The 144,179-nt window shown below is 45.8% G+C and overlaps 2 protein-coding genes across 2 annotated transcripts in view; both read left to right on the forward strand.

The window, feature by feature from the left end:
- Positions 1 to 9,455: 9,455 nt before the first annotated feature.
- On the forward strand, positions 9,456 to 61,714 carry ercc4 (excision repair cross-complementation group 4). The gene is made up of 11 exons (XM_070900956.1): positions 9,456 to 9,679; positions 29,316 to 29,496; positions 35,657 to 35,852; positions 41,940 to 42,147; positions 46,011 to 46,191; positions 50,422 to 50,553; positions 52,245 to 52,355; positions 53,771 to 54,365; positions 56,484 to 56,576; positions 57,371 to 57,483; positions 58,861 to 61,714. The coding sequence occupies exons 1-11, from the start codon at positions 9,506 to 9,508 to the stop codon at positions 59,592 to 59,594; spliced, it is 2,718 nt and encodes a 905-aa protein (XP_070757057.1). The 5' UTR covers positions 9,456 to 9,505; the 3' UTR covers positions 59,595 to 61,714.
- A 69,589-nt stretch (positions 61,715 to 131,303) lies between these two features.
- The window catches only part of mrtfba (myocardin related transcription factor Ba), a 279,508-nt gene continuing 266,632 nt past the window's right edge, over positions 131,304 to 144,179 (forward strand). The window contains exon 1 of the mRNA XM_070900957.1: positions 131,304 to 131,336. The gene's annotated coding sequence lies outside the window, so the exon portion shown is untranslated. The remainder of the gene's footprint in view (positions 131,337 to 144,179) is intronic.

Raw genomic sequence — 144,179 nt, forward strand, 5'->3', positions numbered from 1 at the left:
ATTTCACCATCTTGCAATGACAATAATTATGTAACTGTAACTCATGTACATTGTATCTGTACCCTTGTAATGCACACCCTGACCACAGGGAGTGAGCTTGCAGGAGACACTCCTCACCTGGGCTTCCAGGTATAAAAGGGGAGGTCCCACCCAGGATCAACAATCTTTAGTCCTGGGAATAAAGTGAAGGTCACAGAGTCACTGTGTCTGAATTATGCATGCCTCGTGTGAGTTTGTAACAAGGTGCAGAGACACTATATCAGTGATGATAACAAGTGACCATTTCAGTAACGATAACATGTGACCATTTCAGTAAGAATGGCAAGTGAACAGTTAAGTAATGATAACAAGTGAACATTTAAGTATTGATAACAAGTGCCCAATTTAGTAACAATAACGAGAGAATAATAAAGTGATAATAACAAGTGAACATTTATGAAACAAGTGAACTATTGAAAAGCACTCCCCCCTCCCTACCTGCGGCCACGTTTCCCTCCAGATCCTGTCCCACCCCGTGTTCGCACCCCACGCGCCCGTTTTGGTCTACGCAGACCGACACCAAGACGTCGTGCAGAGTGGGACGGCAAGACTTCCTGCCGTGGCGGAGGTAACGGAACGGAAGCAGAAGCCTCAGGCTCTACTTCCGAGTCAGGAGGAACTGTGGCCTCCGTATTCGCTTGTGTGCTTGGGGTCTCGCTGCGAGTGGACACGACACCTTGGGGTGCAGCACCGTGTCCAGCCAGCAACGCGTGCCGTAGGGCATTTGTTGCGGCTGTCTGCTCCTTGATCGCCTCCAACGTCTCTCAGCTGGAGAAGCGTGAGCAGAACTCGCTCCAGGTTGTGGAGAACTGGCTCCAATTGGCTGAGAAACCCGCGAACCCCTGGATAAGGTCGCGACCAATCGCGACCGTCTCCCTGCACAGGGGTAGTAAGCTCTCCATCTGGTCCCCCATGGCAGGCGAGTGCATATCACGCTGACCGGACCGCCGTGGGGTCGGCGTCTGCAATGTCACGCGCCTTGGCGTCACCACCTGCACACCGCTTGGTCCCGGTGCCTCATCTGTCTCAAAAGACCACAGAAAGTTGTTGAGGCCAATTCACTAAATATATTCAAAAAGGAGTTAGATATAGTCCTTACTACTAGGGGGATCAAGGGGTATGGCGAGAAAGCAGGAATGGGGTACTAAGGTTGCATGTTCAGCCATGAACTCATTGAATGGTGGTGCAGGCTCGAAGGGCCGAATGGCCTACTCCTGCACCTATTTTCTATGTTTCTATGTTTCTATGTTTTGCAGTCCGTTTTAATGTTCCCAGCAAGCTTCCTCTCGTACTCTATTTTTCCTTGCCCTAATCAAACCCTTTGTCCTCCTCTGCTGAGTTCTAAATTTCTCCCAGTCCCCAGGTTCACTGCTATTTCTGGCCAATTTGTATGCCACTTCCTTGGCTTTAATACTATCCCTGATTTCCCTTGATAGCCACGGTGGAGCCACCTTCCCTTTTTTATTTTTACGCCAGACAGGGATGTACAATTGTTGTAGTTCATCCATGCGGTCTCTAAATGTCTGTCATTGCCCATCCACAGTCAACCCCTTAAGTATCATTCGCCAATCTATCCTAGCCAATTCACACCTCATACCTTCAAAGTTACCCTTCTTTAATTTCTGGACCATGGTCTCTGAATTAACTGTTTCATTCTCCATCCTAATGTAGAATTCCACCATATTATGGTCACTCTTCCCCAAGGGGCCTCGCACAACGAGATTGTTAATTAATCCTCTCTCATTACACAACACCCAGTCTAAGATGGCCTCCCCCCTAGTTGGTTCCTTGACATATTGGTCTCGAAAACCATCCCTTATGCACTCCAGGAAATCCTCCTCCACCGTATTGCTTCCAGTTTGGTTAACCCAATCTATATGCATATTAAAGTCACCCATGGGTTGTGACCGAACAGCTTTCTGGTCCCACCAAGGCCACTGCAAGCTCTTTGTAGGCGGTGAGAGACTGCAGCATGGCACAGCCCCCGCCCGTCCTGCTTTGCTCGTGTTGGTTGATAGATATCTTCTTCTGCAATAGATAAGTTAACATTGCACGGCATAAGCAAATGGATTTGGTAATAAACATTTAAGACTGACAGATTTACAAGTTCAATTACAACTTTGCACTAGATTGCATAGGAATAAGATATTTCATACTGTAACATTCAAATTTATGTTGCGGTGCATAAATGTAATCATAATTTAATCCTAATTTAGTTAGTTAGTTATTCTTAAACATTACAAGATAACATTGCAGATTCTAATTAGAATTTCCATACATCATTAAATAATAAATATGGATGATTCCAAATATAAATTTCAACTTACTCTTGCAGCCGCCAGTAGACTGTTCCATCTTTTGCGGCACTGGTCCAGTGTCCGCGCTTCATTAGCTGTCGACGTGACCACGTCGGCAATCTCTGCCCAAATCCTCTGATATGCACGGGGTGGAGGTTTCCCATGCCCACCCCGTGTCAGATCCTCCCACCTCGCGCTAACACTGTTCACTAGGGCCTCATTGGCCTCCTCGCTGAAGGGCTTGGCCCTTCACCTTTCTACAGATCCCTCCATTCTTTCAATTGATATGAATTAAGGCTTTGTCAAATCCCTGCTTCCTTTCTCCTCTCTCTCTCTCTCTCTCTCTCTCTCCCAGACCCACACAGAGCTTCTGAGCATGTGTGAAGACCCCTGACCTCTCAAAACACGGGAAAGAGCATCAACCTGAAAAAAAAATCAACCTGCACATGCGCAGTAATGTGTTACTAGGGAAGCTTTTTTTTCATTCACTTCTGTTTTCTTTGGGCGATCGTGAGATCGCCGAGAAATCACATCGCCCATTTGACATCGCTGGGCTAAGACTGAGTGGAAAATCGCAAAAAAAAATGGGCCTTGAGCCGATGATCAGCACGGGCGATACGTCCCACATCGCTGGAACAAGACCCATTTTTTTCTGCCTTAGCCACCAAGTGGAAAGTCTAGCCCTATGTTTTTATTCATTTCCCTAATTTGTTTGCATATTTCTTCCTCCACCTCCCTTTCACTATTAGGTGGCCTATAGACTACCCCTATTACTGTGATTGATACTTCAGTATCTTTTATCTCTAGCCACATGGATTCTATTTCTGTCTTGCCGATAGCTGTGTCATTTTTTTCTACTCTCATTATGTTATCTCTAAGAAGTACAGCTACTGCAGCTGCCCCTTTTCCCTCTCTATCTTTTCTAAAAATGTTATACCCTGCAATGTTTAATTCCCAGTCCTGATTTTTCTGTAGGCATGTCTTAGTAATTCCTACTATGTCTGGTTCCTGGCAACATATTATTGCCTCCAGTTCCCCTGTTTTATTATGGACACGGTGTACATTGCTTTACAGATAGTGTAACTCAGTTTTAATAGCACTTCCTCTCACTTTATTTTTAATCATCTTTCTACATACCTGTTCTATAACTATTTATTCCCTTGCCATCAATGTCCTCCCTTACTTTAGTCTTCCCTATGCTCTCCTTTCCTGTTTTGTTTATATTTAGGATGGTTTCATTTCTTGTAGATCCCTCCCCCCGTGTTACTAGTTTAAAGCCTTTGCCACCTCCCTATTTACTCTTTCCACTAGGACACGGGTCCCATCCCAGTTCAGGTGGAGCCTGTCCCATCGGTGTCATGTATGCAACCTTCATACAACTGTAACCTTCATGTAACTGTAACCTTCATGCAACCACACTGTACACTGTATATATGTCCTGGAAATGCACACCTTAACCACAGGGGGTGAACTTGTGGGAGACACTCCTCACCTGGGCACTCAGGTATTTAAAGGGCGGTCCCACACAGGGTCATCACTTCATGATCCTGGGAATAAAGAAAGGTCACGCAGTGACCGTGTCTGCAGTACATGCCTTGTGTGATTCAGTAGCAAGGTGCAGGGACACCATATTTGGCGACGAGAAACGGGAATCACCGAACCACAAGGATGACCACTGGTAGCACAGAGGAACGTTACTGTGTGGGTGAGGACTGGGACGATTTCGTTGAGAGACTCCAGCAGAGTTTCGTCACGAAGGACTGGCTGGGAGCGGCAGCGGCTGACAAGCGGAGGGCGTATCTACTGACTAGCTGCGGACCAAAGGCGTATGCGCTGATGAAAGACCTGCTCGCATCCAAGAAGCTGGCGGACAAGTCCTTCGAAGAGCTCAGCCAGCTGATCAGTGAGCATCTCAAACCGGCGAGTAACATTCACATGGCCCGGCACCGGTTCTACACACACCGGCGTCGGGAGGGACAAAACATCTCGGACTTCGTTGCGGACCTGCGGCGCTTGGCCAGTCTCTGTAAGTTCACAGACACCTGCAGGGGGAGATGTTAAGGGATTTCTTCATTGAGGGCATTAGTCATGCCGGGATTTTCAGGAAGTTCATAGAGACCAAGGACTTGACTTTAGAAGGGGTGGCGTTGATAGCTCAGACCTTCATGGCAGGGGAAGAGGAGACCAAGCAAAGTTACGCGTGCAGCTCTGGTTCCAACGTGGCGATGGACCAGGGAGTTAACATTGTGAACGCGGCTCAGGACCCCGCAGGCAGGCAAGGGCATTTCGAAACCGGAGAGGCAGCAACCGACGCTAGGATGGGCCCGCAACAGGGACAATGGAAAGGGGATCGGCAATTCACGCCATCTCGAGGAACAATGCGTCCCGTGATGGGACCATTGACACCCACCATCAGAGCGCTTAGAAACAACCAAAGGGACAATCAGAGAGGAATGCCTGGTAACAGTCCTTTTGTTAACAACAACCTCAGCTCAAGCTGGAGATGGGGGTTAGACATACTGCGAAAAGCTGCAGGTTTCAGCAATTTATCTGTCGGAATTGCAACATCAGTGGACACTTGGCCAGAATGTGCAGGAAGGCTGTAGCGAGGCTAATCTACGAGATAGAAGAACCAGACGAGAGGTCTGCAATGCAGGATGATACTTGGGGCAAAGCCATGGATGCTGAAGTTCAGTGGGTTCATGTGGCTGACGTCCATAGCTCATATACCAAAATGCCACCCATGATGATGAAAGTTTTATTGAATGGCATCCCGGTGCGCATGGTGCTGGACACAGGAGCCAGCCAGTCCCTTATGAGCGCCCAACAATTTGAGAGACTATGGCCACACAGAGCTAGCAGGCCAAAACTAGAACGCATTGACACGCAGCTACGGACGTACACCAAAGAGATCATCCCAGTGTTAGGCAGTGCAAACTTGGTGGTAACACATAATGGGTCAGAGAACCGGCTGCCACTCTGGATTGTCCCGGGAAATGGACCCGCACTTTTGGGGAGGAGCTGGCTAGCCGAGATGAACTGGAAATGGGGGGGATATGCACGCCATTTCATTTGTGGAGCGAAGCTCATGCTCACAGGTCCTACAGAAATTCGGGGCACTGTTTCAACCAGGTGTCGGGACTTTCAAGGGCACCAAAGTATTGATACGCATCACCCCGGACGCCAGACCAGTGCACCACAAAGCCAGAGCAGTGCCGTATGTGATGCGTGAGAAAATTGAAAGTGAATTGGACAGGCTGCTCAGAGAGGGCATAATCTCGGCAGTTGAATTCAGTGACTGGGCAAGCCCCATCGTTCCTGTTCTCAAAGCGGATCGCTCAGTCAGGATTTGTGGTGACTACAAGGCCACCATCAACCGAGTGATACTGCAGGACCAATACCCACTTCCGAGAGCGGAGGACCTTTTTGCCATGCTGGCAGGTGGCAAGCTGTTCACCAAGTTGGACCTCACTTCGGCCTACATGACTCAGGAACTGGCTGAAGAATCCAAGCTTCTGACCACCATCACGACGTACAAGGGGCTATTTATCTACAACAGGTGTCCGTTTGGCATTCGTTCGGTGCCCACTATCTTTCAGAGGAACATGGAAAGCTTGCTTAAATCCATTCCTGGAACGATCGTATTCGAAGACGACATCCTAATAACAGGCGAAACACCGAGGAACACTTCCAAAGCCTGGGGGAGGTGCTACGCCGACTGGACTGGGTAGGCTTGCGGTTGAAAAAGCCCAAGTGTGTGTTTTTGGCCCCAGAGGTCGAATTTTTGGGCAGGAGAGTTGCCGCAGACAGGATTCGGCCCACCGAAGCTAAAACGGAGGCAATCCGCCGGGTGCCCAGGCCCGGCAACACATCGGAGTTGCGATAATTTCTGGGACTTTTGAACTATTTCGGGAACTTTCTGCCGAACTTAAGAACATTGTTGGAGCCATTACACATGCTCCTGCGTAAACGTTGTGAATGGCTTTGGGGGGGACTGTCAAGAACGGGCCTTCAATAGAGCGCGGAACCTCCTTGCTTCTAACAAGCTGTTGACCTTGTAGGACCCCTGTAAAAAACTGGTTTTAACATGTGATGCATCATCCTATGGGGTTGGGTGCGTGTTGCAGAGCAAAGTAATGATGATGGCTGACTCCAACTGGTGGCTTATGCCTCCAGGTCGCTCTTCCAGGCAGAGCGAGGATACGGCATGGTCGAAAAGGAAGCACTCGCTTGTGTTTACGGTGTGAAAAAGATGCACCGGTACCTTTTCGGTAGGCGGTTCGAGCTAGTAATGGACCACAAGCCGTTAACATCCCTGTTGTCCGACAGCAAGACTGTCAATCCCAATGCGTCAGCTCGCATACAGCGATGGGCTCTCACACTGGCTGCGTATGAGTACACCATAAGGCACCGGCCAGGCACCGAGAATTGCGCTGACGCGATCAGCAGGCTCCCACTGGCCACCACTGAGGGGGCATCGGAGCAAAGCGCTGAGATGGTCATGGCCGTTGAGGCTTTTGACACCGCAGGCTCCCCTATCACAGCCCGCCAGATCAAAATCTGGATCAACAGGGACCCTCTCCTGTCCATGATAAAGAAATGTGTTCTGACTGGGGATTGGGCGCCCGCACACGGGGTGTGCCCCGAGGAGGTCAGACCGTTTCAGAGACGGATGGATGAGCTCTCCATCCAAGCCGACTGCCTGCTATGTGGCAGCCGGGTAGTCATGCCCCAGAAAGGAAGGGAAGCATTCATCAGGGACCTCCACAGCGAGCACCCTGGCATCGTGTTAATGAAGGCCATTGCCCAGTCACATGTATGGTGGCCGGGGATTGACTCAGACCTGGAACATTGGGTTCGCAGGTGCACGACGTGTGCGCAGCTGGGCAATGCCCCCAGGGAGGCCCCCCTCAGTCCGTGGCCCTGGCCCACCAGGCCATGGTCACGCATTCACGTAGACTACGCGGGCCCGTTCATGGGAAAAATGTTCCTGATCGTTGTCGATGCATACTCGAAATGGATCGAGTGCATCATATTAAACTCGTGCATGACACACATCACAGTGGAGAGTCTGCGCACGGTTTTCGCGACCCACAGTCTGACATTCTGGTCAGCGACAATGGCCCGTGCTTCACCGGCCATGAATTCCAGGAGTTTATGTCGGGTAATGGCATCAAACACGTCCGGACAGCGCCATTCAAGCTGGCTTACAATGGCCAGGCGGAGCATGCGGTCCAAGTCATAAAACAGGGCATGCTCTGTATCCAAGGACCCTCCCTTCAGCACCGCCTATCGCGCCTCCTGCTGGCCTACAGGTCCCGCCCGCATTCGCTCACGGGAGTCCCGCCAGCGGAACTATTCATGAAACGCACGTTAAAACGCGGCTGTCCCTCATTCATCCAGCCCTAGCAGACATTCTTGAGGGCAAGCGCCAGTCCCAAACTGAGTGCCATGATCGAAACTCAAGGGGGAGGGGTATAAAAACAGATGACCCGCTATTTGTTCTTAACCATGCTTTGGGACCCAAGTGGCTTGAGGGCACCATAATTGGCAAAGAGGGGAATAGGGTCATAGTGGTCAGACTCAACAATGGGCAGATATGCCGAAAACACTTGGACCAAGTAAAGAAAAGGTTCAGCATAGACACTGACGAACCTGAAGAAGAGCATGAGATGTTACCCACACCACTGCCAGTGGACGAGCAACAAGGACATTCACCAACACGCACAGTCCCTGCGGCCAGCCCGGACAGGCCGGAATCACCTCAGGTGACAAGAGATGCATGCCATGGCTCAGCCACCAGAGCCCCAACTGCGGCGCTCCACGAGAGAGCATCGACCACCTGAAAGACGTAACCTTTGACACAAAAAGACATGAGGGGGGAGGTGATGTCATGTACGCAACCTTCATACAACTGTAACCTTCATGTAACTGTAATCTTCATGCAACCACACTGTACACTGTATATATGTCCTGGAAATGCACACCTTGACCACAGGGAGTGAACTTGTGGGAGACACTCCTCACCTGGGCACTCAGGTATTTAAAGGGAGGTCCCACGCAGGGTCATCACTTCGTGGTCCTGGAAATAAAGAAAGGTCACGCAGTGACTGTGTCTGCAGTACATGCCTCGTGTGATTCAGTAGCAAGGTGCAGGGACACCACAATCGGTACAGTTCCTTCCTGTCCCAGAACTGGTGCCAGTGTTCCATGGACAGGAACCCCTTTTTCCCACACCAGCCCTCTATCCACATGTTAATTCTCCTGACCTGACTGTTTCTATGTCAATTTGCACGTGGCTTGGGCAATAATACAGAGATTATTACTCTCGAGGTCCTGCTTTTTAATTTTGCTCCTAACTCCTGATACTCCCTCAGCAGAATCTCCTCCCTGTTCCTACCCATGTTGTTTGTTCCGGCATGGACCACGACAACTGTATTTACCCCCCTCCCTTTCTAAGTTCCTCTCTAGATGCCTCGAGATATCCCTTACCCTGGCAATGTATCATTCGGGATTCTCTTTCTTGGCTGCAGAGGACGCTATCTATCCCCCTAATTATAGAATCCCCTATCACTACCACACTTCTATTCTGCTCCCATGCTCCCTCCTCCTCCTCTCCCTTGACAGCCTTCTGAGCCACGGTGCCTTGGTCTGCATTGTGGCTGTCCTCCCCAGTCTTTCTCCTTGTCCTCACAGGTAGCGAATGCATCATAACTTTTGGAAAGGACCAGTGCCTGCGGGACCTCCTCCTCAACCTCTCCAAAGTCCCTGCTACCCGGCCACTTAACAGTCACAACCTCCCTTTCCTGAACCTGTGCTTTCCTCTGGGGTGTGACTGTTTTCTGGATAAAACAATCCAGAAATTCCTCCCTCTCCCTTATGTTTCGGAGTGTGTTTTCTCTGATTGCTCACAGCAGCATGCAGGAGCTGAATCTTCAATTCCTGGAGACAATCCTGGACAGCTAGTAACCCTGGTCTGACAGTAGTTTGTGAAGGAGCCCGAAAAGACCAAGCAGGAGACGCGTGTTTACAGGGTTCGGCCTGCAGTTGGCGCTGCGGCCGGAGGTCAGTTGCTGAGGCGCACGGGGCGGGTGGTTCCTGTGAGCGGTGGGATGCAATTCCTCGGCGGTGGGCAGCAGTGAGCGGGCCGGGCCGGGCCGGGCCGGGAGATGTCTCCTCTGCTGGAACACGAGAGTCAGATTTTTCTGGATGTATTCCACGAAGATGGGCTGGTCATCACGGCGAAGGGGATGGGGATAGACCGGATTCTGCTGAACTTCCTCAAGTTGTACTGTGACCCCGGGAACCTGGTCCTTGTGCTCAACACTAATGTGGCGGAAGAGGTAACTGGAGCCGGCGCTCGGTGTGAGCTTCACCCGCTGTCTGTCACATCGCCCGCGCCGCGACCCCCCTCCCCCCCACGCCGCGATCCCCCTCCCCCCCACGCCGCGATCCCCCTTCCCCATCGCCCCACGCCGCGAATCCCCCTTCCCCATCGCCCCACGCCGCGAATCCCCCTTCCCCATCGCCCCGCGCCGCGAATCCCCCTTCCCCATCGCCCCACGCCGCGAATCCCCCTCCCCATCGCCCCACGCCGTGAACCCCATCACCCCATTTCACGATGGGAAAGCGGAGGAGCATTAGAAAGAAAGACTTGCATTTATAGAGCGCCTTTCATGACCACCCGATGTCTCAAAGCGCTTGACAGCACTTTGAAGTATATACTTTTGAAGTATAGCCACTGTTGTAATGAGGGAAATATGGCAGCCAACTTGCACACAGCAGACCCCCACAAGCAGCAATGTGATAATGACCAGATAATCTGTTTTTTATTATGTTGGTTGAGGGATAAATAATGTCACCAAGCTCATGGTCTACAGGGCTGCAGTAATACCCGCCCTCCTGTATGGCTCAGAAACATGGATCATGTACAGTAGACGACTCAAGTCGCTGGAGTAATACCACCAACGATGTCTCCGTAAGATCATACAAATCCCCTGGGAGGACAGACGCACCAACGTTAGCGTCCTCGACCAGGCCAACATTTCCATCATCAAAGTACTGACCACACTTGATCAGCTCCGCTGGGCAGGCCACATAGTTCGCATGCCAGACATGAGACTCCCAAAGCAAGCGCTGTGCTCCGAACCAGTCCCACCCACCCTTTCCGTCAACGACTATCTGCCCCACCTGTGACAGAGACTGTGGTTCTTGTATTGGATTGTAAAGCCACTAAAGAACTCGCGTTAAGAGTGGAAGCAAGTCTTCCTCGATTCTGAGGGACTGCCTATGATGATGATGATGAAATATTGGCCAGGACACTGGGGATAACTTCCCTGCTCTTCTTTGAAATAGTGCCATGGGATCGTTTACATCCACCTGAGAGGGCTGACGGGGCCTCGGTTTAACGTCTCATCTGAAAGACGGCACCTCCGACAGTGCAGCACTTCCTCAGTACTGCACTGGAGTGTCTGCCTAGATTTATGTGCTCAAGTTCCTGGAGTACTTTGGCCCAGTTTTAAATCGGCCCTAGCCATGTTTTGCAGTTCTGTAGTTAGGAGATACTGTCTTCGCAAGATAAATGTGGGCGAGAAAGGGCATTCGACTCATCTTGCCTAGTCCTTCCAGAAAAACCCTATAGTCCTTCCCATTCACTAGTCTTGCATTTATTTTTTTTACACTTGAGAGTACTCCGCATACCCACCGCAAAATCCAGGCCAATGTGTAGTCTGACCAGAGTACTACTTGAGACTGACTTCCTCTGACCTGTACTTTATTGCTTTGAGCAAATAGTTCAGCTGTGTATTTGCTTTGTTGATTGCTGCTCCATAGTGATTGGATGGGCTGAGCATCAAATCCACAAAATCTGCTCGATCTCTTTGAGCTTCACTCCTAGAATTGTAGCAGCATTCGTTGTGTGTCATCCAGTTTTCTTCCTATGATAGTAATTTACGCTTGTCCATATTAAGTTTTGTCCGTCGTTCTATTCGCTTACATATTGGTCTGGATTTTGCAGTTAGTGGCGAACAAACACCGCTTGCACTTGCCCACGGACATTCTGTGGCCATTAATTAGAAATCCATAACAGCACAGCGCCTTCGACAGGGGATCTGGGACCTGTGTGAACAGGACAAATAATGGTGTGTCCCCTCAACCAATCAGATTGAAGAATCCTCACCTGAGGCACATAGGGGCCGAAATTCACCCCCCGCCGGAAACGGGGCGCACCCACCGTATTTCCGCGGCAGCCTAACTTGCGAAATTCAGCTCTTTGGCATTTTTTTTCCGACCAGGCGAAAGTCAGTCATGGGGCGGAGCAGGAAAGTCGGTCATAAGAGGGGCGGAAGTGCGGGCGGGATAGCCGCAGTTCTCAGTCATCGGCACAATGCTGATGACGTCACCACGGCGCGTCACCACGTCACTTCCATTCAGTTAAAGGGGAGGGCCGCTGCGAGCTCTGCATGTTTTTAAGTTGGGTCCACTGGGCCAGCAGGGTGACTTTCGGTTGGGCCAGTGGCCTGGCACCCAAGAGGGCTGCCTGTTGGCGGCCTGGCCGAACCTGGGGGCATAATTTTCGGGCCAACCTGTCGGGGGCACCAAGGAGTGGCCGGAAGATTTTCTCTGCTGAATTTCACTTCTGGGACGGGACATCGGCGGTGCGCATCTGATGTCGCACTTCGGCGGGCTCAGTGACAGTGGTGGGAGCGGAGCGGATATGGTTCCCGCCAGGATGCCGCAGGAGGGCAATTTCTAAAATGGCGGCCATTTGCCAAAAAATCAGCGGCCATTCCGCGCTGCTGCTTTCCGCCGCTAACGGCCTTAACGAAAGGGGCATTTCGGCCCACAGAGTCTAAATCAGGAATCTTTAAGTTAGAATATTTAATTCAATGCCAAATCATGTACAGAAAGCAAAATAAAGAGGGGGAAAGAAAAATAGGATTAAGAGAGAGAGATAAGTGACAAAGAAAAAGTTTTTTAAAATAATTAAAAAAAATCTCCCAACAATAATTAAAATCTGAAAGAATGAGACTCCACACTTTTTAAAGTAAATTTTCAGTGCCAGAGAGGATGTTTGGTAATAATTAAGATTTTATCACGCTGCGAAAAATTCACTTGCACTTGAATGGACAAGTCCTAACTTTTTCTGGCCTGTTTCGTTGATAATTGGTGGGTAAGTACAGCAACTTCACGCCCTTCATGTGTTTCAATTTCGAATGTCTTGGCGAGATACTGTTTTCACGAGGCTTCTGGAGGAGCATGGCATCTCGAACAGCAACTTCCTGATTTCCACGTTTAATTGTGCATGTACAGACCCAGGACGCTGTTGTCTGATTTATGCCAGAATAACAATGTCAACGATAGCCTCATAGTTATCCTTGCCTCAAAATCCAGGCCAAACCTTTGACATTTTTTTGGTTCTTGATCTGTATCTTCAGATTCAACTGCCCCTTCTGCTTTCTGTCTGATGAAAACCATGCATCAGTCTTTGTGAAAAAGTGTTTGAAAGCATGTTTTTTGTAAATATATTAAAAAGTTACATGATTTGCACCAAGCACATCATATTATCTTCCTGTGGCATGATGAAAATAACTCAATTAATTTTCTGCAAACAAAGAGTTGCTGATTTTTTTGGAATATTATGGTATTTTATGCGTTCCAAAGTGCCCCGGCTACTACTAAAGTGTTCATTCAGGAGGGAGAAGAGCTGAGTGTTATTTTTGCACTATGTCATATGTGCAAGTAGCATGGCATCTTTATTGTGCAGATGCTATTTCATTATATGTTTTGAGACAAAAAATATCTCTACAGGGAATTATGATTCTACAAAGAAAAATATTTAGGACAGCAGTGAATTGTCCTCCCATTATGTAGGCGACAGTAAGTGGCACTGAGCTAAGTCAGATGAACTACCGCTGGAGAAGAGAATCATCGTCCCTCGGAATCGAGGAAGACTTGCTTCCACTCCTGAAGTGAGTTCTTTGGTGGCTGAACAGTCCATTACAAGAGCCGTAGACTCTGCCACAGGTGGGACAGATAGTCGTTGAGGGAAGGGGTGTAGTTTTCACACGATCTTTCCGCTGCCTGCGCTTGATTTCTGCATGCACTCGGCGATGAGACTCGAAGTGCTCAGCGTCCTCTCGGATGCACTTTCTCCACTTAGGGCGGTCTTTGGCCAGGGACTTCCAGGTGTCAGTGAGGATGTCGCACTTTATCAGGGAGGCGTTGAGTGTCCTTGTAACGTTTCCGCTGCACACCTTTGGCCCGTTTGCTGTGAAGGAGCTCCGCATAGAGCACTTGCTTTGGGAGTCTCGTGTCTGGCATGCAAACTATGTGGCCTGCCCAGCGGAGCTGATCGAGTGTGGTCAGTGCTTCAATACTGGGGATGTTAGCCTGGACGAGGACACTGATGTTGGTGCGCCTGCGTCTGCGCACATTCTGAGGCTGAACTCCAGGATATAGTCGACGTATTTACTGAGGCATACGAAAGCATGGGTCTTACGCTAAACATCCGTAAGACAAAGATCATCAACCAGCCTGTCCTCGCCACACAGCACTGCCCCCTAGTCATCAACACCCACAGCGCGGCCCTCAACAACATGGACCATTTCCCATACCTCGGGAGCCTCTTATCAACAAAAGCAGACATTGATGAGGAGATTCAACACCGCCTCCAGTGCAGCCTTCGGCCGTCCGAGGAAAAGAACGTTCGAAGGCCAGGCCCTCAAATCTACCACCAGAAGAGAATGAGGAATTGATGTCTTTATGTCAGGTTGTTTTTGAATAACACACTTGCAATTGCTTTAGCATGGAAGGACAACTCTGACGATGTCCCAAAGAAGTTAGTGCTGAGGGAGCGCTGCCTCCTGTTCATAGTTCAATACTTGCTACACACGACCCTGAATTTACACTCCCAAAAATTATCTCAGGTTCTTTATTAGCAGGAAGCGGGTCTGATGACGTCATTTGATGACGTGTCATCAGCCGGTCCCCTTAAAGGGATCGTGGCCATGATCGGATCAGCCATGATCGTATTAAATGGCAGAGCAGGCTCGAGGGGCCATATGGCCTACTCCTGCTCCTATTTCTTATGTTCTTAATTCATTGTTGTCCAATAGAAATTGCTGACAATCCCAGTTGTGGCTACAACGATACTGTTTTAACCACATGCACTAATTTTAGCAAAAAAATGCCTTACACTCACAAATTACAAGTAAATGTACTTCACATGTTTATATTTACTCAGCAAACGTTTACCATCATTCAGTAACCAAGAAAGTAAAGCACTCAATGATTAAGAAACACTTGCACATTCTATTTTTATCAGCAAGCATACAAAAAGGTTAAAGTTCAGATGTATGCGTCGTGTGAATGAGTATTGAGATCACTTGCCCAATGGAGGGCCGCGATTTCGCCAACAGTGGTGAGACTGGTGCGGCCGGCATGATGTGGGGAATGCGATCCCGGCTCCATCCCGTCCTCTCATCACAATCTTCTGTTGATTGGGCTTGTTAAGCCCACCACGCACGTTTCCGGCCTATTAGCAGGGAGGGGTCTGGTGACGTCATTTGATGATGCGTCATCAGCCGGTTGCCTTAAAGGGACCATGGCCAACTCTCTTTGACGGTTCTATCAGTGTCACACTGCAAACACTGACAAGCACTGCACAAAGGTGCATGGCTGCACCAAGGTTCTCCCATGACTGCCTCCAGATGCATATGGAGGGAGTTACAGCACACAATGAGTTTCTCTTCCCTTCCAATGGACGGAAGAGACCTCCCCAGGACACCAACGCAGCCTGGTTGCACATTGCACAGGAGGGCACAAGCAGGGATGTCGTCAGAAGGACCTGGCTGCAGTGGCGCAAACCTTTCAATGATCTCAGTAGATCATGAATTGTTGCTGCAAAGCCACACTCCACCTCATCCTGCTGTCCAACTCATCACATCCCCATCACTCTGCCTTCCCTACTCTACTTCTGCACATCCTTACTCATCAACTGACCTTGCATCTCCACCCATCCCTTTACCTATATTATCACTTCCCCATCTCACTAGCCACCCCTCACAGTCATCTTTGTCCAATCATACCAACTAACAACACACAAGGGCAGGCACTCGAGTGTTTTAGCCAGTGTTCATGTAGAGTTTCTGCTAATGTGTTATCAAACATTGAAATCTTTATTTTGAACACTGTGTTCTTGGACAGATTTGTGTGCACCTTTGGAAGTGGCTTAGTGAGTTGTAGTGAATGGTCAGACATAAGGGTATCCTGCACATTGGTGATTGTGAAAGGAATAGCCTGGGTATTGCAGGGATGCTTTATGGTGTTGGTGTCGGGTGGTGCCAACCTGGTGCATTATACTCCATCTGCCATCCTTGGCCTCCCAGGCAGCAATATGTTCAGGTGCGAATGCCCTGTGTCCTGTGTAGCATCAAGTGTTTGTGGACAAGGTTGGTAGTGTTGTTGGTGATGCTGGTGTGTTTATTGACGTTGGTATTGGGGCTGATCGTGATGGGATTCTGAAGGTCTGATTTTTTTTTTTCAAGGGCACCAATGTTGCTGGAATAGATGGAAGGTAGGGTTGAGATGACAGAAGCGATCTGTCATTGGTGAGCGAGGTTTCTCCAAGGAAGTGACAGTGAATAGAGAGTTTACTGCAAACACTTCCAAACTGCATACAGGTCAAACGTTTCTTCCAAATCCTGAAGGCTTCAGCTTCTGACATTGGAAAGTAAACAGCTGTGAAATGGTAGCTTTTATACCAAATCTGCAGCTGTCAACTAGCCAAAGCAATGGAGAGTCACTGAGAACCCAACACACTTACCTGGCATGAAACCCGAGGGACGGCCAACTCATTGAAAACTTGGTAAGGTGGTAAGTGCCTAAGTAAAATCCTTTTAAATACCTTTAAATGACCTCTAAGCATCTTAATTGACTGGTCGCCGCTTGGTGTCGGGTCTGCGATCCGCACGCAGACCCAACAGTTGAGAAACTGACACGGAGGCGGGTTCAGAGTGGACTTCCGCCCCGCTGTCAATCAGGGCCATTTTGACTTGCGGGCCCGCCTCCAAACCCTCACTCGCAGGGCTGGGAAGATTCCGACCGAGGTGTCTATTACTCATTTTTTAATTATTAACTAGAAATGCAACTCACCACCTCCTGGATTCCTAATTAGCCACAACTGGCTCATAAGAACATAAGAAATAGGAGCAGGAGTAGGCCATATGGCCCCTCGAGTCTGCTCCGCCATTTAATAAGATCATGGCTGATCTGATCATGGACTCAGCTCCACATCCCCGCCCACTCCCCATAACCCCTTATCCCCTTATCGTTTAAGAAACTGTCTCTTTCTGTCTTAAATTTATTCAATGTCCCAGCTTCCACAGCTCTCTGAGGCAGCGAATTCCACAGATTTACAATCCTCTGAGAGAAGAAATTTCTCCTCATCTCAGTTTTAAATGGGCGGCCCCTTATTCTAAGATCATGCCCTCTGGTTCTAGCCTCCCCCATCAGTGGAAACATCCTCTCTGCATCCACCTTGTCAAACCCCTCCATAATCTTATACATTTCAATAAGATCACCTCTCATTCTTCTGAATTCCAATGAGTAGAGGCCAACCTACTCAACCTTTCCTCATAAGTCAACTCCCTCAACCCCAGAATCAACCTAGTGAACCTTCTCTGACCTACCTCCAAAGCAAGTATATCCTTTTGTATAAATGGAAACCAAAGCTGCATGCAGTATTCCAGGTGTGGCCTCACCAATACTTTATATAGCTGTAGCATGACTTCCCTGCTTTTATACTCCATCCCCTTTGTAATAAAGACCAAAATACCATTGGCCTTCCCTGATCACTTGCTGTACCTGCATACTATCCTTTTGTGTCTCATGCACAAGTATCCCCAGGTCCCGCTATATTGCGGCACTTTGCAATCTTTCTCCATTTAAATAATAACTTGCTCTTTGATTTTTTTCTGCCAAAGTGCATGACCTCACACTTTCCAACATTATATTCCATCTGCCAAATTTTGGTCCACTCACTTAACCTGTCTATGTCCTTTTGCAGATTTTTTGTGTCCTCCTCACACATTGGTTTTCCTCCCATCTTTGTATCGTCCGAAAACTTGGCTATGTTACACTCAGTCTCTTCCATGTCGTTAATATAGATTGTAAATAGTTGATGTCCCAGCACTGATCCCTGCGGCACCCCATTAGTTACTGGTTGCCAACCAGAGAATGAACCATTTATCCCGACTCTCTGTTCTCTGTTAGTTAGCGAGCCAATCCTCTATCCATACTAATATATTACCCCCAACCCCGTGAACTTTTATCTTGTGCAGTAACCTTTTATGTGGCACCTTCTGGAATGCCTTCTGGAAGTCCAAATACACCACATCCACTGGTTTCCCTTTACCCACCCTGTTTGTTACACCCTCAAAGAACTCCAGCAAATTTGTCAAACATGACTTCCCCTTCATAAATCCATGCTGACTCTGCCTGACCAAATTTTGCTTTTCCAAATGTCCTGCTACTGCTTCTTTAATAATGGACTCCAACATTTTCCCATCCACAGATGTTAGGCTAACTGGTCTATAGTTTCCTGCTTTTTGTCTGCCTCCTTTTTTAAATAGGGGCGTTACATTTGCAGTTTTCCAATCTGCTGGGACCTCCCCAGAATCTAGGGAATTTTGGTAAATTACAACCAATGCATCCACTATCCCTGCTGCTACTTCTCTTAAGACCCTAGGATGCAAGCCATCAGATCCAGGGAATTTATCTGCCTTTAGTCCCATTATCTTACTGAGTACCACCTCCTTAGTGATAGTGATTGTGATTGCGTTAAGTTCCTCCCCCCCCCCCCATAGCCCCTAGACTATACACTGTCGGAATATTTTTAGTGTCCTCTACCGTAAAGACTGATACAAAATATTTGTTCAGAGTTTCTGCCACCTCCATGTTCCCCATTACTAATTCCCTGGTCTCGTCCTCTAAGGGACCAACATTTACCCTTTTTTTTATATACCTATAGAAACTCTTGCTATCTTTTTATATTTTGCACAAGTTTACTTTCATAGTCTATCTTTCCTTTCTTAATCATTTTTTAATGTATTGGTCAACATTGCTTTAGTTAATGATTTAAGCACTGACTACTTGAACCAATGTGTAAATAACTTGGAATACCTAACAAGATCACCCAACTTTTACCCAAAGTAGATGTTCTGACCTTTCTACTGTCCCATCAGGACAGGTGTTTTGAGCCTGCAACCAGACAGACACTTCATTTCAAATTATCTCAGACTGGTATATTAAACGATTTTTACAAAACTGCACCAAAGTTTGCTTCTCCCATTAAGAAGTCATCATTCCCTTCTCATGAGGTATTATCTGTTGGTTTTGAACATACAGGCCATAAAGATCTTTTCAAAGATTAAACTGCAAATTTATTCAGATTAGCGGGTAATATAAAAGGGAATCCAAATGTCTTTTATAAACATATAAATAATAAAAGGTAGTCAAAGGAAGGGTGGGCCGATTAGGGACCAAAAAGAAAATCTTTTTGTTGAGGCATGGCTGAGGTACTGAATGAATATTTTGTATCTGTCTTCACTAAAAGGAGGAGGTAGTAGAGAATTCAAAAGGATAAAAATAGATCAAGAGGAGGTACTTAAAAGGTTGTCCGTGCTCAAAGTAGAAAAGTCACCCGGTCCGGATGGGATGCATCCTCGGTTGCTGAGGGAGCATAGAACAGCAGTAAGCCATTCAGATCCTCGAGCCTGCACTGCCATTCAATGGCTGATCTGCACCCTAACTCCATATACCCGCCTTTGGCCCATATCCCTTAATACCTTTGGTTAATAGAAAACTATCAATCTCCGATTTAGATTTAATAATTGATCTAGCATCAATTGCTGTTTGCAGAAGAAAGTTCCAAACTTCTACCACCCTTTGGGCTGGAAATTCGCCTACCTTGCGGCCGGTTTTTCGGCGCTATTTCACCGTTTTTGGCGAAAAACGGCGAACTGAGAAATTCGAGAAGTCTTGCACCGGTGATTTTTAAGTACTGCTGGGGAGGGGACTGCTGGCGTGCAAGACTCGAAATAGCAATTTAGACAAAAATTTGGCTCACAGCGCACCAGTAGTTAGGATGAAAAAAAAGGCCAGGGAAAAACCTGCGTTGCAGCCCTTGGAACAGTGATGAGTATGAAGACCTGCAAAAAAGGTAAGTTCAAGTTTTCATTTTTTAATTCTTTTGCAGTGATTAGTTAATTAAGTGTCTTGTGAATGTTTTGTGATATTTTTTGTTTTTTGCAATTTTTGAGAGGTGCTTTCCCCCCTCCCTAGGCCCAACTCGCATCTTTAAAAAGGGACAAGCCCGACTGCAGCAATTACAGGGGAATCTCCCGGCTATCAGCCACTGGGAAAGCTGTCACTAGAGTCCACCTCAACAGTCTTCTTCCTGTGGCCGAGGAGCTCCTCCCGGAATCACAATGCGGATTTCGCCCCTACGAGGCACAACAGACATGATCTTTGCAGGGAGCAGCACCAGCCCTTATACATGGCCTTTTTCAACCTTACAAAGGCCTTTGACACTGTCAACCACGAGGGTCTATGGAGCGTCCTCCTCCGTTTCAGATGCCCTCAAAAGTTTGTCAACATCCTTCGCCTGCTCCACAACGACATGCAGGCCGTGATCAACGGATCCATTACAGACCCAATCCACCGGGGTCAAACAGGGCTGTGTCATCGCTCCAACCCTCTTCTCAATCTTCCTCGCTGCCATGCTCCACCTCACAGTCAACAAGCTCCCCGCTGGAGTGGAACTAAACTACAGAACCAGTGGGAAACTGTTTAACCTTCGCCGCCTCCAGGCCAGGTCCAAGATCACCCCAACCTCTGTCGTTGAGCTGCAGTACGCGGCGACAACATCTGCACACATTCTGAGGCTGAACTCTAGGATATAGTCGACGTATTTACTGAGGCATACGAAAGCATGGGCCTTACGCTAAACATCCGTAAGACGAAGGTCCTCCACCAGCCTGTCCTCGCCACACAGCACTGCTCCCCAGTCATCAAAATCCACGGCGCGGCCTTTGACAACGTGGACCATTTCCCATACCTCGTGAGCCTCTTATCAACAAAAACAGACATTGATGAGATTCAACATCACCTCCAGTGCGCCAGTGCAGCCTTTGGCTGCCTGAGGAAAAATGTTCGAAGACCAGGCCCTCAAATCTACCATCAAGCTCATGGTCTACAGGGCTGTAGTAATACCACCCTCCTGTATGGCTCAGAGGCATGGACCATGTACAATAGACACCTCAAGTAGCTGGAGATACATCACTGGCACACCAACATCAGCGTCCTCGTTCAGGCCAGCATTGAAGCACTGACCACACTCGATCAGCTCCGCTGGGCAGGCCACATAATTCTCATGCCAGACACGAGACTCCCAAAGCAAGTGCTCTATGCGGAGCTCCTTCACGACAAACGAGCCAAAGGTGGGCAGCGGAAGCATTGCAAGGACACCCTCAAAGCCTCCCTGATAAAATGCGACATCCCCACTGACACCTGGGAGTCCCTGGCCAAAGACTGCCCTAAGTGGAGAAAGTGCATCCGAAAGGGCGCTGAGCACCTAGAGTCTCAACGCCGAGAGCATGCAGAAATCAAGCGCAGGCAGCAGAAAGAGCATGTGGCAAACCAGTCCCGCCCACCCCTTTCCTCCACGACTATCTGTCCCACCTGTGATAGTCTGTGGCTCTCGTATTGGACTGTTCAGCCACCAAAGAACACTTCAGGAGTAGAAGCAAGTCTTCCTCGATTCCGAGGAACTACCTATGATGATGATGCCCAACTTGCAGTGTTGTCGGCCTCGGAGAAAAGTTGCAGAAAATTTGTGGGTTGCGTCGCAAATCCTCGTGCAACGCCAATTTTTACCACTGGGCACATTTTAGGCCTAGTCGCGCTAGCGGTGTCATAGTGGGATTTTTGGCGAAAAAATTCCCGCTATGACCAAAAATGGAATTTCTAGCCCATTGTGTGCAGAAGTGTTTCCTAATGTCACTCCTGAAAGATCCGGCTCTAAGCCCCCTACATCTAGAATCCCCAACCAGCGGAAATTGTTTATCTCTCTCTGCCCTATGTGTTCCCCTTAATATCATGAAAACTTTGATCGGATCACCCCTTAACCTTCTAAATTCTGGGGAATACAACCCTAATTTGAGTAATCTTTCCTCGTAACTTAAACCTTGAAGTTCGGGTATTATTCTAGTAAACCGGCGCTGCACTCTCCAAGGCCAATATATCCTTCCTAAGATGTGGTGTCTGGAACTACTCGCATTACTCCAGGTAAGGATGGAGATAGCAACGGTTCTGGCCAAAATCTTCCAATCCTCCTTAGATATGGGGGTGGTGCCAAAGGACAGGAGGATTGCAAATGTTACACCCCTGTTCAAAGGCGGGGAGAAGGATAAACCTGTTAATTCCAGACCAGTCAGCCTAACATCGGTGGTGGGGGGAACTTTTAGAAACCATAATCCCAAACAAAATTAATTGTCACTTGGAAACATGTAAGTTAATAAATGACAGCCAGCGTGGATTTGTTAAAAGAAAATCGTGTTTGACTAACATGATTGAATTATTTGATGATGTAACAGAGAGGGTTCATGTTGTGTATATGGACTTTCAAAAGGAGTTTGATAAAGTACCAAGTAATATACTTGTTAGCAAAATTGAAGTCCATGGGATAGAAGGGGCAGTGGCAGCATGGATATGAAATTGGCTAAGAGACAGAAAGCAGAGTAGTGGTGAACGGTTATTTTTCTGACTGGCGAGAAGTATACAGTGGTGACCCCCAGGGGTCGGTGATGAGACCACGGTTTCTTTTGATATATATTAATGACCTGGGCTTGGATATACGGGGCATAATTTCAAAGTTTGCAGAATACACGAAAATCAGAAATATAAGGGCCAAGTTTCAGCCTGAGTTGTTCCTGTTTTTTTGGAGCAACTGGTTTAGAATGGAGTATCTTAGAAATTTGAATTCTAGGCATTTAGTTTGCTCCAGTTCTAGTCAGTTAGAACAGTTTCACTTTGGAACAGAATTTTTTTTTCAAAAGGGGTGTGTCTGGCCACTTACACCTGTTTTCAAAGTTTAGGTAGTGAAAACTTACTCCAAACTAACTTAGAATGGAGTAAGTGAAGATTTTTGTACGCTCGAAAAAACCTTGTCTACACTTTAGAAAATCAGGCGTAGGTTACAAATTAGGCGTAGGGGAGAGGGGGTGGGGGGGAAGGGAAGTCATTAAATTCTACAATCATTCAACAGTCATACTTATACAAATATTATACAAATAAATCCAACCTAAATAAAAATTTATAAGCAAAGAAAAGATTAAATAATCCATGTTCCTACCTGTGTGAAACAGCAGCAGCCTTCGAGCTGCTGTGCTTCAGGCAGGCCTTTCATGTTGGAGACAGGCAGGGGTGGCGTCAGTGTCTCGACGGCAGCCCCAACAGCGGCGGTGCTTGAGGCAGGCCTTCCTTCCGTCAGTGGCTGGCCGGCAGCCGAGGAAGAAACACGCACGCAGCTTTCGAAGGGAGTTGAGGCCATTCGGCCATGCGATAGGGGCGGCGTCAGCGGCTCGACGGCAGCCTTCGAGCTGTGAGGGGACTGAGGCTATTTGGCCACGGGATAGGGCATCGTCAGTGACTGGACGGCAGGCAAAGACACAGCAATCAAGCAGCCTTCGAACTGTGAGGGGGACTGAGGCCATTTGGCCAGGGACAGGGAGAGGCAGCTAAATAGACAGTTTTATACTTAAATTTGCAGAATGGGTGCTGCATTGTCAACACCACATATTATACAATGGTTCGCCATCAATTCACTGCATAGGAGAGAATTGATTAGAGCTCACCATACCAGGAACGTCATAGCCCGTAGGTTGATGGGCAGGAGACCTTACCCACGTCGACAATATCGAGCCAGGCGCTTGTACCTGGACATGAGCGAGGCTGATTGTGTGAAAAGGCTGCGTTTTCGCAGAGAAGTTGTCACCGAGATCTGTGATATGGTGAGAGCAGATTTGCAGCCCAGAAGCAGAACACCAACTGCCTTGTCTGTTGCAGTGAAGTAACAGCTGCACTTTCTTTCTATGCCTTGGGATCGTTTCAGGCTACAACTGGAGATGTGTGTGCCATCTCTCAACGTGCAATACATGCCTGCATTTACCAGGTCACGGCTGCACTGTATGTGCGAAGGAATGACTTCATCAATGTCCCAATGGCCGCACAAGTGATCCATGAGAGGGCTGTGGGCTTCTTCAGGATTGCCAGCTTCCCAAAGGTACAGGGCTGCATTGATTGTACCCACATAGCCTTGCGAGCACCTGTGGAGGATTCTGAGCAGTACCGAAATAGGAAAGGTTTCCACTCTATCAATGTGCAGCTCGTGTGTGACGACAAGCAGCACATCATGTCAGTCGATGCGAGATACCCTGGCAGCACCCACGATGCGTACATTCTACATGACAGCGTTATATCTGACACGTTTGAGCAGCAGCCAGAAGGGCAGAGTTGGCTACTGGGAGACAAAGGGTACGCCCTGACCACCTGGCTCATGACGCACCTACGCGTGACACGGACAGAAGCTGACCGTCAATACAACATGCCACACATTGCGACGTGCAGCATCATTGAGAGGACCATTGGCATATTGAAACAGCGATTCCGATGCCTGGACCATTCTGGAGGACAGTTGCTATACTCTCCTCAGATTGTCGGTCACTTCACTGTTGTGTGCTGCATGCTTCATAACTTAGCCATCATGAGGCAGCAGGAGCTGGTAGTGGAACCAGAAGACCTACGTGAGGGTCCAGTGCATGATAATATTACGGAACAGCAGGATGTGGATGATGACGACGATCAGGAAAGCATGCAAGTGCCTGATGCCGGAGCACGAGGTCGGAGGAGGGCCGTCCATCGTGCCCCTTTCATGATTGCTCGAGCCTTGCGCCAGCAGCTCATCCGTAAACGCTTCAACTGTTGATGCCTGAGGGCTCTGCGACCACTTTTGTGCATGGACATGTTTATTCTTTGCAGTTGTTCCTACGTTGTGTTGTGTTAATGGAACATGAAACAGTTTTAATGAAAAAATATTTTATTGAAAAGTTAATGTCACTGTAATAAAATATTTGTTGTATCAAACTATACTTTTTAATATGACTCTTGAAGATCACTTAAAAACTTGTAAAGTTACAAAACAATCGCAATGTGAAAAATCTTACACTCAAGATCACTTAAACTTCAAGATCACTTTTTAGATGCAAAATTAAATAAGTTACAGAATGTGAGAGCATTTAAACTATAAGATCACTTGAAAACCCTGAGATCACTTATAAGTTGTAAAGTTACAAAACTTACAAAACAATTTCAATTTGAAAAACGCTACTACAACTGCATCAAGAACAAGAACAAATGCAGCAAAGAAAGGCTGCAACCATCTCTCATCCATATCTCAGTGAATGTTTACTTCTTCATGGGGGTGTCATTTGAATGGCCGGGCTGCGTGCCCTTGCAGCAGCTACCTCAACCAGGCCCTCCCTGACGGCATGTGCCGGCACTTGCATGCCCTCCCTGACGGCCTGTGCCGTCGATTGCACTCCCTCGGATATTCACTCCCTAAGTTCCCGTGTCATTACTGCTATTTCTCCCGTCAGGACCGTCAACTCTTCACCCACTGCACTGACGCCACCGATGAGTGATCGGGTAAGCTCATTGGTCTCCATACCCAATGCCACAACCTGATTCACATCTGTTGCACGCTGCATCTCAGGAGAGCGTGTCTCCAATCTCCTCCTCCTCTGCCTGTGTCTGCCTCGTGGCACCACTACACAGGGAGGCGTGGGCTGGGACTGTGGGACTCTGTGTTCCAGACGGCAGAACTAGAGGGAGAGGCTCGGGCTGGAACGGTAGGACGAATGGGTGTAAACTGCTCCATGATATCAGCAGCAGCACTGGGACCCGCAGCATCGGAATCAAAACCATGCAAGTGGAACCAGAACCTATGCAAGAGGGAGGCGCAAGCTCGGACAGTAGTGCACTGACTGTAGAATGCTGCATTATACCAGTAGCACCACTGGGACCCGCAACATCAGAAGCAAAACCATGGAAGGTGGAACCAAGAGCTATGCTAGGGGTTGAAACTCTGATGCCCCTTGATGGGGGCTCATAAACATTAATTTGGAAGCTCTCCCCTGCAGACATTTCAGTCATCGCTGCCATCATCCAGTCTGGTTCGTCCGCATCTGGTTGTACTGGTTCTTGTTCTGTACCCTCAGGATCCTCAGGGTTGGCGGCAGCAGCATAGTCATCATCATCATCATCATCATGTTTTGCAAAATACATCAGAACAGTCAAATGTTTAACAGCAAGGGAGGGGGCCGGATGGGTGGCATGAGTACTCACACATAGCAGGTTAGGCAGCAGGTTGATTTAAAAGGCCACGATGCATTTTCAGGACTTGCCCTCTTCCTCGCGTGCGGGCCCAGCTTGTGCTGTACTGATTGCTTTTCTCCATGTACGACTCATCATAGCAGCTACCCTCTGTTCCAAGGGTGTCAGTGGATGCAGATTGGGCACGCCTCCTCCTGTTCGAGTTGCCTCCCTTTTGTTGTGGGCCAATTTCTTCTGCAAAGAGTAAAATATAACTTTTTACAGAGTGTGTCAGTCTGTAAGGTGGACATACAGATAGCCAGGTTACAATTACGATTAAATTAAAAATGGGAAATATTACTTACACTAACTACTTGACCAAGGTCGTGCCATTTCTTTTTATACTGGCTTCCAGATCTCATGGTATGCACCACTGCGCAGTAATCTTCTGCAACTTGGTTCCACCGTTTCTTCTTTTGGTGACACTTTTATGCGACCTCTGTTGCTGGTATCTAGCTCCTGCCACCTCTGCTCAATTACCTTGACTAATATCTCCACTTCCTCATGCAAGAAATTCTTTGTTCTTGGTGGATGTTGATCCATTGCAAAGTTGAATTGGCACTCTTATTTCTCAATACACACAGTCCTTAATTTGCATGGACCAATGCAGCACTGGTTCTGCAAGTTTAGCAGTGAAAAGCTGAACTCACTGATTTCAGCAGGTGATTTATTCAACAGTGCTGCTAAAAGCACTCCCTCACACACAAAAATATCACTAAAATTAAATCACAAGCCTTTCCAGGGGTCCAAGAGACAAATCTTCACTTTTCCTCCAGTCCCTTTAAAAATGGCCGAGTGCCAATGTTTGTATCACACTGCGCGTGCGCGCACACTCCAACGCGCTCGCGCAGGGTTGCCAGCACGACGTTGCCTCATTTGAATTAGACTCGCCCCCCCACTGCTTACAGAATCGGCGCAAGTGTCTGGCTCCGCCCCCCGCTGTGATCTGCGCGCCGCGCCAAGCTGAGTTAGAGTTCCGAGGAGCCGGAGAATCTCGCAGTTTTTTTCCTGCACACTTTTGGGCGCGAAGAACAGGCGTCCAGCTAGGGGCTGCGCGGCCCGAAACTTCGGCCCCTAGTAAATAGTGAGGAGGATTTTAACAGACTTCAGGAGGATGTAGACCGACTGGTGAAATGGACAGACACATGGCAGATGTAATTTAATGCAGAAATCTGTGAAGTGATGCATTTTGGTCGGAAAATTGAAGAGAGGCAATATAAACTAAACGGTACAATTTTAGCGAGGGTGCAGGAATTGATAGCTGGGGGTGTACGTACACAAATCTTTGAAAGTGTCAGGACAAGTTGAAAAGGCTGTTTTAAAAAAGGCATCCATTCCTTGACTTTATAAATAGAGGCATAGAGTAGAAAAGCAAAGACATTATGTGAAACCTTTGTAAATCATTAGTTAGGTCCCAGCTGGAGTATTGTGTCCAATTCTGGGCACCGCATTTTAAGAAGGATGTGTCAAGGCTTTAGAGAGGGTGCAGAGGAGATTTACTAGCATGGTATCAGGGTACCTTGGAGAGGCTAGGGTTGTTCTCCTTGGAGCACAGAGGGTTAATGGGAGATTTAATAGAGGTGTTCAAAATCATGAAGGGTTTTGGTAGAAGGGTTGGTAACCAGAAGACAGAGATTTAAGATAATTGGTAAAGGAACCAGAGGCAAGATGAGGAGATTTTTTTAATGCAGCGAGTTGTTATGGTCTGGAATGCACTGTCTGAAAGGATGGTGGAAGCAGATTCAATAATAACTTTCAAAGGGAAATGGGATAAATTCTTGGAAGGGAAAAATTTACAGGGCTATGGGGAGAGGGCAGGGGATTGGGACTAATTGAATAGCTCTTTCAGAGAGCTGTCACAGGCACAATGGGCTGAATGGCCTCTTGTGCTGTATCATTCTATGATCTGTCATGCTTATATTTCAATGAATATAGAAAATGCTCAACATGGTAAGAAAAATTATCTTGAATTTAACTTGGAGGCTGGTGAGTGGAGATGGTTGGGCTTCAGCCTGCATTGTCTTGTCATCTAATCGACTATAATGGAGTCGTCACTTGAGAGTTTTGCACAGGTCTCACTCACTATTCTCTAGAATAGCTGATGGATTACCCTTGCCTGTGTACTAGATGAAGTGCAGCAGCTTTTGGTGTTCAGAATCGCCTGAAGACTCATGGAGCAACTCAATCTCAAATATCACCCTTTGGGACTTCATTACAACCTCAATTCTCCCCAAGATTAATGTCTACTGCGCATCAGAGCATTTTGAGAGCAACAAACCTCTAAGACATAAGTCATGCTGAAAAGAAAATATATACTTGTAATGTATCTTCGGTATATTGATCTGGAGTATCCGTTTGGTGTGCAATCCGCCCAAAATCAGCCAAACCAGCGCAAATGATTGAGGAATTTCCACAATCTTTTGCACTAGTTTAAAAAACATCACGGCAGAAGCTGGTCCCCAGAACTGGCCATGGCCCGATCGAATTAATCACCATTGCGAGTTTCCACTAATTGCACCCATTTGTGGGCCTTTGAGGAGGCTCTTAAAATTAATATTTTTTAGGCAGAAGGACAGTTATAGACATGTTTTAAAAGCTTTCAAATATTTTTAATTTGGTAAGAAACTGACTTTTAAAGTTATTTTCAGTTATTTAAAATCAAGTTACTCAACCCATTTTCAGCTGAAGGAATAAAACAGCACCAGGTTGCCAATCTTAAAAATGTCAAATATTTATTATTGCAGACATTTTTTTTAAATTGCGTTCTAAAACGCTGGTTCATGGAAGATTTTATGTGCGATGATATGCGAATAAATCTGAGCAGAAACTTGAGCAAAGAAAAATACTTTTTAAAAGTAGAGCAATTTTGGGTGCAATTTGCACCCCGATCGCCAATTACACCAAAAATGGAAACTCTGGGCCAACTTGTTTCATCTAGGAATTGATACTGGTGATATATATATATATATATGTATTTCTCGAGACATTGTTGAAAGGTCTGGGGGGAAGAAGGGAGCACCTTGTGTACAAATTCTCTTAAGGATTTACTCTGCACTGTTCATGGAATTTGTCTGCCATGGATTTGTGGGATGCTGTATAGAATCAAAGATTACAACCCTGAAGGAGGCCATTCTGCCCATCGCACCTATGCCTGTGCTAGATCTTCAACTGGAGTTATCTGCTGCAATCCCATTTCAGCTGCCCTACCCCCATATCATTTGTTCTCTATTTTAAACCTCAAAAGGAATCCTGATCTGTCAAAAACCCAGACAATAGATTTTTAAAACTAGTTTTATTTTTGGTTGCCAGTTTTCAGACACTATTGGTCACCACTTTGAGGGTTGCTTTTGCTACCATGGGAACTCCATGCAATAGCACCCCTGCCATTAGCTGAAGTAGAGAGACATTTGCAGTGTTCACTACATATTGGCACCTACGAGACACAGGAAAGAGAGTGAAATGTTAAATGATTGCTTTTCTCTGTTTCAGCAATATTTTATTGAGCAGTTACGGTCTGAAGGAGTGTCTCATCTTCCTCGTATTATTACCAACGAAATTCCAGGCAATGAGCGTTATACGGTGTACACTGAAGGTGGGGTCTTCTTTGTGACTAGCCGGATTCTAGTTGTCGACTTCTTAACGGATCGTATTCCTGCAAATCTTATTACAGGTAAGTGGTCCATTGGTTGATTAAAAATAAAATCCTTTCACCACTCTTAACTTGCCCTGATGTCGGAGCTAGAACAAGATGAGATAAACTACCAGTCCTTATCACGGAGAAAGATGAATGGTGTAGATCAGAGTCTCATTTGTCAGACCCAGTACGTGTTTTAGCTAATATTTGCTTTCCTTTTTGTGGAATCCCAGGGGATAAAAATAAAATACAAATTTCCTCTGCAGTCCTCTGAGACGATCATTATTGGAAATGTTTTAGCTTGTGTTCAGTCTGCTTTGAAATGAAATGCATTCACTAGAAAATGTTAGGTATTGCAACCTCTTCTTCCTGCAGTAAAGTTACCTCATAAGTTTAATTCCACATGAGCTTTGAGAAATATTGCCTGTTGTCCTCTCTGTCAGCCTTATCAAAGTTCTTTTTATAGAAACATAGAAATTTATAGCGCAGAAGGAGGCCATTTCGGCCCATCGTGTCCACGCCGGCTGACAAAGAACCACACGGCCCTTGATCAGCAGCCCTAAATGTTACACACAAACCTATGAACAATGACGGAAAGGCAAAGAGCATTCAGCCCAAACCAGTCCGCCTCTGTGACAACTGTGACACCCCTATACTGAAACATTCTACACTCCACCCCAACCGAAGCCATGTGATTTCCTGGGAGAAGCAAAAACCAGATTAAAAATCCAGGCCAATTTAGGGAGAAAAAATCTGGGAAAATTCCTCTCCGACCCATCCAGGTGATCAGAACTAGCCCAGGAGATCACCCTGGTCGTATTCTATTCCCTGCAGTATTTACTATTATATCTACGCCGTTCAACAAAAGGTCATCCAATCAAATCCCAATTACCAGCTCTAGGTCCGTAACCCTGTAGGTTACTGCACTTTAAGTGCCCATCCAACCATCTCTTAAAAGTGGTGAGGGTTTCTGCATCCACCACTCTTCCAGGCAGCGAATTCCAGATCCCCACAATCCTCTGCGTAAAGAAGCCCCCCCCCCGCCCTCAAAAACCTTCCACCAGCCACCTTAAAACTATGCCCCCTTGTACTAGACCCCTCCACCAAAGGAAATAGGCCCTTACTATCCACTATGTCCAGGCCCCTCAATATTTTGTACACCTCAACCTCCTCTGTTCCAATGAGAACAAACTCAGCCTATCCAATCTGTCCTCATAACTAAGATTCTCCATTCCAGGCAGCATCCTAGTAAATCTCCTCTGCACCCTCTCTAGTGCAATCACGTCCTTCCTATAATTCGGCGACCAGAACTGCACGCAGTATTCCAGCTGTGGCCTAACCAAAGTATTATACAATTTAAGCATAACCTCCCTGCTCTTGTATTCTATGCTTCAGCCAATAAAGGCAAGCATTCCGTATGCCTTCTTACCCACCTTATCCACCTGGCCTGCTTCTTTCAGGGATCTGTGGACAAGCACTCCAAGGTCCCTTTGTTCATCTACACTATTAAGCGGCCTACCGCTTAATGTGTATACCCTTTCCTTATTAGCTCTCCCAAAGTGTATCACCTCTCACTTTTCTGAATTAAATTCCATTTGCCACTGCTCTGCCCACCTGACCAGTAGATTGATATCCTCCTGCAGCCCATGACTTTCCTCTTCATTATCAACCACACAGCCAATTTTAGTGTTGTCTGCAAACTTCTTAATCATACTCCATATATTCAAATCTAAATCGTTGATATATACCACAAAAAGCAAGGGACCCAATATTGAGCATTGCGGAACCCCACTGGAAACATCCTTCCAGTCACACAAACATCCATCAATCATTACCCTTTGCTTCCTATCTCCAAGCCAATTTTGGATCCAACTTGCCACTTTGCCCTGTATCCCATAGACTGGTCATGAAGGTTAAATCCCATCATGTGGGACCTTATCAAAGCCTTGCTAAAGTCCATATATACTACATCGTACGCAATACTCTCATCGACCCTCTTGGTTACCACCTCAAAAAATTCAATCAAGTTAGTTAAACACAATCTTCCCTTAACAAATCTATGCTGACTGTCCCTAATTAATCCTTGCCTTTCCAAATGTAGATTTATCCTGTCTTTCAGGATTTTTTTAACAATAATTTTCCCACCACTGAGGTTAGGCTGACAGGCCTGTAATTACTCGGCCTATCCCTTTCTCCCTTCTTAAGCAAGGGTACTACATTAGCAGTCCTCCAATCCTCCGGCACCATGCCCAGATCCAAAGAGGACTGGAAATTGATGGTCAAGGTCTCTGCTATTTCCTCTTTTTTACTTCGCTCAACAGCCTGTGATGCATTTCATCTGGGCCTGGGGACTTTCAAAGCTGCTAAACCCCTTAATACTTTCTCTCTCTCTATATTTATTTCATCCAGAAATATCACACTCCTCCTCGATAGCAGTATCTGCATTGCCCCTTTCCTTTGTGAAAACAGATGCAAAGTATTTGTTAAGAACCCTACCAACATCTTCCGCCTCCACACAAAAATTACCCTCATGGTCTCGAATAGGCCCTACCCTTTCTTTAGTTACCCTCTTACTCTTAATATATTTATAGAAAATCTTGGGGTTTTCCTTAATTTTGCTGGCCAAGAATTTCTCGTGCTTTCTCTTCGCATTCCTAATATCCTTTTTAATTTTGCCTCTTAACTTTCTATATTCCTCTAAAGATTCTATAGTATTTAGCTGTTGGTATATGGCATAAGTGTTATCCTCCCCTGTAAGTCATTAGACATCTAGGGGGCTCTAGAATTATTTTTCCTGGCCATTTTCTTTAAAGGCACATGTTTGGCCTGAACCTTCTGGATCTCCTTGAATGCCTCCCACTGTTCCGACACTGATTTACCCACAAGTAGCTCTTTCCAGTCCACTATGACCAAATTGCTCCTTAACTTAGCAAAATTAGCTTTTCCCCAATTCAGAACTTTTATTCCAGGCCTATCCTTGTCCTTGTCCATAACCAACTTCAATCTGACTGAATTATGGTTACTGGCATCCAAGTACTCTCCCACTAATATCCCTTCAACGTGCCCAGCTTCATTCCCCAAAACTAAATCCAAGACCGTTTCCTCTCGTGTTGGGCTTGCTACATGCTGACTAAAAAAGTTCTCTTGAATGCATTTCAAGAATTCCGCACCCTCTGTACCCTTCACACTAAATTTGTCCCAATCAATATTTGGATAGTTAAAATCCACTACTATTACTGCCTTATGGTTTTTGGACTTCACAGCAATTTGCCTACATATTTGCTCCTCTATCTCCCTCCCACTGTTTTGGGGTCTATAATACATGCCCAGCAGTGTGATCGCCCTTCTTTTATTTTTCAGTTCGACCCATATGGCCTCATTTGATCCCTCTAACATATCATTCCTCCTCACCGCTGTAATAGTTTCTTTAATCAGTACCGCGACACCGCCCCCCCCCCTTTTTTTGCCCCCCTCTCTAGTCTAAAAATCCTGTAGCCAGGAATATTGATCTGCCAAACCTGCTCCTCTTTCAGCATGTTTCTGTAATGGCTATAATGTCATACTCCCAAGTGTCTACCTGGGCTCTTAGCTCATCCGTCTTATTCGCCATACTCCTTGCATTGAAGTATATACCATTCAGCACAGGAAGACCTCCTTGCTTACTACTTACAAAGCCCTGTTTCCTCTATCTTACAGATTTGCTTTCTAGATTCTTGCTGTCTAATTTCTGCTTTACTTCCTTCCCTTTTGAATTTGTTCTCAGGTTCCCATCCCCTGCCAAGCTAGTTTAAACTCTTCCCAACAACACTAGCAAAACTCCCCGTGAGGATATTGGTCCCGGCACTGTTGAGATGCAACCCGTCTGGTTTGTACAGGTCTCATCTCCCCCAGAAGCAGTCCCAATGCCTCAAGAATTTAAAGCCCTCCCTCCTACACCAACTTTCCAGCCACGTGTTCATCCTCTCTATCCTTCTATTTTTATATTCATTAGCACATTGCATGGTAGTAACGCAGAAATTACCACCTTTGAGGTCCTACCCTTTAATTTTCTTCCTAGCTCCCTGCATTCTTCCTGTAGGACTTCATCCCTCATTTTACCTATGTCGTTGGTCCCATATGGACCACGACCACTAGCTGTTTACCCTCCCCCTCCAGGATGCCCTGCGTCTGCTCTGTGACATCCTTGACCCTGGCACCAGGGAGGCACAAAACCATTCGGGAGTCATATCTACGGCCGCAGAAACGCCTGTCTGTTCCCCTAACTATAGAATCCCCTATCACCAGGGCTCTTTTATTCTTCGTCCCTCCCTCCTGTGCAGCTGTGCCACCCATGGTGCCTTGAAATTGACTCTGGCTGCACTCCCCAGAAGCACCATCGTCCTTACCGATACTCAGAAGTGAATATCGGTTTGAAAACGAGATGGACTCACGGGGGGACTCCTGCGCTACCTGCCTAGCACACCTGGAATACTGCGTGAAAGGATATACTTGCTTTGGAAGCAGTTCAGAGAAGGTTCACTAGGTTGATTCCGGGGATGAGGGGGTTGACTTATGAGGAAAGGTTGAGTAGGTTGGGCCTCTACTCATTGGAATGCAGAAGAATGAGAGGTGATCTTATCGAAAACTATAAGATTATGAGGGGGCTTGACAAAGTGGATGCAGAGAGGATGCTTCCACTGATGGAGACTAGAACTAGCGGGCATGGTCTTAGAATAAGGGGCTGCCCATTTAAAACAAAGATGAGGAAAAATTTCTTCTGAGGGTTGTAAATCTGTGGAATTTGCTGCCTCAGAGAGCTGTGGAAGCCGAGACATTGAATAAATTTAAGGCAGAAATAGACAGTTTCTTAAACGATAAGGGGTTATGGGGAGCGGGCGGGGAAATGGACCTGAGTCCATGATCAGATCAGCCGTGATCTTATTGAATGGCAGAGCAGGCTCGAGGGGCCGTGTGGCCTACTCCTGTTCCTATTTCTTATGTTCTACTATGGTCACCCACTTCTCTACCTGCACGCCTTTAAGCTGCAGGGTGACCACCTCCTTAAACATTCTATCCACATAGCTCTCAGCCTCGCAGATGCACCGTATTGACTCCACCTGCTGCTCAAGCTCCGAAAAGCAGTTGAAGCTGAAGACACCTCCTGCACACATGGTTGTTTAGGCTGCGCGAAGCATCCAGGATTTCCCACATGCCACAGGATGTGCACTCCATGGGACTGAGTTGCACTGCTATCCCTCTAGTTAGACTTGTCTAGTTTAAAATCTACATAAAAAGAAATAGAGAAAAGAGAGATATTTACCAACTCACCTCACCGACCTCTGTGGCCTCCGAGCTCCCGGCCTCGGGGCCTCCCGACCTCAGGGCCTACTCACTCGCCGAACCGCTCCCGGCTCTACTTGCCGAACCACTCCCGGCCCATTCACTCTATTCTTTTAAATAAACTTTGTCTATAAAGCATTTGAAGTCAAGACAACTCAGTCCCATGGAGTGCACATCCTGTGGCATGTGGGAAATCCTGGATGCTTCGCGCAGCCTAAACAACCATGTGTGCAGGAGGTGTCTCCAGCTTCAACTGCTTTTCGGAGCTTGAGCAGCAGGTGGAGTCAATACGGTGCATCTGCGAGGCTGAGAGCTATGTGGATAGAATGTTTAAGGAGGTGGTCACCCTGCAGCTTAAAGGCGTGCAGGTAGAGAAGTGGGTGACCATAGTAGAACATAAGAAATAGGAACAGGAGTAGGCCACACGGCCCCTCGAGCCTGCTCTGCCATTCAATAATATATTCAAACTCTCTGTTCGAACTAATCAGTAAAATGGCGGGATTGGTGCTGTGGGTGGCTCCCAGCCTGTCCTGTGGTGAGTGCATGGAGGGATGGATACAGTCTATGGCTGTCGGCCACTCTTCAGAAAGGATTAATCATTCTGCATGAGCATTCACAAGAAAGAGAACTAATACTCTGATACCCTCCTCCAAAGGTGTTGATGGTGTCAGCTTTCATAACTGAGAATATAGATCTGTGTGATCCCAGATAGAGCATTTATTACCTTTTAGATAACTTTACTGTCTGATGTATAGAGTTGGGTCTCTGTTTTAGAAAAATTTATAATATTGACACTCCTGGATTGCCTGGACGTAACCTAGTTGCATTAATGTCTTCTGTGACACAGTGAGTGCTGCAATACTTTATATATTTGCAGGTATTTTGGTATACAAAGCTCACAAAATCATTGAATCGTGTCAGGAAGCATTTATTCTTCGGCTTTATCGGCAGAGGAACAAACAGGGTTTTATCAAAGCTTTTGCAGACGATGCAGTGGCCTTTAGTCTTGGATTCTGCCGGGTGGAACGAGTGATGCGAAACTTATTTGTTCGAAAGCTGTACCTCTGGCCCAGGTAAGCACAGTATGGAGAAAAGTCTTAACCTGCATTGCCAGTTAAGAGAATAGAGTTCATCTCTCACAATCCTCTAAAAGTTGCTAATTTGTCAATTCAAAGGCTCCACAAACCTTCTATTCAATGCACAGAACACTGCTCCTCTTTTGATTTTAGCATTAACTCATTTTGGTCATTCCATCCAAATGGGAAAAACAAGTTTAGTGGGATTTTTATTTTATCTATTGAGTGCATCCATTTACTGTTGTAGGAGATTAACAGATGAAGTCTCACCATTTCATACAGCTGCCTAATGCCAGTGTTACACTGGGATCTTTGTACCATATTTACATATAATGTGCTGCAAAAGTTCCAGTGTGAAGTCACTGAATCCAAAGCAAATGCAGTTGTGTCAACTTCATAAAACCCACCCATGGCAGTGTTCCAATATTGGATGTGATTCTGCCAGGAGCCGAAACAATACCCAGGAGTCTAAAGCACTGCCAAGACGTGTATCAGAATAATCCTATACTGACTAAACAGCATGGGTCTGCCTCAACGAACAGTAGATAGTACAGCACCGGGTAAGTATATATGGACCAGATACTTGGTTTCTTCCAAGCCCATTACTGCTAGTACACACAGATGTGTACTTCGTTTCAAAGGAATCACCACAGTGTTCATAGTTTCAAAGGAAGCTCAAGAGTTTTGTGAAGTCATTATAACCTGGCTGATCTATCTGAAGTTCTATTCTTTAACCTACTTCACTCTGGCCGGGTGCTTTTTTAACACAAACGGCACAAGGATCCTATGTCAAGGCAAGACTCTTTAATTATAGTTAATTGAGACAAGGGGCCCGAAATTCAGTACTGCTGGAAAGCTGGTGCTCACCCCCACCTTTTTGTGGCCATCAGTGAAATTCTTTTCGTGGTTGGGCCACCCCATATTCAGCACCAAATGTGAACAAATGGGTTCCAGAGCTAATGAACCCTTCCAAAGTGGATTTTTCAGCGGTGTGGCTGTTTTAATTTGAGTGTTATCACCATTGAGAACTTCAACTGCAGGTAAGGGTTTCTAATGAGCCAGCTGCTCCGTGGCCTTTTTTAAAGACTAGTGTTTGCAGCAAGGCCCTGAGGGGGGAAGAAGTTTGGAAGTATGGCTGGTGTAAGAGGTGCAAGGAGAGCCAACAAGTTCACTGATATGGAGCTAGAGGCACTGGTGGACGGTGTGGAGAACAGAAGAAGAATGTTTCCTGACATGGGGAGACCTGGCAAACCGCCAGTATATTATACATGGAGGGAGATTGCAGAGGAGATGTCAGGCACCTCCATAAACGTGAGGACGCGCCCTTCTAGGAGGGTGCTGGCCAGTCTGCACCCGGCCCTTCCAGGGTAGCGATGGGTCGAAGTCTCCTAGCTCTGGGGCGACGAGGATCCTCCTCTTTGTCCTGTGCCTCTCCTCCTCCTCCTCCGGTGGTGCTGCTGGCTCGACCTCCAGCAGCTGTCCCCTCATGATGGCCAGGTTGTGCAGCATCCAGCAGACCACGACGATGGTGGAGACCCATTGGGAAGAGTACTGCAAGGTGCCACCAGAGCGGGCCAGGCACCGGAACTTCTGCTTAAGAATGCCTATGCACTGCACAATAATGCACCTGGTGGCACAATGAGCGTCATTGTATGCATGCTCTGGCACTGTCCTGGGGTTCTGCAGTGGAGTGAGCAGCCAAGTGGGCGTGATAACATAAGAACATAAGAAATAGGAGCAGGAGAAGGCCATACAGCCCCTCGAGCCTGCTCCGCCATTTAATACGATCATGGCTGATCCGATCATGGACTCAGGTCCACTTCCCTGCCTGCTCTCCATAACCCCTTATTCCCTTATCATTTAAGAAACTCTCTATTTCTGTCTTAAATTTATTCAAGTCCCAGTTTCCACAGCTCTCTGAGGCAGCAAATTCCACAGATCCACAACCCTCTGAGAGAAGAAATTTCTCCTCATCTCAGTTTTAAATGGGCGGCCCTTTATTCTATTATGCCAGTTCTAGTTTCCCCTATCAGTGGAAGCAACACCTCTGCATCCACCTTGTCAAGCCCCCTCATAATCTTATACGTTTCGATAAAATCACCTCTCATTCTTCTGAATTCCAATGAGTAGAGGCCCAACCTACTCAACCTTTCCTCATAAGTCAATCCCCTCATCTCTGGAATCAACCTTGTGAACCTTCTCTGAACTGCCTTCAAAGCAAGTATATCCTTTCGTAAATATGGAAACCAAAACTGCACCCAGTATTCCAGGTGTGGCCTCACCAATATTCTGTACAACTGTAGCAAGACTTGCTTTTATACTCCATCCCCTTTGCAATAAAGGCCAAGATTCCATTGGCCTTCCTGATATCCCTTGTCCCCAAGCAGCCAACCACAATCCTGATTCGGGCCAGTGAAGACGGTGGGCACGCTGGTCTGGCGCAGAATGAACGAATCATGGCTGCTATCTCCCTAGCTCGGTGCCTCTCTGCATGGTGCTGACGGCGATGCCTTCTCCTGCGTGCCGCCCTGCTTCTGACCAGGTGTACCAGGTGTCGCCCTCCCAACACTCCTCCCATCCTCAGGGTCAACCCTGCCAAGCAGGTCTCTGCAGTCCACAGGTCTCCACTAAAGAGTCAGACCTGAAAGTTGTACAAAAGTCTGTGCAAACCTCTGAGCAGCACTCAGCAAGTTGAATGGAGCCAAAACAATTAATAAAACTATTAAAAGATAAATACAGTGGATGCTGTAATCGTAAATAAAAACACATAATTAATAAAACAATTAAAAGATAAATACAGTGGATGCTGTAATCTTAAATAAAAATCCTAAAATTATTAAAACTATTTCCCTACCAAAGGGCCCCGATTGCGGCAACACTCCAGCGGTGTCCCGTTCGAGCACCGACTCGAATACCTCGCGGGGACACTGCTGGGAAAAGTCCTACCTTTTTGCAGCTGAAAATCCCTGTCCTTGCCGCTTTTCAGCGCCCCGCCGGGGCAGAGCTCTCCGCTGGAATGTCACCTTTACAGCGGCTTCACCGCGCTGTTTCCAGCGGTAGTGCACACAGCTCAAATCCCCCCCCCCCGAGCTAAATATGGCTCGGGGAGGGAAAATCATCTGACCGCGGCGGCCCATCGATATTTTTCGGTCGACCGCCCAAACCCCACGGTAACCGTCCTTTTGGGGATGGTGAATTTCGACCCCAAGGTTTTCAGTGTGATTAGACAGAAGAGGTGTACTTTGCATATTTAACTTCCAGCTTGCACACCAGAAACAGATGAAAATAAAACACCAAACTCACAATTTAATATTTCAGCCGCCAGAAGGACATTTTGATCTTTTAATATCTTGATCTGTTGACAAAAGTCTCCTTCTACAGTTAGCCAAAAAAATCCACCTTGAAACTTGTACAGCTGGAATGAAGATGATGAATTGCTGCTTGGTATTGAAGGTGTGTCCTGTGTATTAAATAGGATGTTTGCAGTCTGTAATTTGTCCTTGAAACTGTTTACTTGTCTTATAAATGTTATGCTCCATTATTTAGTGAGCAGTTTGTACACATAACATGCACATTGTTTTTAAGAGTCGTGCAGTAAGTGCTTGTTACAATGACCATCACATTAACGCAGTATAAAAGTAGGATTCTATCCGAGAGTGCTGGGCCTTCTTACAAGAGCAGGTGTACTAGAGAGCATTGCCACATAAAATGTTAGTCTAAATGATCTGCACTTTGCTCCTTGGGTTTTCCTCCCAAAATCTAATCTTACCACCATTCTGATCCAACATCCAGAGTAAAGAGAGCTATCCAAACTCTTCAAACATTCCCTTCAAGCTCAAATTGAGTGTAGATGAGTAGAGAGACCTTGATGTCCATATACACAAATCCTTTAGGGTGGCAGGGCCAGTTGATAAGGTAGTTTTTAAAAAAAACATATGGAAAAATATTGAATTTATAAATAGAGGAATAGAATATAAAAGAACTTTATAAATCATTGATTAGGCCTCAGCTGGAGTATTGTGGACAATTCTGGGTACCACATTTCAGGAAAGATGTAAAGGCCTTAGAGAGGGTACAGAGGAAGTTTACCAGGGATGAGGGACTTCAGTTCTGAGGAGGTTGGAAAAGTTAGGACTGTTCTCCTCCTTGAAACAGAGAAGGTGAAGAGGTGACCTAATAGCGGTTTTCAGATGATGAGAGGTTTTGATAGAGTAAATATGGAACAAATATTCCCTCTGGCGAGTGGGTCAATAACGCAAGGTCATTGGAAAAAAATCTAGAGGGAAAGATGAGGAGAAATGTTTTCACTGAGTTGTTGGGGTTTGGAACATTCTACCTGAACAGGTGGTGGAAGCTGATTCCATAAATCGTTTTAAAAGGGAGTTGGATACTTGAGGATGAGGAACTTAGAGACTTAGAGTCACAGACAAAAAGCAGGGATGTGGAACTAAACACAATTGCCCTTTCAAAAGAGCCAGCACAGGCACGACAGGCCGAATGGACTCCTGTGTTGTTTCTATGATTCTATGAAATTCAACTTGTAACAGTTGGCAATAGCAGATGTCCAGATCTTAATAGGGTGAAGCAATAGAAACATAGAAAATAGGTGCAGGAGTAGGCCATTCGGCCCTTCGAGCCTGCATCGCAATTCAATGAGTTCATGGCTGAACATGCAACTTCAGTACCCCATTCCTGCTTTCTCGCCATACCCCTTGATCCCCCTAGTAGTAAGGACTACATCTAACTCCTTTTTGAATATATTTAGTGAATTGGCCTCAACAGCTTTCTGTGGTAGAGAATTCCACAGGTTCACCACTCTCTGGGTGAAGAAGTTTTTCCTCATCTCAGTCCTAAATGGCTTACCCCTTATCCTTAGACTGTGACCCCTGGTTCTGGACTTCCCCAACATTGGGAACATTCTTCCTGCATCTAACCTGTCTAAACCCATCAGAATTTTAAACGTTTCTATGAGATCCCCTCTCATTCTTCTGAACTCCAGTGAATACAGGCCCAGTTGATCCAGTCTTTCTTGATATGTCAGTCCTGCCATCCCGGGAATCAGTCTGGTGAACCTTCGCTGCACTCCCTCAATAGCAAGAATGTCCTTCCTCAAGTTAGGAGACCAAAACTGTACACAATACTCCAGGTGTGGCCTCACCAAGGCCCTGTACAACTATAGTAACATCTCCCTGCCTCTCTACTCAAATCCCCTCGCTATGAAGGCCAACATGCCATTTGCTTTCTTAACCGCCTGCTATACCTGCATGCCAACCTTCAATGACTGATGTACCATGACACCCAGGTCTCGTTGCACCTCCCCTTTTCCTAATCTGTCACCATTTAGATAATAGTCTGTCTCTCTGTTTTTACCACCAAAGTGGATAACCTCACATTTATCCACATTATATTTCATCTGCCATGCATTTGCCCACTCACCTAACCTATCCAAGTCACTCTGCAGCCTCATAGCATCCTCCTCGCAGCTCACACTGCCACCCAACTTAGTGTCATCCGCAAATTTGGAGATATTACATTTATTCCCCTCATCTAAATCATTAATGTACAATGTATACAGCTGGGGCCCCAGCACAGAACCTTGCGGTACCCCACAATGTTTCAGGTATCTTATTTTAAAATGTCCATAATAATTTAGTAATAAGTGCTGGTACCAAAAATCATGCTGACTTTCAGTGCCTCAAATGCGGAACTGTTTTTAAACAATATGATTGAAATATTAGGCCTGCAATTCGGTCACTATTTTATCTGGCATCGTGACCAGTTTTGAATGTGCTTTACTTGGATCTGTAATTGGTTACATTACATTTTCCAACCAAAATACCCGATTAGGGATTGCCAATTCAGGAGATAAGCACCTTGTTGAAATGAGTTAATCCTGGTTAGATATCAAATGAAAGTTATAAACTTGGAATACTGTTGCAGTATTGAATAGTTTTGGCCACATGTAGAAATAGAAGTATTTTCTGATAGAACTACTGTTGAAGGACAGATTGTTTACTGGAATGGAAGTCTGTGCTCGGCATCTCCCTTGCTATCTTTCACTGGTATGTTTATCTCTCCTGTTAGGTTCCATATAGCGGTCAGCTCCTTCCTAGAGAGGCACAAACCTGAAGTAATAGAGCTGCACGTATCTCTGACGCCTGCCATGCTGGCTGTCCAGACTGCTATAATGGACATAATGAATGCCTGCTTGAAAGAACTTAAACGCTACAACCCATCTTTGGATGTTGAGGATCTGTCTCTTGAGAATGCTGTTGGGAGGTCGTTTGAAAAGGTTTGTGATTCGGAATTTTTTAAAGAAAAATGAACTTTGGTCTCCACATCCAGTTCCCTGACTGAAGGGAATGTTGCCAGGACTCAGCAAGTAGCGCTCCTGAGCCCACAGCTGGTGGATGACCTCGGAGTAGCTTGGGGTGATATTACCTCCATTTTCCAATTTTCCTCATTCCTTTAGTTCATTCCTTGTTCCCTCTGTGAAGGATCTTGCTTCCATTTGGTGCATTACTAGGGCAGCACAGTTGAGAACTGGAACTTGCCATGTGGAGAATCATTCTCTGTTATTTTTTAACCTGTAGATGGTGTTGTTGAGTCTGAGTAATTGGTAGGCACTTTTGGAATGATAGAATTCCTAATTCTACAAAATACAAACAGGCTTATAAATCTGCTTGTATAGGGTAAAATACCTGCTAAAATTGTCCTCTGAGCTCACAAAAAAATTGAAATGCAGTTCAACAAATAGAAGCTGAGTTTTTTCTATAGCTTGAAACAGCCTCTAGTGATTGAAGCTGAGTAATAAGACCCGTTCATTGTGCCTCGTCACTGGTGCTTGGATCCTGCATCTGCCCCTCAACCAAACTGTTGTGAGTTTTGTAGAGATTTGCATACTGTACCAACCAGGTTCTGACCCGAATATACCACCACTTCTATTTAGAGACTGTATAAAGGTAGATTTTCATAATTTGCACATCTTGGAAATTTATGGAATTTTCCATCCAATAAAATTAATTGGCAGAAAATCCCTGCAGGATATGTTGACCTTCATGCCCAAATTCTCATGGTGCACTTCCAGTCTGTGCTGTGAGTGCGAATTTACAAAATCTAACTTATGAATGCAAGCATAAAGACACAGCCTTGATAGGGGATAAAGTCACCTGTAAAGTATCTGTAATAGTGTACTTGGGAAAGAGTTTGGTATAATTTCTCTCTTATACATTTGGTCTCTAATCTATATACTTTCTCAGGTTTACCTTCACCAGTGTCTCCATAAGTGGATAACACACCCCCTATGATTCAGAGTTTACTTCTACCACCCAATGCCTAGCCATATGATAGCGTGACCTGGGGGGTTATAACAATTAAACCTCTTGTTATATGAACCAGATGTTATAATGTTACCCTTGTATCCACATGCACTTCTCCAACTTTCCAAAAGGCAGACTGATCAACACTTTAATGAGACAAAGCCAAATGTGGAGAGTGTGCAAGAACAGTCTGTACAGGAATCCCCTCCACGCAGAACTGAAAGGCACGGAGGGGATTTCCCAGAGGAGGCTCAAGTTTTGAGGCACGGCTCCCGAGGGAGGTTTCGGGGCTTGGCGCCGATGAGGAATTCCGTCCAGACGGGAGGAATTCCGTCCGGACGGGGACCAGTCCCGTCAACCTCTTCCGTAAGAGGCGCAGGAAAGGCTCCACGCGTATGGCATATAACTGGCCGGACATGGGGCATTTCTGGCGCACCCCTCTCTCAAAACGAAGGGGCGCCGTCAAAGACCCATTAACCTTAATCAGACACACCGCGGCGGCGTAAGAAAATCGGATCCGAGCGACGAAATGTATCCCGAACCCGAAAGCGCGCACAGTTCCGAACAGATACTCGTGATCCACCCTGTCTAAAGCCTTCTCCTGGTCGAGGGAAAGGAAGGCGACCAACAGACCAGCCTCCTGGGAATGATGGATCAGGTCCCGGACCAGATGGATGAGCAACATTCTGCAAACTGGTTCATCTGGCTTGAGTACACTTGTTCTGCCCTTCCATTCAGAAAATTTAATCTCTCAAAAGTAAAATTTAACCTAAAATATGTAACATTTCAATATAAGTCATACCAAGATCCTTTCATGGCAAAAATATTCAGAAATCCAAAGTCATGAAACAGCAATATATGATCCATGCTATACTGAAGGTTATAGTACACCAGAGAGTTCTCTAGTGAGGAGCAACTATTTGTACTGCACTTTTTTTTGACAGACAGCCCATAGCGGCGGTCCTGGACCCGATGGCCGGTGGGGGGGGGGGAAGGAAAGAGTGAGAGGGGAAGAGGGGGAGGGAGGGGGAGTGTGAGGGGGAGTGGCGGGGGGGTGGGGAAGAGAGTGTGAGAGGCGGGGGGTGGGGAAGAGAGTGTGAGAGGCGGGGGGTGGGGAAGAGAGAGTGAGAGGCGGGGGGTGGGGAAGAGAAAGGGGCTGGGGGGAGAAGTTGGGGGAGAGAGAGAGAGGCTGGGGTGAGAGAGAGTGAATGAGGCTGGGGGCAGGGGGAGAGAGTGACAGGCTGGGGGAAGAGAGAGAGGCGCTGAGGGGGGGGGAGGAGGAGGGGAAGAGAGAGAGAGAGGCGTTGGGGGGGGGGAGGAGGAAGATGGGGGAGAGAGAGGCATGGGAGGGGGAGAGAGGCACTGGGGGAGGGGGGAGAGGCGCTGGGGGGGAGGGAGAGAGAGGCTATGGGGGGGAGAGAGAGAGAGAGAGCAGGGGAGAGAGGGGGGCTGGGGGAATGGGGAGAGATAGGTTGGAGTGGGGGGGGGATGGGGGAAGAGACAGACTGGGGAGGGGGGGGAAGAGAGACTGGGGAGGGGGGGGAAGAGAGACTGGGGAGGGGGGGGAAGAGAGAGAGACTGGGGAGGGGGGGAAAGAGAGAGGTGGGGGGGCGAGAGAGAGAGAGAGGCTGGGGGGATGGGGGGGGAGAGAGAGAGAGAGGCTGGGGGTGGGGGGGGGAGAGAGAGGCTGGGGGGAACAGAGAGAGAGAGAGAGAGAGAGAGGCTGGGGGGGGGGCAGGGAGAGAGAGAGAGAGAGCAGCTGGGGGGTGTGGGGAGAGAGGCTGGGGGGGAGGGGAGAGAGAGACACGGGTGGGTGGGAGTGGGGGGTTGGAGGGGAGAGAGGGATCTCGGAGAAGGCGGATCATGTTCTTCCAACCCTACAAGGGACATCATTGGATTGGATGATATCTAGAAGTCACGACACTGTCACTATTCACTTCACACCCAATAAACCTGTTAACAATCCGTACACAATGCCCCATCTATGGTGGAGGTGCAGGGAGCGCGGCGGAGGATGCACTTGCGCTGGGGAGGGATGTAATTGGACTAGGGTAAAGCACTTTGGCTGGCCTTTGCTGTCTTCTGGGGACCTCTGTTGCTTCAGGAACTCAAAATGGATTGAGTTACAATTTGCAAAGTCAGTGAGACCATGGGATGGGCGGTTCCAGTGACACATTCTGCAAAACTTCAGGGTGTGGCTTATCCTCCAAGGGGACAAAGGATGGGGCATGGTGGCCATTTTGGCAGTACAAATAAACACATCCATTTTATAATGTGACAATCAAAGTTGCCTCAAAGTCTATACCTGTAATGTGCATCAACATTTGATTGGAAAAACTGAAGTATTGTACAAAAATGAAACAGTGGTATAGAAAGAGCATTCATCAATCCACACCCAGGCTGTCCATAAAAGGATTTTCTTTTGTGAATAGCTGATCACAGTGTGCATCCACTACTAATTACCTTTTAAATGGAGGGAGCAAACCTTTGGAAATAGCTATTTAATTTTGAGTTTCCTTTCATTCATGAGCTTTATGATACTGTAGATAATCTGAAGAGTCAGTATCAAGTTAAGTACTCAGCTGAATCTAGCAAGTTGATCGTCAACAAAGCAGGAACACGTTTTCTAAGACCTAGTTAAAGTAGGAACGATCTTGCACATGTACCCCAATACTTGTATGTATGTCAACTGGCTGACAAAGCACGCAGCAAACTATATACAAGGCTCCGAGACCTGTGGTCATTAGTTTCTCAATCTTGGCTTCCGTAGCCTTTATGTTGCCTCACCAATGAATACTTTTACTTGTTTAATGGGCCCTATTTTCTTATTTTACAGGCGTTGTGTTACTATTTGGATCCAGTCTGGCACCAACTTGGTGTAAAAACCAAGTCTCTCGTGCAGGATTTGAAGATTCTTCGCACCCTGTTACAGTATCTGACCCAGTATGACTGTGTTACCTTCCTCAATCTACTAGAGTCCCTTCGGGCAACTGAAAAAGATTTTGGACAGAATTCAGGTAATTCTGACATAAAGTCTTGAAAATTCTGCTGATAGAGTGTTCATTATCCAGAAAAGATATCATGAGTAACCAGAGAATTGACCATCTATGCTTCTACAAATAGCTGTCACTGGTCATTTCTCAGAGAAATGTTTGTTGCAGATTTTGGGAAAATGTTCAGCTTATGAAGCCTCCACATGGTGAATCCTGCCTTGTACTGCTTTAGCACTGCTTAGCACTTGGTACATTAGATGGCAATGGTGCTAAAATATGTGGGGCAGGAGAAGGGTTACAATTTCCGGGGTCATTCTTCCAATCCAACATTAGTTTCTTAACAACAAATAAGATCAATCTAATAGTATTGAATACATGATCTTGAGAGAAATGTTCTTTTCTTCTGTTATTATTTATTGGAAAAACTGGAAGTGTTGTATAAAAATGAAATGCATATTGTAGGAAGAGCACTCATCAATCCCCACTCAGACTGTCCACAAAGGGATATTCTTCTGTTAGGATTTCAAAATTTTCATCCTGGTTTACAAATCACTCCATGGCCTTGCCTCTCCCTATCTCTGCAATCATTTTCAGCCTCACAATCCCACAAGATGTCTGTGCTCCTCAAATTCTGCCCTCTTGAATATTCCTCATTATAACTGCTCAGCCATCGGTGGCCGTGCCTTCAGCTGTTTGGGCCCTAGGCTCTGGAACTCCCTGCTTAAACCTCTCCGCCTCCCTACCTCTCTCCTCCTTTAAGACGCTCCTTAAAACCTACCTCTTTAACCAAACTTTTAGTCATCTGCCTTAATTTCTTCTTTTGTGGCTCGGTGTCAAATTTATCTGTTTTGTCGTGTAACACTGCTGTGAAGCGCCTTTTACTACATTAAAGGCGCTATATAAATAAAAGTTATCATCTTTGAAAGATAAACAGGCAGCCAATGAACAAAGGCTGCATCCTAGTACAGTCAATATTGATAGAGGAAGGAGAAAAGAAAGGTTTGCATTTATATAACGTCTTTCACAACCTCAGTGCTTCCCAAAATGCTATACAACCAATGAAATACTTTTCTAGTATGTTTTGAAGGAGCTAGGAAGATGCTTATGTTCATGTCTGACAAATGAAGACCTGTACATTCAGATCAACTCATTAGACACAGGCACTCTAAAGGTGCTAGTCAGATATAATGAGCAGTCCAAGAATTCTGAGTGGTGAACACTATATGAAGTATATCTCCCTTCAGTGCTGTGGAGGGACATTTGCAAGACAGCTTGCAGTGTGCTAGCTAGCTTGATGTTCTGTATGTTATTTCATTTTTCCTTCTGCAGCATAGGATGGGTCTTGGTGGGCTCTTAGCCTTTACAAGATTATAACTGGATCAGGTCAGCGCCATAAGAGATGTCCACATTTATGACAGCTCTCCATGTTTATGACGGAAGCATAATTGCTGTGGCTACACCTCAGCTTTCTGTATCGTAGAATCATAGGGGCCGAACTTGGTGGACTCGCCGCCCGCTGTTGTCGAGTTTTCTGGGCGGCCTCCCCTCCGAGCGAGTTTGGTGGAGGCCTCCCGCTGGTGGGGTGGGGGGACCGCCCGTTGGCGCGCAATGCACGTAAGTAAGTGTCCTCCCGCCCGTCGAACTGCGAGTTTGGTCCGGGCAGCGGTCCACTGCAGCAAGGGAAAGGACCGCTGCGTGGAGACAGGCCTAACCTCAACGGTAAGTATGAAGACCTGCAAAAAAAAAGAGCTAGTAAACTTGTTTTCTTTATTTTTTCTGGCGCTTCAGGTGGATGGGGTCCCCTGAAAGTTCTCCAGTGGTTTTTTCTTATTTTTTGGAAATTTTTATTTTTATCTGTTCCCCCTCCCTGGGCCCGACTCAATCCTCGGCGGTACTTTGCCGAGGATTACATTTGCCGCTGAGATTGGAATCTCCCGCCCGCTGCTGCCCAGATTCATGGCGCAAGTCCTTTTTTTGCTGACAGGTGGTCTTTCCAGGACTTTTTTCATGGAAGTTCCACCCAAAGTACCGTCAGGTATCAGTGGTCCTTTTGGGCGGGACTTAGCTTCCACCAAGTTCGGGGCCATAGAAGTTTGAAGCACCAAAGGACACCATTGTCCCCATCTCACTGTGCCAGCTCTCTGAAGGAGCTATGCACATGGTTCCATTCCCTTGCTCTTTCTCCATACCATATAACATTTTTCTTATTCACATTCTTAACCACTTCTGAAAGCTGTTATGGATTCTGTCCCACCACTGTTTCTTGTAGGGCAATCCACATCCCAACAAACCTCTCAATTCTCTTAACTTCTCTCTGTTGAATGATTTTGAGCCAAGTCTCAGGAAAGTGACCTAAGTGCAGACTGGCTTGGCCAGTGTACAAAGTACTAGTATCATGCTGTTAGCAGCACTGGATGTTCTGGTGCCATTACAGTGGATTGACCCATGCATATAAGTGATTGATGGTATCATGATGTCACTACTGGGATTTTGCCATTGCTATTTGAACAGCTTGTTTCTGGTCTACTGATTTCAAAACCAGCACATTTAGCTTATGGTTACCATTGATAGCACAAAAATAATATAAAATCAACGTCTGTAAATTGAATTATATTACATTTTTCTACAAATTTCATTTCAATTTCAACGGGCAAGCCTAGCAGATAACATGTTAGCCCTTGGTACCCAATGTTTGAGATCACTGGCTGCTCTTTGCAGGTGTGGGAGAATAGCTATAGTTTTAGAGCAAAAGTAAAATGCCATGGATGCTGGAAATCGGAAATAAAAACAGAAAATGCTGGAAATACTCAGCAGGCCAGGCAGCATCTGTGGAGAGAGAAATAGAGTGTCAGGTCGATGTAAGTTTTACAGCTATAGTTTCACAGTTGACTGTTCTGTTTGTGCACTTCCTTGATTTGATGATCTCTGCAATCGACTGGGATTCTAGTCAGCTATGAGATTCAATCATCCAGTCATCCCATTTTGCCAAGAATTGAATCTCACAGCAGGGCGAAATCTTGATAGACTGAGGAGATCAAAAGCAGCACAGAATTGGGACAATTGGCTAATCAGGACAAATCTGTTCCCTTTGCAATTTCACCAGGGTATTGGTGATTCAGTTAATTCTGTCAGTGTGGCAGTAGGCTGAGGAGATCACCAACGTTTGCAGGGTTTTTTAAACTATATTTTGATTGCACCGTAATGTTTTTCTACATTAAAGGCATTCCAAGTTGCTGATTTACTCCATTTTTTGAGGGAGGGTGGGTGGTTCAGCGTCATTGACTGCTTCTGTAGGTGATTTTTGGCCCTATATGTACCAAACAATGCTTTCACTTGGCCAGATATCTAGCATTCCCAGGATCGAACGTGAAACTACCTTCGCTTTGTTTCAGCTTACTAGCTTTATGATGTGTCCTCATGCAATTTTCTTTGACTTTAAAAGACAGCAGAATAATTCTTGGATAATACTTTGGATCAAGTACAGTAGTGTAGTAATGATGTTACTGGGCCAGAAATCCAGAATGAGAGTTCAAATCCCACCATGGCACTTTGAGAATTGGAATTCAGTTTAAATAAAACACCGCTGTCGGCAAAAGTGGCCATCGCGTTTTGTCGTAAAAACCCAATTGGTTCACTAATGCATTTCGAACAAGTTAGTTTGTGGAGGATGGATGATGGGAGACATCTGAAAAATCCGATCAGAAAATTCTTCATATTCCCCTCCCCCTCCCAGCTGCTGCAGTTGTGAAGGGAATTAGCAGCAGTAGGGATGGATATTACCATGGTGCTGGTAGATTGATCTACTCGCTTTTTGTTAAGTGATATTTTAGAGTCTTGTCAAATGTTTTGCGGCAGCTTTGTAGACATCAGCATTTTTAAATTTATTTAATAAAAGCATTGAGTACTATGAAAAAGAGATCAGAAAGCTGATCTTGGCAAAATAAAATGTTCCCTCAAGAAACACATGGCTTTATCTGAATTGGCACTGCTTTAGCTATGATGGTATATATCCTGGCACCCTGGCTGCTGTTGTAGAAGTCTCCAGTTGCAGCTTGGAAGGAGCCAGTGGCATAAAAATTGAGAGCTGTGTTGACTTTGACGGCCACTGCAGATCATTGTACAAAAGGTGACATCGTTCATCCAGCGCTTCCTTAATATTATGTCCTTGACTGATTCATGAAACATTGACTTGTTTGATGCCATAAAGCTGTGGTAATTAGTGAATATTCACTTTCTATTGTTTTGTGTTGACAGGATGGTTATTCCTGGATGCCAGTAATACGATGTTTGTGAATGCTCGAGCCAGAGTTTACAAGCGTCCTGCGGTGAAGCTTAAAAACGCAAGTAATGTGGTAATAACTGAACCAAAGGAAACGGACAAGACAGGTGTGTATATAATTGACATCACTTCTGCCTCGATGGCTTCAAATGAGTTGGGGCTCTTTTGGCTGCTTGCTGTGGAAAACCTTTGTCTGTTTCCAGGATTACTTTTTGATTACAGGAAAAAGTAAAACTTTGACTTGCAGAGAGTGACAAATCCTGATTCCCAGTGGTTTCTTCATTTTGTGTTCCGTGGACACACTTCATCGTGCTGTGGTCAAGGGAATGGTGACAGTACACTAACACGTTTTATGGTTGGTTGTGCCGGCCACCATTCTGCTCATGAGGAGCTTCTTGTGCCTGCAATCTAGCAAAGGCTCAAACCTATGCTTAGTGATTGACTCGTGCCTATCCTTGAGACCTCTTTGGGGTCAAGGTGGCTTCAAGATGATGCACCTAGCAATGAAAGTTTGGCAGACTTGATAATTTGATACCCAAGCTAGGCAGGTGTGCAGTATCTTTGATGATTGACCAGCCAGCCTGGCTCACTTACAGAATCTGGAAGGTTAGGTTTGGAATTCTTTCCCACTCTGCTCCAGTTAACCTAGCCCACCTTAGCCATTAGCTGTACCTGACTGGACAAGCAGTGGGAAGCTGACCACTACTATGATGGTAGACTGCACATTTAGCTGGCTAAAGTTCAGTTGCCCTATGCTCTGCGAAGTTGTACCAACGCTCCCTGGACTTTAGGTAGGTGGGATGCCTTTCCGTGGAGAGTGTATGCATTCCATACGGAACAAACAAGATAAGTGGGGGGCCAGAATGGAAGGAGTGCAGGCCGCTACAAGGCCCTCTCCTTCCATAGGGAGACCTTGGGGCCATTATGGCTACTTCTGGAACCGACATCATTTTCCCCTGGGGATGTAGTGGTGACACGAGCAAACAGGAGGGAAAGTAGCTGGAGACCCGGCACCCACAATGTGCAGGCAGTGGGCAGGGCAGGAGCTGGCAGAGATCAGATGGTGAGACACAATACTAGACCTCGCTGTCCACCTTTCCGTCATCCTGCACCACTATCTGCCTGATTTTTGTCAGACAGCACAAGAGAATCCAGCCCCATAAACACATCTGAAGAGAGTTCTAGTGATTTTTTTTCCAGCGGACATTGTTCTGCATTTGTTATTCATTCAAAGTTTGAGGAAGACCATAGCAAAAAAACAAGCAAATCTTTTTCACTTTCAAAGAAGTGATTTAAAAATGCCTGGATTCAGTTTTACAAGGAGAATTCAAGAGCACAAGTAGGATTTTATCCTGGATTATTCCTTCAGCAGTTTTGAAATAATAAATGGCAGAGAGCACTGCAGTGTGTGATGTGCTGGAAGCAGCAGCATATGTTAGTTGGTGCACAGGGTTACAGGTTGCATTTTCCTACCCGCCAGTGCTGCAATGAGGTGATGCCAAGTGAAGGCCAGAGGAGGAGGGGAGATTAGAACATGAGCCACCAAACGAACACTGTTACATGACTCCCAGCGGTCAAATAAAGATCAACATTGTCAAAATAAAACCAGAAGTGGGTCACCCACCTGTTGCCTTGGCTGCTGTAGGTGTATAGCTCAGCAGGCAATGAAAGGGGGGGAACTTCTTATCTTCCAATAACAATTAATACCTTAGAGTGTTAAACACCGAATGACTGGAACACTAGTTGAAGTTGTTGCTGACATGAGTGAACCATTATGTTTGTGTTTTACTTTGTTTAGAGAGAAAGAAGGAGCTTGTCCTGGAGACGAATCCAAAGTGGAAAGCATTGAGTGAAGTGCTAACAGAGATCAAAAGGGAAAATGAGCCCAAGGAAGCACTGACTGACTCAGGTGAGCTGCTTGAACAGCTGGGAGAATTGAACACCTTTTTATTTGCCTAACTCCAAAATGCATGTATTGACAGTGATTGTAGGAATCCTGTGAGAATGACAACTCCAGATGGTACAAACTTCTACATCAAATGTTTTTAAGACTTTTGAAAGGTTTTGTGGGACAGGTGGGACTAGGATGAGCAGAGAAATTGTACTTGAAATTTGAAAGAAGATTGGATTTGTTCAAAAGAATTAAATGATTAATGAGTCAGGTACATGTTTGTGTAAAATACATTTCATTTTATTGCACATGAGATTTGTGCATTGTTTTTAGAACCTGCTGATAGAATATAAATGATACCAATGACATTTGCTGCATAAACGTGCACACTCCACACTTCCCCCAATGAGGTGGGTCGAATTGGGTCAAATTAGCTAAAGCCATTATATTATGATCTGGACAATCCATGTTAGTAGGAGTGGTATAGCTTAATGTGAAAACAAGTATTATTTCCATTTACAAATCTCTCAATAATGTGGCAAAGCAATTAAAAAGCTGATAAAATGTAAGCAAGGTGTGAAGCGGACACAGAATCTAAAAGGGATACAGATGGGTCAAGTGAGTGGGCAAAAAATTGGCAGATCGAGTATAATGTGAGAAAACGTGAGGTTATCCACTTTGGTAAGAAGAATAAAAAAACAAATTAGGGATGGCCAATGGTTCATCTGCTTCATTCTTCCATTAAAAATTTACAATCCCCTCTACCATAGTGTCTTTTAACTGCTTGGAACAGCTTAAGCTTTACAGTTAAGAATTAAGGCAGCTAAGGGGATATCTCATCGTCAGAGTATGTAAAATATTAAATAGCCTAGATAATGGAAACCCAGATGTAGTTCAAAAACAGCAAAACAGTAGAACTGGACACACAGAAAATTAATGGAATGTGAAATTAGAACAGATATAAAGAAAACGTGTAATGGTAAATATTTGGAATTATCTAGAAAGCAAGGTAACAGAAGCAAAAATGTTGAGATTATTTTAAATTCGATTAGATTCCGCGATGATCAAGTTAATGCATTAAAGGACAAACTTTAATGGACCAAATAGCATTTTCTCATCCATAACTTGTTAATGTTCTTAATATATAACAACTAAATTTATAGGTATTATTTGCATCGCTAGGCTGAAACACGGGAAATTTTGATCTGGTAATTGAGTTTTATTGTTTTAACGGCGTCAGTAATCTCACTGATAGTTTGTCCAATGTTGGTGAATAGCTTTGGAATAGGAATTTCTGCACTACAAACCATCTCCAAATACTTCCCTCTGAAATAGATACACATACACCACATAATTGGCATGATATTGTGTGTAAGTATTTCACAGTGGATGAGATGAGTGATTACAGAAGCTTTTTCTCTTGCTGCCTGTAGGTCATGTGCTGATCTGTGCCAGTGATGATAGAACCTGTGCTCAGCTGAAAGAATACATCACCGTTGGAGCGGAAGACTTGTTAATGAGGCTGTATAATAAAACCTTTGAGAAGAACGAAAGGGCAGAGGATGTGAGGACAACCTGCATAAAAGACAGGCAGCCTAGCAAATCAAAGGCGAGACTGAAATCTGGTAATGGGCCCAAACTGAAGAAAGCAAAAACAGAGGCTGATAAAAATGGTAAAAACAGGAAGAAACCAGAACTGACATTGACTCAAATGGTAGGAAGAGAAAATGTTGAAGGTGCTAAGAAGATAGAGGAAGAGGACTTTGAAGGAAGTGTTAGCCTGGAAGCCAGCACTGAAGAAATTGAATCTGAGGGTATGATACTGAATCTGCCAACAGATGCCTGCTATGGAATCCTAAAAGAGCCACTGATTATCATCCATCCATTGCAGGGCTGCAGTGATCCATATAGTCTGTCACGTGTGCTACATGAAATCGAGCCCCGTTATGTTGTATTGTACGATGCAGAACTGACGTTCGTTCGCCAGCTTGAGATTTACAGGGCAAGCAGGCCTGGCAAGCCTCTTAGGTAATTCAGGTCTAATTTTCAGGCTTTTTAAGCACGGTGTTTATCTTTTTTATTTGTTCTGAGAATGGGCGACACTGGCAAGGTTTATTGCCTATCCCTAATTGCAGCCGCCTTTTCGAAGCAATTTTGTTTTACAGCTGAGTGGCTTGCTTGGCCACTTCAAAGACCATTAAGAATCAAATGCATTCTTAAGGTCACATCTAAACCATGCCGGGTAAGGGTAGTGGGTTCTTGAATTCAGGTTCACAACTTGCCATGTTGTGATTTGAACCATATTGTACCATATCTTGAAATCCACTGGAGTCCTAAGTAATTTTGAATCTTTTTTTATTCAGTTTACTCATTAGTTCTGCATCTGCTTTCAGTTGAATTGTTATTTGTCTCATTGGAATAAATGGGTGCGGTGAAAAATGTACGGTTTTCTTATGGTATGATAGTGTAAAGAGAAAACACTACTTTCTCACACCATATTTTATATATTGTGCAAAATTACTATACAGTGTTTTTAAATTAAATGATCTAGAGGTTGACGGATGTGGTCCATATCTCTGTTCGCTGATTGAGAAAACAGGCAAGAGCCTGCTCCCATTGTATGGTAGTTGGTGATGAGCTTTAGGAGAGTGACTCCAATCACCTTCCCATTCTATTTTTAATCATTATTTTTTCCACACACACACCCCTCCCCTGCCAAACCACTGCCATGTGTATGTACTTCACATCCGTCCAGCAATATGTCGGGACATCAGAACAGTGCCACCAGAATGCCATTGTGCAGCCAACTTTACACTTTCACAACCATCAATGATCATTCACCATCACTAGAATGAATTTTCTCCTGGGACTCCAGAAATGACTAGGAGCATCACACACCTGTTATCTTCATTGCCGCACAACTCTTCAACGTGTTTGTTATCTTGCAGCAAAATAAATGTGGGAGTCCAATTACCAGGAAGCTTGACTTGGGCATTATTTGCTCTACAGCAGTCCCATGTTCACTTGTAATTGTCAGCAAACACTGAGTCTGAGATGGGGTTTTTATAGCTAAATTGTGCTAGTGGTAATGCAGCCCAGCAATAAATAATTGGGACCGTACTACTGTAGCAGCTCACTGCATTCATTCAATATACATGGAAAATTTAAAGCTTTAATAAGGGGCATAAATTACTTGGTGCCACAGGACTAGTTCCATAGATTATGCATGTCATTTGTAACTGCAATTCAAAATTCCTTCCAACTGTTCTCCACCTGTATCTAATTCAGTGCTCCAATCTCAGTGGATCCCATTGATCCAGATTGATTTATTAATTTCTATAGTTCTGACTCTTCCCATTGGTTTATGATTCGTGCTGAAATGGTCCAGCATGGGGGGGGGGGTGAAAGTGAATTATATAGGGTTATATAATTTTTTTTTAAATTGTCCAACTTGAAACTATTTGGCATCTACCACCACCCCTCACTCCCCACCCGCCCCTACCCTTGACCTGCTGTCATCTTATTCAGTGTTTTGTGGACAGTTTTCATTGTTCTGTACTTTCTGTACCATCTTCTGTTCCTAATGCTGAACATTTTTTTACCCAGAGCGTGAATAGAATGTAGAACTTGCTACCACAGGGAGTAGCATAGATGCCTTTAAGAGGAAGCTAGATAAACACATGAGGGAGAAAGGAATAGGAGGATATGTAGATGAGGTAAGGTGGGAGGAGGCTCGTGTGGAGCATAAGCAACAGCATAGACTAGATGGGCCGAATGGCCTGTTTCTGTGCTGCAAATTCTATGAAATTGTTGGGCTTTTTGGAATATCTGTTTGTGTGCGGCTTCCTTCTCTCCCACTCTCATTCATGTGAATAAATTGGAAAATGTTTTTCTTTCCAGCAGCCTGGTGATCAATTTTATTTCCATCAGTATCATCATTTCAATTTTGCACAAAGTTAATGAGGCAATGCGAACACTTACAGTGGGAGTAACACAGCTGAGTCAAAGGGAGTGACAAGCCAATTTAACTTAAATATTCCGCCTTTTACATAACCTAAGCAGCAGTTGTGTACATGTTTGAACATGAATCATTAAGCATATGTGGTGCCTGAAGGGCTAATGCTCCATTTAATTTCTTTCTTTCAGGGTTTATTTCCTAATATATGGAGGCTCGACAGAAGAGCAGCGATACCTGACCAATCTGAGAAAGGAGAAGACTGCCTTTGAGAATTTGATAAGGTAAATGAACAGAAATGCAGCTTCAATAGAGTCGCTGGTGTGAACAAAACACTTTATAAAATTAAATTAAATAAAAAGGGGCCGATGACTGATTTGCTCCTGATTTTTGCGAGAATGACTCCGATGTAGCTTTCATTAAACTATTTAATCCATTTCATTTAATTGCCAAAAAACTCAACAAAAATAAAAGATTGACAGAGAAAACCTCACAGTTAATTTGGTAAAAATATCAGCATCCCTCATGAACAGCTCCAGGTGGAAGTGAATAGTCAAATTCAGCAACATTACCATTGGGAAAATTGCATCAGCTTGAATGATTTTCTAATAAAAATCTGAAAGCTATTTCCGTTTCCTACAACTTCACTCCCTACAACCAGAAGGAAGGCTGGATCTTGTCTACTTTCAGCTTTCTGGGTTTTCCTGTAGATTTCTCAGCTTATGCAGGCAAATCCTCAATGCATTTTCTTGCAGGCTTTCGATGAGCCTTTATTGGAAACTATAAATAAGTCTTTATGTGAAATTCCTTTTTATCATATTTATTTGTCTCTATGATTTACACATACTGTATCTAGAATTTTTGCTTTTTTTTAAAGCCCCTCAATGGAACCTTAGATTCTTTACTGTTCTGCTGTTGGCTTCAAGTAAATGCGATTTGTTGAATCTGCCCCGGTCTTAACTGACGAATGCAGTTGATTTAAAAAAAATGTCTTTACAATAATGAGTAAAGACACTTTTTTTTTTACTTGATGAGAATTATTCTAATTATTACAAATTTCTACCGTGAAATCTTTTAGGGAGAAGGCAGTAATGGTTATTCCTGAGGAGAGAGAGGGAAGAGATGACTCGAACCTAGATCTTGCACGAGATATTGCCCCACCGACTGCTGCTACAGATACGCGGAAAGCAGGTTTGTGTAAACTCAGTGAGCTCTTTATTTTCTTTTTTGAAGATGTTCAGAAAGGGTAGTAATCAGGATCATTTCCTCCATCATAAGGTCAGAAGTGGGGCTGTTCACTGATAATCTCAGTGTTCAGCTCTATTCGCAATTCCTCAGATAATGAAGCAGTCCATGCCCATATGCAGCAAGACCCGAATAACATCCAGGCTTAGGCTGTTAAGTGGCAAGTAACATTCATACCACACAAGTCAGCCAATGAACATCTCCCACACAAGTGTCAGCCAATGAACATTTCCGACAAGAGAGAGTATAACCACCAATGGCATTACCATCGCTGAAACTCCCACTATCAACATCCTGGGTGGTCACCTGAGACGAGTCTATATGATCTACAAGATGCAACATGCCAAGGTTTCTTCGGTAGTGCCTCCCAAACCCACTATCTCCACCACCCAGAAGGACCAAGGCAGCAGGTGCCTGGGAACACCACTACCTCCAAGTCGCATACCATCCTGACTTGGACATATATCGCTGTTTCTTCATTGTTGCTGGGTTAAAATCCTGGAACTCCCTACCTAACAACATTGCGTGAATAACATCACCAGGCAGACTACAACAGTTCAAGAAGAATGTCCACCGCCACTTTATCAAAGGCAACTAGAGATGAGCAATAAATGCCAGCCTTGCCAGTGATGCCCATATATTGAGAAATAATTTTTTTAAACTATTCATTCTTTTATAATCAGTAATGGAATGTGCTTCTCGCCCGTTCCTGACATTTTTTCTAATGTCACAACCTGGTGGCAGTTTAGTGCCTTGCCAGATAACATGAGCAGTTATTCGAACATTGTGCTGTTAAAAGAAAACCAATCTAATTCTTTCATAAGTAGGACTCTGCCCCTCTTATTGGCCTTTTGTAGTCCATGTGGCCCCGAGTTCCATGTGGCATTGTATGATTGCGCTAGGAGGTCCCAGTGGCACAGGGCACACATACCCCAGTGTGTTGTGTTGTGCCGTACAGTTGTTAGGGGCAGGTTTGTTGTCAAATGGCAAATTCCTAATCTTAATAATGCTACTGGAAGAGATGCCAAAGGCTTCTATGCAAAGTAGGAGAGAAAAATGGAGGGCTGTACCACCTTATCGGCTAGACAAGAATTATACTAGCAGAAATCTGAGAGCACATTGCCTGGTCTCTTCCTGCTATCTTGCCCAGCCAAGGAAATGGTGTGTATTGTAAGAGGGGGAAATTGTTTTTTTTTTAAATTAAATTAAATTTGACGGAACTACACAGAAGCAAATTTAGGCATATGTACAGTGACAATTAAAGATTTTTTTTTAAATCATGGAAGTCAAAATTGCTGGATTCTCTCCTCTTTCTTTGTGTAGGTGGCCAGGGTCAGAAGAAAGAGCAGCATCGCATTATAGTGGATATACGGGAGTTCCGCAGTGCGCTTCCTTCCCTGATACATCGGCGTGGCATCGACATTGAGCCAGTCACCTTGGAGGTTGGCGACTACATTCTGACTCCTGATATCTGTGTTGAACGCAAGAGTGTAAGTGATCTGATTGGCTCTTTGAACAATGGTCGTCTGTACACTCAGTGCATCTCCATGTCACGGTACTATAAGCGGCCAGTTCTTTTGATTGAATTTGACCCCAACAAGCCCTTTTCCCTGAATTCCAAAGGATCTGTATACCAAGAGATTTCCATTAATGACGTTACATCTAAACTCACCCTGTTGACTCTTCACTTTCCCAAGCTGCGTATTCTCTGGTGCCCCTCCCCACATGTCTCTGCTGAATTGTTTGAGGAGCTGAAACAAAACCGTCCCGAACCTGATGCATCTACTGCCATGGCTGTCACGGCCGATTCTGAAATGGTTTCTGAGTCGGACAGATACAATCCAGGTCCACAGGACTTCTTGCTGAAAATGCCTGGAGTGAATGCTAAAAACTGCCGGGCATTGATGAACCACGTGAAAAGCATTGCTGAACTCGTGACAGTCTCCCAGGAACAATTAGCGGAAATTGTAGGGAATGCCAACAATGCCAAACAGCTCTGGGAGTTCATTCACTCTTCGTATATGGATAATGCAGCACAGAGGAAAACTAGAAGGTGACATTCAGAGTGGATTTTAATGGTCTCGTCTGTGCTTTCATTACCAGCAGCTGGTAAATGCAGAAATCCTGCGCCCAATGCAGACATTGTTTTAAAGCTGAGCTGTCAACATATTTAATTACATTAAAGCTTGTACAATTGTTAAAAAAAAATAGCAGAGCTTTATTTTAAAAAAATCTGTTACAAGAGGTTTGTAATTCTTTTGTTACTATCAGCAGGAACGCTTTATGTATTTATCCCAGAGAGGGCTCCAGCTTTGCTAGTCCTTACTAGTTTGCTGTAATGAAGTTTGACTGCAACTAGTGCCTAATTTTTTCAAATGTTTCTGATTCATTAGAGAAGGACAAAAAAATGTTAAACAAAGGGGACTGTCCAGAACTCGCATATTGCTGCAGAGATTGTTCTTTCACCTTGTTATTTTCATCAGGAAGACAACCTTTTAAAGGCTATGTTTATGTGTGGATAAAGACTATAAACCAAACTAATATATTTCAGTAGCTAAGTATGATTAGGCAAGGTGTTATTTTATGGGTCTGCGTGTGTTAATGAGCTGTAGGTTTTTGGAGCTTTGCCTGTGACTGGATAGACTTTGTTTATTGACATTGTACCCCAAGGAGGCTGGGCTTCAGGAAGGTGTTTTATCAATTGGATTCATCTCTCTACCTGTGGTTTTTATGCTGTTATTGGAACTATTAGCAACTTTTACATAAGTTCTTTATAAAAGGTAATGTGAATCTTCCTAAGGTTTAACTCCATGAAATATCCCTTTGATATTTCTTTCTATCGTAAAATATCTGCAGACGCTCTCTTTTGCTTGCTAGACCACTCCAGTGCCAGGTCACTGTGGGGTTGGAGTCCTGGGTAACTGGAGTAACCTCCCAATTCAATGCTTGATTATATGAAATTTGGATCAGAAGTTGATTCTGCTATGGCGTTAAGCAATGAGATTTAATATAATTGACTTTTCCAGCAGGATTGAGGACTTTTCTGCAGCCTCCTATGTGGGTGAGGCTTAAAATGAGTATCTTGGACTTGTTTCCTCTTACACTCTGAAAGCTGTTTCAAATGGATAGAATCATAGAAATTTACAGCACGGAAGGAGGCCATTTCGGCCCATTGTGCCTGCACCGGCCGATTTAAAAAGCTATCCAGCCTAATCTCACTTTCCAGCTCTTGGTCTGTAGCCCTGTAGGTTACAGAACTTTAAGTGCACATCCAAGTACTTTTTATATATGATGAGGGTTTCTCCCTCTACCACCTTTTCACGCAGTGAGTTCCTGTGGGTGAAGAAATTTCCTCTCAAATCCCCTCCAAACCTCCAATCAATTACTTTAAATCTATGCCCCCTGTTTGTTGACCCTTCTGCTAAGGGAAATAGGTCCTTCCTATCCACTCTATCTAGGCCCTTCATAATTTTATACACCTCAATAAGGTCTCCCCACAGCCTCCTCAGTTCCAAAGAAAACAAACCCAGTCTATCCAATCTTTCCCCATAGCTAATATTCTCCAGTCCAGGCAACATCCTTGTAAATCTCCGCTCTAAATCTCTCTAGTGCAAACACATCTTTCCTGTAATGTGGTGACCAGAACTGCATGCAGTACTTTAGCTGTGGCCTAACTAGTGTTTTATACAGTTATACAGGATAGATCGGATTTTTATAATATGGGGTACAATAAAGCTAAATATATGGTGGAGCAGCCTGATTATCCCTCTGGATTCTGTGGGCTTTGATCTTCTGGACTGCAGGAAATGTTATTTGGTTCATCAGTTGAAACACCACCTCACCTGATTGTACCCTCATGGAGAAACATTCCCTGGGTGGTCAATGTTGAAATGCTAAAACAATTTAGATTTTGTTAAACTGATTTTGGGATTAAATATTTGGGGGCAAGAAAGTGATAACACACGTAGCCTCCTCAGGAAAGCTTTTTAAAAATATAACTAAACGCAAAGTGAATGGGGAATGTCATTTACCTTTAGGGCAGTGTCAGTTAAAGTAGGGGAGGGGCTAGAATATGCAGTCGATGTGTGTTGTACTTGTGTATTTTGATATCCTGTGTATGTATTTGTTTTGTAAACATTCTGGTTGATAATAAAGATTTTCAATGAAGTGAAATCAATATCTCACTAGAAAAAATGTCAGTACTTTGAAGGAAAATAATTGGGGGTGGGGAGGGAAATTTGCATTGTTTTCGTCTCCCGTTAGTGCCGCCGGGGCGCAAACAATTTCGTGGGGGTGGGGATGCTACCGCCTCCTGCGAAATTGTGTGGGAGTTAGCGGAGACGCAAACCAGCAGTGCCCCGCCCCTGCAGGTTGTGCCCTGGGCCGCAGCACCAGCGATGATGATGTCATCGCCGTGCACAGCGACCCATTTTCGCCCCGCGGCATAAATTGGGTCGCGCTCCATAAGGCCACCGCGGGCGATGTCAGCGCCAACCTCACAGGGCACGACCCAGGCCGCACTCTGCTCAGGGGGGCGAAAAAGAAAGGCGAGATACAAGGTGCCATTTTTTTTTTTCCTGGCTTCACCAGTCCAGCCTTTCGTTGTCTATTTCGCGGGGTCCGTTTCTGTGCCAGGCTGCGGCCACAGCATCCAGCATCCCTGGTGGCCTAGTGGAGGCCCCTCGCCCCACTGCAAAGCTCGCAGCTGCCCCCCCCCCCCCCTTTAACAGGAGGAGAGGGCCCTGCACCACACGGAGATGCCGTGCATCGCTGGAAAATTTGCACGCTTATCGCCCCAGTCCCGCACCCGAGAGGAGGCGGAGCTCCCGACATTGCACCCCACTTCCTCTCGGGGTGGTAACCCCAATTTCGTCTCTTCCACGCCGGGCACAGGGACTCCCGCCTCACCTCAGTTACCGCCTCCAAAGTTTGACCCCCATGGTCTGTGTTCCTTTTTTGTTCTGAATCAGACCTTTTACAGTTTGCACCAGTTTATAATATTGTGTACAAACAGTTTGGACCCCTTACAGGTGCAGTGCTGTGGAGCCCCCCCCCTGCCCCCCCCATCTCCCAGCCTGAAGGGGTCGAAATTGCCCTCAGCCCGAAACGGGGCGCGCACACACCGCATTTGAATGGTTTTTACCGCAACTCTGGCTCAGGTCGCCTCTTGAGCAAAGTTCCACTCTTTGTTTTTTTTTGTTTAGATCCGGACATCGGTCTTAATGGGGGCGGTGACAACACTTGAGGGGCGGCAACTCCGGCAGTGGCAGCAACTGAGGGGCGGACGGTGGGTACGGAGCGGAGTGACCATCGCGATGAGGTCGTCACGGTGTCACGTCACCACGGCTCTCCCCTTCACTTTGCGATTTAAAATCTTCAGCCCACTGGGCTACCAGGGAGGGTTTCAGCCGGGCCAGCGGCCTGGCACTGAAGAGGGGGTGCCAGGCTGTCTGTAAGTGGCATATTGTTGGGCCAACATGGGATTCGGCTGATTTTTTAAAAAAAACATGGCGGCACTGGGTCCTCCCCTTTAAAGGAAGCCACACCGTCCCTGCAGAAGGCCTCGGCCTCACTGGAGCACCGCCAGGCCCATGTGCAGCTTATCAGTGCTGCGTGTGAGGTGTTCACTTGCTAAGTAGCTGATCTGTATGAATTTTGCAACTAAGGAGGCCTAGCGCAGGTCCTGGAAGCAGCCAGAGTGCTCCACAAGACTGCTATGACTACAGAAAGATCAGTAAGTGGTGCAAACTCTGCTTCAACATTAATGCTGCTATACTTTAGATGTGAAAAATGTAGTCAATCCTCCCAACAAAGCAACTCAAATAACCTGCCACTTCCATGGAATTGAAAGTGACCTGCCTGCTTACAGATCCCGCTTATGAAGCAGTAACTAGCCAAGACTGGAATGATGTCCTATTTCTAATCCAAACCAGTAACTGAGGAAATAAAGCACTTGATTTTTTCCCCCATCTGCTGGGTGTCTAATACACGTGGAATCCCATTTCCAAGTTTAAATCTACAAACTAAGTTACTAAGAAATCCACACAGGTAGTTTTTGTTTGTTTAGTGATAGAGTATCACTTCTATCCCTGTCTAGATACACTCCAAGTCTAGAGACTTTAGGCACAAGTTTGGCAGAGACTTCTAAAGGCTTAAAGATTTCTACATTTGCACAAGGGTACTGCTGGAGCTTAACCACTAAAAGCCACATAGCCAACATCAGAAAGCACTGGTAATCTTGCTGCTTGTCCAGTCTGGACCACCCTACTCACTAGGCTTGAAGGGTAATCTGAAGCATTTCAGACCCTAGTGACAGGTCTCCAGGTTCTATTATTAAACCACGCTGGCTGATCAATCCTCACAAGCGCCCTTGATTACCAATTCTGCTGCAAAGGGTTCACTTGGTTCCACGCATCCATCAGCGGGCACCATTTCGGAGCCACAACTTGACCACAAAAAGACGTTTGCTTACCTCCTTTGCCCCCGCCAGTAGGATAACCACTTTTTAATCATTAGACAACTGATGAGCATGGGTTTTAAACCCCTTGCCTTATGGTCAGCAGATACCAGAAGCTCTTCACCATGGTGATCAATGCAACTCACCAGAAAATGTGTGAATGAATGCACTGCCACTAATGCCCTGACCACAGCACGGACACACCATTCCCCATCGAGTTTTGGGTCTGCGATGGTCACTTGGATTCAGTGACCGTGGCTTCTCCTGTAAGGGGACCCCTTGCCCTTTACAATAAGCAGTTTACCTTTGCTCCCTAATAGATCTGGGGGGTTGTAATGATGTACATATTGGGTACTGTGACTTCGCACGTGCCTGACATGCATTTCTCCTATCATCAGGAAGATGGTCTTAATGAGTATACTAGTTCATTGAGGTAAATTGTAAACCAACAAACTAGTTTATTATACATGTATAATAAAGAACAGAATACAGTTTTCAGTTAACTTCTATCTAATCTCTATTGCTCCTTTTTACATGAAAAATAATATTATTCAAACTGGTAGATGGATTCATGGATTTATTATTAAACCTGAGATTGACTCCAGTTTGCTTTACTTGTACTGCAATCACTGAGTGCCATCTAGTGGTGGGACTTGCACAGTGACTCCTGTAAAATACTATTGGCCCTGAAATTCCAGCCTCCCCAGGTCTGTACGGAATTCCTACAGACCCAGGAAGGCATCGGAAATGCCGGTTTCCAGCGCGCAATGCACCTGAAAAAGCAGGCGCATAGTCTACTTTTACAGGCGCGAAAAAAACACAAGCATAAAATATATTTTAATAACTTTATTTTTATATCATTAAAACCCTCCCCACAATGGTAAGTTTATTTTAAAAAACTTTAAAAAAATAATTTCCTGATTTTTTTTTTAAAAAGACATTAATAACTTTAATTTAAATGAATGTAGTGTAATTATTTTCTATTTTTTATTAGTGTGTTGAGTGGGGCTGTGTTTTGGGCTCTTTCACAATCATAGTAATAGGAGTTTAGGACCCTGCGGAACTTCTATTACTATGATACTTTACCTGATTGGCTGCACCGAGTCATGTGACTCCAGCTCGAGGCCTGCGCACGCGTCGACGTGCACGCGCTGCGAATCGCAGTCGAAGGAGGTCACAGCGTCGGAAGGTCCAACGTGGGCACTAGCTTAAGGTAGGTGCATATTTTTTCTCTAAAATGCCCGCAGGAAGGCCAAACCGGAATTTCAGGGCCAATATTTGGGATTGTCCATATTCATAATGGCAAAGAAGCTCTTCAATAACATAACCCCTATTTCCTTCATTAGCAAACATTATTACGTATTTAGTAGGTATAATAGTTTCTATTTTGTTTCTTCAAAGGCCATGTGTAATAATTTTGACGTGTTACAGTTGTGAATTTGGAGCCAGTAGCGATTCTTGCAGAAGGGAGTTGTCAGCTGCACCAAACACCTTCACCAGCACTTTTTGCAGATGGGGGACAAGAAATTAACTTAGCAACATAACATATTGGAGTTAAAGAGCATGTTCTTTATTGAACAGATGACTGCAGGTGTGCTGGTAATGAATTCTGACCTCTGATTCCCAGAAAGTTAGCACTATACACCCACATAGCCTTCTCCCTCCTGTCTTAGTTAGCGCCATGGGCTGGATAACCTGCACTGCTTACAGTTCGAATTGTGCCATCTCGCAGTGATCAGCCAAGTGGAACTATAAGCAGTGCATTGCCAAAACAATTAGGGAGAAAAAGTGTATAAAAAAGCTGCAGAGAACATTTTACTGCATTACATTAGTAAGAATATCACCCTACTTGTACTAATAAAACCTGACTTAGATATACAGATATTGGTTTGATTAAGCAATAAGCATTCACAATAATTGAAACCATTGGTGTGGCTATTTTTGCATGGTAGACCATATTTCTCTGCATTAATTGGCTAGCAGGACTACCATCCCTAAGGGATGGTACACGTTAAGAATACCAAAACCCAGTCTGAGGACTGTCTACAAGAGCTGTTGGGAGGGGGGAGAAGACCGAACATCGTGAGACTATGCTTATGCATTTACCTAAATGTCCATCTAAACTTTGTGAGGTTAGAAAGAAGGTATTTAAGCTTTATTACATTGCCTGTTGTTTTGAACAATTGCCCAGTGCAGGACTGCTGGAAAATTAACACCGTTCATTCTTGATAAAATCTCTTGCTTTTCATGACTATCACTGTGACACATTTAACATGACAATCGGCCAATTGCAGTCACCATCATCATCATCATCATAGGCAGTCCCTCGAAATCGCGGACGACTTGCTTCCACTCTAAAAGTGAGTTTACAGGTGATTGTATAATCCAATACGGGAATTACAGTCTCTGTCACAGGTGGGACAGACAGGTTGAAGGAAAGGGCAGGTGGGTAGTCTGGTTTTCCGTACGCTCCTTCCACTGTCTGCGTTTGGTTTCTGCATACTCTCGCCGATGAGACTTGAGGTGCTCAGCGCCCTCCCAGGTGCTCTTTCTCCACTTAGGGCGCTCTTGGACCAGGGATTCCCAGGTACCGGTGGGGATGTTGCACTTATCAAGGAGGCTTTGAGGGTGTCCTTGAAACGTTTCCTCTGCCCACCTGGGACTCGTTTGCCATGTAGCTTATGGTCTACAGGGCAGTAGTGATACCCGCCCTCCTATATAGCTGAGACGTGGACCATATACAGTGGACACCTCAAAGCGCTGGAGAAGTACCACCAGCGCTGCCTCCGCAAGATCCTGCAAATCCACTGGGAGGACAGACGCACCAACGTCAGTGTTCTCGAACAGACCAACATCCCCAGCATCAAAGCACTGACCACACTCGACTAGCTCCGTTGGGCGGGCCACAGTGTCCGCATGCCCCACATGAGACTCCCAAAGCAAGCACAGACACCACAGGTAAATGTCAACAGTTTTTAAATTGGTTTCTCTTTGAGGAACCCAACAGGAGTTTTCAATTTATTTTGTGATGGAATGTTTTGTGACGGAATATAATAGATATATAGTTAAATAGCAACATGTACAGCTATTTGGGAAGCAAAGAAGTGGAGGTTGGTTGGAATTTATGCATGTCTCTGAAGTACACGCTGAGGAGCTGGAAGATGCAAAACTTAGTGGTATAGCGCCACGAAAGACAGAAAGCAGCATAACAACTTTATATAGGCAGCTTTCATTCCAAGCAATTTAGAGAGTTGACACAAAAGTGTAACAAAATGTGAAAACAGAAGGTAAGGTTTCGTAGACAGGAAGTGCATTATAGATAAATGTATTGGCCTTGAAATTCCGCACGGGTTCTCCCAGTCTCCCACTATAACTTCAGTGGTGGACCAACAGAAACAGGGAAACAGAATAAACTCTTTGGGATTGCTGGGGGTTTCGTCAATCCACCAGTGAAGTCACAGCAGGAGACCAGGAGAACCCCATGGAATTTCAGGGCCATAAAGTCTACTTCAAAATGTTGAAAAATGCACCAAAGTTAACCATCAACATTTCCTGGAGAGGTTGCCTATACAATAATACCCACTTCTAAAATGGGCACTTCACCACTGATTGTGTGGCTGTTACTTATTTCTGCCTTAGTTTTAGTAAAATCTAAAATAAGTAAATTGCTTTGTACAAATTTGCATTGTAGCAGATTATCTTCATCACAAACCTGTTGCAGCCAGTAATCTGGCAGAGTGACACCTGAGTTCATGCCTCCTGACTGTTTTATGAGTTGAGTCTACCCAAAAATGTGATAGTCATGTATCTTACATGGTCCCTGTTGGCACCATATTAAGGTGTGCCACCAGAGGGCACAGCAGTGGGAGACTTGTAGCTTACCTGTACAGGTGTGCCTGACCTAATATAAAAGGCAGGCCACCAGGTGTGCTCCTCACTCTGGAGTTAACTAATAAAGGACTACGGTCATCACAGTTCAAGTACAACACACTGCCTCGTGGCGTCATTGTTAGAGCATCTAAGGACACAACAACTGGTGACGAGATTATGAACTTCCGGCTACGCTTGGTGCGTTGCAGCAGTTCGCCGATGGTGATGATTGGGGCGCCTTTGTGGAGAGGCTAGAATACTTTTTCACAGCAAATGGCCTGGCATGAGACGACCCGGCCACATTGGCTGATAAGCGACGCGCTATCCTGCTAACCAGTTGTGGGCCCAATGTCTATGGCCTCATCAGGGACTTGCTGGCACCAGCGAAGACAACGGCCAAGTCGTACAAGGAGCTCGTAACCCTGATCCAGGAGCAACTCAAGCCCAAGGAGCGCATCCTCATAACCAGACACCAGTTCTATACCCACCAACAGCCCGAAGGCCAGGAAGTCGCGAAGTACGCCGCAAACCTCAGAAGGCTGGAGGCACCGTGCGGGTTTGGCACCCACCTTAACGAAGTGCTGCAGGACATTTTCGTCATTGGAATTGGCCATGTGGGCCTTCTTCACAAGCTACTGTCGGCGGATTCTACAGTCACACTGCAGAAGGCCATCTGTGAGCCAGTCTTTCATGACCTCGACCTGCGGCTCTAGACAGATGTCTCACCACCTGTGCACAGTACCTGCCGAGTTTGAGTCCTGAGTGGCGCCGTTCAGGAGCTTGACTGTAGAGCGCAAATCCTCTCGGAAGAGAGAACAGGCCCCTGAGTCCCTTAACTCAGAGTCCGCCGAGGGGGGCTAATCGAGTAGCACCATGCTGGCGTTGCGGAGGGAATCACAGGGCTCACCAGTGCCATTTTAAAGACTATGTGTACAGGCTGCGGCACAAAAGGCCACTTCCAGCGAATGTGTAAGAGAAATAGGACTCGCTGTGTAGATGAGGAGTCCACAGATGGCCATGAATCCAGTGTGGATTATAAATCCATAGGCAAAGAGGCAGCCCAGTCCCACAGGGAGGTACACGGTATGTTTACCTGCACCAACGAGTGCTCCCCGCTGAAGATGGAAGTCGAGATAGAGGGAAGTCCAGTCTTCATGGAAGTGGACACAGGGGCGAGCCAGTCAGTGATGAATCAAGGAGCCTTTCAGAGGCTATGGGATAATCCGGCTGAACGACCCGAGTTGGCCCCGGTTCAGGCAAAGCTGCACACCTACACCAATTAAATCAACCCAGTCGTTGGTGGTGTGAATGTAAAGGTACCGCATTATGGCGCTGTGGATTGTTGCAGGTGATGGACCAATGCTGCTCGGCAGAAGGTGGATGGAGAAGATCCAGTGGAAGTGGGAAGATTTCACCCCTCCAGCGATCGAAGCCCTCTGCGCTCAGAGGCAAAGCAAGCCCTTATCTGAGAGTGGACCCAGCATCGATGAGCTGACCAGCACGGCACCCGAGACACAGACCGCTCAGCACGACTGCGTGGAGATGATCCAGCTGAGACGACCCGAACACATCTTCCAGGCTCCAGTGGCAGGACTCAGGCGGGAGAAAATCGGATCCAGCAGCGACCTCCCTACTGCGGAGGCAGAACCCGGGGAGAAGAGGATCACCGCAGTCGACATCATGGATGAAGCAAAGATGGTGCCCGCACCACGAGGCAATGCGCTGTAGACAAAGATGGCTGCGGCCAGACCACGAGGGTGCAGCGCTGATGGAGCAACACGTGGCACCAAATTGAGAAGCGGATTGGGGTAAAGCAAGCAAGGCTCTCTTAAAGGAGGCCTGCAACCCACTACAATTAAAGGGACAGTTCCACACAATTAAGCAATGTAACAAGAATTGTACGCTAGAGACTAAAAGTGTAATGGATTAAGTAAAGTGTGTAACTGACCATGTTAAATGTGTAACCGATAATCGGAATTGTATACATGCAACCAGCGAGGAAAAGTCGTGTGATTAAGTACAACGTGTAATTGATGATTTGAACTGTGCATATGCAACCAGCGAGGAAAAGTCACGGGATCGCGATCGGATCCCTAGAGTGTCCATTAAAAGTAAGTAAAAGCTGTGCGATGCAGGATTCCCATTGCACGTAGCCAATGCAGGGGGCAGACACCCATTGTGTGCACACAGGTCCAGCAGGCTACCCAATGCTGTAGCCTGCGTCCCGGGGACCAGAGTCAGGCACCATGAAGTGTGGCCACAAGCAGCCAACACACACGAGCTGCTAAGCAAGTGACCTCCGCAGGGCAAAGACACCGGTGGTGATACCATGCCCTGGGTTGGCTCCACCTCTCAGGCAACCAAAGGCACTAATGGGCAGGAGCCTGAAGGAGCAAACGGCACTAAGGCCATACCCCTAGATGTCGGGTCACCCGCCATTGTCTCCCCAGAGGCAACATGCACCAGTCAGGATCTCAAACGAAGCGACGCTCAGGCCAGCGAGTCAGTGGTTCCCTTTGCACAGCTAGACGACAGCTCCTCAGGGAGCAGCTGGAACCCAGGGCGTAAAGAAAGGACGGGAGGGTCACAGATATCTGTGAACCTGTCTGACGCTAGGAACCACAGCGACAGCCCCGAGAGCAGGCTACCCGAGCTAACTGGCCTCCCACTGCCAGCACCGGGCACTGAACCGCCACAGGACTGCAGGGACGCCCCAGCAGCTCCGGAACTTGCTTGTCTTTACGCACTGGTCACCGCATCGACAAGGCACCCAACGCTCTTGTCGCACCACTGAAACACTCAACAAAAAAAAAGCATGCAAAACCCACTTACCTGAACTTGTACATGAATGCCAGGAGCCCTCGCCACACCTGTTATGTATTTAACCTTTGGCAACCTGCATCACATCACCACCAGAGGGCCTACCTGTTGGAGTCCCAAGGGATCCCAGCATCCCTTGGGAGCACTGTATATAAGCAGGCCACCCATGCAGTACCTGCACTCTGGAGTCTAATTAAAGGAGCTACGGTCACACTTACTCATTGCTTACAGTACTCAGTTTCATCCTTTATTATGAGCGTAACAATTGGCGACAAGATAATGAACAACCACGTGAAAATGCAAAGAACAGTTGGTATCCTGGAGAAGTTCTCAGAGGGGGACGATTGGGAGGCCTTTGTGGAGAGACTCGACCAATACTTCGTGGCCAACGAGCTGGAAGGGGACGAGAATGCTGCCAAACGAAGGGCGATCCTCCTTACCATCTGTGGGGCAACAACCTATGGCCTCATGAAAAATCTTCTAGCTCCGGTAGAACCAACAACCAAATCTGAAGAATTGTGTACGCTGGTCTGGGAGCACCTAAATCCTAAGGAAAGCGTTTTGATGGTGAGGTATCGGTTCTACACGTGTCAACGGTCGGAGGGCCAGGAAGTGGCGAGCTACGTCGCCGAACCAAGGCGCCTCGCAGGACATTGCGAATTTGATGGATTCCTTAAACAAATGCTGAGAGACTTTTTTGTGCTAGGCATTGGCCATGAGGTAATCCTTCGCAAACTATTGACTGTTGAAACACCGAATCTGCAAAGCCATAACGATAGCCTAGGCATTTATGTCCACCAGCGATAACACCAAACAAATTTCGCAGCATAAAGAGGTTTCAGCCAGTACTGTGTACAAAGTAACGTCGTTTTCGAGCAGGAATGTACATGGCAGAACGTACACGCCGGCTGCTGCATGACCTCAGATGACCCAGAGTCCGTCATCAATCATTAATGTGAGGCAGTTAACACCTTGTTGGCATTGTGGAGGTGATCATCAGGCCCATCAATGCCGCTTCAAGCACTATGCGTGCAACGGTTGCAGAACAATGGGACACCTCCAGCGAATGTGCAGGTGAGCTGCAAACCCTGCAAACCACCAGTTGCAGAGGAAGATCGATCCACAGTGGATCAGGCTGAACTAGAGACTCGAACCAAGGAGGCTGAAGTGTACGGGGTACACATCTTCACCATGAACTGTCCACCAATAATGTTAAAAGTTGAACTGAATGGAATTCCAGTATCTATGGAACTGGATACGGGTGCGAGTCAGTCTATAATGAGCAAAAAGGCCTTCGGGCTGTGGTGCAACAAGGCACACAGGCCCAAGCTCAGGCCCATTCACACCAAGCTAAGAACTTGCACCAAAGAACTGATCCCTGTAATTGCAGAAGTCAAAGTCTCCTATGATGGAGCAGTGCACGAACTCCCATTATGGATCGTGTCAGGGGATGGCCCCACAATTTTCGGCAGAAGCTGTCTGGGAAAAATCCGCTGGAACTGGGACGACATCCGAGCGCTTTCATCTGTCGACGACGCCTCATGTGCCCAGGTTCTGAGTAGATTTCCATCGTTGTTCGAACCAGGCATTGGAAGTTTCTTGGGGGCAAAAATACAGATCCATTTGATTCCCGGTACACCACCACAAGGCACGAGCGGTACCGTATATGATGCGAGAGAAAGTGGAAATTGAGCTGGACAGGCTGCAGCAAGAAGCATCATCGCGTCGGTGGAATTCAATGAGTGGGTGAGTTCGATTGTCCCGGTACTCAAAGGTGACGGCGCGGTCAGATTTTGTGGGGACTATAAAGTAACGATTAACCGTTTTTCGCTCCAGGACCAATACCCGCTACCCAAGGCAGACGACCTATTTATGACCCTGGCTGGAGGAAAGACTTTCACCAAGTTGGACCCGACCTCGGCCTACATGACTCAGGAGCTGGAGGAATCTTCGAAAGGCCTCACCTGCATCAACACGCACAATGGTCTGTTCATCTATAACAGATACCCATTCGGGATTCGGTTGGCCGCAGCAATTTTCCAACAGAACATGGAAAGCCTACTAAAGTCAGTTCCTCGCACCGTGGTTTTCCAGGATGGCATACTGGTCACAGGTCGGGACACCATCAAACACTTGAAGAATCTGAAAGAGATTCTAAGTCGGCTAGATTGTGTGGGACTCGGGTTGAAACGCTCGAAGTGTGTTTTCCTGGCGCCAGAGGTCGAGTTCTTGGGAAGAAGAATCGCAGCAGACAGCATCAGACCCACCGACGCCAAGACGGAGGCCATCAAGAACGCGCCAAGACCACAGAACGTGACGGAGCTGCGGTCGTTCCTGGGACCCCTCAACTATTTCGGTAATTTCCTACCCGGGTTAAGCACCTTGCGAGAACCCCTACATGTTCTACTGCACAAGGGAGGCGACTGGGTATGGGGGAATTCACAAGAGGTTGCCTTTGAGAAAGCCAGAAATCTGTTATGTTCAAACAAACTGCTTGTTCTGTATAACCCATGTAAATGATTAGTGCCAGCTTGCAATGCGCCGTCATACAGGGTCGGGTGTGTGTTACAACAGGCTAACGAATCAGGAATTTTGCAACCGGTCGCTTATGCGTCCAGGCGTCTGTCCAAGGCCGAAAGGGCCTACAGCATGATTGAAAAAGAAGCTCTGGCGTGCGTTTACGGGGTGAAAAAAATGCACCAGTATTTGTTTGATCTCAAGTTTGAGCTTGAAACTGACCATAAGCCGCCTATATCGCTATTCTCAGAGAGCAAAGGAATTAACACCAATGCCTCTGCCCGCATCCAAAGATGGGCGCTCACGCTGTCGGCATACAACTATGTAATCCGCCACAGACCGGGCACAGAGAACTGCGCTGATGCTCTCAGTCAGCTACCATTGCCCACCACCGGGGTGGAAATGGCACAGCCTGCAACTTGCTCATGGTGATGGATGCATTCGAAAGCGAAAAATCACTCGTTACAGCCTGCCAGATCAGGACCTGGACCAGCCAGGCTCTTTTACTGTCCTGATTAAAAAAAACTGTGTCCTCCATGGAGATGCAGGAAGAGATTAAGCCGTTCCACAGGCGCAAAGACGAAATGTCCTTGCAGGCAGACTGTCTGTTGTGGGGTAATCGCGTGGTCTTGCCCAAGAAAGGCAGAGAAACGTTTATATGTGACCTACACATCACCCACCCAGGCATTGTAATGATGAAAGCCATAGCCAGATCCCATGTGTGGTGGTCTGGAATCGACTCAGATTTAGAGTCATGCGTGCGCCAGTGCAACACTTGCTCTCAACTGAGCTAATGCACCAAGAGAGGCACCGCTAAGTTTGTGGTCGTAGCCCTCCAAACCGTGGTCGAGGATCCACGTTGACTTTGCGGGCCCATTTCTAGGCCAAATGTTCTTGGTTGTCGTGGATGCTTATTCAAAATGGATTGAAGGTGTAATAATGTCTGTAAGCACGTCCACCACCACCATCGAAAGCCTACGAGCCATGTTTGCCACCTAGACTGCCTGATGTCCTAGTCAGCGACAATGGGCCGTGTTTCATCAGTGATGAATTCAAGGAATTCATGACCCACAATGGGATCAAGCACGTCACATCTGCCCCGTTCAAACCCGCATCTAACGGCCAGGCAGAACGGGCAGTTCAGACCATCAAGCAAAGCTTGAAACACGTGTCGGAAGGCTCCCTGCAGACCCGACTGTCCCGAGTTCTGCTCAGCTACTGCACCAGACCCCACTCGCTCACCAGGGTTCCCCCAGCCGAGCTGCTCATGAAAAGGGCGCTCAAAACCAAGCTCTCTCTTGGCCACCCTGATCTCCATGATCACGTCGAGGGCAGGCGGCATCAACAAAATATGTACCATGATCGCGCAAATTTGTCACGCGATATTGAGATCAATGATCCTGTGTTTGTACTCAATTATGGACATGGTCCCAAATGGCTCGCTGGCACGGTCATAGCCAAAGAAGGGAGTAGGGTGTTTCAGATCAAATTGGCCAATGGACTAACATGCAGAAAGCATTTGGACCAAATCAAATTGCGGTTCACAAACAGCTAGGAATAAGCCAAAGAACACACCACCAACTTCGACCCTCCAACACACACGCAAGTGGCAACTGACATCATGGTTGACCACGAAGCCAAACTCACCATCCCCAGCAGCCTGGCAAGGCCGGCTGCCCAGCTGCCCAGTGAAGAACCAATCAACTCACCCACACCTGCACCCACACTTGTACCAAGATGATCGACAAGGGAGCAAAAAGCCCCAGATCGTCTCACCCTTTAAATAAGTGTACTATTGACTTTACAAGGGAGTGATGTTATGTATTTAACCCTTGGCAATCTGTATCAAACCACCACCAGAGGGCCTGCCTGTTGGAGTCCCAAAAGATCCCAGCATCCCTTGGGAGCACTGTATATAAGCAGGCCACCCACATAGTACCTGTATCCTGGAGACTAATTAAAGGAGCTAAGGTCACACTTACTCATTGCTTACAGTACACCAATGTGGGAGGGGGGGGCGGAGAATGGAGTGGTCAGGAACACACACACACACACACACACACACACACACACACACACACACACACACACACACACACACACCACCAGCACGCTACTGCACCAACTACTCACCCAAGGTTGAGCCGGCCCGTTAGAGGTCTACTAGACAGAACCCACATAGAGCTAAACCTAGAGCATAAGCAATGCAGAGACTATGTGCACTGAGGGTTCAGGGGGAGTGATGTCATGTATCTTGCATGGCCCCTGTTGGTACCATATCAAGGTGTGCCACCAGAGGGCACAGCAGTGGGAGACTTGTAGCTTACCTGTACAGGTGTGCCTGGCCTAGTATAAAAGGCAGGCCACCAGGCGTGATCCTCACTCTGGAGTTAACTAATAAAGGACTAAGGTCACTACAGTTCAAGTACAACACACTGCCTTGTGGAGTCATTGTTAGAGCATCTAAGGACACAACAGTGACAATAGCCTTTTAAAAATGCAGTCATGTTACTCAGTCATGGGAATAGACAAACTACCTACTGGCAGCTATCTGTTGCTGCTGTATATTACAAAATATTAGCCCATAGAATATATAGTGCAATCTGAGAATTCCAGCTCATGTGCACAAAATTATCTTTGTGTCTTCAAGCCCAGTATGGATGTGGGCACATAATCTAGGCTGACACTTCAGTGCTGTACGGAGGGAGTGCTGCATTGTTGGAGGTATTTTCTTTTGGAAAAGATGTTAAACCAAGGCCATGTCTGCCAGCTCAGGTGGGTGCAAAAGATCCTATGGCACTATTTGACGAAGAGTAGTTTTCCCAGTGTCATGGCAAACATTTATCCCTCCGCCAACACCACTAAAAACAGACTAAGTGGTGATGCATTCATTTGCTCTTTGTGGGACTTTGCTGTGTGCAACTTGGTTGCCAGGGTTGCCTGAATAATTACAGTGACTGCATTTCAGTTGCAAAACATTTTGGGACATTCTGAGGATGTGATAAAGTGCCATATAAATGCAAGTTCTTTTTTTCTGAAATGATTTGAAATAAATTTAAATGTGCAAATATAGCAAAATGTATTTGACAATGCAAACTTCTAGATTTACAGTATTTGGCAACGGGTCGCTCTTTGTCGGTGATTGACTATAATGGCCTCCCCAGTTAAGCTAATGTTGGGAACTGTGGGTACAAACTCACATCTTGCAACTCGCTTGTTGACACACCAATGAGCTAGACCACCAGATCATATTGTTGTAATATTTAAGGTCTCCAATGCAAGTGTGGTGTTGATTTCTACTTGAAACTATATTACATGTTTGTGGCTCTGAGCACAGTACACATTCTTAATGGACCAACATGAAATATTTGAATTACTCAATGTTTTGGGATCTCATGATATCCTTTGCTGTGGCTCCACTAGCTTTTCTGCCCATGTTCCAGCTGTTCGTAACTCTGTTCTCCTCAGAAGTGGTTTCTTAATTCAGAAAAGGTCACTTCCTCTAAAAGTACTAAATTCTTGCTATAAAGAAACAAGAAGCTATTGTTCAGGTCATTATTAACTATAATAGAATCTTGTGAAACTCAATGTTAACCAGTTCCATGTTATCAAAAGGGATATTGTTCCTTCTGTAATAAAAATTGACATTATTTAGCAACTGAGAGAGAAAGATCGGTTAATATTTCAGGTAACGGGTTCTGATGTAGCATTGTAACTAAAACATTAACCTAACTTTCCTTTTTGGATATTTGCCTCCTGTACATGTTTTCTTTATTGTTTAAGGTTTTTTCTATTAACTACAACATGCATTTATTATTGCCTTTAATGCAGAAAAGAAATCCCAAGACAATTTGCAAAGATGTAAGGAAAAAATGGATGCTGAATCAAAGGAGATATTAGGAAGGGTGACCAAAAACTTGATCAAAGAGGTGGGTTTTAAGAAGGGTCTTAAAGGAGGAGAGGGCGGTGGTGAGTAGGAAGTGTTTAGGTAGGGAACTCCCAAGCAAGGGGCTTAGGTAATTGAATTTACGGTCGCCAATGGTGGGGCAGAAACAAATGGAAAAGCATAAGAAGCCAGAGTCAGAGAAACAGAGAGCGTGGAGTTATAGGGCTGGAGAAGGTTACAGAGATAGAGTGGGACAAAACGATGAAGGGATTTAAACACAAGTATGAGAACGGCAAGGAGAGGGATGTTGGGCATGTGGGACTTGATGTGGGAAAGAATATGGGCAGCAGAGTTTTGGATGAGCTGAAGTTTATTGAGGGTGGAAACCAGCCAGGAAAGCATTGGAATAGTTGAGTTTTCAGGTAACATAAACATGGATGAGGATGGCGAATGGGCTGAGGTAAGGGCAAAGACAAGTGATACAAAGGTGGAAGCAGGCAGTCTTTGTGATGGAGAGGATAAGAGGTTGGAAGCTCAACGAGTCAAATAGGACATCTAAGTTTTGAATAATCTGGTTAAGCCTGAGATAATGGCTGGAGAGCGGGATGGAATTGGTGCCAAGGTTGTGGAGTTTGTGGTGGTGGCCAAAGGCAATATTTTTAGTCTTACCAATGTTTGACTGAAGGAAATTACAGCTTATCCAAGACTGAACGTTGGCCAAGCATCCTGGCAACACAGATGCAGTGGAGGGGCTGAGAGACATGGTGGAGAGATAGGACTGGGTGTTGCAAACATACAAGTGGAAGTTCATCACATGTCTTCAGCTGATATCGCCAAAGGACAACATGTAGATAAGGAAGAAGAGGGGCCAAGGATAGATCCTTGGAGGATTCCAGAAGCAACGGTGTGGGGGTGGGAAGAGAAACCATTGCTGGAGGTGCTCTGGCTACAATTGTATAGATAAAGTGGAAACTAGCAAAGTCCCACTGAGCTGCACTACAAGGAGGGTGGTGTGGCTGACCATGCAAAGGCTGTAGAGAAGGTGGGGAAGATGATGCACCACAGTCATAAATCATTTTGATTAGTGCCGCTGCGGGCAGAAATTTGTTGTGGGAAAGACAGGCATGGATTTGGGATTTAATCAGTGGACTTTTACTTGTACTTCTTTCAATTTAGTATACTGTATTCACTGCTCACAATGTGGTCTCCTCTACATTGGGGAGAGAAAACGCAGATTGGGTGACCACTTTGCAGAACACCTCCATTCAGTCCGTAAAGATAACCCTGAGCTTCTGGTCGCCTGTCACTTTAATTCCCCGCTCCACTCCGATATCTCCATCCTTGGCCTCCTACACTGTTCCAATGAAGCGCAACACAAGCTCGAGGAACAGCACCTCATCTTTCGTTTAGTCACTTTACAGCCTTCTGGACTCAACATCGAGTTCAACAATTTCAGACCAGAACCACTGCCCATATTTGGCTCCCTCCCCACACACATCTAATGTAATTTTTTTCTCTCTCCCATGGCAGCGGGTAATTATTCCGCCATTCACACCCTATCTAGACTAACCTTTTTCTCACCTGCTATTACCATTTCAAGTCGGCCCATCATCCCTTTTGTCTCTCTAATCTCTCCTGCCTTCCATCCTATCACAGACGTTCCCTTTTATTCTTTCTTCCCCTCCCCCTTCCAGTGCTCCTTCTGTTCTTTTTGAACATTCGTCAGTTCTGACGAAGGGATATCGACCCGAAACTTTAACTCTGTTTTTCTCTCCACGGATGCTGTCTGACCTGCTGAGATTTCCAGCATTCTCTGTTTTTATTTCAGATTCCAGCATCCGCAGCATTTTGCTTTTGACTTTTACCAGCAGCCCCACACAACGCACCAGCGCACACCCCACCCCACCCCACGGCACAGTCCAGCACAATCCGCAAATCACACCACATACAGCACTGTGTAAATAAGGGCACCACATGGAGCAGATAAGAACAGGTCCACCCCACATCCCAGAATACACCCCAACACCGATCACGAACCACGCCACACGCAGATGAAAGCAGCACACGGAACGGCTGGGGACACACCCACACCTTTCCACAAGCTGCCAAACAGTGCAGAGACTTCCACCACACATGGCACAACATAGGTGCCCCTCAGTACACGGTGCTCCAAGCACACAAGCAGATCAACAAGCACAGCCTGAGGGGGTCCGACTTCACCCCCTGGGCCCACCGCGGCGGAAGGGCCCCAAACCGTGGTTTCCCCCCCCCCCCCCACCGCGCCCCCGTGGCGACTGCATCAACTCCCAGTGCGCCCCCCAGCACGCACTCCCGGACCCTAGTCTGCAACACCCGGCCGCGGACATCCCCCCCACCCCGGTAGATCAGCAAGCCCCGGGAAGACCAAAGTGCGTCCCCCACCGAGCCGACGGCTCTCCAACAGCAAACAACGTCCGTCTCGGTGCGCGTCCTCGGGAACAGTCCGCAGGGCACAGAGCCCCGCGCCACAGAGCCGCCCAGGACGAACCCCGGCAGCAATCACTGCATCCCCCTCCAGACCCGCCCTGCAAAGGGGCAATCCTGAAGGAGATGGATGACAGTCTCGTCTGGGGGAGATGGGACCAGTACAAACCGGACGGTCTGCACCTGGGCAGGACTGGAACCAATGTCCTCGGGGGAGTGTTTGCTAGTGCTGTTGGGGAGGATTTAAACTAATATGGCAGGGGGATGGGAACCAATGCAGGGAGACAGAGGGAAACAAAAAGGAGCCAAAAGCAAAAGACAGAAAGGAGATGAGGAAAAGTGTAGGGCAGAGAAACCCAAGGCAAAGAACAAAAAGGGCCACTGTACAGCAAAATTCTAAAAGGACAAAGGGTGTTAATAAAACAAGCCTGAAGGCTTTGTGTCTTAATGCAAGGAGTATCCGCAATAAGGTGGATGAATTAATTGTGCAAATAGATGTTAACAAATATGATGTGATTGGGATTACGGAGACGTGGCTCCAGGATGATCAGGGCTGGGAACTCAACATTCAGGGGTATTCAACATTCAGGAAGGATAGAATAAAAGGAAAAGGAGGTGGGGTAGCATTGCTGGTTAAAGAGGAGATTAATGCAATAGTTAGGAAAGACATTAGCTTGGATGATGTGGAATCTATATGGGTAGAGCTGCAGAACACCAAAGGGCAAAAAACGTTAGTAGGAGTTGTGTACAGACCTCCAAACAGTAATAGGGATGTTGGGGAGGGCATCAAACAGGAAATTAGGGGTGCATGCAATAAAGGTGTAGCAGTTATAATGGGTGACTTTAATATGCACATAGATTGGGCTAGCCAAAGTGGAAGCAATACGGTGGAGGAGGATTTCCTGGAGTGCATAAGGGATGGTTTTCTAGACCAATATGTTGAGGAACCAACTAGGGGGGAGGCCATCTTAGACTGGGTGTTGTGTAATGAGAGAGGATTAATTAGCAATCTCATTGTGCGAGGCCCCTTGGGGAAGAGTGACCATAATATGGTGGAATTCTGCATTAGGATGGAGAATGAAACAGTAAATTCAGAGACCATGGTCCAGAACTTAAAGAAGGGTAACTTTGAAGGTATGAGGCGAGAATTGGCTAGGATAGATAGGCGAATGATACTTAGGGGGTTGACTGTGGATGGGCAATGGCAGACATTTAGAGACCGCATGGATGAAGTACAACAATTGTACATTCCTGTCTGGCGTAAAAATAAAAAGGGGAAGGTGGCTCAACCGTGGCTATCAAGGGAAATCAGGGATAGTATTAAAGCCAAGGAAGTGGCATACAAATTGGCCAGAAATAGCAGCGAACCTGGGGACTGGGAGAAATTTAGAACTCAGCAGAGGAGGACAAAGGGTTTGATTAGGACAGGGAAAATGGAGTACGAGAAGAAGCTTGCAGGGAACATTAAGGCGGATTGCAAAAGTTTCTATAGGTATGTAAAGAGAAAAAGGTTGGTGAAGACAAACGTAGGTCCCCTGCAGTCAGAATCAGGGGAAGTCATAACGGGGAACAAAGAAATGGCGGATCAATTGAACAAGTACTTTGGTTCGGTATTCACTAAGGAGGATACAAACAACCTTCCGGATATAAAAGGGGTCAGAGGGTCTAGTAAGGAAGAGGAACTGAGGGAAATCTTTATTAGTCGGGAAATTGTGTTGGGGAAATTGATGGGATTGAAGGCAGATAAATCCCCAGGGCCTGATGGCCTGCATCCTAGAGTACTTAAGGAGGTGGCCTTGGAAATAGCGGATGCATTGACAATCATTTTCCAACATTCCATTGACTCTGGATCAGTTCCTATGGAGTGGAGGGTAGCCAATGTAACCCCACTTTTTAAAAAAGGAGGGAGAGAGAAAACAGGGAATTATAGACCGGTCAGCCTGACCTCAGTAGTGGGTAAAATGATGGAATCAATTATTAAGGATGTCATAGCAGTGCATCTGGAAAATGGTGACATGATAGGTCCAAGTCAGCATGGATTTGTGAAAGGGAAATCATGCTTGACAAATCTTCTGGAATTTTTTGAGGATGTTTCCAGTAAAGTGGACAAAGGAGAACCAGTTGATGTGGTATATTTGGACTTTCAGAAGGCTTTCGACAAGGTCCCACACAAGAGATTAATGTGCAAAGTTAAAGCACATGGGATTGGGGGTAGTGTGCTGACGTGGATTGAGAACTGGTTGTCAGACAGGAAGCAAAGAGTAGGAGTAAACGGGTACTTTTCAGAATGGCAGGCAGTGACTAGTGGAGTGCCGCAAGGTTCTGTGCTGGGGCCCCAGCTGTTTACATTGTACATTAATGATTTAGACGAGGGGATTAAATGCAGTATCTCCAAATTTGCGGATGATACTAAGTTGGGTGGCAGTGTGAGCTGCGAGGAGGATGCTATTAGGCTGCAGAGTGACTTGGATAGGTTAGGTGAGTGGGCAAATGCATGGCAGATGAAGTATAATGTGGATAAATGTGAGGTTATCCACTTTGGTGGTAAAAACAGAGAGACAGACTATTATCTGAATGGTGACAGATTAGGAAAAGGGAAGGTGCAACGAGACCTGGGTGTCATGGTACATCAGTCATTGAAGGTTGGCATGCAGGTACAGCAGGCGGTTAAGAAAGCAAATGGCATGTTGGCCTTCATAGCGAGGGGATTTGAATACAGGGGCAGGGAGGTGTTGCTACAGTTGTACAGGGCCTTGGTGAGGCCACACCTGGAGTATTGTGTACAGTTTTGGTCTCCTAACTTGAGGAAGGACATTCTTGCTATTGAGGGAGTGCAGCGAAGGTTCACCAGACTGATTCCCGGGATGGCGGGACTGACCTATCAAGAAAGATTGGATCAATTGGGCTTGTATTCACTGGAGTTCAGAAGAATGAGAGGGGACCTCATAGAAACGTTTAAAATTCTGACGGGTTTAGACAGGTTAGATGCAGAAAGAATGTTCCCAATGTTGGGGAAGTCCAGAACCAGGGGTCACAGTCTGAGGATAAGGGGTAAGCCATTTAGGACCGAGATGAGGAGAAACTTCTTCACCCAGAGAGTGGTGAACCTGTGGAATTCTCTACCACAGAAAGTAGTTGAGGCCAATTCACTAAATATATTCAAAAGGGAGTTAGATGAAGTCCTTACTACTCGGGGGATCAAGGGTTATGGCGAGAAAGCAGGAAGGGGGTACTGAAGTTTCATGTTCAGCCATGAACTCATTGAATGGCGGTGCAGGCTAGAAGGGCTGAATGGCCTGCTCCTGCACCTATTTTCTATGTTTCTATGTTTCTATGCACCACAGCCGACCCGGGGGCAGAGCGCTGTGCCTCCAAAACCCCAGCCGTGCACGAAGAATCCGACGGGCAGGGCCCCTCCCACCAAGCCACGTCCTGGCGCCCGTGCGAAAGCTCCGGTGACGAGACACGCCAAACGAGCTCGACAGTCCGCTCGGAGAACCGCCCGACAGGATCTATCATCCCCCCCACTTCCGCAGGGCATCCAGGACCCTACGTGCCGGCCACTGCTTTATGGCTTTGTGGGTCAAAGGTGGTTTTCTTGAAAAACTTTTCCACAAAGCACAGGTGGTCAGGCATGGTCCAACTGGTTGGAGTGTTCCGCGGCAGCCTGGCCAGACCCATCCTTCGTAACACCGGGGACAGAGAGAATCTCAGCACCTACTGACACTTGGTGTTTGCGTACGAAGGGTCTGTGCACAGCTTGATGCAGCCGCACACAAAAGTGGCCATCAGGATGAGGGCCACGTTCGGAATGTGCTTTCCTCCCTTGTCCAGAGATTTGTACATCGTGTCTCTGCGGACACGGTCCATTTTCCATCTCCAGACGAAATGGGTGACTGCCACGGCACAGGAGCGGGGTATGGGCCAGACCTGCACCACGTACAACACCTGCAATGGAGATGGAGCGCAGCTTCCACCATCCCAATTTATGTTTGCTTTAGCGATACGCTCCTTCCAGTTTTTGGAGCTCGCCCCATCCGCTCCGAACTTTTTTTGACGTGGAAGCAAGTCATCCTCGTTTCGAGGGAACGCCTATGATGATGGATGATTTGTTTCTTTTGCATTTTGTTCTTACATTTTTTAACTCTAGAGGGCACTGTTCAATTCTGAATTGCAGAATGGTACTACTTATGGTTGTTTAGATAGTTTTATAAAGTAACTTTACAAAACTAGCTAATCAGCCAGAGGTAGTACATAAAGTAACTTACTGCTTTTTCTTTAACAAGACACTATATGTTAAAAGGCATATACTGCAGTACAATTCAAACCAAGGAAGTGGATCAAATATGTACTGGCTTCTTTACAACTTGACAACCTAAACCTTTGATTTTTTTTTCTGAAATGTGCTACTATGTATTTAATTTATTTTTATATTTAGTAATTTTGTTGCATGATTCAGTATTTGAAACTGTTGCACTTCAGGTGGTGTGCTGGTGCTACAACAGGGTCTTGCAAACAAATGAGCTCCTGGTCTCGGTAATACTGTTCGGCTGTACAGAAAGAAAAAGCTTTATGTTGGAAAATCCAAAATAGAGACACTCCAATATATTCTTTGACACATCGACTGACAGGTTACAGAGCAGTACTGGCTAAAACAAAACAGTCCTGGATGTTTTGAGACCGATTCTGGATTTCACGCACTAAAACCTGGCTTTGTGCATGTAGCTTGCAGCAACACCCTGCCCAGGTTTTGCAATAGGAATAATGGTGAGGCTATTAGCGCTCTCTGTTATTATGGAGTAAATCGGACAGCAACTTCCAGCAACCGCAAATGCGCAATTAAACGTGGAAATCAGGACCTTGCTGTCCGACTTGCCCAGTTCCTCCAGAAGCTTCGCTACTCCAGTAACTTTCTGAGAAACTCGGCATTAAAATACATGAAAGGCATAAAGTTGGGGTACTTCCCCATTAGATACCCACTGAATACTCCAGAAAATGTTAGGGCTGGTGCATTCAGGTGTAAGTGAATTTTTAATGGCATGATATGTCTTAATCACTGCCAAACAATCATTCTGGCACTAAAACTAATTTTAAAAGAGTCTCATTCCTTCAGAATGTAATTATTGATGGAGATTTCCCTCTCTTTATTTTGCTTTCTGTACACGATTTTACACTGAATTCAGTATTCTAATTTATACTTCCTGGTTTAGACTCTGCATGGCTCAGTATGATTCTTCAATTTAATTGGCTGAAGAGATACGTTATTGCTTTTCCTGCTCACACACACCACAGATCTCCTGAGGAGGGTGCCGCACTGGAATCTCTAAGTTCTGTTTGCCCAATATGGAGTGTGTACAATTTCTCTGAAAGGACATGCCCATTTAGAGAGCATGGATACAGGTTGGCAAGATCTAAGTCTTTGGGGCACTCCAAAGTGTGCAAGGCTACTGCTGGAGTTTGACCAGCTAAAACTGCAGAGCCTACCAGCGCAAAGCACAGTTAAGTTTCTTACTGCTTATCTAACTAATATCCTACTCACTAGGGTACTGGTTAATGGGATTATCCAAAGACATAAGGGAAGAGTCCCATCCCCCAAGTAATGGCCCATTAATGAGCCAGAATGAGTGGTCCGTCATCAACAGTGCCCTGGGAGTATTGCAGGTTTTCTGGCTCAGGTCTCATATTGCTGAGTCTGCCACAGAGGGTTGACTTGGTTCCAATCGTCCATCATCAGGTGTGTGTCATCTTCGATCCAACTGAGCCCCAAAGACACCCTGCTTACGTCCCTACTCTGCTCTCTTATTTCTTCCACCGCTCCCTCCAAGTGGGAGGAAAGAGCCAGCAACAATCCCACAAATTACTGCTCTGACCAAAACTAGTTCTTTAAAATCAATCATAGAATTATACAAATTTACAGCACGCAACAAGGCCATTTCGGATCATTGTGTCCACATCGGCCCTTTCTTCTGTTTAATGAGTATAGGCCTCTCTGAATGGTTTTTATCTCCCAATATTTGTCACCTGGTCACCTTGCTTGCTATCATTTGCAATTTTTTCAATACAAGAAGTACTTTCCTCAAATCTTTATGAATACTGTGAGCAACAGAAGACCTAGACTGGACCTTTCCAGAATTCCATTTGTGCTTCCTCCCACAAAGAGCATTTTCTATTAATCACCACTTTTTGTTTCCTACCACAGAGTCATTTTTCAAACCTAATCATTGTAAGAATATTTCAAAATTCAATATGGGAGTTTAATGTTCATTTGAAAACTATTCAAGCAGAGCAAGCTGCAGTCAGGAAACCTAACTCTTGCACTTGTTTTAAAAAAACACTCTGGAAAATGTTTTAAAAAGTGGAAGCATGGAATGTTGCTCATGTCTCTAAAGTATATTCAGTCTGAATACGTTGTGTTGCACTTAATGATCAGTAAACAAGGTTTATTAGATCTATTTTTGTCCCTGTTGTAAGAATAAAAGTGTTCAGTAATAACATTGATTCTGTGTATGTATAAATGTAGAAAGTGCAGACTATACGAAAAGACAGTTTTGAAAGATTCAAAATGGAAGCTCACAGACCTCCAGCATGGTGTTTGTGTATTGTGTTAATTGGAAAGCCATTAACCTAATCAAGGGATGGCTGGGCCAGTCCAGCAGACACATGAGTGAGGAGAACCAATAAGGAACTGCCCTGGAACCAAGGTCCAATCCTGAGGCTTTCGGAGGAACAATGGACTTAAGGGATATAAAAACTCAAGCCAAAGTTTGCTCTCTCTCCTTTTTCTTAAGCACACGGCAAAGCAGACCTTCCTCTACAGACCAAGAAGTAGGCCGTGTGCTGTACCAGAGGCAAGTAAACTATATCGTTTTTATTATAACCTCATTGTATCTCTGTTGTAACTAGGTAGATCCGTAGGATAACTGATGACTGCTGATAAATGTGCATGTGTGTGTGTTTAATTGTTCAGAATTGTTTTAAAAGAATCGTCTCGCTGTCAATTTAATGCCAGAGATTTAGAAATCTTACAAATTGGTGGAGAATGCGGGCATCTGGCGAGACAGCTTTTTGATGATTCTTTTGAACAATTGGAAATTTCGAGAGTTGCGATTCTAACCTATGTTGCGAAGTATAATTATAAATGGTTAAATGGATCAGGAAAAATTGCGTCTTGGGCATTCGTCTCGATAGTTGTAACTGTTTATGTGGGGACCCACTAGTAGTTATATTCAAAAGACACAGGATGAAGGGATCGGTCATGAACAGAAAGCCAACAATAAAAAGAAATGCTGAGCTAGTTTCAGGAGAAGTTGTCCAAAATGTTCGCAATACAAGACATAGAAGAGTTAAAGGCACAGGCACGGTACCTCCGCAAGGGTCAACCTGCATCATTTGGGGAGTTGATGGAGAAAGTAAATAAAGGAGAGCTAAGGCCAAAACGGGCAAACAGTCTTGTGGCATTCAGCGCATGTTATTGTGCCCAGAAAGATGAGGAATTAATGAGACAGGCCATCAAAGTGATACAAGATTTGAAAGAATTGCAAGTAAAAGAGATTCAACTAAAAGAAAGAGAGAGTGAAGGTATAAAACAACAAAAGGAAGAAGACGTCCAACTTGTGAAGCAGTTCAAAGAGGGAGAAATGCAGCATTTAAGACAAGAAATTGGTCAATTAAACCACAGTATTAAGCAATTAGAAAGAGGGGCCGAACAGGCAGCTTCATTGCTACAACAACAAAGCATTTCAAATTTAAATGCCACAGCAGCCATTGTTGAAGCAAATGAAAACAAATTAGAGCTAAAAAAATATAAATTGGAAAACTTGAAGCTCCAGCAAGAGATAGAAAATGCTAGGAGGGCATTAAGGGAAGTAATTAAGAAGCCACATAGGGAAGCAGATCACTCCCAGGTCCAACTAGAAATAGCGAAGCTAAAAGGAAAGTTAGGGGAGCAGGAGGCCCTGAAATCCGCAGTAACAGGGAGCCATAACAGAGACAGCAGAAGGGGACAAGAGGGAGAGAGATTGGGAAGAGGAAGGCAGTCAATATAATCCCCAGGAGGGTGGTGTAGGATGGGATACCTTGGAGACACAAGAGCCAATCGTAGCCATAGTAACCACTTCTTCACGACGTAATGTGCACGGTCACATCATCAGTAACCATATCTGGTGCTGACGCCACGGCGTGTAGCCACGAGTTGGGGCCCATTAATGATGAGGACGGCCCACTGGAAGTTAACAGGAGGTGGGCAAATTTCAGGAAGGGGTCACCCCGAGTTAGAAGAGAGGGGCTTAACACGAGTCCTCTTCTTGGCCTGTTCCACTTCCCTAAAAGATAATCTGCCAGACGCAGTCCTCCAGCCTGGCGTAGCGGCTGACGCACTCATGACCGAGATCCTAAGCCATTTAGGGATCCAAAACTTGAACTTAGTGGCTCTGCTTAATCAGACCAAGCAGCACCGAGAAGAGACCCTGAGAGCCTTCATTAATCACCTGTACGATATCTATCAATGTATGCAGAACCAGGCACCCACAAATGCTACAGTAGGAAAGAATCAGGAACAATTTAAATCAATGTTCCTGACCCAACTCCACCCTTTAGTTAAAACCACCTTGGGCATAGCCATGAGGCCCACCAATCAGTGGACCGATATAGAGACCATATAGAGGCCTGGGAGATGGTAAAAGACCAGTTAAAGATGAAGTCACCACCCATTGCAAATAAACCAGTGTCAATGGTGGAGGGATCTTGAAACTAAGCCTTTAAGGGACAGTGCTTTAATTGTAAGAAGGTAGGCTACCTAGCAAAAGACTGCAGCAGACCCAGACCAGCATCGAACCATGATGCAATGCATAGATACCTCCCGAGGGACGAATCCAAGCCCTCTGGGACAGATCAACGATTGGATCAATTGATAACCCTCATACAAACCCAAATTGCCACGGGGAGGATGCAAAATCGTCGATGTACACTCATTAGAGAGACCCATTCAACCCAATCGACCCTATGACAGGGTTCAGCCCCCAAAGATTGGTCGGAAGTGAGGTTCCGACGTGATGGTAGTGGGAGACCAGTAGTCCTTGTTGTCTTAAAAGGGGGCAGGCAGTAAATTATGCTTATTGATACTGGCTCAGCTGTTACCATCATCCACACCCCATACCCTGAACGCCATGCAGCGGCGGGCAAGGGTTGCATTACCCTTAAAGGGTTTAGCGGTGATACAACCACCGCGTATACAGGGAAGGCCACTGAACTTCAGTTGGGAGGCCTCACCTGTAAGGTCCCAGCGCCGATGCTGATGACCACCCCCGATGGAAGGGAAATTTTAGGGACTGATGTGTTGGATCAGTATGGCACGGTGATAGATTATAATCAGGACTGTGTTTGGATGGGTTTGAGAGATAAGACAGGAGTGATAGAAATTTCAGATGCTCACTCGGTTTTTGCTATTAAAAAGCCATCTGAGTGTGACGCTCCGGAGAGCGAAAATGAAGCTGTGGCAAAACTAATTCAGAAACATCTAGCGGTGTTTGCCACTTGCAAGCATGACTGTGGAAAAATGGCAGGCGAGGAATCTATTGAGGGACCCTCCCCCCCACCCCCACTCATTCACTAAACAGTACCCCACCCCAAGAGAGAGTCACCCTTACATCCGAGACACCATAAAATCCCTAGTCGAGCAGGGTGTTAGGACAGGCACTTTCACGACTAATTCGCCCACATGGCCGGTTAAAAAGCCTGATAGCAGCTGACGACTGACTATTGATTACAGAAAGTTAAATTCTGTAACACCAGCTTGCTCACTGGTAGTAAGAGAAACTCCCACCATATTATCTCAAATTCCTGCTGGTTCCAAGTACTTCTCAACTCTTGACATCGCCAATGGATTCTGGAGTATCCCTGTTAAGAGGAAAGACCAGTACAAATTTGCGTTCACATTTGAGGACCAGAGCTACACCTGGACATGCCTGCCTCAGGGGTTCCACAATGCCCCCACGATATTCCACAAAAGAATGGCTGCAATTTTAAAAGACTTTTTTCGCCCTACCTGCTTGCTGCAGTACGTAGATGACCTACTGCTGGCAACCGACAGCATGGAGGAGTATCTGTCCCTTTTGCACAAACGTTTAATATTGTTGGCTCAGGCAGGACTAAAAGTGAATCTCCGTAAGACTCAATTATTAAAAGAACGGGTCACCTTTCTAGGAGTGTCCATTTCTCCAGAGGGATCATTCCCCGACTCTCACAAGGTGAAGATAATACAGCGACTGCCATTACCCACTTCCAAAACAGCCCTACGATCATTCTTGAGTTTATTGGGATACCAAAGGAAATTTATCCCAGGCTTTGCAGAGTGTGAAAAGCCCCTGTATGATTTAATAAAACTGCAGGGTGATGACATATGCCTGGCATGGACTGATGCCCACACCTAGTTCGTGGCTAAATTAAAAATTGCAGTGGTACAGGCCGCATGTCTGATCCCACGCAGCTCTCCCATTTGGAGGTTGGGGCCACAGAGCAAAGCTTCACTGCAGTTCTGTGCCAAATGCGAGCTGATCGACTACAGCCCATTGCATATGCGTCTCAAATCCTGCAGAGGGCAGAAAAGATGTATACCGCATGCGAGCGCCACCTACTGGCCGTCTTCTGGTTGATACATCACTTTACCTTTATTACTGGGTTACAGGCTACAATCCTGCACATCAGACATACACCTCTGAAACTACTGATGAAACCTGGAGATTCGCTAGTTTCCTCGCAGTGCCTCAGCAAATGGACATTGGAATTTATGGAAAGAGACATTGATACCATTTCCAAACCCACCACCTGGCTACCACAATTTCTGATCTATGAAGGGGACCTGCATGAATGTCCATTACCCCTGATTAACTTTGAGACCCATCCTGTGCAGAAAGAGCCCATACAGGGTGCCCCAGATGTCTATATCGATGGGTCCTCATATCACATTGAAGGATTCCCTCACACTGGGTATGCTGTGGTATTGCCAGAAAGAACCATCCAGTGAAGATGCAACAAACAGTCTTCACAATATGTAGAAATCGCCGCACTTCTAACTGCTGTGAAGGAAGCCTCAGATAGACCGGTGAATATTTGGTCCGATAGTGCCTATGCTATAAACACCATGCTCTCCCTGCCCCTATACCACAAAATTGACTATTGTACGATAGACGGTAAGGCCCTGGTCCATGGGTCCTGGTTACACCTGCTCTGGTCACACCTTAAACAGCGATCCCAGCCCTGCTTCATAGAAAAGGCAGCAGCCCATAGAAAAAGGGGTCCACATAGTGAAGGAAATTCCAGAGCAGCCAAGGACGCTGCAATTGATGGGGAGATAAAGGATATAGTTGTTGAGCCCTGCAATGCTGTTAGCAAGGCCTCCCCAACAGATCACCTAGATTTAAAATTCCTGCAGCAGCAATGCTGGTTATATGCTGTTGTAAGCGCCTGGCACGAGGAACGCAAACCCCTTCCTCAACCAACAGCCTGGGCTCCCAATACCATACTGGCCACTGCCCCTGACTCAGATGAGCAGCTGCTGATGTTCAAAAGAAAGCCAAATGCCTGCCCGGTGGTGTGTGTTCCACCTGAGGTGGGTCAGGAACTGCTCTCCCTCTTTCACTCACACCCCACAGCAGGGCACTATTTAACCCTGGTAACCTTCTATAAGGTAGCTTGGTGGCCTTCCATGAGGGAAACAATCAACCAATATGGGGCACGATGCCTACCGTGCCTGTAACACAATCCTCCCGCATGCACTAACCGAGCCTTGCTTCAAAGCGCACCCCCACCTCAAGGGCCATGGACTCACCTCCAGATAGACTTCATTGGGCCACTTCCACAGGCGCAAGGAAATTTTCAGCATGCCCTAGTGGTGGTGGATCAATTCACTAAATGGATCAAAGCATTCCCCTGCCGCTCCAATACCGCAATCACAGCAGCCAAAACACTATTGAATCATGTGTTTTGTAGGTGGGGAGTACCAGTACAAGTGGACAGCGATCAAGGTTCACACTTTACCGGTAAAATGTTTACCCACCTGCAGGAAATGTTGGGAATAAATTACATATTGCTCATCCGGAGGGGTCGAAAGGGGGAACAGGACCCTCAAGTTAATGTTAAAGAAATTATGCGCAGACCACCCCGCTCAATGGGCTAACATGCTGCCAATGTGCTTAATGGCACTGAGGTCCAAACCTCATAGAACAACAGGGGCCTCCCCATATCAGGCCATGACGGGGAGGCTCATGAGAACACCAGGCCAGCTAACACTAACAGGGATGAGTGCCCTGACAATGAAAACATGTAGTTTCAGTGGCTGGAACAAGTGGTAGATCACACCGATCAGATCAATCGATTTGTGGCCACCAAATTGGAGAAGTCAAAAAGACAAATTAGAAAGTACTTTGACCAGAAAGTACGTCCCTGTGAATACCAGGTGGGAGACTCAGTAATGATTCCAAATTACGGGAAAAAGAAACTGCCTTTGAGCCCAGGTGGTGGGGACCGCATAAAATTATAGACTGATTGAACCCCGCGGTTTATTTGATTCAGTTACCGGGGAAAAAGGGTGTTAAGTACAAGAAATGGTTTCACATTAATCAGTTAAAACTGCCAAAGAGTAAATACTGCACTGATCATGTTTCCCACAGGCCATGTTACGGATCCTCACGATGGTCAGGACGATACCGGTCATGACCAAAGCCGAGGGAAGATGGAGAAGCGGGAGCTGCAGCAAGACTCACGAACATCATCAATCATCAAACCACTTTTCTCTCTCTCTCTAAGTTTAAAATCCATAAACAGCAGAGCTATCAGAACCCTCTCAATGTTTATGATATGTGAGCCCTGAAGAGATAAACCAAATGAGGGGCCAATAAGGATATTTCCCCCTCAAGGTGGTACGAATAAAAGTGTTCAGTTATAAAATTGATTCTACGTATGTATAAATATAGAAAGTGTAGACTATACGAAAAGATAGTTTTGAAAGATTCAAAATGGAAGCTCACAGACCTCCAGCATGGTGTTTGTGTATTGTGTTAATTGGAAAACCATTAACCTAATCAAGGGATGGCTGGGCCAGTCCAACAGACACATGAGTGAGGAGAGCCAATAAGGAACTGCCCTGGAACCAAGGTCCAATCCTGAGGCTTTCGGAGGAACAATGGACTTAAGGGTTATAAAATCTCAAGCCACAGTTTGCTCTCTCTCCTTTTTCTTAAGCACACAGCCAAGCAGACCTTCCTCTATAGACCAAGAAGTAGGCCGTGTGCTGTGCCAGAAGCAAGTAAAGTATACCGTTTTTATTATAACCTCATTGTATCTCTGTTGTAACTAGGTAGACTGTAGGATAACCGATGCCTGATGATAAATGTGCATGTGTGTGTGTTTAATAAACTGTTCCAAATTGTTTTAAAAGAATCGGCTCGCTGTCAATTTAATGCCAGAGATTTAGAAATCTTACACTGTATCATTTAAAACTGTTTTAATGTACAAAGAAATCCATAGTAATCTCATTCTAGCCATTAAACATTATTGTATATGTGCATTATATACATAATATATACACAGATATGGGCTGTAATGATCAATGATTAGAAGCTACAAGTGGATCTGATAGTGAGTTTGACTTTCTTTTATTTGGAAAATTTGCAGTCTTTGTTGGTGTACAACAATCAGATTCTTTATTTGTGCTGCAGGTAAACTATATATATATATTTAAGCTGGCAAGTTATCAACAAATGAACACAATTGGGTTTGCAACAGCATTCTGCCTCTGACCTGTAAAATCATATCATGACTACTGAAATATGATAACATCCTTGTGTTGGTCCAAACCTATATTTACAGCTCATTCTCCAAGCTGGTCAATTATCCTAGTTATGTGGCAGTCTGTACTCACTTCTTGACACGAAATTCTCAGTCACCCATGAGGAACTTTTTTGTTTTCATTAAGTGCATAAAGAAGTGTAGCTTTGAAGAACCATTTTCCACCCTGATGCTACATTGAGACTGCTGTGATGTGTAAGATTCAGTTGAATTGTTCCCAGGATTCTTTCAAAGTGCCATTCGTTAGTGCACGGGTATGCACTGAAAGGAATACACAACGATTTTGTTCCCTTGTATATTATATGACACAAGAGACCGCAACAGCTGGAGGCAATTGTACTGAAGACAGATGTCATGAATTTGACCCTGGCAGTTGTGGGGGGTGTAGAAAGAGTAAATGTAAATGAGACCAGAATGTTCTGTTGATCATATATTGTTATATTGCATTGAAAGGAGTTGGTATTCCAAGAATGCAGACAGGCAGTATTTGCGCAACAAAGAGGAATTCAGCACTCGGGGTCAGTTTTTGCGATACTTATATTCTACATTTCTTGGAAACTATCATAGCTTTTCAACAACTTCCTGTCCACCATCAATTATCTTGAAAATTGAATTAACACGTTGACCCTAATTTTCAAGATCTTGCATAATGCGATTTTGTTTCAAGATAATTGCCAATGGACATGAAGTTATCGTCAAAATAACCTTAAATCCCATTCTTCAACATTAGTGGTAATAAATGAAACTGGGAGTTTGTATCATGAGTAATGTAGCAACATAGAACTATCCACAGCATATTGGGTGGAAATCAGAAATATTAAGAAATGAATCTATATTACCCTGTGGCTCTATTTTCAGCACATGTAGGAATGTCTTTAGACCTTCTAATTCTGTAATCTGAGCCCCCAAGGTACATAACTCTGTTATCTCTGAGAAAACATAATGTCTGCATGATATTGTACCCCTGTCTACATTTAGAGAAATTGCTTCTGTTAGTGATTTGTGCTAAAAAAATAATCATGAGATAAATCATTTCCCAGAGGGAAATGCGTGTTTTCAAGCCATTGCAACAATACTTGAGCATAGTGGTCTTGGGTCAAGTGGGGACGGGGAAGCCTTCTAATTTGGTTTGTAAAACCTAATCCTGATCTGGAACAACTGGACTGTACTGTCAGCAGATTATTGAATAAATGAACATCGGTCCTCAAATTATGATTCCATCTAAATTTGTAAATTAAATGAGTGAACTCATTTTTCTTAATGAAGTGACTGCCTCTGGTTCTCTGAATGGCTTTTATTATGCAAGAACAGGAGCTATGTTATTATAAGATCTTTTAACATAAATGAGAAAGAGCAATACAAAAGATCTATTTTGCACCGTGAACTGTACTTTCTATTTTTGAACACTGTGTATTGAGAATGTTACTTCCACGCATGTTTATTATTTTAATCATTGTCTGAAAGCAACTAACAAAAGACCCTGGTTGCCAATAGAGCAAAAATCAAATGCCCCTTCCAAACTTTAAAAAAATAGAGAATGCAAGATGGGGGATGGGGGGGGGGGGGGGGGTGGGGGGAAGAGGATTACCCAATACTTGTCTCTCATGACTCACAAGCTCAAGAATGATGACTTCAGTAGTGGCTGTATTATTATATATGAATTAACACATTTAGATACAAAAAATTGTCATCGGAAATATAAACACACACATTTTTGATTCTAGTATAAAGGGTGGGTGGGACGTTTAGTGCTGAGACTATTAGTGAACATACTGTGTTAACCTCAAATGTCATGTAGCACAGGATAATATTTACGTTGCAAAAGCAATCTCATAGCTAGTCCAGTATAGAACTATGTACAAAAATGCAATTGTTTAATCAATATGAAACTTATTTCTCCATCAATTTTTTCATCTTCTTTTCCTCTGTTACCTTTCTTATCTTGAAAGTAGTGGTACATAGTGGGATATGGTCCCAGGAACGGTGCCAGCCTGCCATTCTTTTCTTCATATGGGAGTTGGACAGTGATTGCCAGCAGGCTGCCATTGTGTGGGTAGTGGCCTAGATGGGTCAGAAAGGAATTTCCCACATTTTTCCCACCAAATTGGCCTGGGTTTTTTTATCTGTTTTTTTGCCTCTCCCAGGAGATCACATAGTTTTGGGTGGAGTAGAGTGTATATATTGTGATACGCAAGGTATCACATTTGTGTGGGACAGGCACAATGGACCAGAGGGTTTTACCTGTCCGTTAGTATTCGTATGTTCGTATTATAGCTAAACTTGTTCCTCTTATCATTTGGTATGCATCCATGCATGCACACATTTAGCAGGAGTTACTGTATTGTGACTTGTGACCAACCATAGCACCTCCACTATTGTTGTCACAATATTTCCATCACACTATTGCTGTCACACTTTGGTTTTCCTATAATTTTCCTATAATTTTAATGCAGTATTGAATCAGCCTCATAGCTGAACCTCCATGCTCGGTATCACTGTGAAAGTACTCTACTGTGAAAATACTTACCTCTAATTGGCTGGAGATGATCACATGACAAGGTACTCCCAGCCATGACTCCCATGTCTATTAGGTCCCGATGCTATTTTCATTTTTGCACTGCCTGCTGCTCTTCATGCTATCTGGTCCTTGTTCCTCTGCTGACTCCTGTTGCTGCTCCCTTCCACTCTGTTTTGTCTATTATCTCCATAAACTTGACATTCTTTGGCATTACCATCACTGAATCCCCCACCATCAACATCCCGGGGTCACCATTGACCAGAAACTTAACTGGACCAGCCACATAAATACTGTGGCAACAAGAGCAAGTCAGAGGCTGGGTATTCTGCGGCGAGTGTCTCACCTCCTGACTCCCCAAAGTCTTTCCACCATCTACAAGGCACAAGTCAAGAGTGTGATGGAATAATCTCCACTTGCTTGGATGAGTACAGCTCCAATAACACTCAAGAAGCTCGACACCATCCAGAACAAAGCAGCCCGCTTGATTGGCACCCCATCCACCACCCTAAACGTTAACTGTCTCCACCTTCTTCGGGGGAGTGTTTGCTAGTGCTGTTGGGGAGGAGTTAAACTAATATGGCAGGGGGATGGGAACCAATGCAGGGAGATAGAGGGAAACAAAAAGGAGGCAAAAACAAAAGACAGAAAGGAGATGAGGAAAAGTGGAGGGCAGAGAAACCCAAGGCAAAGAACAAAAAGGGCCATTGTACAGCAAAATTCTAAAAGGACAGAGGGTGTTAAAAAAACAAGCCTAAAGGCTTTGTGTCTTAATGCAAGGAGTATCCGCAATAAGGTGGATGAATTAACTGTGCAAATAGATGTTAACAAATATGATGTGATTGGGATTACGGAGACGTGGCTCCAGGATGAGCAGGGCTGGGAACTCAACATCCAGGGGTATTCAACATTCAGGAAGGATAGAATAAAAGGAAAAGGAGGTGGGGTAGCATTGCTGGTTAAGGAGGAGATTAAGGCAATAGTTAGGAAGGACATTAGCTTGGATGATGTGGAATCTATATGGGTAGAGCTGCAGAACACCAAAGGGCAAAAAACGTTAGTGGGAGTTGTGTACAGACCTCCAAACAGTAGTAGTGATGTTGGGGAGGGCATCAAACAGGAAATTAGGGGTGCGTGCAATAAAGGTGCAGCAGTTATAATGGGTGACTTTAATATGCACATAGATTGGGCTAACCAAACTGGAAGCAATACGGTGGAGGAGGATTTTCTGGAGTGCATAAGGGATGGTTTTTTAGACCAATATGTCGAGGAACCAACTAGGGGGGAGGCCATCTTAGACTGGGTGTTATGTAATGAGAAAGGATTAATTAGCAATCTCGTTGTGCGAGGCCCCTTGGGGAAGAGTGACCATAATATGGTGGAATTCTGCATTAGGATGGAGAATGAAACAGTTAATTCAGAGACCATGGTCCAGAACTTAAAGAAGGCTAACTTTGAAGGTATGAGGCGTGAATTGGCTGAGATGGATTGGCGAATGATACTTAAGGGGTTGACTGTGGATGGGCAATGGCAGACATTTAGAGACCGCATGGATGAACTACAACAATTGTACATTCCTGTCTGGCATAGAAATAAAAAAGGGAAGGTGGCTCAACCGTGGCTATCAAGGGAAATCAGGGATAGTATTAAAGCCAAGGAAGTGGCATACAAATTGGCCAGAAATAGCAGCGAACCTGGGGACTGGGAGAAATTTAGAACTCAGCAGAGGAGGACAAAGGGTTTGATTAGGGCAGGGAAAATGGAGTATGAGAAGAAGCTTGCAGGGAACATTAAGACGGATTGCAAAAGTTTCTATAGATATGTAAAGAGAAAAAGGTTAGTAAAGACAAACGTAGGTCCCCTGCAGTCAGAATCAGGGGAAGTCATAACGGGGAACAAAGAAATGGCGGACCAATTAAACAAGTACTTTGGTTCGGTATTCACGAAGGAGGACACGAACAACCTTCCGGTTATAAAAGGGGTCGGGGGGTCTAGTAAGGAGGAGGAACTGAGGGAAATCCTTATTAGCCGGGAAATTGTGTTGGGGAAATTGATGGGATTGAAGGCCGATAAATCCCCAGGGCCTGATGGACTGCATCCCAGAGTACTTAAGGAGGTGGCCTTGGAAATAGTGGATGCGTTGACAGTCATTTTCCAACATTCCATTGACTCTGGATCAGTTCCTATGGAGTGGAGGGTAGCCAATGTAACCCCACTTTTTAAAAAAGGAGGGAGAGAGAAAACAGGGAATTATAGACCGGTCAGCCTGACATCGGTAGTGGGTAAAATGATGGAATCAATTATTAAGGATGTCATAGCAGTGCATTTGGAAAGAGGTGACATGATAGGTCCAAGTCAGCATGGATTTGTGAAAGGGAAATCATGCTTGACAAATCTTCTGGAATTTTTTGAGGATGTTTCCAGTAGAGTGGATAAGGGAGAACCAGTTGATGTGGTATATTTGGACTTTCAGAAGGCGTTCGACAAGGTCCCACACAAGAGATTGATGTGCAAAGTTAGAGCACATGGGATTGGGGGTAGTGTACTGACATGGATTGAGAACTGGTTGTCAGACAGGAAGCAAAGAGTAGGAGTAAATGGGTACTTTTCAGAATGGCAGGCAGTGACTAGTGGGGTACCGCAGGGTTCTGTGCTGGGGCCCCAGCTGTTTACACTGTACATTAATGATTTAGATGAGGGGATTGAGTGTAGTATCTCCAAGTTTGCGGATGACACTAAGTTGGGTGGCAGTGTGAGCTGCGAGGAGGATGCTGTGAGGCTGCAGAGCGACTTGGATAGGTTAGGTGAGTGGGCAAATGCATGGCAGATGAAGTATAATGTGGATAAATGTGAGGTTATCCACTTTGGTGGTAAAAACAGAGAGACAGACTATTATCTGAATGGTGACAGATTAGGAAAAGGGGAGGTGCAAAGAGACCTGGGTGTCATGGTACATCAGTCATTGAAGGTTGGCATGCAGGTGCAGCAGGCGGTTAAGAAAGCAAATGGCATGTTGGCCTTCATAGCAAGGGGATTTGAGTACAGGGGCAGGGAGGTGTTGCTACAGTTGTACAGGGCATTGGTGAGGCCACACCTGGAGTATTGTGTACAGTTTTGGTCTCCTAACCTGAGGAAGGACATTCTTGCTATTGAGGGAGTGCAGCGAAGGTTCACCAGACTGATTCCCGGGATGGCGGGACTGACCTATCAAGAAAGACTGGATCAACTGGGCTTGTATTCACTGGAGTTCAGAAGAATGAGAGGGGACCTCATAGAAACATATAAAATTCTGACGGGGTTAGACAGGTTAGATGCAGGAAGAATGTTCCCAATGTTGGGGAAGTCCAGAACCAGGGGTCACAGTCTAAGGATAAGGGGTAAGCCATTTAGGACCGAGATGCGGAGGAACTTCTTCACCCAGAGAGTGGTGAACCTGTGGAATTCTCTACCACAGAAAGTTGTTGAGGCCAATTCACTAAATATATTCAAAAAGGAGTTAGATGAGGTCCTTACTGCTAGGGGGATCAAGGGGTATGGCGAGAAAGCAGGAATGGGGTACTGAAGTTGAATGTTCAGCCATGAACTCATTGAATGGCGGTGCAGGCTAGAAGGGCCGAATGGCCTACTCCTGCACCTATTTTCTATGTTTCTATGTTTCTATGTCACAATGTCATCCATTGAGCAGGGTTATATCCCATTTATACCAGCTCTGGCAGTCTATATGTAATAAATCCTGTTATGTATTTAACCCCTTGTAACCTGCATCACACCTGACCACCAGAGGGCCTACCTGTTGGAGTCCCAAGGGATCCCAGCATCCCTTGGGAGCATAGTATATAAGCAGGTCACCCATGAGGTACCTGCACTCTGGAACTACAATAAAGGAGCTAAGGTGACAGTTGCTCATTACACACAGTACTTGGTCTGACCATTTATTATGAGCATAACAATTGGCGATGAGGTAACGAACAACCGCGCGAAAATGCAAAGAACGGTCGGCATCCTGGAGAAGTTCTCAGAAAGGGACGATTGGGAGGCCATCGTGGAGAGACTCAACCGATACTTCGTAGTTAACGAGCTGGAAGAGGATGAGAACGTGGCCAAAAGAAGGGCAATCCTCCTAACTGTCTATGGGGCAACAACCTATGACCTCATGAAGAATCTCCTGGTCCCGGCTAAACCAACAGAGAAATCCTACGAAGAATATTGTACGCTAGTCCGGGAGCACCTAACTCCTAAGGAAAGTATTTTGATGGTAAGATATTGGTTCTACATGTATCAACGATCGGAGGGCCAGGAAGTGGCGAGCTACGTCGCCGAACTAAGGTGCCTTGCAGGACATTGTGAGTTTGAGGGATTTCTAGAATAAATGATCAGAGACTTCTTTGTATTGGGCATCGGACATGAGACAATCCTTTGCAAACTGTTGACTGTAGAAACTCCGAATCTGAGTAAGGCCATAACGATAGCCCAGGCATTTATGTCCACCAGCGACAACACCAAGCAGATTTCGCAGAACAAGGATATTTCAGTCAGTACTGTGCAAAAAGTAACGTCGGTTTTGAGCAGAAATATACAGGGCAAAACGTACACGCCGGCTGCTGTGGCCCGATCTCAATTGACCCGGAGTCTGCCATCATCTGTTAATGCGAGGCTGTTAACACCCTGTTGGCGCTACGGGGGTGATCATCAGCCCCATCAATGCCGCTTTAAGCACTATGCGTGTAATGGCTGCAGAACAATGGAACACCTCTAACAAATGTGCAGGCGAGCTGCAAACCCTGCAATCCCTGCAAACCACCACATTGCAGAGGAAGATCGATCCACAGTGGATCAGACAGAATTGGAGACTCGTACAGAGGAGGTAGAGGTGTACGGGGTACACACGTTAATGACGAAATGCCCATCAATAATGTTGAAAGTTGAACTGAACGGTATTGCAGTGTCTATGGAGCTGGACACGGGGGCAAGTCAGTCCATAATGAGTAAAATGGCCTTCGACAGGCTGTGGGGGAAGAAGGCGCACAGGCCCAAGCTCAGCCCCATTCACACCAAACTAAGGACTTATACAAAGGAACTAATCCCTGTAACTGGCAGTGCTGAAGTCAAAGACTCCTATGATGGAGCAGTACACGAACTCACACTGTGGATTGTGTCAGGGATGGCCCCATGTTGTTTGGCAGAAGCTGGCTGGGGAAAGTCCGCTGGAACTGGGACAACATCCGAGCGCTCTTGTCAGTTGACGACACCGCATGTACCCAGGTTCTAAGCAAATTCCCTTCGTTATTTGAGCCAGGCATTGGAAGCTTCTCGGGGGCGAAAGTGCAGATCCATTTGGTTCCCGGTATTCAACCCATCCACCACAAGGCTCGGGCGATACCGTACATGATGCGTGAAAAAGTGGAAATCGAGCTGGACAGGCTGCAACGTGAAGGCATCATCGCGCCGGTGGAATTCAACGACTGGGCCAGCCCGATTGTTCCGGTACTCAAGGAGGACGGTACGGTTAGAATTTGTGGGGACGATAAAGTAACGATTAACCGTTTTTCGCTGCAGGACCAGTACCCGCTACCCAAAGCAGACGACCTATTCGCGACCCTGGCTGGAGGGAAGATGTTCACCAAGCTGGAACTGACCTCGGCCTACATGACGCAGGAGCTGGAGGAGTCTTCGAAAGGCCTCATCTGCATCAACACGCACAAAGGTCTGTTCAGTTACAACCGGTGCCTGTTCGGGATTCCGACGGCCGCAGCGATATTCCAGCGGAACATGGAAAGCCTGCTAAAGTCGGTTCCTTGCATGGTGGTCTTCCAGGACAACATATTGGTTACAGGTCGGGACACCATGGAGCACGTGAAGAACTTAGAGGAGGTTCTTAGTCGGTTGGATTGCGTGGGGCTCAGGTTGAAACGTTCAAAGTGTGTTTTCCTGGCACAGGACATCGAATTCTTAGGAAGGAGAATCGCAGCAGACAGCATCAGACCCACCGAAGCCAAGACGGAGGCCATCAAAACCGCACCGCGACCACGGAACGTGACGGAGCTCCGGTCGTTCCTGGGACTCCTTAACTACTTTGGTAATTTCCTACCTGGGTTAAGCACCCTGCTAGAACCCCTGCATGCGCTACTGCGCAAGGGAGACGATTGGGTATGGGGGAATTCACTAGAGGCTGTCTTTAAGAAAGCCAGAAATTTACTGTGTTCTAACAAACTGCTTGTTCTGTATAACCCATGTAACGATTAGTGTTAGCTTGCGATGCGTCATCATATGGGGTCGAGTGTGTGTTAAAACAGGCTAATGAATTGGGAATTTTGCAACCAGTTGCATATGCATCCAAAAGTTTGTCCAAGGCCGAAAAGGCCGACAGCATGGTTGAAAAAGAGGCTCTGGCGTGCGTTTACGGGGTAAAAAAAATGCACCAGTACTTATTTGGCCTCAAGTTCAAGCTTGAAACTGACCACAAGCCGCTCATATCGCTATTCTCGGAGAGCAAGTGGATTAATACCAATGCCTCTGCCCGCATCCAAAGATGGGCGCTCACACTGTCGGCATACAACTATGTAATTCACCACAGACCGGGCACAGAAAACTGCGTAGATGCTCTCAGTCGGCCATTGCCCACCACCGGGGTGGAAATGGCACAGCCAGCGGACTTGCTCATGGTCATGGAGGCATTTGAGAACGAGAAATCCCCCGTTACGGCCCACCAGATCAGGACCTGGACCAGCCAGGATCCGTTACTGTCCCTGGTAAAAAAACTGTGTCCTCCATGGGAGCTGGTCCAGTATCCCAGTGGAGATGCAGGAAACGATTAAGCCATTCCACAGACGCAAAGATGAGCTGTCTCTGCAGGCGGACTGTCTTTTATGGGGCGTAGTCTTGCCCAAGAAAGACAGAGACACATTCATTTGCAAACTGCACAGCACGCACCCAGGCATCGTGATGATGAAAGCCATGGCCAGATCCCATGTGTGGTGGCTGGGCATCGACTCAGATTTAGAGTCATGTGTGCACCAGTGCAACACTTGCTCTCAGTTGATCAATGCACCCAGAGAGGCACCGTTATGTTTGTGATCCTGGCCATCCACACTGTGGTCGAGGATCCACGTCGACTATGCGGGCCCATTCCTAGGAAAAATGTATTTGGTTGTCGTGGATGCTTACTCAAAGTGGATTGAATGTGCAATAATGTTTGTACACATGTCCATGGCTACCATGTTTGCCATGCATGGCCTGCCTGATGTCCTAGTGAGCGACAATGGGCCGTGCTTCGCCAGTGCGGAATTCAAAGAATTCATGACCTGCAACGGGATCAAACATGTCACATCTGCGCCATTCAAGCCCGCATCCAATGGCCAGGCAGAACGGGCAGTTCAAACCATCAAGCAAAGCTTGAAACACGTGTCGGAAGTCTCCCTGCAGACCCGGTTGTCCCGAGTACTGCTCAGCGACCGCATCAGACCCCGCTCACTCACCGGGATTCCCCCAGCCGAGCTGCTCATGAAAAGGGCACTTAAAACAAGGCTTTCTCTGGTCCACCATGATCTACATGATCACATGGAGGACAAATGGTATCAACAAAGTGTGTACCATGACCACGCAAACTTGTCACGTGATATTGAGATCAATGATCCTGTGTTTGTGGTCAATTATGGACATGGTCCCAAATGGCTCGCTGGCACGGTCACAGCCAAAGAGTGGGGGTAGGGTATTTCAAGTCAAACTGACCAATGGACAAACACACGGAAAACACTTGGACCAAATTAAACTGCGGTTCACCAACAGCTACGAACAATCTGAAGAGGACATCACCAATTTTGAGCTTCCAACACACACACAAGTGGCAACTGACATCACAGTTGACCACGAAACAGAACTCATCATCCCCAGCAGCCCGGCAAGGCCGGCTGCCCAACAGCCCAATGAAGAACCGACCAACCCAACCACACCAGCATTTGTACTGAGACAATCGACAAGGGTGCGCAAACGCCCAGATCGTCTCACCTTGTAAATATGTGTATTGTTGACTTCACGGTTCACGGGGGAGTGATGTTATGTATTTAACCCCTTGTAACCTGCATCACACCTGTCCACCAGAGGGCCTACCTATGGAGTCCCAAGGGATCCCAGCATCCCTTGGGAGCACAGTATATAAGCAGGCCACCCACGAGCTAAGGTCACACTTGCTCATTACACACAGTACTTGATCTGACCATTTATTATGAGCATAACAAATCCTAGGCTCCAAGTCACTCACGATATAATCTATTTGTGTGCAATATTTTAATTTCAGGACCTGTTTGGAAGTGTACAATATAAATGGTTGCTGGATTTGTGATTATACATTCTCCCTTCCACTCCATTTTGTCTATTATTTCCATAAATCTGAGTTCATTCAAAACTCTGCTGCCCCATCATCATCATCATCATCCTCATCATCAGCATCATAGGCAGTTCCTCGAAGCGAGGATGACTTGCTTCCATGCCAAAAAGGGATGAGTTCACAGGTGTTTCAATGAAGGGCCTAATATTCCAGATCCTGAACTACATCTTGAAGGTTGGAACATAAGAACATAAGAACATAAGAATTAGGAACAGGAGTAGGCCATCTAGCCCCTCGAGCCTGCTCCGCCATTCAATAAGATCATGGCTGATCTGGTCGTGGACTCAGCTCCACTTACCCGCCCTCTCCCCGTAACCCTTAATTCCCTTATTGCTTAAAAATCTATCTATCTTTGACTTGAAAACATTCAATGAGCCAGCCTCAACTGCTTCCTTGGGCAGATAATTCCACAGATTCACAACCCTCTGGGAGAAGAAATTCTTTCTCAACTCGGTTTTAAATTGGCTCCTCCATATTTTGAGGCTGTGCCCCCTAGTTCTAGTCTCCCCCACCAATGGAAACAACCTCTCTGCCTCTATCTTGTCTATCCCTTTCATGATTTTAAATGTTTCTATAAGATCACCCCTCATCCTTCTGAACTCCAAGGAGTAAAGACCCAGTCTACTCAATCTATCATCATAAGGTAACCCCCTCATTTCTCGAATCAGCCTAGTGAATCGTCTCTGTACCCTTTCCAAAGCTAGTATATCCTTCCTTAAGTAAGGTGACCAAAACTGCACGCAGTACTCCAGGTGCGGCCTTACCAATACCTTATACAGTTGCAGCAAGACCTCCCTGCTTTTGTACTCCATCCCTTTCGCAATGAAGGCCAACATTCCATTTGCCTTCCTGATTACCTGCTGCACCTGCAAACTAACCTTTTGGGATTCATGCACAAGGAACGCTCGCGGCCTTCCGCGAGAGGTGGGCACCGGAGGGACTGGAGTGCATCATCACGCCCGGCAACCAAATTTTAATTTGATTTTACGTTTTAAAGTTTAATTTGTTTTAATTGCCGGTGCTTTTAGTGTCTCCCTCCCCTTTTATAGGGGGCACTTGGAAAAATGTGATTTTAGCGCCCAAAAAAAAAACCAAAAAAAAAAGAAAGAAAAAAACCACAAAAAAAGGAGAAAAAAAAAGGGGCCTTGAAAATGTCTACTGTGTCACCCAGGCGGGTGGCACGGTTTAATGTTTATGTTTTTTTTCAGGTAAACTCAAAAGAGTTTCATGCACAAGGACCCCCAGGTCCCTCTGCACCACAGCATGTTGTAATTTCTCCCCATTCAAATAATATTCCCTTTTACTGTTTTTTTTCCCAAGGTGGATGACCTCACACTTTCCGACATTGTATTCCATCTGCCAAACCTTAGCCCATTCGCTTAACCTATCCAAATCTCCTTGCAGCCTCTCTGAGTCCTCTACACAACCTGCTTTCCCACTAATCTTAGTGTCATCTGCAAATTTTGTTGCACTACACTCTGTCCCCTCTTCCAGGTCATCTATGTATATTGTAAACAGTTGTGGTCCCAGTACCGATCCCTGTGGCACACCACTAACCACTGATTTCCAACCGGAAAAGGACCCATTTATCCCGACTCTCTGCTTTCTGTTCGCCAGCCAATTCTCTATCCATGCTAATACATTTCCTCTGACTCCGCGTACCTTTATCTTCTGCAGTAACCTTTTGTGTGGCACCTTATCGAATGCCTTTTGGAAATCTAAATACACCACATCCATCAGTACACCTCTATCCACCATGCTCGTTATATCCTCAAAAAATTCCAGTAAGTTAGTTAAACATGATTTCCCTTTCATGAATCCATGCTGCGTCTGCTTGATTGCACTATTCCTATCCAGATGTCCCGCTATTTCTTCCTTAATGATAGTTTCAAGCATTTTCCCCATTACAGATGTTAAACTAACCGGCCTATAGATACCTGCCCCCTTTTTTAAACAGAGGCGTTACATTAGCTGCTCTCCAATCCACTGGTACCTCCCCAGAGTCCAGAGAATTTTGGTAGATTATAACGAATGCATCTGCTATAACTTCCGCCATTTCTTTTAATACCCTGGGATGCATTTCATCAGGACCAGGGGACTTGTCTACCTTGAGTCCCATTAGTCTGTCCAGCACTACCTCCCTAGTGATAGTGATCATCTCAAGATCCTCCCTTCCCACGTTCCTATGACCAGCAATTTTTGGCATGGTTTTTGTGTCTTCCACTGTGAAGACGGAAGCAAAATAATTGTTTAAGGTCTCAGCCATTTCCACATTTCCCATTATTAAATCCCCCTTTTCATCTTCTAAGGGACCAACATTTACTTTAGTCACTCTTTTCCGTTTTATATATCTGTAAAAGCTTTTACTATCTGTTTTTATGTTTTGCGCAAGTTTACCTTTGTAATCTATCTTCCCTTTCTTTATTGCTTTTTTAGTCATTCTTTGCTGTTACTTAAAATGTTCCCAATCCTCTAGTTTCCCACTAACCTTGGCCACCTTATACGCATTGGTCTTTGATTTGATACTTTCCTTTATTTCCTTGGTTATCCACGGCTGGTTATCTCTTCTCTTGCCGCCCTTCTTTTTCACTGGAATATATTTTTGTTGTGCATTATGAAAGAGCTCCTAAAAAGTCCTCCACTGTTCCTCAATTGTGCCACCGTTTAGTCCTTGTTTCCAGTCTACTTTAGCCAACTCTGCCCTCATCCCACTGTAGTCCCCTTTGTTTAAGCATAGTACTCTCGCTTCTGACACAACTTCCTCATCCTCAATCTGTATTACAAATTCAACCATATTGTGATCACTCATTCCGAGAGGATCTTTTACGAGGAGATAGTTTATTTTTCCTGTCTCGTTGCACAGGACCAGATCCAAAATGGCTTGCTCCCTTGTAGGCTCTGTTACATACTGTTCTAAGAAACAATCCCGTATGCATTCTATGAATTCCTCCCCCTGCGATTTGATTTGACCAATCAATATGTAGGTTAAAATCCCCCATAACTACTGCCGTTCCTTTTTCACATGCCTCCATTATTCCCTTGATTATTGCCCGCCCCACCATGAAGTTATTATTTGGGGGCCTATAAACTACGCCCACCAGTGACTTTTTCCCCTTACTATCTCTAATCTCCACCCACAATGATTCAACATTTTGTTCATTGGAGTCAATATCATCCCTCACAACTGCCCTGATATCATCCTTTATTAACAGAGCTACCCCACCTCCTTTCCCTTCTTGCCTGTCTTTCTGAATCGTCAGATACCCCCTGTATGTTTAATTCCCAGTCTTGGCCACCTTGCAACCATGTTTCTGTAATGGCCACCAAATCATACCCATTTGTAATGATTTGTGCCGTCAATTCATTTACTTTACCTAAATGCACGCAGCATTAGAAATAGAGTGTTTTTATCCTAGTTTTTAAACCATGATTTTTAGTTTTTACCCCTCCTGCAGCCCTTTTATATTCAGTGGCCCTTTTTGTTTCTTGCCTTTGGTTTCTCTGCCCTCCACTTTTACTCATCACTTTTCTGTCTTTTGTTTTTGTCTCCTTTTTGTTTTCCTCTGTCTCCCTGTATTGGTTCCCATCCCCCTGCCATATTAGTTTAACTCCTCACCAACAGCACTAGCAAACACTCCCCCTAGGACATTGGTTCCGTTCCTGCCCAAGTGCAGACCGTCCGGTTTGTACTGGTCCCACCTCCCCAGAACCTGTTCCAATGCCCCACGAATTTGAATCTCTCCCTGCTGCACCACTGCTCAAGCCACGTATTCATCTGTGCTATTCTGCAATTCCTACTCTGACTAGCACGTGGCACTGGTAGCAATCCCGAGATTACTACTTTTGAGGTCCTACTTTTTAATTTAACTCCTAGCTCCTTAAATTCGTCTCGTAGGACCTTATCCCTTTTTTTTTTTACCTATGACGTTGGTACCAATGTGCACCACGACAACTGACTGTTCTCCCTCCCTTTTCAGAATGTCCTGCACTCGCTCGGAGACACCCTTGACCCTTGCACCAGGGAGGCAACATACCATCCTGGAGTCTCGATTGCGGCCGCAGAAACGCCTATCTATTCCCCTTATGATTGAATCCCCTATCACTATTGCTCTCCCACTCTTTTTTATGTCCTCCTGTACAACAGAGCCAGCCACGGTGCCATGAACTTGGCTGCTGTTGCTCTCCCCTAATGAGTCATCTCCCTCAACAGCACTCAAAACAGTGTATCTGTTTTGCAGGGGGATGACCAGATGGGACCCCTGCACTACCTTCTTTGTACTACTCTTCCTGCTGGTCTTCCATTCCCTAGCTGGCTGTGGATCCTTCTCATGCGGTAAGACCAACTCACTACACGTGCCACTTATGTCATTCTCAGCATCGTGGATGCTCCAGAGTGAATCCACCCTCAGCTCCAATTCCGCAACGCGGTCCATCAGGAGATGGAGGCGGATACACTTCTTAGACACGTAGTCGTCAGGGACACCGGAAGCATCCCTGAGTTCCCACATGGCACAGGAGGATCATATCACGTGACCGAGCTCTCCTGCCATGCCTTAACCCTTAGATACCCTTAAATTGGTAATAACAATGTTACAATTTACTGAGACCGGGGTTTTCTGCCCCTGTAGCAGAGGCTATCCACCAGAGGGCACAGCGGTGGGAAACGTGAGGGTCAACTGCATAGGTGTGCAGGGCCCAGTATGAAAGGCTGCCCATCATGCTTGATACGTCCTTACTACACAATATAAATGCACACGAGGCCCATGCTTGAGAGAAGGTCAGTGTGTGACCTGTCCTTTATTCCTTAGCACTCAAGTGATGAAGGTGGGTGGAGCTTCCCCTTTTATACCTGAAGGTCCAGGTTAGGAGTGTCTCCCACCTAGTGGTCAGTGTTCTCACGGTGTACAACTTAGGTCAGTTTATACATGGGTTACAATGCTGGTTGAATACATGACATCACCTCCCCCCCAAAGTCTTATTGGGATCACAGGTTGAGTCTCTCTGGTGGTTTACGCTCCCTTGTAGAGCGCCTGAGTTGGGGCTCCGGTTGTTGGGCGCTGGCCTGAGTGTCTGCTGTTTGCAGTGCCTCAGGCCTGTCCGGACTGCCCACAGTGACTGGGCTCTCTTCCCTTTGGTTCCGGTGTTCGGTCACCTGTGGTGGAGTGAACTCTATATCGTGTTCTTCCTTTGCTTCTTCTATGGGGTTGCTGAACCTCCTTTTTGTTTGATCCACATGTTTGCGGCAGATTTGTCCATTGGTAAGTTTAACTACCAGAATCCTATTTCCCTCTTTGGCAACCACAGTGCCTGCGAGCCATTTGGGCCCTGCAGCGTAGTTGAGGACAAAAACAGGATCATTTACATCAATACATCGCGCCCTCGCATTCCTGTCATGGTAGTGATATTGTGACTGGCGCCTGCGCTCGACAATTTCTTTCATGGTGGGGTGTATAAGGGATAATCGGGTTTTGAGCGTCCTTTTCATTAGTAGCTCTGCGGGTGGAACCCCTGTGAGCGAGTGTGGTCGGGATCTATAGGCCAACAGGAGGCGTGATAAGCGGATTTGTAGGGAACCCCCTTGGAATCTGAGCATCCCCTGTTTGATTATCTGCACTGCTCGTTCTGCCTGGCCGTTTGAGGCCGGCTTGAACGGTGCCGTTCTAACATGGTTAATTCCATTACCTGCCATGAAGTCCTGGAATTCAGTGCTTGTGAAGCACGGGCCATTGTCGCTGACCAAGATGTCCGGTAGACCGTGGGCGGCGAACATTGCCCGTAGACTTTCTACCGTGGCAGAGGATGTGCTTGAATTTAAAATGTCACACTCGATCCATTTGGAGTAGGCGTCTACTACAACTAAAAACATTTTCCCCATGAAAGGACCTGCGTAGTCCACATCGATGCGTGACCAAGGCTTGGCGGGCCATGGCCAGGGGCAATGGGGGGCTTCCCTGGGCGCATGGCCCATTTGGGCACACATGTTGCACCTGCGAACACAAAGTTCCAGATCTGCATCTATCCCTGGCCACCAAACGTGTGACCTGGCAATTGCCTTCATCGTGACAATGCCTGGGTGCCCATTGTGGCGTTCTCTGATGAACACCTCTCTGCCCATCTGGGGCATGACTACGCGGTTTCCCCACAGTAGGCAATCGGCCTGAATCGAGAGTTCATCCTTGCGCCTGTGAAATGGTTTAAATTTCTCAGGGCATGCCCTGTACGTGGCTGTCCAGTCCCCATTCAGGACACATTTCTTGACTAGAGACAATAGCGGGTCTCTATTTGTCCAGACTTTAATCTGACGGGCTGTCACGGGTGAGCCTTCGCTTCCAAAAGCTTCAACAGCCATGACCATCTCAGCACCATGCTCAGTAGCCCACTCAGTGGTGGCTAGTGGGAGCCTGCTGAGTGCATCGGCGCAGTTTTCGGTGCCCGGTCTGTGCCGAATTGTGTAGTCATAGGCAGCTAACGTGAGTGCCCACCTCTGTATGCGGGCTGATGCGTTTGCATTTATGGCCTTGTTGTCAGCCAAAAGGGACGTTAGGGGTTTGTGATCTGTCTCCAGCTCAAATTTCCTGCCAAACAGATACTGGTGCATTTTCTTTACCGCATATACACATGCGAGCGCCTCCTTTTCTACCATCCCGTAGCCCCTTTCTGCCTGGGACAGACTCCTGGAGGCATAAGCTACCGGCTGTAACTGACCCTTGGCATTGACATGCTGCAACACACACCCGACACCATAGGACAACGCATCGCACGTTAACACAAGTTTCTTACATGGGTCATATCGCGTTAACAGATTGTTGGAACATAACAAATTGCGTGCTCTATTAAAAGCCCTTTCCTGGCTGTCCCCCCAGACCCATTTGTGACCTTTGCGTAGGAGCACGTGTAGCGGCTCTAGCAGCGTGCTCAATTTGGGAAGAAAGTTACCAAAATCCCGTCTGCTGCTACCCTCATCCCCAGGAATTCTACCTCTGGAGCTAGGAAGACGCACTTCGCCTTTTTCAGTCGCAGACCTACCCGGTCCAGTCTGCGTAGCAGCTCCTCCAGGTTGTGGAGGTGTTCTTCAGTATCATAACCCGTAATGAGGATGTCGTCCTGAAAAACCACCGTCCATGGAATCGACTTGAGGAGGCTTTCTATATTTCGTTGGAAGATCGCGGCAGCCGAGCGAATCCCGAACGGACATCTGTTGTACTCAAACAACCCCTTGTGTGTCGTGATGGTGGTCAGCTTCTTCGACTCACTCGCCAGCTCCTGGGCCATGTAAGCTGAGGTCAGGTGCAATTTTGAAAAAAGTTTGCCACCGGATAGCGTCGCAAAGAGGTCCTCCGCTCTTGGTAGCGGGTACTGGTCTTGGAGTGACACCCGATTGATGGTGTCCTTGTAATCGCCACATATCCTGACCGACCCATCCGCCTTGAGCACCGGCACAATCGGGCTCGCCCAGTCACTGAATTCGACTGGCGAGATGATGCCTTCCCTCAACAGGCGGTCCAATTCGCCTTCTATCTTTTCCCGCATCACGTACGGCACCACTCTGGCCTTGTGGTGTACTGGTCTGGCGTCCGCGTTTATGTGAATCACTACCTTGGCCCCCATGAAAGTGCCAATGCCGGGTTGAAATAATGAGTCAAATTTGTCCAGGACCTGTGAGCATGATACTCGCTCCACAGAGGAAATTGCATTGACATCGCCCCATTTCCAGTTCATGACAGCAAGCCAACTCCTCCCCAGTACTGCGGGACCGTCCCCTGGGACAATCCAGAGTGGCAACCTGTTCTCCGAATCTTTGTGGGTCACGACTACCGTGGCGCTGCCTAGCACCGGAATGATCTGCTTTGTGTAAGTCCGTAGCTGTGTGTCAATCGGCGATAATTTTGGCCTCCTAGCCTTGGATGCCCACAACTTTTCGAACTGTTTGATACCCATCAGGGACTGGCTGGCACCCGTGTCTAACTCCATTGGTACTGGGATGCCATTGAGGAGCACTTTCATCATTATCGGTGGCGTCCTGGTGTATGAACTGTATACGTGCTCCACATGAACTCGCTGAACTTCACCTTCCAGCGATTTCCCCCAGTGTCCATTTCTGCAATTTCTGCAGGTATTTTGCTCATCTCTGCAAACTCCGGCTGAATGTATGCCTCCACGCCTCCAGCATGAGTTGCGGTTTGAAACAAAAGGTCCCTTGCCAGTCGATCGTCCCTGACTGCCCCTGTTATTGTCCTTGAGTGCACCATTAACAGGTGTTGATGGCCCCATTACTGGCCGCATTGTCCCTTGCAATGGCGTGAATCGCTGTTCAGCTTGCCATCGTCTCTGTCGAACTCCCCCTCTGGGTTCGACTACATGTTGGGGCATGCCTGACTGCCCTTGTCTGCCTGGAGAACTGTGTGCTGCTTTAACAATGTTGAATCTCTGTCCCAACCATTCCTTAACACAGTACCTCTCGTCTGTTCTGCTAGTGGCCATGCTCGCGTGGTTTAAATCCCATTTTCTTGTCGCCATTGATACGTCCTTACTACACAATATAAATGCACATGAGGCCCATGCTTGAAAGAAGATCAGTGTGTGACCTGTCCTTTATTCCTTAGCACTCAAGTGATGAAGGTGGGTGGAGCTTCCCCTTTTATACCTGAAGGTCCAGGTTAGGAGTGTCTCCCACCTCATGGTCAGTGTACAACTTAGGTCAGTTTATACATGGGTTACAATGCTGGTTGAATACATGACAATGCTTGTGCCTCACTCTGGAGTTACGAATAACGGACCAAGGTCACTACAGTTTGAGTACAACACATTGCCTCCTGGAGTCATTCATAAGTGCATTACAGACATAACAACTGATGACGAGAATACAGACTTTGATGCGATTATGGCTACCTTTGGCACACTAAAAGACTTCGCAGAGGGTGATGATTGGGATGCCTTTACGGAAAGGCTCGAGCAATATTTTGTGGCCAATAAACTAGCAGGGGATATAGACACATTGGCGGAGAAGCACAAGGCTATACTGCTGACCAGTTGTGGCCCGAGGTCTACCGTCTCATCAGGGACTTGCTGGCACCCACAAAGGCCAAGGATAAGATATACGATGAGCTGACTGAACTAATTCGCGACCAACTAAAACCAAAACAGAGCATCCTCATGGCCAGGCACAGATTCTACACTCACCGCAGACCTGAGGGCCAGGAGATTACAAAATATGCTGCCGACCTCAGGAGACTTGCGGCACCGTGTGATTTCGGCATGTACCTCAACAAAGCATTGCAAGACATCTTCGTTATGGGAATTGGCCACAAGGGCCTCCTTCACAAGCTATTATCTGCCGACACCACAGTCAACCTGCAGAAGGCCATCAGCATCAGTCAGGCGTTCATGATCTCAACCTGCAGCATCAAGCAAATTATTCATCCTGTCGACTCAAACCTGGCAAGTACTGTACACAGAATGGTGCATTTCACAGGCAAGACTGTAGAACGTGGCTCTGCCCAGGGCAGAGAGCACAGACCTCAGGGTTCCAGAACTCAGAGTCCACCGAGGGGTGCTAATCAAGTAGCACCATGCTGGCATTGCGGAGGAAACTATAGGGGTTCACAAGTGTTGATTTGCTGAGTACGTATGCAAAGCCTGTAACACGAAGGGCCACCTCCAGCGTATGTGTAAAAGAAATACGACTCACCATCTAGCAGATGACTTTGAATCCAGTGGAGAGTATGATGATTTGGCGAGAGAGGCAGCTCAGTCCCAAGAAGAAGTGTACGGAGTGTATACCTGCACTACCAATTGTCCTCCAGTGAAGATGGAAGTTGAGATAAACGGCGTTCCAGTCTTCATGGAAGTGGACACAGAAGCGAGCCAGTCAGTGATGAGCCAGGATGCCTTTTGAGAGCCTATGGAATGAAAAACGACCCAAGCTAGTTCCAGTACAGGAAAAGTTGCGTACCTACACCAAGGAGCTGATCCCAGTCCTTGGTAGTGCGGATGTAAGTGTAATCCATAATGGCGTGGTGCACAAGTTACCCCTGTGGATTGTTGCAGGTGATGGTCCAACGCTACTCGAAAGAAGGTGGATGGGGAAGATCCAGTGGAAATGGGAAGACCTCTTCACTCCAGCAATCGATGTCCCCTGTGCTCAGAGGCAGAGCAAAACCTCACCTTCACTTGGGTCAGGCACCAGAGAACAGACCAGCGCAGCACCTGAGGCACAGACCATCCATCACGACTGCATGGCAATGATCCGACCTGAACGACCTAAAAGTACCTTCCCGGCTCTAGTGGCAGGACTCCTGGGGAGGATGATCGAATTCACAGGCACTCTTCCAGCTTTTGTGGCAGAATCGTGGGAGAGAAGGATCAAGGCAGTCGGCCTCAAGGACAGAGGCAAGTTGGCATCCCTGCTGCAGCAAGGTGCAGCATGGCTGAAAAAAAAGATGGCCGTGGCAATACCACGAGGTGCAACGCTGAGGGACCAACACGTGGTGTCTAACAAAGGATTTGATTGGGGTAAAGCCAGCAGGGTTCTCTTAAAGGAGACCTGCAACCAACTGAACTTAAAGAGGCATGGCAATCAATGTAACGAACTGATTAAGATTGTGAACAAAATGTTGTTGCGAGATGTCAGTACTATTCCTAATGTAAAGAACAAAATATTGTTGCGAGATGTCGGGAATAGAGTGTCCCCAAAAGTAGCAAGCGAGCGAATTCAGGAGGATAAAGGTGCTGATCCTGATGCCCTGCCTCAGGTGTCCCCACAAGTTATAGGCCAGCAACCTCAGGTGGGTGAAGGCACTGATCCTGGTACCCTGTCCCAGGTCTATCCCACACTGCAAGCACCTGATGGCACGGACCTGGAAATGAAAACGGTGCCAATACGCGCAGTCGGCCACCGTTGTCCACCACCCGGGTAGAAACGGCGCAGCCCCCAGACCCAGTTGCTACCTCGGCCATGTCCGGGAGCAAAAGGTCAGAACCAATGAGTTTTCCAAATGGGACCTGGAACAGCCAGGTTCCCAGCACCGTTAGAGAGCAGTCAGATGATTCTGCAGCCCTCAAAGGAAGACGGGGAGGCCACACACATCTGTGGCTTGGCCCACCACTAGGTAACAGCAAAGGCCCTAAGTCCTGGCTAGGTGAGCGAACCAAGCCCACCCCGCTAGCAGGGGGCGCAGTGCTGCTAACAGACAACTAGGACCCCGTCCAGTTGCTCTGGAACCTGCTTCCTCGCATATGTGGTAAATGTGGATAAATGTGAGGTTATCCACTTTGGTGGTAAAAACTGAGAGACAGACTATTACCTGAATGGTGACAGATTAGGAAAAGGGAAGGTGCAACGAGACCTGGGTGTCATGGACAATCAGTCATTGAAGGTTGGCATGCAGGTACAGCAGGCAGTTAAGAAAGCAAATGGCATTTTGGCCTTCATAGCGAGGGGATTTGAGTACAGGGGCAGGGAGGTGTTACTACAGTTGTACAGGGCCTTGGTGAGGCCACACCTGGAGTATTGTGTACAGTTTTGGTCTCCTAACTTGAGGAAGGACATTCTTGCTATTGAGGGAGTGCAACGAAGATTCACCAGACTGATTCCCGGGATGGGGGGACTGACATATCAAGAAAGACTGGATCAACTGGGCTTGTATTCACTGGAGTTCAGAAGAATGAGAGGGGATCTCATAGAAACGTTTAAAATTCTGACGGGTTTACACAGGTTAGATGCAGGAAGAATGTTCCCAATGTTGGGGAAGTCCAGAACCAGGGGTCACAGTCTAAAGATAAGGGGTAAGCCATTTAGGACCGGGATGAGGAGAAACTTCTTCACCCAGAGAGTGGTGAACCTGTGGAATTCTCTACCACAGAAAGTTGTTGAGGCCAATTCACTAAATATATTCAAAAAGGAGTTAGATGAGGTCCTTACTACTAGGGGGATCAAGGGGTATGGCGAGAAAGCAGGAATGGGGGTACTGAAGTTGCATGTTCAGCCATGAACTCATTGGATGGTGGTGCAGGCTCGAAGGGCCGAATGGCCTACCCCTGCACATATTTTCTATGTTTCTATGTTTCTATACCTGTACTGCTACCTCAGTGCTTACCATGATTGAACCATGAATGCAATCTACCCAATCCTGGCGCACAACTGCAAAACATAACAAATGTAAGTCACTGAACCAAGGTGTCATGATACAAACTGTAACTTCCTTTCTATGTACTTGCACTGTGTCTGATCCTGTATGTTAATGTAATGGGCCTGCTGCACAATCTCGCTGTGAGGCGGGGGGGGAGAATGGATGTATGTAGCCATGGACACACACATGGATCACACCCAGAACCCACTGGAACCTCCACTGCATTATCGAACTATCCAAACTTGTAACCACTACCCAACATTGTGACAAAAGGACTTGGGGGTTAACAGGGAGAGAGCCAAGCCAAAGCACAGCCAAGGTGCAAGGGCTATTGGCACTTAAATCTGGAGAGTGCTAAGCCAGAGCACATAGTGCAAAGATAATCGGCACAAAAAACTTGGGGGAGAGTGATGTTATATATGCAGACTATAGATATAATCTGTGTAGTCACTATATAGTTGCATAAGATGGAGACTTGTTTACATGATGTACTATCAATAAGGTTTATACTGTGTATATACTATGCCGGCACCACTAGAGGGGGCAACTGGTGGAGACCGGGGTTTCCTGCTCCTGTGGTAAAGGCTGTCCACCAGAGGGTACTGCGGTGGGAGACCTGAGGGTCACCTGCATAGGTGTGCAGGGCCCAGTATAAAAGGCTGCCCACCATGCTTGTGCCTCACTCTGGAGTTACGAATAAAGTACCAAGGTCACCACAGTTTGAGTACAACACGTTGCCTCGTGGAGTCATTCATATGTGCATTACAGACATAATAGATCACGTTAAAACTCTGGGTCTTCCTCTGCCAATGTCTGAGTCCTCTAACTTGGGCTTGTCGCGATCCTCCTCACTGCTGATACATTCTCCAGGCACCAAACGAAAATTGGCATACATTTCCTTCCAAACATATTTTTACTTGGTTTTCGCCATGCGTCTTCACGGGATCATCTCTAATAAAAGTCCATTAGCTTTCCTCACGCGATTGAAAGACCTTTTTGTTTCATTATCTTTAAAACTTAAAAGAGGAGACAAAAAGCCCACAGGGAAAACGTATCGAAACCGAATGAGCCCCTACAGCAGCGACAGCAGCATGATGATGATGATGATGATGAGACTCCTCAGCTTTCACTAATCAGGAGCGATAAGATCGAGGTTGGATGGGATGTTTTGTAGCTTTATTTTTTTCCAAGCACTAGAGAAGAGACGCTGCTCCGACCAACAGATCTTAAAACAACTCCAACCGCTTCCTTCTGCTTTTCTGCCTAAACACACGAGAGGTTCATTACAAATCTTTTTTTCATTGGCGCTGTTGTGTGTGTGAGAGAAAAAAGAACACAGGTTTCAGCTTCCCCGCTGTCAGTAATTTTTAGTTCTCATAAATATAAAGCATTTACAATTTATATCGGTCGTGACCGTTTGAAATGCACTGAGAGCTTCGTCCCTTCGCTTCCCTCTGTCATCACTTTCTCTCAGTCCGGGTTGGGGGGGGGGAGTTCAGGTCAGTCAGGATTTCCCCCCTTCTGCCCGGGTCCTGCTCCAGTTGGATTTTCAATTCTTTCTCCCATTTTACTTTTCAAAGTTGTCGTTTATTTTTTTTAAAGAGAAGAAAATAAAAGCCCGCAGTTAAATAAACAGGTAAATCTCCGTGAGTCGCAGTGACAGTGCTCTGCTGCTGCTGCCTGCCGGCTTGCCCATCACTCCTGTGCTCACTGACCTACACTAGCTCCCAGTCCGACAATGCCTCAATGCTCATCCTTGCTTTCAAATCCCTCCATGACTTTCCCCCTATCTCTGGAATCGTCTCCAGCCCTACAACCCTCCAAGATATCTGCACTCCTCCAATTCTGGCCTCTTGCACATCCCTTATTTTAATCGCTCCACCACTGGCAGCCGTGCTTTCAACTGCCTGGCACTAAGCTCTGGAATTCTCTTCCTATACCTCTTCACCTATTTCTCCTTCTTTAAGATGCTCCTTAAAACCTATCCCATCTGTCCTAATATCTCCTTACGTGGCTCAGTGTCAAATTTTATTTAATAATGCTCTAGCCTTGGGACATTAAAGGTGCTATATAAATACAAGATGTTGCTGTTGTTAGATTGCTATTAGATGCACAAATTCCTGTGTCCCTATTAATTGTATACTGTTGTGTATCTATAAAGCATGCACTCCCATATTCCGCCACCAGGGAGCACATCCCCTGACGTCCCAAGGGATCCCAGCATCCCTTGGGAGCACTGTATATGAACCGGCCCCTAAGGCCTGTTCCTCACTCTGCAGTGTCTTAATAAAGACTGAGGTCACTGTTACTTTAACCTCCCTGTGTGCCGTCTCATCTGTGTTAGGAACACAATAACTGGCGACGAGTATACGAATCCAACGCAAAGATGTAGCAAACTGTGGGTATCCTGGAGAAGTTCTCGGAGGGTGAGGACTGGGAAGCCTATGTCGAATGGCTACACCAGTACTTTGTAGCCAATAAGCTGGACGGAGAAGGAAGCGCTACAAAAAGGTCCTCCTCACCGTCTGCGGGGCACCGACCTACAGCCTCAAATAAATCGTCTGACTCCGGTGAAACCCACGGATAAGTCATATGAGGAGCTGTGTACATTGGTTCAGGAGCATCTTAGCCCGAGGGAGAGCGTGTTGATGGCGAGGTATCGGTTCTACACGTGTCAGCGATCTGAAGGTCAGGAAGTGACGAGCTATGTCGCTGAGCTAAGGCGACTTGCAGGATAATGTGAGTTTGATGGCTACCTGGAGCAGATGCTCAGAGACTTTTTTGTACTGGGCATTGGCCATGAGACCATCCTACGAAAACTTTTGCCTGTAGAGACACGGACCCTCAGTAAGGCCATTGCGATAGCACAGGCGTTTATGTCCACCAGTGATAACACCAAACAAATCTCTCAGCACACAAGTGCTAGCAATGTTCATAAATTAACTGGAACTGTGTTTGCGAGCAGAAATGTTAAGGGCAGAACCCATGAGTCTCCAACTGCCAGCAGGCCTCAGGTGACCCAGATGGCTCAGAGTCCGCAACAAAGGATGAATGCAAGCCAATTCAAAGGGTATGTTTGCAAGAGCTGTGGAACAATGGGGCACCTCCGACGAGCTTGCAGACGAGTTGCAAGCTCTGCAAAACCTGATAACCGTCACGTGGCAGAGGAAGATCGGTCCATGGTGGATCAAAGCAATTTCGAGCCTCAGAGAGAGGAGGCAGATGCTGAAGTACACAGGGTGCACACATTTTCGACGAAATGTCCACATATAATGCTAAATGTTAAAATTGAATGGCTTACCCATAGCCATGGAACTGGACACTGGCGCTAGCCAATCCATCATGAGTAAAAAGATGTTTGAGAGACTGTGATGCAACAAGGCACTCAGACTAGCCCTGAGCCCCATCCACACGAAACTGAGAACGTACACCAAAGAGCTCACCACTGTCCTGGGCAGCGCCATGGTCAAGTTCACCCACAGGGCACGGTGCGATGAACTGCCACTCTGGATTGTCCCGGGCGATGGCCCCACACTGCTTGGAAGGAGCTGGCTGGGCAAAATCCGCTGGAATTGGGATGACATCCGAGCGCTATCACATGTCGATGAGGCCTCATGTACGCAGGTTCTCAACAAATTTCCTTCCCTTTTTGAGCCAGGCATTGGAAACTTTTCCGGGGCGAACATGCAGCTCCACTTGGTCCCAGAGGCACGATCCATTCACCACAAGGCACGAGCGGTACCTCACATGATGAGGGAGAGAGTGGAAATCGAGCTGGACAGGCTGCAACGCGAGGGCACATCTCCCCAGTGGAATTCAGCAAGTGGGCCAGCCCAATTGTTCCAGTACTCAAAAGTGATGGCACGGTCAGGATTTGCGGCGATTATAAAGTAACTATTAATCGTTTCTCGCTACAGGACCAATATCCGCTACCTAAAGCAGACGACCTATTTGCGACGCTGGCAGGAGGCAAGACGTTTACCAAGCTCGACCTGACTTCGGCCTACATGATGCAGGAGCTGGAGGAGTCTTTGAAGGGCCTCACCTGCATTAACACACACAAGGGACTGTTCATCTACAACAGATGCCCGTTTGGAATTCGGTCGGCTGCAGCGATCCTCCAGAGAAACATGGAGAGCCTACTCAAGTCGGTGGTTTTTCAGGACGACATATTGGTCACGAGTCGGGACACCGTCGAGCGTCTACACAACCTGGAGGAGGTCCTCCAGCAACTGGATCGCATAGGCTTGTGACTGAAAAGGTCGAAATGGAGTTTTTGGGAAGAAAGATCACGGCAGACAGCATTCGGCCCACAGACGCCAAGACAGAGGCTATCAGGAACGCATCCAGGCCACAGAAAGTCACGGAGCTGTGGTCATTCCTAGGACTCCTCAACTATTTTGGTAACTTCCTACCGGGGTTAAGCACCCTCTTAGAGCCCCTACGTGTGTTATTGCGTAAAGGTGAGAACTGGGTATGGGGGAAAAAAAACAAATAATTGCTTTTGAAAAAGCCAGAAACATTTTATGTTCCAACAAGCTGCTTGTATTGTATAACCCGTGTAAACGATTCGTGCTAGCATGTGATGCATCGTCGTACGGAGTCGGTTGTATATTACAACAAGCTAACGTTGCGGGGAAGTTGCAACCTATCACCTATACCTCCAGGAGATTGTCTAAGACCGAGAGGGCCGACAGCATGATTGAGAAAGAGGCATTAGCGTGTGTGTTCAGGGTAAAGAAAATGCATCAGTGCCTGTTTGGCCTCAAATTTGAGCTGGAAACCGATCACAAGCCCCTCATATCCCTGTTCACTGAAAACAAGGTGATAAATACTAATGCCTCAGCCCGCATACAAAAGTGGGCACTTGCACTATCAGCGTATAACTATGCCATCCGCCACAGGCCAGGCACAGAGAACTGTGCGGATGCTCTCAGTCGGCTATCATTGCCCACCACGGGGGTGGAAATGGCGCAGCCTGCAAACTTGTTGATGGTGGCGCAGCCCGCAGACTTATTGATGGTCATGGAAGCGTTTGAAAATGATAAATCACTTGTCACAGCCCACCAGATTAGGACTTGGACCAGCCAAGATCCTCTGCTGTCCCTAGTAATAAACTGTGTACTTCATGGGAGCTGGGCCAGCATCCCCATTGAAATGCAAGAGCTAATCAAGCCGTTCCAGCGGCGAAAGGATGAGCTGTCCATTCAGGCAGATTGCCTGTTGTGGGGTAACCACGTAGTGCTACCCAAAAAGGGCAGGGAGACGTTCATCTCGGATCTCCACAGCATACACCCGGGTATAGTAATGATGAAAGCGATAGTCAGATCCCATGTGTGGTGTCCCGGTATCGACTCTGACTTAGAATCCTGTGTACTGCAATGCAGCGTGTGTGCTCAGTTGAGCAACGTGCCCAGAGAGGCACCACTAAGTTTGTGATCCTGGCCCTCCAGACCATGATCGAGGATCCATGTCGACTATGCGGGCCCGTTTCTCGGTAAAATATTCCTGGTGGTGGTGGATGCTTTTTCAAAATGGATTGAATGTGAAATAATGTCGGGAAGCACTGCACCGCCACCATTGAAAGCCTGAGGGCCATGTTTGCCATCCAGGGCCTGCCTGACATACTGGTCAGTGACAACGGGCCATGTTTCACCAGTGCCGAATTTAAAGAATTCAGGACCCGCAATGGGATCAAACATGTCACCTCGGCCGCCTTTTAACCTGCCTCCAATGGGCAGGCAGAACGGGCAGTACAAACACTCAAACAGAGCCTTAAACGAGTCACAGAAAGCTCACTCCAAACCCACCTGTCCCGAGTACTGCTCAGCAACCGCACGAGACCCCACTCGCTCACAGGGGTGCCACCGGCTGAACTACCCATGAAAAGGACACTTAAAACCAGACTCTCGCTGGTTCACCCCAACCTGCATGATCAGGTAGAGAGCAGGCGGCAGCAACAAAATGTAAGCGATGGTCGCGCCACTGTGTCACGGGAAATTGATCTGAATGACCCTGTGTATGTGCTAAACTATGGACATGGTCCCAAGTGGATCGCGGGCACGGTGAAAGCTAAAGAAGGGAGTAGCGTGTTTGTAGTCAAACTAGACAATGGACACATTTGCAGAAAGCACGTGGACCAAACGAGGCTGCGGTTCACAGACTGCCCTGAACAACCCACAGCAGACACCACCTTTTTCGAGCCCACAACACACACCCAAAGGATCAACGACACCACCCCGGACCAGGAAATTGAACCCATCACGCTCAACAGCCCAGCAAGGCCAGGCTCACCCAGCAACCCTGCAGGGCCAACAACACGCCAACCCAGCGAGGGCACAGCCAACACACCAGGACAGACATTTGTACCGAGGCGGTCCACCAGGGAAAGAAAGGCTCCCAACCGCCTTACCTTGTAAATAGTTTTCACTTTGACTTTGTGGGCTGAGTGATGTTGTGTATCTGTAAAGCATGCACTCCCATGTTCCGCCACCAGGGAGCGCATCCCCTGAAGTCCCAAGGGATCCCAGCATCCCTTGGGAGCACTGTATATAAGCCGGCCCCTAAGGCCTGTTCCTCACTCTGGAGTGTCTTAATAAAGACTGAGGTCACTGTTACTTTAACTTCCCTGTGTGCAGTCTCATCTGTGTTAGGAACACAATATATACCATCTAATAATAATCAGAATGTTCTATTGCATTTTCAGTCACACTTGCGAGCAATTTCCAATAAGCTCATACAACAGTCACATAAAAACTCAGCACAAACACAAATTTAGTTATGCAGGGACATTTTCCCAATAGAATAACCAATTATAACATTACAATGCTTTGTGCAGTGTGACCTTTATACAGACCGTGATATAGCTTTTTATACATTTTAAGAGAAATATGGTTGAACTTAAGTTTGAGTGAATAGGTTAGTGACACAAACATAGCAGTTTGAGCCATGCATGCAAAAAAAGCAAGTGTGTGCATAAGCTAGGCCTACTGTGATTTATAGATGAGGTAGGGAAAGCATATGGATAAGGTCAGAAGTGCAATGTAAGATGTTTGGAGAAAATAACCAGATTGAATGTTTTATTTTTAAATAACATGTTCCATTGGTTTCCATAATACTTCCGTTATTTTTTTTTTCACAAGGTACGGGTTGAGTGATGTTTGGGTATGAGATTCAGTAAGATTCAGACATCTGGCTTCCTAAGCCTTTGTATTATCAATAAAGAAACTTCAAAGCATTCTGGGGGTGTATTCTGTGCATATGCATCCTGTTGGCCTTTACCAACAGATTAGAAATGAAGAACTCCTTGGCAGTGTGTGTTCGGACATCAATAGGCTGCACCATTACATTGGAGCTATTGCAGACAGAAGCCACAAGGTTGATCATAGTGTCAGATGTCTTGAGTTATGAGGGAAGGTTGAAGAAACTTGAAAGGAGATGTCTAAGAGGTGATTTTTTATAGAAGTATACAAGATTAATAGTATGGAAAAAAGTAAATACGAAAATTACTTTGATGTAAATTGCATGAAAAAGAGGACACATATTCAAATTAGTCAAAGGCAAATTGGGACTGATATCAGAAAGTCATCTTTACCCAATATATGGAATGCACTTCCAGATACGGCAGAGAAGGCAGAAACCCTGAAATCATGTAAGGACTAATTGCATGCTGGCAATATTAGGATACTCCTGGATAACTGAACCAAGATCGACCAAATGGTCTTCCTCATCTGAAATTATATTGCGATCTATTTTATAAAGCAATAGTTGATGAGTGTAATCTTGTGAAATGTTAAGGGTTCTTCTGATATTCAAAACTACTGTATTTTCAAGGAATTTCTTACATGGTTCCTTACAGAATAGCAAGATTCATTATTATTCATCATTCTATGACATGAGACAAGTACTATTTTTAATTTATATATACTTATCTAAATGTTTTTAAAACATTGGAAGCATATTAAGATTGTTTTAGGAAGTATCTGGAACATACCTGTTAAAGTGAAACAAGATCAGCTGTGTTTTGCTAAGTACTTACGTGGGCCATCCCGACCTGTGAGAGGACACCACTGCAGGTCAGGAGGATAAAAAAGCTGGAGCACGGGCCCCTGCAACATCGTGAGCCACCCCGACCTGCGAGAGGTCATCATTGTAGGTCGGGAGGATAAAAGAGCTGGAGCGTGCCACTACAACTTCCAGTGCGAGCTGCTCCAAGTGTGCGACGCCTTCGAGGTGGGCGACTAAGTGATGTCATCAAAGCCCAGGTTGCCGTTTGGAGCGTAGGCAGGAACATTGGCAGGGCCCAGGTACAGCAGAGCAGCGGGAAGGTCAGGGCAGATGAACAGCGAGAGATCGTGGTGGAGGTGTGACGAATGATTGAGGCGGAGAAGCAGTGAGAGATCGAGGCAGAAATGCGGCGGATGATTGGGGCAGAGGAGCAGTGAGGGATCATGGCTGAGATTCGCCGAATGATCACAGCGGAGGTGTGGCAAATGTTTGGTGCGGAAGTGCGGTGAGAGATTGTGGCGGAGGTGCGGCGAATGCTTAAGAACATAAAAACATAAGAAATAGGAGTAGGCCATTTGGCCCCTCGAGCCTGCTCCACCATTCAATAAGATCATGGCTGATCTGATCATGGACTCAACTCCACTTCCCTGCCCTCTCCCCATAACTCTTTACTCCTTTATCGCTCAAAAATCTGTCCATCTCCGCCTTAAATATATTCAATGACCCAGCCTTCACAGCTCTCTGGGGAAGAGAATTCCATAGATTTACAACCCTCAGATAAAAAATTTCTCCTCATCTCAGTTTTAAATGGGTGGCCCCTTATTCTAAGACTATGTCTCCTAGTTTTAGTTTCCCCTATGAGTGGAAATACCCTCTCTGCATCCACCTTGTCGAGCCCTCTCATTATCTTATAAGTTTCAAAAAGATCACCTCTCATTCTTCTGAACTCCAATGTGTATAGGCCCAACCTACTCAATCTATCCTCATAAGTCAAGCTCCTCATCTCCAGAATCAGCCTAGTGAACCTTCTCTGAACAGCCTCCAATGCAAGTATATCCTTCCTTAAATACGGAAAACAAAACTGTACGCAGTACTTCAGGTGTGGCCTCACCAATACCCTGTACAGTTGTAGCAGGACTTCTCTGCTTTTATAATCTATCCCTCTTGCAATAAAGACCAATTTGCCTTCCTGATCACTTGCTGTACCTGCATACTAACTTTTTGTGTTTCATGCACAAGGACCCCCCAGGTGTCTCTGTACTGCAGCACTTTGCAATTTTTCTCCATTTAAACTATAATTTGCTTTTCTATTATTTCTGCTAAAGTGGATAACCTCACATTTTCCCACATTAAACTCCATCTGCCAAATTTTTGCCCACTCACTTAGCCTGTCTATATCCCTTTGCAGATTTTTTGTGTCCTCTTCACAATTTGCTTTCCACCCATCTTTGTATCATCAGCAAACTTGGCTACATTGCACTCGGTCCCTTCATCCAAGTCATTAATATAGATTGTAAATAGTTGAAGACCCAGCATCGATCCCTGCGGCATGTGACTAGTCACTGTTTGCCAACCGGAAAATGATCCATTTATCCTGACTCTCTGTTTTCTGTTAGTTAGCCAATCCTCTATCCAGGTTAATATATTACTCCCAACCCCGTGAGCTTTTATCTTGTGCAGTAACCTTTTATGTGACACCTTGTCTGGAAATCCAAATACACCACATCCTCTTATACTATGTGGAAAGTCAGGGATGCTTCCGGTGTCCCTGACGACTACGTGTGTGTGAAGTATGTCCGCCTCCAATTCCTGACGGACAGCGTTGCGGAGCTGGAGCTGCGGGTGGATTCACTCTGGGGCATGCATGATGCTGATAATGACGTGAATAGCATGTTTAGTGAGTTGGTCTTACCGCAGGTAAAGGGTCCACAGCCAGATACAGAATGGAAGACCAGCAGGAAGAGCAGTGCAAGGAAGGTAGTGCAGGGATCCCCTGCGGTCATCCACCTGCAAAACAGATACACAGCTTTGGGTACTGTTGAGGGGGATGACTCATCAGGGGAGATCAGCAGCAGCCAAGTTCATGTCACCGTGGCTGGCTCTGCTGCACAGAAGGGCAGGAAAAAGAGTGGGAGAGCGATAGTGATAGGGGATTCAATTGTAAGGGGAATAGATAGGCGTTTCTGCGGCCGCAACCGAGACTCCAGGATGGTATGTTGCCTCCCTAGTGCAAGGGTCAAGGATGTCTCGGAGCGGGTGCAGGACACTCTGAAAAGGAAGGGTGAACAGCCAGTTGTCGTGATGCACATAGGTACCAACGACATAGGTAAAAAACAGCATGAGGTCCTATGAGATGAATTTAGGGAGCTAGGAGTTAAGTTAAAAAATAGGACCTCAAAAGTAGTAATCTCAGGATTGCTACCAGTGCCACGTGCTAGTCAGAGTAGGAATCGCAGGATAGCTCAGATGAATACGTGTCTTGAGGAGTGGTGCAGAAGGGAGGGATTCAAATTCCAGGGACATTGGAACCAGTTCTGGGGGAGGTGGGACCAGTACAAACCGGATGGTCTGCACCTGGGCAGGATCGGAACCAATGTCCTAGAGGGAGTGTTTGCTAGTGCTGTTGGGGAGGAGTTAAACTAATATGGCAGGGGGATGGGAACCTATGCAGGGAGACAGAGGGAAATAGAAGGGGGGCAGAAGCAAAAGACCGAAAGGAGAATAGTAAAAGTGCAGGGCAGAGAAACCCAAGGCAAAAAGCAAAAAGCAAAAATGGCCACATTACATCAAGATTCAAAAGGAGCAAAGGGGCAAAAAAGACAAGCCTGAAGGCTCTGTGCCTCAATGCAAGGAGTATTCGGAATAAGGTGGATGAATTAACTGTGCAGATAGCAGTTAACAGATACGATGTGATTGGCATCACGGAGACATGGCTCCAGGGTGACCAAGGCTGGGAACTCAACATCCAAGGGTATTCAGCATTTAGGAAGGATAGACAGAAAGGAAAAGGAGGTTGGGTGGCGTTGCTGGTTAAAGAGGAAATCAATGCAATTGTAAGGAAGGACATTAGCCTGGATGATGTGGAATCGGTATGGGTGGAGCTGCGGAATTCCAAAGGGCAGAAAACACTAGTGGGAGTTGTGTATAGACCACCAAATAGTAGTAGTGAGGTTGGGGACAGCATCAAACAAGAAATAAGGGATGTGTGCAATAAAGGTACAGCAGTAATCATGGGCGACTTTAATCTACATATTGATTGGGCTAACCTAACTGGTAGCAATGCGGTGGAGGAGGATTTCCTGGAGTATATTAGGGATGGTTTTCTAGACCAATATGTCGAGGAACCAACCAGGGAGCTGGCCATCCTGGACTGGGTGATGTGTAATGAGAAGGGACTAATTGGCAATCTTGTTGTGCGAGCCCCCTTGGGGAAAAGTGACCATAATATGGTAGAATTCCTTATTAAAATGGAGTGTGACAAAGTTAATTCGGAAACTAGGGTCCTGAATTTAAGGAAAGATAACTTCACGGTATGAGGCGTGAATTGGCTAGAATAGACTGGCAGAGGATACTTAAAGGGTTGACGGTGGATAAGCAATGGCAAACATTTAAAGATCATATGGATGAACTTCAGCAATTGTACATCCCTGTCTGGAGTATAAATAAAACGGGGAAGGTGGCTCAACCATGGCTAAGAAGGGAAATTAAGGATAGTGTTAAAACCAAGGAAGAGGCATATAAATTGGCTAGAACAAGCAACAAACTTGAGGACTGGGAGAAATTTAGAATTCAACAGAGGAAGACTAAGGGTTTAATTAAGAGGGGAAAAATAGAGTACGAGAGGAAGCTTGCAGGGAACATAAAAACTGACTGCAAAAGCTTCTATAAATGTGTGAAGAGAAAGAGATTAGTAAAGACAAACGTAGGTCCCTTACAGTCGGATTCAGGTGAATTTATAATGGGGAACAAAGAAATGGCAGACCAATTGAACCAATACTTCGGTTCTGTCTTCACAAAGGAAGATACAAATAACCTTCCGAATGTACTAGGGGACAGTGGGTCTAGTGAGAAGGAGGAACTGAAAGATATCCTTATTAGATGGGAAATTGTGTTAGGGAAATTGATGGGATTGAAGGCCGATAAATCCCCGGGGCCTGATAGTCTGCATCCCAGAGTACTTAAGGAAGTGACCCTAGAAATAGTGGATGCATTGGTGATCATTTTCCAACAGTCTATTGGCTCTGGATCAGTTCCTATGGACTGGAGGGTAACTAATGTAACACCACTTTTTAAAAAAGGAGGGAGAGAGAAAACGGGTAATTATAGACCAGTTAGCCGAACATCAATAGTGGGGAAAATGTTGGAATCAATCATTAAGGATGAAATAGCAGCGCATTTGGAAAGCAGTGACAGGATCAGACCAAGTCGGCATGGATTTATGAAAGGGAAATCATGCTTGACGAATCTTCTGGAATTTTTTGAGGATGTAACTAGCAGAGTGGACAAGGGAGAACCAGTGGATGTGGTGTATTTGGACTTTCAAAAGGCTTTTGACAAGGTCCCGCACAAGAGATTGGTGTGCAAAATCAAAGCGCATGGTATTGGGGGTAATGTACTGGCGTGGATAGAGAACTGGTTGGCAAACAGGAAGCAGAGAGTCGGGATAAATGAGTCCTTTTCAGGATGGCAGGCAGTGACTAGTGGGGTGCCGCAGTGCTCAGTGCTGGGACCCCAGCTCTTTACAATATACATTAACGATTTGGATGAAGGAATAAAGTGTAATATCTCCAAGTTTGCGGATGACACTAAACTGGGTGGCGGTGTGAGCTGTGAGGAGGATGTTAAGAGGCTGCAGGGTGACTCGGACAGGTTAAGTGCATGGGCAAATGCATGGCAGATGCAGTATAATGTGGATAAATGTGAGGTTATCCATTTTGGGGGCAAAAACACGAAGGCAGAATATTATCTGAATGGTGGCAGATTAGGAAAAGGGGAGGTGCAACGAGACCTGGGTGTCATGGTTCATCAGTCACTGAAAGTGGGCACGCAGGTACAGCAGGCGGTAAAGAAGACAAGTGGTATGTTGACCTTCATAGCTAGGGGATTTGAATATAGGAGCAGGGTGGTCTTAATGCAGCTGTACAGGGCCTTAGTGAGGCCTCACTGGAATATTGTGTTCAGTTTTGGTCTCCTAGTCTGAGGAAGGATGTTCTTGCAATTGAGGGAGTGCAGCAAAGGTTCACCAGACTGATTCCAGGAATGGCTGGGTTGTCATATGAGGAGAGACTGGATCAACTGGGCCTTTATACACTGGCGTTTAGAAGGATGAGAGGGGATCTCATAGAAACATATAAGATTCTGACGGGACTGGACAGGTTAGATGCGGGAAGAATGTTCCCGATGTTGGGGAAGTCCAGAACCAGGGGACATAGTCTTAGGATAAGGGGTAGGCCATTTAGGACTGAGATGAGGAGAAACTTCTTCACTCAGAGAGTTGTTAACCTGTGGAATTCCCTGCCGCAGATGCCAGTTCATTGGATATGTTCAAGAGGGTGTTAGATATGGCCCTTACGGTTGGGGGGATAAAGGGGTATGGAGAGAAAGCGGGAGGGGGGTGCTGAGGGAGTGATCAGCCATGATCTTATTGAATGGCGGTGCAGGTTCGAAGGGCCGAATGACCTGCTCCTGCACCTATTTTCTATGTTTCTATTCCCCCTTATCCACCCTGTTCATTACATCCTCAAAGAACTCCAGCAAATTTGTCAAACATGATTTCCCTTTCATAAAACCATGCTGACTCTGCTTGATTAAATCATGCTTTTGCAAATGTCCTACTACCGCTTCCTTAATAATGGCCTCCAGCATTTTCCCAATTTTCTAGCATTTTGTGGTGGAGGAGCGGCGAGAGATCATGGCGGAGATGTGGCAAATGTCGTACTGGGCCCAGAAGAGCCGAGGGCCCAGGGGCAGCACAGGCCAGCCCACACTGCGATATGTGTGTGCACTAGATCCGTGCAGCAGAGCAAGTCTCCAGTCGTCCTGGTTAACCCTTGCCACTGGATAAAGGCCAAGCTCTGTCAAGCCTGTGTGGTGGCTGGTGTCATCACACATTAAGAAAATCCACGCACAGGCATTTCCACCCCTCGATTTCAGGACTGGAATATCAGGTCCTTCATTTGAACATCTGCAAACTCATTCCTTTTGGTGTGGAAGCAAGTCATCCTCATTCGCGGGACCACCTATGATGATGATGGCTTATGTGGAAGAATATAAATGCCACCATGTATAGAGTACTGTATGTCTGTTACCTGTTTTCCACTTTCATCTGCTACTAATTTCCATTTTACCCTCAGGTGAACAGCCTGGATTGCAGATTATTTTCTCTGTATACAGAATCTATGCTTAAAATTTGCTTTGTTGAAGGAAAACATCCATATATTCACAGATTGGACCAATGATATAAACGTGTTCCCCCTCAATATAAATCAATTGAATAATAAAGTTATTGAACTTTTTTTTTCCAAATGTTTTTTCCAAATTTCAGATTATATTGAAATTTGGACAATGCTTTTCTGAACAGCTTGGAAAAGCAGCGAGTAAGAGCTGCGAGTCCCGCACATCAGATGCAGCAGCACAATCCAAGTTGCCCATAGGTAAGGTGCAGGTTTTACCCCGCTGTCCAATGGCTGCATTCCTCAGCGCGCGTTCGCTGGCCCTGCCGCACTGCGCGCGCGCTCCCCAGTTCCCAACGCGCGCTCACAGCGAGCGAGCGCCACCCATCCAACCAGTATCAGCGCGCGTGACGTCACCCGGCGAGCGGGCGGGTCATTTGCTTCGCGCGAGCGCGAGGGTTTGTGGGAGCGGGCGCCAGCTGACAGCGGCGGCTCTGGATGCGGCACCTCAGCGCCCAGGTAAGGGAGGGGGTTGATGCCGTGTTTCACTGTTTGTTTGTTTGTTCGGTCGGTGCGCGGGGGCTCGCGGTGCTAGCTGGATGCGCGTGCCCGCCCGCCCGCGTGCGTGCGTGTGTGGAGGGGAGGGGAGCGCTGGGGCTCAATCAACGTTTCCATGGTGACAGGACAAGACAGCTGGCGGCGGGAGGAGGACTAATGCGCTGTCACTAAAGGGGGCTCCAGCCGCTGTGGTGATATTTGTATCAAGAGGTTAACGGTTGGTGGTGTCCGGTCTTCAGGCCGGGCCATTCCCGGGATCTGAACCCCCCCCCTCCTCCTGAGATTATCCGCCTTCTCTCTCCCCAGGCTCCTGTCCCTGGTCCCAGGTGCGATGCCAACAGGATTTTCAGCCTTCCTCTCCCACTCTCAACCCCAGTGAACTTTGCTCGAACACTTCAGCGTGCAGCTACCGTGAATTCTGACTGCTCACATTGGCTCAGATTCAGCAATGTTCACAGGCATGTGCCTGTTATCTCAGAGCAAACACCATGCAGATTCCTGTCTGTTGCAATATAATAAAGATGGCACAATTCAATTATGAAGATACATCAATGTATTTGGTTAGACCGTCAATGATTAGATTTAGTAATTGGCCGCTATTTATGTACACATTATATGGGCTTGCAAAGCAGATATTGCTGTATGAAGTTGCAGAAGAAATCTCATATTTCGTGTAGGAGTGCATCCCTGTTTGCTGGATCTGCTCAATTTCAGAAAATGTTTTACCAATATTTATGCTACAAACCTGATAACAGTGAACTAACGTATAATGGAGCCATGACGCCTGTTTATAGTTAAATTAATGAATGAGTCAAGTTGCATACCAATACTTTTAGGGATCATGCATGTGTCAAGGAGTAGAATAAATTATATGTTTAGTTGTTAAAACAGAATATTGCTGCAGAGAGAAGTACTCATCCCTTTTATTTTTCACAATTTTATTGTCTGGTATGTTTCCTCATTTGAACTATTCTTCAGTAGAGTCCCAAGATATTACGATTTCATCCAACCACATGTGAAGTGGACATTTTCTAGTATTCTGTTATCTTCTGGCTTCTCTTGATTGCCATATAGTTGGTTACAAATGGGCCAGCAACTGTCTGTTTTATGTAAACCTGTGGTTACCACTAAACTTTGTAATGTGTGCAACACAATCCAGTGAGGACCATGTCAAAGAAACAATTCTAATCCACAAGAGATGTTCCAGAACCCCTGGAATAAACAAAATGTCACAGTCCTATGAGGCCTCACTGGCATTCTTCACTCCTGTGACAGCATCATAGCTACAGTAAATGGCACTTGTAAGTAATGTGCCTTTCACAGTAGTGAAGGTAGTCCTGTAAGATGGTCATTAATATCCCTGTACATCATCCTGCATTTGAGGGGCTGGTAACTAATACAATTCTACTACGCTGTTTAGGATTGGATCGAGTGTAAATAACCAGAATTTTAAAATCTCAAAACAATGTGAAGAACACTCATAAGGGAGATTAACACCAATTAATGAAATTAAATGTTTGAAAAACTGACTGATCCTGCAATAAGAACTGGAAACTGATCAAGAATGAAAGACTTGCATTTATATAGCGCCTTTTCATGACATTGAGACATCCTAAAGCCAATGAAGTACGCTTGAAGTGTAGTCACTGTTGTGATGTAGGATTAGCAGTCTTGAATTTTGCCAGGTTTGCATGTTACTGAAATAGATGCACAGATACACAACCACAATTTTATCAGCTCATATCACAATTGCCAATCTTAATTCCTGTGGGTTGTCATTCGTGACGACATCAAAATCAGACAATGTACAATAAGAAAATTGCTTGCTCCTACATATTTTGTTTAGAAACATAGAAACATAGAAAATAGGTGCAGGAGTAGGCCATTCGGCCCTTCTAGCCTGCACTGCCATTCAATGAGTTCATGGCTGAACATGCAACTTCAGTACCCCATTCCTGCTTTCTCACCACACCCCTTGATCCCCTTAGTAGTAAGGACTACATCTAACTCTTTTTTGAATATATTTAGTGAATTGGCCTCAACAACTCTCTGTGGCAGAAAATTCCACCGGTTCACCACTCTCTGGGTGAAGAAATTCCTCCTCATCTCGGTCCTAAATGGCTTACCCCTTATCCTTAGACTGTGACCCCTGGTTCTGGACTTCCCCAATATTGGGAACATTCTTCCTGCATCTAACCTGTCCAAACTCAACAGAATTTTAAACGTTTCTATGAGGTCCCCTCTCATTCTTCTGAACTCCAGTGAATACAAGCCCAGTTGATCCAGTCTTTCTTGATAGGTCAGTCCCGCCATCCCGGGAATCAGTCTGGTGAACCTTCGCTGCACTCCCTCAATAGCAAGAATGTCCTTCCTCAGGTTAGGAGACCAAAACTGTACACACACTCCAGGTGTGGCCTCACCAATGCCCTGTACAACTGTAGCAACACCTCCCTGCCCCTGTACTCAAATCCCCTCGCTATGAAGGCCAACATGCCATTTGCTTTCTTAACCGCCTGCTGTACCTGCATGCCAACCTTCGATGACTGATGTACCATGACACCCAGGTCTCGTTGCACCTCCCCTTTTCCTAATCTGTCACCATTCAGATAATAGTCTGTCTCTCTGTTTTTACCACCAAAGTGGATAACCTCACATTTATCCACATTATACTTCATCTGCCATGCATTTGCCCACTCACCTAACCTATCCAAGTCGCTCTGCAGCCTCATAGCATCCTCCTCGCAGCTCACACTGCCACCTAACTTAGTGTCATCCGCAAATTTGGAGATACTACATTTAATCCCCTCGTCCAAATCATTAATGTACAGTGTAAACAGCTGGGGCCCCAGCACAGAACCTTGCGGTACCCCACTAGTCACCGCCTGCCATTCTGAAAAGTACCCATTTACTCCTACTCTTTGCTTCCTGTCTGACAACCAGTTGTCAATCCATGTCAGCACACTACCCCCAATCCCATGTGCTTTAACTTTGCACATTAATCTTTTGTGTGGGACCTTGTCGAAAGCTTTCTGAAAGTCCAAATATACCACATCAACTGGTTCTCCCTTGTCCACTCTACTGGAAACATCCTCAAAAAATTCTAGAAGATTTGTCAAGCATGATTTCCCTTTCACAAATCCATGTTGACTTGGTCCTATCATGTCACCTCTTTCCAAATGCGCTGCTATGACATCCTTAATAATTGATTCCATCATCTTGCCCACTACCGATGTCAGGCTTACCGGTCTATAATTCCCTGTTTTCTCTCCCTCTTTTTTTAAAAAGTGGGGTTACATTGGCTACCCTCCACTCGATAGGAACTGATCCAGAGTCAATGGAATGTTGGAAAATGACTGTCAATGCATCCGCTATTTCCAAGGCCACCTCCTTAAGTACTCTGGGATGCAGTCCATCAGGCCCTGGGGATTTATCGGCCTTCAATCCCATTAATTTCCCCAACACAATTTCCCGACTAATAAGGATTTCCCTCAGTTCCTCCTCCTTACGTTTATTTCTAGCGAGGGATTTTGATCCGTGATATAAAAAGGTTTTATTTAGAGGCTATAACTTTTTGAATTAAGAAATTAACCATTTCATCCTTGTCTCTAATTTGGATAAGATGTATTTTCCTTATGCCGCTCTGTGAAGTGGCAGTGGAGGAGGTTTTATAATGTACTGCTGTATGCATCCAAATGGAGAAGATTTTAATAAATAAAAAGTGGATGTCAGTGGCAATATGCCTACTTACACTGGACCAAAACCATGTTTCCAGGAATCTGGTTTTGGCATCCTTCTCATAACACAGGCTGAAACCTGTCTTCTAAAGAACACAGTGACTTTCTGTGGGACCAAATGACATTTCTCTTATCAATATTGACTTTTTAATGCTGAGATTGGTAGGGGCCAGATCGGTTCAGGCATACTTTTGAAATGTTGAAGTTTTGTATTTGCTCGAGACCAAGAAAGAAGTTTTTATCTCGAACTTGAACACTATCAAGCCAGTAGTTGATGCATTGTCTACGATTAGTGTGGACCCAAAGATTTAATTTGATTCCTGAAATGGTATAGATGGGAGGTGTTAAAAGGACTCCACAGAGTTTCAAACTCTTAGACTTATTTATGTATCGGATGCACTGAGCTGGTGACTTGAGGTGGTTTTGTTTCCATCAGATGCAAAACTGTCTTTGTAACTTTATCTGTCTATTGTTTAATTGAATAGTCAAGGCACCCAGTACTCATATACTATAATGCCTTCCTAAAATGTAATGTTCAAGTCTAATTAGAAAAGGAAACAAGTAATATAGAAAGCACTCATTCTGTAGCCAATTTTTGTGTCATCATAGTTTAGTTGCAGTTTAGATGCAAGGTTTCCAAATACATTCATGTTTTTACCTTGTCATTTAGTTGATGTAATTGAACTATGTAAATTCTGTAAGTAACTGATTTTTTTTTTAAGATTCTGAATTTCAACAACTGATTACAACAGTAATACTATCTGGCTGCAACTCATTATTCTTAATATATGGTATTGATTGCTTCAATGGAATATTCATAAATTATTTGAAAATTTTAAATGACTGAAAATGTTGATTTATTTGCCAGGAATAGCCACAATTTGCAGGATTTCTGTGTATTATTTAGGAAGGGGGTGGAAAGGAAGGAGCAAAGAGTGGTACTGGAACCTGATGGCATTCACAGAGATTCAAATAAAATGTAAGCCTTAATAATACAAGACTAGAAACCTATCGTTGAGATAGTTTAAAAATAAAGCCTTACATTTATATAGTGCCTTTCACGACCACTGGAAGTCTCAAAGCGCTTTACAGCCAATTAAGTACTTTTTTAAAGTGTAGTCACTGTTGTAATGTAGGAAACACAGCAGCCAATTAGTGTACAGCAAGCTCCCGCAAACAGCAATGTGATGATGACCAGTTAATCTGTTTTAGTGATTGATTGAGGGATAAATATTAGCTCTGGGATTAACTCTCCTGTTCTTCACAATAGTGCCATGGGATCTTTTACATCCACCTGAGAGGGCAGACAGGGCCTTGGTTTAACATCTCATTCAAAAGACAGCACCTCTGACAGTGCAGCACTCCCTCAGTACTGCACTAGAGTGTCAGCCTAGATTTTGTGCTCAAGTCCCTGGAGTGGGACTTGAACCCACAACCTTCTGACTCTGGCAAGGATGCAACCACTGAGCCACAGCTTGTGATAGTTTGTCCTTATCAAGTTTTTAGCATTTGTCAGGAATGTTAGGCACTTTTATAATGGCCTCGGAATCTCGGTCGGCTGCTTCCCACGGACGATCGGGTAAAAATAGTTTTTTAAAAAGATGCACATTTGCCTGAACTTGCTGCGCCCACAAGCGATCCCAGTCCTGAGGCCTCCACTGACAGCACGTGCACGTCAGGATGTCCAGCACATAGGGCTGGAGCTGCAGTCACATGGCTCTGGGCAACCAATCCAGGTAAGTATATACTCATTCATAATAATGGGAACTCCGTACGTTGGAATCCCATTATGATGATTGAGAACACCCCCACCCCCACCCCCCCCCAAACACCCAAAACACAAATTTAGAAAAAAGAAAAAATACACCACATATTTTTACTAATTTAAATGTTATTTATGCATTATTAAAAATATATATATATATATTCCGATTTTAAAAAAAAACGTTTTTTTCATTATGGTTTAAAATAAACTTACCGTAGTGGGGAGGATTTTTAACAATAAAGTGTGTTTTTAAAATTTTATTTTATTATGGTTTTGTGTATTTTAAAACTCTTAAGCCTGTAAAAGTAGGCTATGCGGCACAGGAGTTTTCAGGACATCCGCTGGGCAAGATATGGGTAAATCCCGCAATCTTGCCCATGCCAATGTCCTGGATGTGGAAATACAGAAGATCTGTTAAGCTCCCGCTCCAGCTTGACAGATTGGAAAAGCCGGTTTTCAGCGCATGCACATTATGTGCTGAAAAACAGCTTTTGCAATGCCTTCCCGGGTCCGTACACACTCTGTACAGACCCGGGAGGCCAGAATTTCTGGGCCATTGTAACTAATGTAACTTGCAACTAAACGTAGTGAGGATTTTATTATGAGTATAATTAGGTTTACACTGAAGAAAACCACAAAAGAAAGACTTGCATTTATACAGCACCTTTCACAACCTCAGGATGTCCCAAAGCACTTTACAGCTAATGAAATAAGTTTGAATTATAGTCACTGTTGTAATGTAGGAAACGTGGCAGCCAATTTGGGCATAGCAAGGTATCATTAACAGCAATGTGATAATGACGAGATAATGACCAGAAATTTGCGCTGGGCAATGATGGCAAACTAACAGCGTTCGTCGTTATTACCCCTTTGAAACTGATCGCAACTTCAGGATGTAGCGCATGCACATCTAAACATGGAAATCCTGAAGTTGTGGTCAGTCATTCACTGTTCCAACACTGGCTGCACTAGACCGCAATCACTGAAATCAGCAAAAACTTGGGCTTTTCTGCGGTAATATCACTGTTAATTACTCCATTAAATGTTAGGCCTTGTTCGATTAGGTGTAACTGGTGTTTTAACAGCATATTGATTGCTAAACAAACATTATGGCCGGAGAAACTAATTTACATTTTTTGGTGAGGCAGTTTCTCCATTATGATGATAATTGCAATTTTTAAGAAACTTTAAAAACAAATTATTGGTCATGATATTTCAGGTTCTACTTTATCCCCATGTGAGAGCCCCAATCCTTGTTTTGCTCTCTAACATTTTTAATAAGTCGGGATAAAAGCAGCTTCCCGTTTCCTTGTTCCCTGTCTGTGAGAATTCTTTAATGTGATTGGCTGCTTAGACAGCTTGTTTACGACACAGCAATCTCCACTGTAGCATCATCATCCAGCCACCACACGGACTTGATGGAGCAAGGTCTTGATCCAGTGGCAAGAGGATCCAAGACAACTGGAGATCAGGCTCCGCCGCATGTGCCAATACATACACACAAGCTCAAACATACTCCTCCTGTCTTCCTTCCTTCCTCCTTCCCACAGGACTTCTCTCTATGTGGAATTCATAGTATGCAATGTGAGCTTCATGACCTCACAGCCTCACTATTGGCCCATGCTGCGCCTTCCCTTGGTCTTGTCCACGCTGCTCCACCTCTGGGCTCCGACCTTCCCATTCCTTGATGCCTCGTCCGTCCTCTCTTCTCCGCTTTCGATCCTTGTCGCTATAGAGCGCAGAAACCACTTGCATGTTGAAAAAGGCAAACTTCTCGCTACTGTAGGCAGCTTTCTTCGGGCCAGCGGTGAACGCCTTTGCTTAGCTGCTGACCGCAAATTCCAGGCCTGGTTGGAGTAGCGCCTGGCTGCTGACGATCACTCCGATCATGACGTATTCCTAATGCAACGCTTGCGCCCCGGTCGGAAAATTAGATGCAGCCGCCAAGAACAACGTCTGGAAAAACAGTTGGTCCAGGCTTGCAGAGTCGGTAACTGATGGATAGCCATAAAGGGATGAGGAAGCACTTTCCTCGGCGGTCACAGTCAGTGCAACGTTGATACAGAGCACGGTGCTTGAGCCTCCGAGTTTGCAGCGCCAGACAGACATAACAGTGCAGGTTGAAAACAAGTGATTTTGAAAACTTTAATGGGTGCATTACTATGCCGCGCCTTTAAGCCTCAGCTGTTGCCGGGGTCTGCCTCGGAGTTCGACGCATGCGCAAATTGGCCCGCCAAATTTACCGCCCAAACTTTCCGTATCACCCCTCCCAGCTCTGGTGTGCAACGGCTGATTTAGCGCCCCTGACAGCTCCTCGTCCGATTCTGACAAATTCCTGGGCGGAGGGCACAAACTTTTTCAAGACATTAAAATTACTGCTCCGCCTTGGTTACCGCCCCAAATGAGACGCAACCGAATTTCTCCCCCAAAGAATTTGAAAAATGTGCTGGGGGCTTGTGTTCATTTTGGATTAATGGAAATTCACCTACAACTGTGCTAGCAGCTATTGGTTTGATCATTTTGTATATGCACCTGTGATTTGATAGTGGCAATTGCATGTCAATATCGATTTTTGAGGGTATGAACATTGAACCAATATGGTTCGAGATAATTTTTTTAATGCAAAATAAGCTGATGCTGGTTTATACTGCTGGGATCGCCATCTGTCTCCAATGGAAATCTTTATATTTCAAGGGTTTTAGTGAAAATCATCATCTTTCTAGGTGGGCTTAGCAGGTGTAGTGCTGCCTCATGCACCTATTACTGAAATTGGGGCAGGCATTGGTGGCAGCACTATAAGATGAATGCAGCATTAATCTGCTGGTGAGTTTACCTTCAATTCAGAGTGCAACGCTGTGGGGTAAAAAGGATTTTGTGTCAGTCACATTCTGTTTTTAATATTACAATTCATCATCCATCATCATAGGTGGTCCTTTGAACGAGGATAACTTGCTTCCACATCAGAAGGAATGAGTTTGCAGATGTTTTAATGAAGGACCTGATATTTCACTACTTCCTGAATGATAAATAGCATGTGTTAAAGTAGGTTCATGTGTTAAAGTAGGTTGAGGATAGAATTGGATTAGGTGAATAGCCTATCAATTTTCACTATCCAGGCTCTCCTGAAGGATCACTGCTTGGCAAGGTACTGCAGTATTGCCATCATGTGTGGAACCATTTGCCAGTATGAGTTATCATTCTCGAGAGGTGTAACGGGAGAATGTTGGCACACACATTTGCAGGAATAAGATATATAGTAAATGATAGGTTCTAATTATAGCACAGTGTTGCAATTTCCAGTATTTTATTTCTTGTAACCCCACTGAATGATACTGCAGACCATCATTTTAACAGTATTTGAGAATCGGGCAGATTGCAGCAGAAAAATTTTGTTGGGAGATCCTGGAAGTGGAGTCATTGAAAACGTTGATATTAATATGAATCTTGGTCTTTACAGTGTCTACACGGGTGCCTAATTCAACATGTTAATCTAATCAAATTAGGAATGTTAATTTTAATACTGCTCTTTACCATATCAGCACTTCCACGACTCGAACTAACATGTTTAACAGATATTGTGGCTATGTATTCAATAAATTAAATATTTTAGTTAGAGTACAATCCAGAAATGTCAATGTGTTGTACAAATTTAGAAAACATTCTTGCTTTTATGTTCAATGCGGGTGGAAGGTGAGGAGAAGGGGAAACCTATCGTGGTTCTGGGAGGGAGGAGAAGAGGTGAGAGCAGAAGTGCAGGAAATGGAACCGACATGATCGAGAGCAATGTCCACCACGGTAGAGGGGAATCCTCGGTTGAGGAAGAAGCAAGATAGATCAGAAGCATTGGTATGGAAGGTGGCATCTTCCAAACAGATGCAACGGAGACAGAGAAACTGGGAGAATGGAATAGAGTCCTTACAGGAAGCGGGTGGGAGAAAGCATAGTCAAGGTAACTGTGGGAGTCGGTTTATAGTAGCTATTAGTCAACAGCCAGAATTGGAGATAGAGAAGTCGAGGAAGGGACGAGTCAGAGATGGACCATCTGAGGGCCAGGTAAGGTTGGAAATTGGAAGCAAAGTTGTTGAAATTTTCCTACTCTTCTTCGAATAGTGCTACGGGATCTTTTATGTTTATCTGAGAGAGCAGACGGGTCCTACATTTAATGTCTCATTGGAAAGAAGCACCTCTGACAGTGCAGCATTCCCTTAGCACTGCACTAAAGTGTCAGCAGAAATTATGGCCCTGAAATCCCAGTCCCCTGCTTCCTGCGGGCGCTCGCCAGAAAATGGCTAAAAAGATCCGCACCTACCTTTTCCTGCTGCGCCCACCAGAGGTCCTGGACACGAGGCCTCCTCTTCTTGCGCAACGGAGTGCGTTCACGTTGGGATGTCCTTAGGAGTCACGTGGACCTGGCCACCCAATCACGGTAAAGTATTTTCTCATTCATAATAATAGGAGTTTCATAAGTCCGAAACTCCTATTACTATTATTGAGAAACACACCTAAACACTACACAAAACATTTTTAAAACACCTTACATAAATACATTATAGAAATTAAAGTTGATAGAAATGTTTTTGAAAAAAAAATTTGCAGATTTTTAAAAAAGTTTTAATTATGGTTTAAAATAAGCTTACCTTAGAGGGCAGGGTTTTTAACATTAAAATGTTTTTTTAATTTTATTTTTATATGTTTTAAAACTCTTACGCTGGTAAAAGTAGGCTGTGCACCTGCTTTTACCAGGCGTAATGAGCTTTAAGGACATTCGCTGGGCAAGAGATGGGCAAATAGCACAATCTCTGCCGTGGGAATGTCCTTCTCCCCGAGATGTGGGAAATCTGTCAAACCAGAACCTTGACAGATCGGAAAAGCTGGTCCTCGGTGCATGCGCATTGTGTGCTAAAAACCGGCTTTTGCGATGCCTTTCCGGGTCCATACTCACTCCGTACGGACCCGGGGAGGCTAGGATTTCAAGGCCTATATGTTCAGGTCTCTGGAGTGAGGCTTGATCCCCTACTTCTGGTTCCGAGGTGAGAATGTCAGCACTGAGCCATGGTTGACACCAGTTATTGCTCTTAAACACAATTGGGAAAGAACTGTTCACCACCATGTACACATGTTGGATCCATTAAAACAATGGATAAATGAATTCCTGTTAAAAATAAATTTCTGTAACCCCAAGATTTTGGGAAAATCTCACTTCATATTTATTTGTAGTAATTCTTAAGCTGGAATCAGAAAACTGATCATTTTTAATAAATATTTTCTCCTTTAACATTAAAATATCTTTAGCTTGGTGGGTCAACATTTTGATATTTCATGATCTGTGAAATTATGCTTCCTTTGTGCACAGTTTAACTGCCTGGTGTTTTATTGTTTGCATATTAACTTGTTATATTCGGTCTTGCAGTTGCTATGCCACCATCAAGTGATATATATGCAAATAAATAAAATTATAGTAGCATCAAAGAGAGGATGTTCTTACAATGTTTGTACTGAACAAAGGTGGTTCATTACAGTGAAATAATGATCCTCTTTCAGTTTATAGAACTTAAGTTTGCCGACTGTAGATGACTATCTTTTAGTCAGTGTACCTCTAGATGCTAATACTGGTAGACAGCAACATTATAAAATAGAGAGCCAGAAATCCATACAGGTCATGGTGACTCGAATGTGGCTAGTACTATTCAGGTTGGCTGATATTACCTTGTGGTTCAACTGGGATCAGTTATTCTTTCAAATAGAATACATTTTTAAGTGTAATATTAAAAGAATATTTCACAGAGAAACCAGAAAGACTATAGTAAACATCTGTTGTGTATCTGTAAAGCATGCAATCCCATATTCCGCAACCAGGGGGCGCATCCCCTGAAGTCCCAAGGAATCCCAGCATCCCTTGGGAGCACTGTATATAAGCCGGCCCCTAAGGCCTGTTCCTCACTCTGGAGTGTCTTAATAAAGACTGAGGTCACTGTTACTTTAACCTCCCTGTGTGCAGTCTCATCTGTGTTAGGAACACAGTAACATCCAATGTTCATTTCCTCTGTTATCTACCACAATTTCCATGGGCAAAGCCTTATGTGAGATATTGCCTCATTGCATAGGCCAGGAAAACTAATGTCCTGTCTGACATGCCAGTGTCAGCATATAATATAACCCCAGAAAGTTACATTCAAAAAGCAAAACTTGTGCAGATGTTGGAAATCTGAAAGAGAATGCTGAAATACTCAGCAGGTCAGGCAGTATCTGTGGAGAGAGGAGGGTAGGATTAATGTTACAGGTCTATGACCCTTTGCCAGAGCTGGAAGATGTTATAGGTAGATGAACAGCTTCTAAGGATATAATACTGCCATGGAAAAGGGGGCGGGAAGAAAAATCAAAATCTATAAAGTGATTCGTTGGAACACAGAAGGTGAATAAAACATGTTTTTAAATTTGTTCATGGGATGTGGGTGTCGCTGACAAGGCCAGCATTTATTGCCCATCCCTAATTGTCCTTGAGAAGGTGATGGTGAGCTGCCTTCTTGAACCGCTGCAGTCCATGCGGTGAAGGTGCTCCCACAGTGCTGTCAGGGAGAGTGGTGTATTTGGACTTTCAAAAGGCTTTTGACAAGGTCCCACACAAGAGATTGGTGGGAAAATTAAAGCACATGGTATTGGGGGCAATGTACTGATGTGGATAGAGAACTGGTTGGCAGACAGGAAGCAGAGAGTCGGGATAAACGGGTCCTTTTCAGAATGGCAGGCAGTGACTAGTGGGGTACCGCAGGGCTCAGTGCTGGGACCTCAGCTATTACAATATACATCAATGATTTAGATGAAGGAATTAAGTGTAATATCTCCAAGTTTGCAGATGACACTAAGCTGGGTGGCGGTATGAGGAGGCTGCAGGGTGACTTGGACAAGTTGGGTAAGTGGGCACACGCATGGCAGATGCAGTATAATGTGGATAAATGTGAGTGTATCCACTTTGGTAGCAAAAGCACAAAGGCAGAATAGTATCTGAATGGCGGCAGATTAGGAAAAGGGGAGCTGCAACGAGACCTGGGTATCATGGTACATCAGTCATTGAAAGTTGGCATGAAAGTACAGCAGGCGGTGAAGAAGGCAAATGGTATGTTGGCCTTCATAGCTAGAGGATTTGAGTATAGGAGCAGGGAGGTTTTACTGTAGTTGTACAGAGCCTTAGTGAGACCTCACCTGGAATATTGTGTTCAGTTTTGGTCTCCTAATCTGAGGAAGGATGTTCTTGCAATTGAGGGAGTGCAGCGAAGGTTCACCAGACTGATTTCCGGGATGGCAGGA

Source organism: Pristiophorus japonicus, chromosome 15, assembly GCF_044704955.1.
Source record: "Pristiophorus japonicus isolate sPriJap1 chromosome 15, sPriJap1.hap1, whole genome shotgun sequence".
Lineage (NCBI taxonomy): Eukaryota > Metazoa > Chordata > Chondrichthyes > Pristiophoridae > Pristiophorus > Pristiophorus japonicus.

Coding starts and splice junctions, on each gene's coding strand:
- ercc4 (XM_070900956.1), top strand. CDS start 9,506: ATGTCTCCTCTGCTGGAACACGAGAGTCAGATTTTTCTGGATGTATTC. Junction 46,192..50,421: donor AGATTTTGGACAGAATTCAG/GTAATTCTGACA, acceptor TTGTGTTGACAG/GATGGTTATTCCTGGATGCC. Junction 52,356..53,770: donor GGAAGCACTGACTGACTCAG/GTGAGCTGCTTG, acceptor TGCTGCCTGTAG/GTCATGTGCTGATCTGTGCC.